General features: G+C 38.9%; 8 protein-coding genes, 2 long non-coding RNA genes and 1 pseudogene across 10 annotated transcripts; 5 read left to right on the top strand and 6 right to left on the bottom strand.

The window, feature by feature from the left end:
* The first annotated feature begins 3589 nt into the window (after positions 1 to 3589).
* On the top strand, positions 3590 to 5697 carry LOC148863153 (geranylgeranyl diphosphate reductase, chloroplastic-like). Its single transcript, XM_088976203.1, has one exon. It carries the CDS (start codon positions 4023 to 4025, stop codon positions 5490 to 5492), a length of 1470 nt encoding a protein of 489 aa, XP_088832329.1. The 5' UTR covers positions 3590 to 4022; the 3' UTR covers positions 5493 to 5697.
* A 14799-nt stretch (positions 5698 to 20496) lies between these two features.
* Positions 20497 to 35605, bottom strand: LOC148863152 (beta-1,3-galactosyltransferase GALT1-like). The gene is made up of 8 exons (XM_088980589.1): positions 35212 to 35605; positions 33201 to 34374; positions 25782 to 26014; positions 25427 to 25708; positions 24930 to 25058; positions 24657 to 24836; positions 23272 to 23379; positions 20497 to 21040 (listed from the first exon to the last, which is right to left on the bottom strand). Exons 2-8 carry the CDS (start codon positions 33961 to 33963, stop codon positions 20828 to 20830), a joined length of 1908 nt encoding a protein of 635 aa, XP_088836715.1. The 5' UTR covers positions 33964 to 34374; positions 35212 to 35605; the 3' UTR covers positions 20497 to 20827.
* Positions 35606 to 38536: 2931 nt separating this feature from the next.
* LOC148863151 (extracellular ribonuclease LE-like) lies at positions 38537 to 40206 on the bottom strand (annotated as a pseudogene).
* Positions 40207 to 47897: 7691 nt separating this feature from the next.
* LOC148863150 (uncharacterized) lies at positions 47898 to 49182 on the bottom strand. Its single transcript, XR_016109142.1, has 2 exons — positions 48527 to 49182; positions 47898 to 48425 (listed from the first exon to the last, which is right to left on the bottom strand). It is a non-coding gene; the product is annotated as an uncharacterized LOC148863150 (long non-coding RNA).
* On the top strand, positions 48077 to 51890 carry LOC148863149 (ATP-dependent zinc metalloprotease FTSH 6, chloroplastic-like). The gene is given in 7 exon segments (XM_088975015.1): positions 48077 to 48669; positions 49160 to 49700; positions 50118 to 50431; positions 51197 to 51243; positions 51246 to 51311; positions 51314 to 51435; positions 51541 to 51890. Coding segments are annotated over 7 exon segments (2025 nt in total). The 3' UTR covers positions 51883 to 51890.
* A 2754-nt stretch (positions 51891 to 54644) lies between these two features.
* LOC148863148 (Pentatricopeptide repeat (PPR) superfamily protein) lies at positions 54645 to 57548 on the bottom strand. The gene has a single exon (XM_088975016.1). The coding sequence runs from the start codon at positions 57259 to 57261 to the stop codon at positions 55336 to 55338; it is 1926 nt and encodes a 641-aa protein (XP_088831142.1). The 5' UTR covers positions 57262 to 57548; the 3' UTR covers positions 54645 to 55335.
* A 1192-nt stretch (positions 57549 to 58740) lies between these two features.
* On the top strand, positions 58741 to 61036 carry LOC148863147 (uncharacterized). Its single transcript, XR_016108965.1, has 2 exons — positions 58741 to 59454; positions 60843 to 61036. It is a non-coding gene; the product is annotated as an uncharacterized LOC148863147 (long non-coding RNA).
* Positions 61037 to 63999: 2963 nt separating this feature from the next.
* Positions 64000 to 68508, top strand: LOC148863146 (amino acid transporter AVT1I-like). Its single transcript, XM_088974431.1, has 5 exons — positions 64000 to 64518; positions 64739 to 64893; positions 65141 to 65226; positions 67122 to 67729; positions 67884 to 68508. Exons 1-5 carry the CDS (start codon positions 64369 to 64371, stop codon positions 68400 to 68402), a joined length of 1518 nt encoding a protein of 505 aa, XP_088830557.1. The 5' UTR covers positions 64000 to 64368; the 3' UTR covers positions 68403 to 68508.
* A 186-nt stretch (positions 68509 to 68694) lies between these two features.
* LOC148863145 (Pentatricopeptide repeat (PPR) superfamily protein) lies at positions 68695 to 71049 on the bottom strand. Its single transcript, XM_088974430.1, has one exon. The coding sequence runs from the start codon at positions 70501 to 70503 to the stop codon at positions 68956 to 68958; it is 1548 nt and encodes a 515-aa protein (XP_088830556.1). The 5' UTR covers positions 70504 to 71049; the 3' UTR covers positions 68695 to 68955.
* A 5465-nt stretch (positions 71050 to 76514) lies between these two features.
* LOC148863144 (uncharacterized) lies at positions 76515 to 81527 on the bottom strand. Its single transcript, XM_088976202.1, has 2 exons — positions 80774 to 81527; positions 76515 to 77036 (listed from the first exon to the last, which is right to left on the bottom strand). Exons 1-2 carry the CDS (start codon positions 81248 to 81250, stop codon positions 76716 to 76718), a joined length of 798 nt encoding a protein of 265 aa, XP_088832328.1. The 5' UTR covers positions 81251 to 81527; the 3' UTR covers positions 76515 to 76715.
* Positions 81528 to 90692: 9165 nt separating this feature from the next.
* LOC148863143 (putative apyrase 6) lies at positions 90693 to 101009 on the top strand. Its single transcript, XM_088975874.1, has 8 exons — positions 90693 to 91699; positions 92717 to 92829; positions 93619 to 93726; positions 94814 to 94868; positions 96747 to 96938; positions 97048 to 97145; positions 99259 to 99455; positions 100538 to 101009. The coding sequence occupies exons 1-8, from the start codon at positions 91087 to 91089 to the stop codon at positions 100806 to 100808; spliced, it is 1647 nt and encodes a 548-aa protein (XP_088832000.1). The 5' UTR covers positions 90693 to 91086; the 3' UTR covers positions 100809 to 101009.
* Positions 101010 to 122597: the final 21588 nt, after the last annotated feature.

Raw genomic sequence — 122597 nt, 5'->3', positions numbered from 1 at the left:
GAATTTGGATTACGTGGCCTCTTTAGAGAGATAATGGCCATGGGCATTTGATTCTGGGCATATGTGGACTGACTACTAGAGGTAGAGGGGAGGTCATCGATTAAGATTTCGTAAGATATATCTTGGTAGTGTGGTTGTGATTCGTGTGACTTGTTATCTGCGTGTCATTTCTGGCTTCTGTAATGTAAATTATGTAATGGATAACTTGTCATACACTCACGATGTAGGAAAAGTTTTCCCCGTTCATTGGGGAGACTCAGGTCAGGTGTGGTGTGTACACAACGCCCGTTAAGAGTTCGATGGATTGCCTTAGTGAAACTTTCTTACATTTTCACAACCTTGGGGTTTGGATTCATCTTCTACGATGGTGGATCTAATATCAATATCGCTGTTTGAATCTGATGAAGCTTGTTTTTTGTTTTTTGGCAGCATCATGTTGTTTGTCAAGTTGGGTAGCTCTTTAGATAAATTTACAAGGAATCAATGTTAGAGGACCCGGGGTGGCTAACTCGGCGAGATTGTTCCGATGCTTAAGTCAGTATTGTATTGTTTTGTTTGCGAGTTGAAAGCTTGAGTGTGGAGAGAGAACTAGTGAGCAAATAATTGCATGTACTTTTTCGTATCATTGGGGTTGGTGACTTTATATAGATTTTGTTTGGCGTGGGCCTCATGCACCGTATCCGAGATTTTTATGAGGTTGTCTAATCGATTTGAGATCCCGGGAGGTAACTGTTATGCACGTTGGTCATACTCCGGAATACTCAGTATGTGGGCCAACTTCCAAAAAACTTAAGAGTATCGAGATATGCATACCGAATTTGTCGACAAGCACAACTCGCAAGTCGCCTCCTGGACCTTAGTCAGGTCGGCAAACCATCAAGGGAGGTCATTCCTTGCATCAATGTCACATCGGCTAGTGACGAGGAGCTACAAGTTGGCCCTAGACGAGATGTTCCTAGCCAGCCTAAGTTGTGGTCAAAGTCGCTTAGTTGGCGGTAAAGGCACCCTATTAGGTCGGGGCAAAGACGAACTATGACCTAGGACTCTAAATCATCGCCTAGGTGGTGTCTGAGTGTCGTCCACCTGTTTCAGGATGCCATTAGTGACAATGTCATTAGAGAGCCAAATTCGCCATCATCAATTGCCCCCTACTCCCAAGTTGAAAGTATTTCTACGAAGGGAGTAAATCACTCCTTTTGGCCCGGAATGACTGATTCGATAAGCTCATAGTCGTAAGCGGTGGTTCAATTTGCTCCTTAGGTCGGAAGAGTCCAAGTGTTTGCAGCCTTATGCAGGACCTCACCGTCTTGATTATAGGGGCACAAGAGCGAATTCATCCACTCAAGGATGGTGGAGCAGGTACCCCAAGGACATCTACCTTATTAGCGACGCAGCATCCTTCGAGCTGGTTCTCAAAAGAGTAGCCAGTGAGTTTGTTGAAGAGCCTAAAATCGAGGTGGAAGTCTACTATGAAGAGATTGACTAAGTTTATGTCTGTCATGGTGCTGAAAGCGAATTAGTATTTCCTTTGTTCTCTTTCTCGTGTTGAATGCGAACTGCTTTTTATTTTGCACATGCAAAAGAGGTGATTGGGTCTTATGTGGTGCCGATGTCTTTTATCAGCTCGACACCTTAGCCCTTAGGCTCTGGGAGCGACTTGCGGTCCACTCTCCCTATCATTGATTTTGCACATGCCGAAGAGGCGTTTGGGTCTTAGCACGCCTATGCTGAAGAGGCGACTGGGACTTATCTGCCCATTACGAAGAGGCGACTGAGACTTAGCACGTCTATGTCGAAGAGGCAACTATGACTTATCTTCCCATGCCGAAGAGGCGACTGGGTCTTGTATTGTGCCGAGGTCTTTTGTCAGCTCGACACCATTGCCCTTAAGCTCAGGGAGTGACTTATAATCCTCTCTTCTTATCCTTGGTCTTGTCCATGCCGAAGAAGCGATTGAGTCTCATGTGGTGTTGAGGTCTTTTATCAGCTCGACATTTTAGCCCTTAAGTTCTTGGAGCGACTCGCGGTCCACTCTCCTTATCCTTATTTAGCTGACGTGTAGCCTAACCTTTTCACCTAAGCAGGTGGTCATTCTGTGGTAACTTCTCATATGGCTACTTTTACGTCATCCCGTGGGATTATCTTCCTGTATGAGTGCTTGCGAGACCACGATGTACATGTTCTGCCCCCCTTGCGAGAGCATAATATTATTGTCGGTGTGAGTCGGAAATTCGAGGCCACGGCTGCACTGCATAAGCCTCGTAATGATGCCGGTCGTCCACTCCTACGAGAAGCCTTAGGGAGCTTGACCTCCGGGGGTAGCTCTACTAACTATAGGTTGCCGACTCGCTCAGGAGCTTTAAGGGGCTCAACCCACAAGGGCGTTCGCATAGTTCGTAGGGCGCTAACTCCCATTGGAGCCACAAAGGGTTCAATCTATGGGGCTCGACCCATTTTCAACTACCTGGGGTCAACGATTTATTGACTTTTTCAACAATTTTTTACCAGATTCTGGACTTGGAATAAAATGAAACCGATTGCTTGGATGGTTCCCGGGCCTAACGTTAGGCGGTTCAAAAACGTTGCTTCATTGACCAAAATTTTTCTAGCATCAGGTTTTTTTTTTTTAAGTTAATCCTTTTGTATTCTCATTTAAAAGTGCAGCTTGGAAAAGTTTGATGCTTTAGGATCAATCTAATCCCAATGCTAAGCATAAAGCGTTTAACCCTTGTACAACCCAACCCAATATGAACATATTTTAACCCAAAAGCACAACTTGAGCTGACGTCTAAAATGATTGTCTACCCTAATACCTAAACTTTAAGGCTGTGTTTAGTTCGAATGAAAAAATGGGGAAAGGAAGGAAAAGGTTGGGAATTGATGCAGATTTCCCTACCTTTTCTTCCAAACCAAGCACAACCTAAAGGGGCTGATGCTCTTAAGTGGGACCAATCATATGTAAATCTATTACCTTTATTATCCTTGGATTTTTCCAGTTGTATAATTTTTATTCCAATTAAATGCATCTGTTGAATAGAAAAGGCAGCCCAGTGAACGAAGTTCCCGCCAACGCAGAGTATACCTTTCTTATCCTGGTCACCCAAGTCCCATGGGATTTCTTACAGTTGACCCATCATCTTGTATGTATATCAACTTTAGTGCCATGCTATTGGTGGGTGTTTCTTACAGTCAACCAGCTAGGTAACCTAGCCTTGATTTCTTGTTGGTTATACTTGATGATCCATTTGATATTTTCCATTTAAAAAAAAAAAAAAACAGTTTAAATGATTCCTCTGTGAGGCCAAGGCTCTCAATTTTCTGTTTAATTTGGTTGTACGCTAATGCTATGTTAGTCAATGATCAGAACGTGTCTATTTTACAGAAACACTCTATAGAAATCTGTCTGAGAGAATGCCTCCTGTAGCACAATTTTAAGTATTTCTTCCATCTAAGTTTATCTATTCATCAAGCACAAGATATCCCGAAATTAGCAAAACAGCAGATAAAAGTAGTGATAACCAATTCTTTCTGAGTTAAAAGTTAGGTTGACAAATCACATGCAATCTATGAGTTAAAATATCTTGGAGGAGAATATTATTCATCAATATCATTGATCTTTCTTGAATTTACCTGTCACATGCAGATAAAAGCTCTTGTTCCACAATTCACCTGTTACATCTTAAAAAGGACTACTTTGGCAAAGGAACATTGGATGCTCGTCCTGTATCCATGTATTCCCACTTAAATAGAGTGCAAAACCTTATATTTGTATGTATTTGCTCAGTTTAACGTACAAATGCATACAAAATATAAAGTTTTACCCTCTCTATATATATATTTATATTTGTACTCTTTCCCACCTAAGCCTAATCCTCATATAATTAAGTCACTTCTAGTTAGGTCAGATATTGGAAGAAGAATTTTATCGTCTCCATGAACTCATAAGAAAGAAATTAGAAATATGCAGTGGAACTGAACTTACTCTGTTCAGACTTCAGATACCAGACCAGAGGCCAGCAAAGATGGCGTCCTCTACTGCCATCAACTCCCCGTTTTCCACCGCCACCGTCCATTGTGACCGGAAGACCACCCATTTCCGACGCGCTACCCTTAATAGCTTCGTTGGCCTCCGGAAAACCACTTTGGAGAATCACCATTCCCTCTCCCTAACTAAATCTCTCTCATCCCAACCAAATCCCCGCAGATTCCGTATCTTAGCTAGCAAATCCAGCCCCAAACTCTCCGGTCGCAACCTCCGAGTAGCCGTTATCGGCGGAGGCCCGGCAGGCGGCTCGGCTGCTGAGACGCTAGCGAAGGGCGGCATGGAAACTTTCCTCATCGAACGGAAGCTGGACAACTGCAAGCCATGCGGCGGCGCTATTCCGCTCTGCATGATCGGAGAGTTCGACCTCCCGCTTGACATTATCGACCGTCGGGTCACTAAGATGAAGATGATCTCCCCGTCCAACGTGGCTGTCGACTTCGGTCAAGCCCTAAAACCCCACGAGTACGTTGGTATGGTACGCCGGGAGGTGCTCGACGCATACCTCCGCGACCGTGCTGCCAAGTCGGGCGCAACGATCATCAATGGCCTCTTTCTCAAGATGGACATGCCTCAGGACGCTAACTCCCCTTATGTCCTCCACTACACTGCCTTCGACGGGAAGACGGGAGGAGTCGGCGAGCGTCGCACCTTGGAGGTCGACGCTGTTATCGGAGCAGACGGCGCCAATTCTCGCGTCGCCAAATCGATTGGCGCGGGTGAGTACGAATACGCCATTGCCTTTCAGGAGAGGATCAAGATCCCGGACGATAAAATGGTATACTATGAGAACCTCGCCGAGATGTACGTCGGAGATGACGTGTCGCCCGATTTCTACGGTTGGGTCTTCCCTAAATGCGACCACGTCGCAGTGGGAACAGGGACGGTGACACACAAAGGGGATATCAAGAAGTTTCAGACGGCTACCAGGAACAGAGCCAAGGAGAAGATACTAGGCGGTAAGATTATTCGGGTGGAGGCGCATCCTATTCCGGAGCACCCGCGGCCGCGCAGGGTAGCGGGGAGGGTGACACTCGTAGGGGACGCGGCTGGGTACGTGACGAAGTGCTCGGGCGAGGGAATTTACTTCGCGGCAAAGAGTGGGCGGATGTGCGCAGAGGCGATTGTGGAGGGTTCGGAGCATGGGAAGAGGATGATCGACGAGTCGGATTTGAGGAATTATCTCGAGAAGTGGGACAAGACGTACTGGCCGACTTACAAGGTGTTGGATGTTTTGCAGAAGGTATTTTACAGGTCGAATCCGGCCAGGGAGGCGCTTGTGGAGATGTGCGCCGATGAATATGTCCAGAAGATGACGTTCGACAGCTATCTGTATAAGACGGTGGCGCCCGGGAACCCCCTTGAAGACATCAAGCTCGCCATTAATACAATTGGGAACTTGGTGAGGGCCAATGCAATCAGGAGAGCGATGGAGAAGATCACCTTATGAAGCACATTTTCTGGGTTGAACAACTTCTTAGCATAAATTCTCCTGTTCTTTCGATCTTATTTTCTTGTGGAATCAATCAAGAGGAGAGAAATGGCCTACTTCATGAATTGTCTAAAGCATAGTGGTACTTATTACTTATGAGTTCATGTATGTAGAATTAATTTACATTTTATCTTTAAATTAACAACAGTAGAAAATTTTCTGATATCTGTTGTTGATGGATAATCTAACAAACATTACCTTTCAACTATTTTACAATGCAAAAGCAGATTCATGAACCTACACACACTAGTTTTCCTTGTAATCCCTCTGAAAATGAGAATATGAGATGTAAACTAGAATATTTGTTCATTGTTTTTTTTCTGGTGAGGAATTTGATGTAAACTTGTCCAAGGCCACCTCTAGTCTTGTTTGGAATTTGGATTACGTGGCCTCTTTAGAGAGATAATGGCCATGGGCACTTGATTCTGGGCATATGTGGACTAGACTACTAGAGGTAGAGGTCATCGATTAAGATTTCGTAAGATATATCTTGGTAGTGTGGTTGTGAGTCGTGTGACTTGTTATCTGCGTGTCATTTCTGGCTTCTGTAATGTAAATTATGTAATGGATAACTTGTCATACACTTCAGGATGTAGGAAAGGTTTTCCGTTCATTGGGGAGACTCAGGCTGAGGTCAGGTGTGGTGTGTGCTCAATGCCCGTTAAGATTTCGATGGATTGCCTAAAAGAAACTTTCTTACATTTTCACAACCTTGGGGTTTGGATTGATCTTCTACGATGGTGGATCTAATATCAATGTTGCTGTTTGAATCTGATGAAGCATGTTTTTTGGCAGCATCCTGTTGTTCGGACTACTTTTAGGTGTCCGATGACTCAAAGGCTGAAGTGGAGGATTTTTGCTAAATGAAAACTTGGATGCCGAGCTGACTAGGCTGAGCTGGGGGGTAGATCGTGTGTCGAGCTTGGTTGATCGCCAAGCTGGGTAGCTCTTCAGAGAAATTCGCAAGGAATCAATGTTAGAGGACCCGGGGTGGCTAACCCAGTGAGGTTGCTCCGATGCTTAAGTCAATATTGTATTGTCTTGGTTGCGAGTTGAAAGCTTGAGTGTGGAGAGAGTCAGTGAGCAAATAATTGCACGTACCTTTTCGTGTCATTTGGGTTGGTGCCTTTATATAGGCTTTGTTTGGCATGGGCTTCATGCATTGTATCCGAGATTTCTGGGAGGTCACTTAACCGGTCCAAGATCCTTGGAGGTAACCGCTATGCACGTTGGCCATCCTCTGGAACACTCGGTACGTGGGCCAACTTTCGAGAAACTTGGGAGTGTCGGGATATGCATACCGAATTTGTCGGCGAGCACAACTTGTAGGTCGCCTCCTGGACCTCAGTCAAGTTGGCAAGCCCTCGGGGGAGGTCACTCCTCGTGTTGAGGTCACATCGGCCAGTGACGAGGTGCTACAGTTCGGCCCTTGACGAGGTTCTCCTAGCTGGCCTAAGTTGTGGTCGAAGCCGCTAGGTTGGCGGTAAAGGTAGGTCGCCAGGTTGGGGCGAAGACGAACTACGATATGGGACTCCAAATCATCGCCTAGGTGGCATCTAGGTGTCGTCTAGCTGTTTTGGGATGCCATGTGTCACAATGTCATTGGAGGGCCAATTCCACCCTCATCAATTGCCCCCTAATCCTGAGCTGAAAGTAGCTTCGCAAAGGGAGTAGATCGCTCTTTTGACCTGGAATGACTGATTCGATAAGCTCATACTCGTAAGCGTCGGTTCAATTTGCTCCTCAGGTCGGAAGAGTCCAAGTGTTTGCAGCCTTACATAGGACCTCACCGTCTTGATTATCGGGGCACGAGAGCGAATTCATCCACTCAAGTAGAGGTAGAGCAAGTACATTGAGGACATCTACCTTATTAGGGATGGAACCGTCAAGGGGTTTTGCAATCCGACCATTACTTCAAGAGCGAAATTTATCATGCCATCCTCAAGAGGGGGTTTTGTGTGACTGCTTTATCAGGTCGCTCCACCTTGGTAGACTGTGACGCAGCATCCTTCGAGCTGGTTCTCAAAAGAGTAACCAACGAGTTCGATGAAGAGCCTAAAACAGAGGTGGAGGTCTACTATGAAGAGATCGACTAAGTTTGCGTCTGTCATGGTGCTAAAAGCGAACTAGTCTTTCATTTGTTCTCTTTCTCGTGCTGAATGTGAACTGCTTTTTATTTTGCCCAGGTAAAAGAAGTGACTAGGTCTTATGTGGTGCCGATGTCTTTTATCAGCTCAGCACCTTAGCCCTTAGGCTCTAGGAGTGACTCGCTGTCCACTCTCCTTATCCTTGATTTTGCCCATGCCGAAGTGGCGACTAGGACTTATCTGCCCATGCCGAAGAGGCATCTAGGTCTTGTATTGTGCTGAGGTCTTTTGTCAGCTCGACACCATAGCCCTTAGGCTCAGGGAGTGACTTATAGTTCTCTCTCCTTATCCATGGTCTTGTGCATGCCGGAGAAGCGACTGGGTCTCATGTGGTGTCGAGGTTTTTATCAGCTTGGCACTTTAGCCCTTAAGTTCTGGGAGTGACTCGAGGTCCATTCTCCTTATCCTTATTTAGCCGACGTGTGGCCTGACCTTCCGCCTAAGCGGGTGGTCATTCTGTAGTAACTTCTCATATGGCTACTTCTACGTCATCCCGTGGAATTATCTTCCTGGATGAGTGCTTGCGACACCACGACATACATGTTCTGCCCCCCCTGCGAGGGCATAATGTTATTGTCGGTGTGAATTGGAAGTTTGGGGCACGGCTGTGCTGCATCAACCTCGTAATGACATCGGTCGTCCACTTCTATGAGAAGCCATAGGGAGCTCGACCTCCGGGGGCAGCTCTACTAACTATAGGTCACCGACTCGCTCTGGAGCCTTGAGGGGCTCAACCCGCAAGGGCGTTCACATAGTTCGTAGGCTGTTAACTCCCGCGGGAACCACAAAGCGTTCAATCTATAGGGGAGACCTCGCGAAGAGGACTAATGAGGCTTATCTGAGCTGAATCAGTAGAGCTGCTTAGTCTGTTAGCCATCAACTTCTTGCGGGAACCATGACTGGCTCGACCTGCGAGGACAGCCTTACTCCGAGGTGCCTGTTGCCAGACTGCTGGTTGTTAAGGTCGTTTTGTTGCTGCCTATTCTGCATCGACATGAATACGTTGAGCTGCTCCCATGCTCACATCTGGAAATTCATGCTTCATCTCATAGAACTGTCGCGCTTCGATCTTGGCGGGAACTGTTGATGGCTCTACCGCGGGGAGAGGGGTGTTCACATGCGATAGCGGAGTATTTATTTGGGTCACTGGGGATGTTGAGTTTGGCCTAAACTTGTTTGATTGTCACAAGGGAGTTCTCCAGGTTCATCATAGATGTTTTTGCCCCCAGTAATTGGTATTCGTTCTGGGTGTTGATGCTGCTCAAAAGTGCCTTTGAGTTCATAAAAATGGAAATTAGAAAGTGAGAGCTTTAATTTCTAAAAGGTGAGATCTTTAGTTTTCTGGAAGATAAGGACTTAGCGTTTTAGAAGGTGAGAACTTAGTTTCTTATAGTGTTTCCTACAGACGACGCCAATTGATGAAGCATGTATTTTGGTAGCACCCTGTTGTTCAGACTACTTCTAGGTGGCCAATGACTCAGAGGTTGAAGTGGAGGATTTTTGCTGGATGAGGACTTGGATGTCGAGCTGACTAGAGGCTGAGCTGGGGGGTAGATTGGGTGCTGAGCTGGATAGCTCTTTAGAGAAACCTGCAAGGACTCAATGTTAGAGGACCTAGGGTGGCTAACCTGGCAACGTCGCTTCGATGCTTAAGTCAGTATTGTGTTGTCCTGGTTGCGAGCTGAAAGCTTGAGTGTGGAGAGAGCTAGTGAGCAAATAACCGTGCGTACCTTTTCGTGTCATTGGGGTTGGTGCCTTTATATAGGCTTTGTTTGGCATGGGCTTCACACACCATATCCGAGATTTCTGGGCGGTCGCCTAACCGGTCCAAGATCCCTGGAGGTAACCGCCATGCACGTTGGCCATCCTCCGGAACACTCGGTACATGGGCTAACTTTCGAGAAACTTGGGAGTGTCGATATATGCATACCGAATTTGTCAGCGAGCACAACTTGCAGGTCGCCTCCTGGACCTCAGTCAGGTTGGCAAGCCCTCGAGGGAGGTCACTCCTTGTGTCGAGGTCACATCGGCCAGTGACGAGGTGCTACAGGTCAGCACTAGACGAGGTGCTCCTAACTGGCCTAAGTTGTGGTCGAAGTCACTAGGTTGGCGGTAAAGGCAGGTTGCCAGGTCGAGGCGAAGACGAACTACAATCTGGGACTCCAAATCATTGCCTAGGTGGCATCTGGGTGTCGTCCAATTGTTTCGGGATGCCATGTGTCACAATGTCATTGGAGGGCCAAATCCGCCATCATCAGAAATTCAGAATCTATTTATTAGAGGCTTATTTGGTAGTGTTTTGAGGTTGAAAGACTGTCACTTAGTGCCAAATAGGAGATTCAACTTGGAGTAAATTCAACCCAAAATTCAAACTCCAAAAGAAAAGAAAAGAAAAGAAAAACAACTTGGGTTGTTTTGAAGCTTAAATGTGTATGACATTTTAGCATGGGTGTGAGGTAAAGGAATGTAAAAAAGTAAGTTGTCCGTATTTGTTCAGTCATAGAGCGCGCCTCACACCTACCACACAGCACTTGCAGCTCTACATTGACAAAATGTTAGGTTTCTAATACACAGCTGTGAGATTGGTATGAGGCACACTCTTGAGAATCAAATTCCAATTCAGAAGTCAGATAAAGCATCCAAATGTTTGGTTTTTTCAAAAACTTTGTGTTAGATTGAAAGGTGGTTTAGTTGGAATTGGTCCAACCAAGAAGATGAATAAAACAAGGGAACCTTCAAGACTAGGTAAAGAGGTTCCTGTTTAAATGCCGAGAGAGAGAAGTGGCGCGTTGGTATGTTTGGGGTCCGTGTAATGTGCATGAAACCCTCAAACAGCCCCCACTATAGCCAAGCCTTCGGCCTGCCTGCCTCCCACTCAAGTCTTTGTTTGTCATTTTTCTAATTACAATAATGTTGATTACAGTTAACTCTTTTATCTACAAAAGAATAAGTAAAACTACAAGAGAAAAACACAACCTGAATCACAGAATTTTCTTTCTCACTTTATTGTTTCTTCCTTTCATATAGCACTATGTGCTTGTTTAAAACACATCTCCTTTATACTCGAACTGAGTCCCTTATTAGGTAATTGCAAATACTCCAGTGGAAGTGCAAAATCTAAAATAGGAAACTGCAAAGGAAAATAAACTACTAAATCTTAGAAGTTTAGGCTATTTGTGTGTAGGAATATTCTTTTGATAACATTCTTGTTTCAAATAACGAGTTCATATTGGCTCCTCACTTGCATATCTCAGCGTGCATTGGGAAGATCCCTTGCTTTGTCATGGGAAGATGTTCCCAATGCACGGTTGGGATGTGCTGTGGGGCGCTAGCTAGCTATGTTGCTTATCCTCACTCTAAATATTAATTCCGTATTCCGTAATTATAGCTATATCCTTTTGATTGCTTTCTTGTTTCAATTAAAAATGCAGCAGAACCTACATAAACACCTCAGCTTCTAGAATTTCATACTTGGCAGCATGCTGTTCCTGTTGTTATTTTTGTTATACCTGTTTTTTTTTGTAAGGGAAGTTATCATGCATGCTTTAAGCTATTTACTCACCGGAACCATGAAAGAGAGGCTGCTCCAGCCTCCAGCATTTGGAAATTGGAGCAGATCCTTCTTGAGTGGCAAAAGGGTGTCACATCCTGCTGCAAGATGCTCTGTCGATTCCTCAATGGTGTTTGACTTGGCTATTTGGCCTCTGGCTGCATCAAAACCCTGACCTCGGTAATGCAGTTTTAGTCATTCTGGGTTTCATAACTATTGCTGATGTCTGATCATCCCACAAGAGTTTGGTCCTTTGGGTCTAGAAGAAGGTCCTTTTCTGTGGGCTCAAGTGTTCGAGATTCTCGGTGATTCTGATGGTTCAATCTGCATCTAGCCATGACATCTACTCAAGTAGTTGTTGCCTCAAGCCGATTGTTAGGAACTACTTGTATTGTGGTTCCCTCAAGCCGGTTGTTAGGAACTACAATCTGCATCTAGCCATGACATCTACTTAAGTAGTTGTTGAGTTCCACTTCCAGCCACGAAGCTAGAACACTGAAAGGAAATTGTCGCATAGTAACAGCCTTGCTCATTTGCATTTCAATATGGAACTATAGAAGGATTTCTAAATCAGGTAAGGGGTTTCCAGGTCAGATCAGGAAGGACAAGTGGACCAAATTATACATAAATAGACTAAAAGCAGGATAACTGCTTGATTGTTATTTTTCTCAGTTGGTATTATAAGAGGGAAATTCGTCCAACACAAGGGTGGGGGGGCATATTTGATTGAGTGAAGGATAAACACATTGGACTGTATGGTCTGCTAACAGTCCAAGACTGGAACTTTTAAACTTTGGTGTTACAGTGATTGAATCCTGCTCTATGCTACTGATCAATTCTAAATTCTGGCACTAAGCTTATATTCTGTCTTTATTTCGTCCCATATTGGAAAATTTAGGAGTTGACTGCTAAAGAGCTATCTTATTACTTCACATTTTAGAATCTACAAAGAAGGTGACTATTTCATCCATAACAGAATCTGCTATACCGATACCCCTGTAGTCTCAATGATATCTTCGTTTCTAGAGATGAAATCAGCAGTCCATAAAGGTCCAGAATTTCCCATCATACCATTTTTTTTGTCCTCTATCTTTACTGGTGGGGTGCATCTGGACTTTTGTGTGAAAGGAGAAATGAAAATGAGTGTGGTAGAAATGAAAATGCTAAGATGGATGAGTGGAAAAATTAGAAAGGCTAGCTATGGTTTGGTCACATGCATAGAAGACCATTAACAGCTCCAGTTAGAAGAAGTGATTTGTTACAAGTGGAAGGGCCAAAATAGAAGAACTAGAAAAACTAGATTTTGTTACAAGTAGTGAGAAATGATTTAAGCACTAAAAAGAATGAATTGGTGAAACAAGATTCATGTATCTGAGCCCATATAATTGGTTGGGTAAGGCATGGATGATGGTGAGGATGATGATCTTGACTTGATCAAGTGAATGTGGATGCAGCCAATGGCATTGTTGACTGAATCATAGAAGCCTTCATAATTTTTTATGCAAATTTACTATGAATATGTCTTCTTTGCACTTTTTTATTTATTTAATTTTTCTAAAGTGGAGGCTACTTGAAAAACTAGGAAGGATTTAGAATGGACCTATGCAAGGAAGATGTATAAATTGAGAATTGGTTTAAAAACAAGAAATAAAGAGTTTCCTTCTGTGGTTAAGCTGGATTCCAATTTCCAACATGTGGCCTCATCAGTTGAGTTGTAGTAGACAATCTATTTCAACTACATGCATAGTCCCAATACATCATATTTTTACAGGACACCCCTTTATTGCAGAGAAAAATAAAGAATGAAAATAAGAGGGAAGAAAAGGACAGAAGCTACGGAGACAACTTCCTTGAGCAAATGAAATCTATTTGGATCAGTGTTTACCACCAAATCTCTGATGGGAGATCAAATAGAAGTAGCTAAGCTGAATAAGTACTTTTCCTATATCAGTTCAGTGTATGACTGAGGAACAAACCTAATAAGCAAATTACATGCACCAGCCTGATGTGTTTGTTGTTGGTCAAATTTTCTTTTGTTGTCTATGTACTTCGTTGCAATGCTTTAAAAAATCATCTGGAAACGGAATGGTTTTGGCCATTGGTTTTTGGGTTGATGGTTCAAATGAACGGCTCATTCTGACAGAAAAATTAAAAAATAAAAAAATGGTCAAAGATTATTGAACGGAACCAGTTGCTTTGACGGTTCTTGGGCTGAACGGTCTAACTGTCTGTGTCAACAACGGTTCAAAAACGTTGCTTCATTGACCAAAATTTTTCTAGCTTTAGTTTTTTTTAAGTTGATCCTTTTGTATTCTCATTTAAAAGTGCAGCTTAGAAAAGTTTGATTGGTTTTAGGGTCAATCTAATCCCAATGCTAAGCATTAGACGTTTAACCCTTGTCCAATCCAACCCAATATGAACAGATTCTAATCTAAAAGCACAACTTGAGCTGACGTCTAAAATGATTGTCTACCCTAATACCTAAACTTTAAGGCTGTGTTTAGTTTGAATGAAAAAATGGGGAAAGGAAGGAAAAGGTTGGGAATTGATGCAGATTTCCCTACCTTTTCTTCCAAACCAAAGACAGCCTAAAGGGGCTGATGCTCATAAGTGGGACCGATCATATGTAAATCTATTACCTTTGGATTCTTTCCAGTTGTATAATTTTTATTCCAATTAAATGCATCTGTTGATAAACAGAGAAGGCAGCCTAGTGAACGAGATTCCCGCCAACGCAGAGTCTGGTGAGGGACAGATGAATGCAGCCTTACCCCTATATGCAGAGAGACTGTTTCTAAGATATGATCCCTGATCACCCAAGTCCCAAGGGATTTGTTACAGTTGAGCCATCATCTTGTATGTATATCAACTTTAGTGCCATGCTATTGGTGGGTGTTTCTTACAGTCAACCAGCCAGATAACCTAGCCTTGATTTCTTGTTGGTTATACTTGATTGATGTTTTCCACGTCAAAAAAAAAAAAAAAAGTTTAATGTTTCCTCTGAGGCCAAGGCTCTCAATTTTCTGTTTAATTTAGTTGTACGCTAAAGCCATGTTAGTCAATGATCAGAACGTGTCTATTTTACAGAAACACTCTATAGAAATATGTCTGAGAGAATGCCTCCTGTAGCACAATTTTAAGTATTTCTTCTTCTATCTAAGTTTATCTATTCATCAAGCACAAGACATCCCGAAATTAGCAAAACAACAGATAAAAGTAGTGATAACCAATTCTTTCTATGAATAGATAAACTTAGTGATAACCAATTCTTTCTATGAGTTAGAAGTTAGGTTGACAAATCACATGCAATCTATGAGTTAAAATATCTTGGAGGAGAATATTATTCATCAATATCATTGATCTTTATTGAATTTGACCGTTTCCTGAAATGACTTAACTGAATAGTTACAAGTTAATTGATTGCAAATCCAGATATGGACCGAGCGCTAGCTCTTGTTCCACAATTCACCTGTTACATCTTAAAAAGGACTACTTTGGCAAAGGAGCATTGGATGCTCGTCCTGCATCCATGTGTGCCCAGTTAGGTGGACATAAGGATCAGTTTGAATGGAGTACAAATGAATATATGGAGTGCAAAATCTTATATTTTATATTATTTTGTATGTATTTGTTTAATTTGAAAAGAGTACAAATACAAATATATAGAGTATATACAAATGCATACAAAATATAAAGTTTTACACTCCATATATTTATATTTGTACTCTTTCCAAGCTGAGCCTAAACCTCATATAATTAAGTCACTCCTAGTTAGGTCAGATATTGGAAGAAGAATTTTATCGTCTCCATGAACTCTGGACATGCCCCCTTTAATCTCTTCTGTTACTTCATCTTCTTGATTATTAGCCATTGTCACATAGAAACTACAATGATTACAAAGGCCTAGTAACCTAGGTCACTGTTTGGCTCCATTTGATTCACATGGTGTAGACTATGGAGTCTATATCGTTACTGTAGCCTGTGGTCATATTTTTCACCAGTGAATAAGTATTAGATGGTCACTTGTGTTAGATTCCTAACAGTAAAGGATCCATCTATAAACAATATAAATGGAAATGAAGTTGAAATCTATATTGCTATTAAAAGTAGAATCATTTACTTAGGCACCCCTAGCTTCACATATTTACTAAAATCCATCATCTAGTTTATATATTATTAAAACACTCCCTTAGTTTGCATATGTTTTACTTAATATGAAGGGGCATTAATCCAAGGTTTTTATTCCAAAACAGCCCTAGTAGTTATCTTATCAACCTTTTAGGAAACAAATAAACTTCTCTCTCTCTTTCTATCATATTTGAAAAAGGTATGGGCTACATGTGATATTAGAACTGTTAGGGGTACTTTTAGAATAAAAAACCTTAGGTCTATGCCCTTTCACATTTTCCACTTGCTTTAAGGGGTCAAGTGGCCATTCACAAATGGAAAAACAAAGGGTTTCAAATGGAAGGTTGAATAAGTAAAGCAATTGCAAATTATACGGTGGTGTTTTAGTAATATACAAACTAGAGGGTAGGTTTTAGTCAATACATGAAACTATAGAGGATATGAGTAAATGATCCTTAAAAGTATGAATGAGCTCATTGGACTTACTTTGACTAAAATAACCAGTGAATTTAGTCCGGCCTCTGTTGTGAGGATAGAAAATGTAATAATTTGAACTACTACTTTTTACCTCATTGAATTCCTTCTCATTAATATTTAGGTATTAATGTCCGTTTCCTATATTTTAGGTAGCTTTTTCTCACTAATAAATTTTATTAATTAGATCAATATCCAATACTTCTAACAATATAAAGCCTATGTTTTTATAAAACTGACCCAAAACAGCACCGTTATTCTAAAGTGACGGATAAGCAATTCAAATATCCAGATCAAATAGGTCACTTCTATTTATTCAGTAATACTAACATATATGCATCAAACAACACACAAAAATTTATTTTTTATTATTTACTGCTAGAGAGGAATCACGCTCACACACATGTATGCATCAAACAACTATTAACTATTTATACTTAGCACATGTTATTAGGGTGTCAAATGGACCAGTTTTGGATTCAGCCTGTTTAAATTAAAATCAATTGGATGGATTGGACCGACTAATAAGACATTAAATTGGACCAGGGCAAACATAATGGTCCAAAGTATTTATTAGATTGGATTAAGCGTTACCATCAGTAATGGAATTATATTAATTGGATTGGCCGATTGGGTCAGATTGAATCAATATCTGGTCCATTTATATGAATAAGAATACAGGTGTCAAATTACAACCAATTTGAACACTGTCCAAACATTAAATTGGACTGATCCAAAATGATCCAGAGAATTCATGGAATTGAATTAAACCGGATCCATCTGTAATTGACTCATATTGGACTGGATTGGATTAGATCAAATCTGATCCAATTGACACCAGTAAATAGATGTAAATTGACATTAGTTTTGGTAACAAGTTGACACTATATCATCTTGTAACCTTACAAGTATTATAATTCTTTATAATAGGATAAATAGATGTAAAAATGATATTTTTTACAAAAGTGATTCTTACAATTCGAAACATTCGGTGTTACTTGAAATGGCTTGAAAACACCCACTTAGTTACTGTTTATAATAACTTTTCATGGCAGAATATAATAGTTCTGTATAAAATGGCAACACACAAAGCAAGCTCCTTCCGCCTACCACTCTAGCTCCGGCCCTTTAATATATATATTCAATTTGTTTTCATTTTGCTTTCTACAAAGGAAGCCATTAACGTTCCTGCTGTCCCAAGAGTAAGAGGACCCTATCCAAAACCTCTATGCATGCTTTTCAATTTCCTTCCCACAGGTACCTTAAATACTCACCTTTGAGATGCTCCTCCCATTGGTTTCCGCCAACGGCAAGTGCATATCTCAGCCTTTGAGATGTGAGATACCCCGCCAATACATGTTTTTCGTTACAATACATTCCAATCGGGTATTCAAAACATCTTCCCATGTCAGGTATAGAAGATGTTCTCAATAAATATATACATGTAGAGCGCCTGTGGGGTGTCAATCTGAATTCTGCCGTGTAGTGAATGCGAGATGGGCTGTAGTGTCCCTACCACCACTACCACTGAGTTCGGATCACCTGCCAACAAAAATCTCAATCAACATGATAGGTATCCGCATATCATGTCTGGGACCCACCCCACCATGCATATGGTGTGCATACGCCGGTCATGTTGGAACATATTGGTTGGGATTTTTGTTGGCAAGAGATCCGCCTCACCACCACTAATCCCCCATCCATTGTGTCCAGGGAAAAGCACCCTGTTCTGGTGGAGGTCGTAAGAGGCAGAGTTAAAATTAACCCTTCACAAGATTGTCTCCCACAACGTCCCACAGCATATCCCTGCTGTTTATTGAGAATATCTCCTGATGATGATATCATCATTTCTGGTATTATCATCCGAAAATATTTTCATTACAGGGCGGAGATGTATAAGACGTTGTGGAGGGCTGATTTGATCTTAAAAGACATCACCCATATTTGTATTGTAATATTTGCACTCCTCGCAAACTGAACCAAAAGGCATGGTGGCCATTAGATTTGGTAATGCACGCTAATTGGGATCTGCTCCTTCACACAGTACGCTTCACAGTTACCTCACAGCCACATCCGACCTTATACTGAGAACATCTCCTCATGAATAATAAATACAAATATAGGAGATGTTCCAGATGTGAGGCATGCTGTGAGGACGGTGTGGGGCACACTCCCTGAGGAATAGATCCGGACTCGATACACGCAGCTAAAGTTGTCAGATTTGATACAGATGGATTCGGCCACATCCAAAATGATCTTGTCAACCATATTCACCCAACACCAAGCCCCTGATCTCAAGCTGATCCAACAACTTATGCTGTTGAAAAAAAACTCCTTTGAATACGTATTGTAAGTTAAAAGTTTTCCACTCCACCCTCCCTGCCCCTGCTTTGTCATTACTTATTTTCCCTTATTCCCAGAAAAAATAGGGTTAATTACTTATATATTATGTACATTTGAGAAACTATTTGTATATACCCTGACCATTGGAGACAACTTATATGTGTCTTGTTGACTGGCCCCACATAACACAAATAGGACCTCTGTCAATGAATCGTTTAGAATATGGTTGCTCACGGTTCGGCTAATTGAATCGTGGGGATTTTTTTAATCGAACTGACCTGATCGATTTTTTAAAAATTTGAATTGAAATCAAATCGATGGAATCGGTTAATCGTGGTTCAGTTTTTTTATTTTTTTTGCACTCAAAATTAAAAAAAAGGGAAAAATACCTGAACAAACATGGCAGAGGGGTGAATCGGCGAGGGAAAATTGGCGGCCGATGATAAACTGGTTGGTGGTTGTTGTCGCCTGAAGTGAAAGCCTGAGAGGTGGCGGAGCCACGAAAATGAGAGAGGAGAGAAACGAAGACTGAGCCTGGGAGGTGGCGGTCCTGGCGGAGTCGAGGCGGCGGCCAGCATCTTGGTTGGTTGTTGTAGCTAGGGCTGGCTAAGTTGGCTTGGTGCTTGCCGGTGAGGCGGCGACCGATGTTGCTACGTGCTTGTCTGCTTGATGGTTGGCGTGATGGAGAAGGAGATGTCAGAAGACAAAGAGAGAAAGAGACACAGGGAAGCACTGAAGCAAGGAAAACTGGCCACTAGGTAAGAGACTGTCAGTCGGAGGACAACTGGCACCGGAGGAAAAATTGGGGATTGGGGAAGACAAAGAGATGAGAGATCGAGAGAGTGAAAAAGATAAGGGTTAGCCTATTAGGTTTATTGGTTTAGGTTTCGAAGAAGGGGAAACTGGGAAAGAGGGAAAAGGCAGACAGGCACGCGGTAAGTAAGGTTTATTCAATTTAAAAAATATATATATATATATATATATAATATAATATAAATAATATATTATTGTATATATACATTGATTGTTTCCGTTAACTGCTGATTTTTGTACAAGGTTAACCGAAACCGAACCGACCAGTTTGGTTAACCGATTTTTCGGTTCGGTTTTGATCGGTTTGGTTTTCCGATTTTTTTGCTCACCTCTAGTTTAGAACCATTAACATCTCACTCCAAATGTTTCTATAATATTAATTGTGCCCATATATGTTTAAAACAATGGGATCATCTTTTTTCGTCTAAAATCATACAACTTAATCTGTTGTTTTGTCACTCCAATTTTTTAAATTTCCAACACAAAATCCTTCTCTAATTAAACAAGAATATAAAATTGGTTTTAAGTACAAGAACATGAGAAGTAGATTTGGATAACCATCTATTTTGTCATCAAACTCTTGAAACCTTCTCAATCTTCTCCCATCTTCATATCTTCCAGCTTTTTTGTCTACAAGAACCCAACCCAACTTCCTTGATTCTCGTCTCCAAGTCAAACTCATGTCAAAAATATCATGATTGTTTTGAAATTTTAGGAAAGTCCAGATCTACTCCTCACACCGACATCACAAGCACACCCCACCATGTATCGGGATCATTTTCCCGCACTCATGAATTATTGTTCATAGGAGATGTTCCCAATGCACATGGTGTGAGATGTATTCTATGAGGAGCATATCCTAATTTGGGCTCTGAATTATGCATTTTTTTGGAGATTTTTCAGACATGCGTCTGTCCAATGCACATGTCACCAGTAGACAAACCAGGTATACAATATACCAATAGTGGTGTTTCAGACATTTGGGATTTTTTAGGTATGTATTTCTGTCCAATCAGTCCAGGTCGAGTATATTTGGATTTACACATACAACTTTAATTTTGTTAACTCCAGTCTGCATTTTGGGGATTTTTCAGACATACGTTTCACCAGTGGCCAAACCGGATATAATGCTTGCAACATTAAGGAAGGGAGAAAGAAAGGAGAGAGAGAGAGAAAAAAAAAAGAAAGAAAATGTCATTATTTTGAAAATCTAATGAACAGTTAAAGATCATTTTTGTCTTAAATGTTTTTATCTGTTAGATTTAACATTTGAAAAGTCAACAAGGCATGTTTTAACTCAAATTATTATATAGGTTGTAAGCTGTTAAGACTTAAGAGTCTTGAGATAGGCTACTACAGTTCGGTTGTTTACATTAACCATGCTTCTGCTATAACATATTGAATATGCACTAAATGTTATTCAGCCTATCACTGCTGAAGTAAAGAGAATTATTTGTTTTGGCAAGAAACAACAAGTACAACGAACAAGGAAATTAATACCCCGAGAGCAAAGAATGCAAGACTAATCACTCAATAAAAGCATTAGAAAGAATACAGTGTCGCCTTTAATAACCGTGTAATGAAATAATGGCACTAGCAGACTATATTATATACAAGCGTGGGACTCTCTCTCTGAAAAATGCATATACCACAGGTATCTCAATTCGCATGGTGTAAAACACCCAGCATCTCAACCAACTATAAAACCCATATGTTATCGCTATGAAAATCCCGGCAATTAGAACTCTGTGAAACTTGAAGTTAGTTGGATCCCTTCACACAACACTAATACTCTTGAGGTTTTATCTGGTTCTAAAGTCCCAGTTGCGGCACTCTGCTTATTTTTCTCCACAGCATTTAGCCCCTTTTCCCTCTTGCAGCTTCTGCCACAGGCAGGGCATCTCTCTAGGGCCTTGATAGTGGGCAACGATGTAACCATCTTTGCACCCTTCATTATACACCCTCTCTTCCTTTTCATATCTGACCTTCAATCCTCCTTTCTTCATCTCTGCAATCCAGATGCCCATTGCCACATCCTCCAGCTTAAACATCTGCCACATCAACCACTTCGATTTTAGGATGTAATGTATAACTTGCAAAATAAAAAGATCCGTTTGGTACTTCCTATGCAATTAGTTTTTTTTTTGGTAGTTCTATGCAATTAGAGCTAGTATATTGCTACTCATTAGTATTTGTTTGTCACCAAATAGTTCCACTATACTTAAATAAGACATTTTAGGATGCATAGCCCAACACTGAACTCCAAAGACACATGCAAGCACCATGAAGTTTAACTCTCAATGAATCCAAGGATCTGAAAAATACTATGCTGACCAGACCTTGAATCTCTTGAACAAATTAAGGGAAAAGGATGTTCAGTTAAATTGTGTCAAATGTAACTGTCTGATGTATCTCATACAAGAGCCGGCCCACCAACGGAAAGTCTTGAAGACATTAGTCAAGCTACTTGGTAAAATATATTTGCAAAAGCTTTTGGGTGACAGGTATTCCATTCTTTTGCGGCAGGCTTCTTGCAATAATGGTTTTTATGCCCCATGAAAAGATATAATCACAAATTCAGTGTAGTGGATGCGTTCGTGGGGAGGACGTACAGCCCGTCGGCAGCAGCAGTGAGGAGGGACCCACAAGGTGGCAACTTATCTTATCAGCTCTCAGCTTATCTTATCTTATCCTTAGTAGTTTTCCTTATCTTCTAGAGTTCGATTTATCTATTAGAAGTAGGAGTCTGATTGATCTTAAAGTATGATTTATCTTTATCTGTAAGTAGTCAAATTCTACAGGGAGTCCTTCCCACCTCTTGTAATCTCCTATTTAAGGAGATGCGAATTGAGAATAAAGGCATTCAGTTTTCAGTCAAGGAAAGAGTTAGGAGAGTTAGGGTGATCTCTTGAACAAATCGCCCTTAGGTCGCCACAATAGGGTCTGCACGCAAAGGGAGGGGCAAGGGGAAGCTAGAGGTTCTCCCCGTGGACCGACCCGTGACGAGATCCTACGCCCGGGCCCATAACATTCAGAGTGTCTATTTGATGATGGAGAACAAAAAAGCTCTATGCTTTGCATGTTTGTCATGCATAGGCTGTCATCGGGCAAATGTAAAGACTGGGCAAGCCACTAATATATAAAAATAGACACCAATATGCTCCCACTGCTCCTATGGAAATAAAACTGTCCATATTGATGTTTGTTCCCTCGAGGATCCAGATTCATGAGGTGCCTCTTGGTTTATGTTACATGTAACCATGTCCACATATCCTATGAATAATATCCCTAGTTTCTTTGATTTTTTTCAATACAAAATGTGCTAAAATTAGTATTTTTGCCACTTGGCAAGGGACTATTGGCCCTCCTAGTTGTCAAGGCAACACCTAGGTGACAAGGCACCCTTGGAGGCTCACCTCACCTAATTGCCAAGCAGTTTTCTATAGCGTGTTAGAAAAAACTTTTATATTCTTAACCTTTTGAGGTTATAATTTTAAAATAGACATTTTTAAACTAAAATATTCTTTTTGTGTGTTTATATACTGATTTATTTTTATTATTTTCTTATTTGTTAGGGTTTATTCAACACAAACATTGCTAAATGCTGTATTGAACCCTGAAAGACTTCAAAACCTGAACTAACAAGGAAGAACTTAAAATGTTGCCTACTCAACACATTTACTTCTTTTTCTTTACTAATTTTGTGTGTCTATATACCAATTTTCTTCTTCCACCTTTTCTTTTCTTCTTTTCCTATAACAGAAGTAAGGGGTTCAGCCCCTATAATTTTTGAAATTTCATTTCCTTCTTTTTTTTCTAATGAATATGTTGGAATATGTTGATTTTCTGTACTTAAACATGAAGTTTATACTTTTCTAATGAAAATTATGGATAATTATTAAGGAAATTTGATTATGGAACCTAGGGAACTACCCTAGGATACATAATTTTACTTGAAAAAATCCATCGCCTAGGCAACTAGGCACCCCCCTGTCGCCTAGCCTCACCTTGGTGCCTTGAAAACTATGCTTCCTACATGGGAAAAGGATGATATGGGGTTTCCAACTCAAGTTATAAGAGCCAAAAATGCATAGACGAAGGACTGTAAAAATGTTTTATCAGAACTTCCTATTCTCAAATCTATCCACTTCATGGATAGCATGCTTACTCGGAGCACAAAAAATAGGGTTGAAGGTGCCCACCTTAATCACTTTACGCAACATTTTGGGTGATAAAAAGTAACAAAAATATGACAAGCTTCAAAAGTGTATTTCGCCTATACCTTCAAGCTGCCATCTTTGTATCTCTTGGAGATCGACTTTGCTATGTCATGTGACACAACATAACCAGGACCATGTGCCCAAGGCGGATAAGTTTCTTCTGGCCATTCCTTCAAGAATGCAGATAAGAGGCAGAAGTGAGAAGCAGAATAATTAAAGCAGTCATAATTAGATCCTAAGAAATTAACAGCTGGATGGAACCAAGGGATGCCACCCCCTCCCCAAAAATAAACTACAGAAAGGATGTGGAGCTTATGATGTACAAGTAGGCCACATAATCAATTTAAAAGATGTGCAGTGGCCACCTCCAATTAAAAAGTCTGGAAAGAAACTGAATTAATGACTTAATGCTAACTCTCCAGAATGTTTGCAAGATCAGAATTCAGAGGTAGCACCCAAGTATTGCTAAATTGAAATTTCTCATCCAAGTTATGAATTGTGAGATTATAGTCAAGTTCATAGAATCTTATACAAAATTGCAGCAATTAGCAGCACATACTTTAACTGGTCCCTCGTTTTGCAGATTTTTACACAACAATGTCAAATGACATAGCAAAGGAAAGTTTACATGTACATGTGGGCACCTAGCCAGACTTGGTCAACTTTAGGGGTGAGCATCAGGCCAGACTGGGCAATGTCTAGGACAGCCTGGGGGGCTTAGACCATCGCTGAACCCAAATACAGCCCAAGGATGATGGATCCAAACCCAGACCAACTACATAGGATGGGCTTAATGTTCAACTGCAGGCAGCCCAATAATATATCACTTTTATATCAAATAGCTGTAGGTATTAAAATTAAATATGTGTTTATGCTATCCATAGAATATATTATACAAATTTATACATAGGTCAAGAAGGGCCAAGATACCAAAGCCCAGCCTGAACTCAACTTTGAGCCAGCTTTTAGGCTCCATTTGGGAAGAGTGCAAATACAAAAAAAAAAAAAAAAAGATCAGTACAAATGCAAAAACATCTGCTTCATGAAAATGCAAAGTTTGTTTAGTTTTGTAATGATAATTTTGTTCTCTTGCCAAATGATTTTTTAATTGTGATAGGTACAAACACAAATCCCAAGATTGAAATATGTCTTTTTTAACATTGATCAACTTTGAGTGCAATGTTTGCTTCCATTATTTGGATGCAAAATTTTCTCTCATTTTGAATGCAAACATGTCTTGAAATCTGTATTTGCAGTCAACCAGCATTTGCACTCTTTCCCAAATGGAGCCTTGGACCCAATCCCAATGCTCAGGCCTGGTCAACTTAAGTTTGTTCCAACTCTATCACCAGTTTATTAACATCAATTTAAGCTTTGACCATAGTTCTCTCTTCTATTGATCAAATCAACAACTCCTTTAGTCAATACATTTTGTAGAGATACTTACTTCTGGGCTAATATACCATTTACTGTCGGTATTTCGATGAGGTTGGGAATCTGAGTTAATGAGACCATATAGTAAACCACTAGTCACGTTGATCTTATTCAATGAAGCAAGCACGTCATCCACACGCACAAATGCATCATCATCTGTCTTCATCACATACTTGGCTGAAACAACCTCTGTCTGGTAATACCAAATAGCAAATATTTAAAATTAAGGGGTGAATTTAGTCAGACAAGCAACATCTGTTGGTTTTAAGAAGAGACAAGAATTTACACCAAAGATGCATATTGCTATGGTTTTCCAGGTGATGAGGTTGTAGTAGTCAACAAAAGGCATTAGCTGAATATCTCCATATGTCCGTGCCTCATTCCAGAGTTCCTCATTCACCATCTGGTTTTTATGCTGAAACATACAAAGGATTCTATATTCAGTTTCTAAATTAAAATCTTTAGTTATACACTCCTATAAATGTTAATTTGTGCATGGTAGAAAAAACTTATATCTGGGTATGGCATTTAAATGCAAACACAAGAAGAAATGCCAAAAGCTTGGTGTAGCAGACAACCTTTAGCCATACAAGATGAGGTATTATAATACTTCTCAAAATAGTAGTTGCTGAGTTATGTTACATCAACATGTCATGGGCAGATTTCGGACACAAAATTTATGCCCAAGAGAACTGTAGTGTCTAACATGAGCAAATACATTTCAAAACAACCATGTAGCTTTGTCACCAATTAAAATGAATAATTTGCATGTCTTGAACTCACCAGGCCCACAAAAAAACGCACTGCAACTGCTCCTGACTGCAATTCAGGATACTGCATCCAAGTTCTCCTAACAGCCATCCTACGCTTGAAATTGTTCGCTGTAGAGAAGACACCAATGAAAAGATCCAAAGTCTTGTGGAGAGGCAGATGAGCTGACTTGAGTGATTCTAAGTCAACAACATGATCCATATCCTCAGAAGTGGGTAAACCACTGGCTAAGACAGAAATTAACTTAAGGTCTCCAGCTATTCTTACTTCACTGACAAGCCATGGTTCTAGAGTCTACAAAAATGGTAATGAAGTTAGAAAAAAAAGAATGAGTGCTACTGTGTGTTGAGAGAAAGAGAGGGATTACTTCACGGTATGCAAAGGATGTCATGTGCTTGCCATCGATTGTCATGTGGATCCCTTCTGCTCCCACCCTAAGAGTGGAAACAGACATATAACCTTGCTTGAAAGGAAAATAGCGCCTGGGTCTAGATCTTTGTTCTATGGAGGTCCGGATTGAAATATTAGAATATCTACTAGTTATGAACCTCCAGCTAACATTTTTACCCACCATCACATTGCACTGCTCCAATTCATCAACTGAAAAGAAAATATATTGCGCAGATTATACAGAGGACCAACAAACAAAGTAAACACAATGCATACTGCATCAGAAGGAAACAAAGGGTCAATAACAATAGCAGTTATTATCATAATATTAAAAGAAAGGTCAAAAAAGGCATCACCCAATGCTGGTCCCAGCTATCCGGGATCTTGAGAGGGGTGGACTGGATAGTGGATACAGACCTAACCTTTGGCATTTTAATGCTATAATATAATGAAACCAATAATGAAGTTATCCACACCAAAACTTTTGGTAAATGCAAGCAAAGAAACTATGGAACATACGAATCATATATGCATACAAAACAGATTATCAGACAATTCCTAGATGTGTGTAATAGTAGAAATTGTTTGGATATATCAATTGTGTCAGAAAATGTTCAACCCGAACCAAATATTTGTTAGCTAATCTTGATATGAGCACCAGCAGGAGACATAAAAGTACAAGGAAAATTCTCAGTCGAATCCTGGTTGTTTGGACCAAGGATTGTCACCTCTGCTTGTGTTAATACATATCAGATGCTTAAAGAGCATAGAATGTATGAGATGGTTTCCTAAATAAAAAGTGCAAGATGAAAAGCTATACGAAGCTAAGGATGTAATTTTCAGAAATTAAAAGCAATTGCAAAACCATAGAGGAGGCAAAGACAACTGACCTAGTGATGTAGCACAGCAAGGAACTTCAAATAGAAGGAGATCTAGGTATCACTCCTAGTCCTAGATGTTTAGGCCTCACACCCAAACATAGGAAGCATCATACACCCACATAGAGAAACAAACTTCTATATTGTATTCATGTCTTGAGAATCAACCAATGACTCCTAACAACTACATAACTAAAACAAACTTGCTGTAAAAACTCTCCTAACACACTTCTAACATTACTGTTTCTTAAACTTAGTTACAAACTCAAAACACCCAGAATTTATTCTAGCTCCCAGCTAGAATCTTCTCCATTATTGTGCCCAATAAGGATCAAAGCCTTAGAATTGTTAGACACTTTTCTTTTTCTCCTATAAGTCTTGAAGTTTGCTGTATGATCTTTATCATCTAGGATATGAACAATTGTATGGATTAGTTAAGTACAGGATGACAAAAAGTAAACACAACATGTTTAGCAATTTAAATATTATGTGCCTATGAAAATGGTTTAAAATGATAAATCCGGTTTGGGCAATTAAAGAGAAAAAAAAAAAAACAGAAGTGATAAGCTTTTTCTATAAAGCTTACATACAACCAGAGGAGCATACTCAAATCCTAAACAAACCCACCTTTTGTCCAAGATGGCTTAATATAGACACAAAAATGGGCAAAAAAAAAAAAAAACCGAGAGATATGATAACGTAATATAATCAACTTATTATAATTCGGCCTGCCTTTGAGTTCTGTTAGTCTGATAACAAGCAAGAAGAGAGAAGAAGAAAGAAGAAAGAAAGACAGAGAGAAAGGAGGAGAAAATGAGAGAAGAAAAGTCTGGTTCAAATTAGGGAAAAATTACTTCTCCCATTCGGCCAGACATGTTTTATATTACTAATATAATGGAAAAGACACATGTGCCCTTATTTAAGTGAGGGATACTAGTTCTAATATAATATTACAGATCAGCAACCTCAACATAAGTATAAAGACAGAAATACCCCTACACTAACACTCCCCCTCAAGCTGGTGAATATATATCATATAATCCCAGCTTATTACATATGTAGTCCACTCTTCCCCGACTCAACCCTTTTGTAAGTAAGTCTACCCACTGGTTCCCTGTGTTAACATATGCAGTGTGTATCACTCCATTCAACACCTTCTCTCTCACAACGTGACAGTCAACCTCTATGTGCTTGGTTCTTTCATGAAACACCGGATTAGAAGAAATATGAGCTACAGCCTGATTGTCACAATAGAGATTCATTGGAGTGTTAATATTGTATCATATTTCCCGTAGAAGGTTCCTTAGCCACACTAATTCACAAGCAGTATGTGTCATAGCTCTATATTCTACCTCTACATTGCTTCTTACTTTTCCATGTCACCAGATTACCCCCAAGAAAAGTGCCATAGCTTGTGGTAGACCTCCTACCAGACATAGAACCGGCCCAGTCAGCATCAGTATACCCTTCCATTTCAAGTTTTCCACCACTTTTGTATATCAAACCACAACCAGGGGCCCCTTTTAAATACCTCACAATTCTTAGAACCGCATCCCAATGAGGAACCAGAGGTTTCTGCATGAACTGACTTCCGCACTAACCGCAAATGAAATATCTAGCCAAGTAATGGTTAGGTAGTTCAGTTTACCTACAAGTCGTCGATATCTGCCAGGGTCTTCAAACACTTCACCCATATCACTGCTCCGCCTAATATTTGTTTCCAGAGGTGTTTCAGTTGGTTTAGCACCTAACAAACATGTTTCCTCCAGCAAATCAAGCACATATTTCCTCTGACACAAATTAATACCATGCTTAGATCTTGTTACTTCTATCCCCAATAAATATTTCAATTTACCAAGATCCTTTGTTTGAAAATGTTCCTGTAGAAAAGTTTTCAACATGTCAATGCCCATTTTATCATTCCCTATAATAACAATATCATTTACATACACCACCAATAGGATTTTTCCTGCCTGAGAGTCATGACTGAAGACGGAATGATCAACTTGGCACTATTTCATACCAAACTTCTTTACCATTTCACTGAACCTACCAAACCATGCTCGAGGAGACTGCTTAAGCCCATATATAGCCTTCTTTAGCCTGCATACCTTACCATCCTCCCCCTGAGCAACAAACCCCGGTGGTTGCTCCATGTAAACCTCCTTGAGCAAATCACCATGCAAAAAAGCATTCTTGATATCAAGCTGATAGAGGGGCCAACCATACATAGTTGCAAGAGAGATCACAACACAAACCGAATCTATCTTAGCAACTAGGGAGAAAGTCTCTGAGTATTTGATACCATAGGTTTGGGAGTACCCTTTTGCAACCAATCGAGCTTTCAGGCGCTCAACACTACCATCAGGCAAATACTTAATAGTATAAACCCATTTACAACCGACAGCCTGCTTCCTAGGAAAAAGTGCGATAAGGTCCCAAGTATGATCAGGAAGTAGAGCTGAGAGTTCTTCTTCCATTGCACGACACCACCCTGGAGAGGCAAGGGCTTCCTGAACATCCTTAGGGACAACAACTGAGGATAACAAAGAGATAAACTGGCGATGGGAAGTGGAAAGGTGAGTGAGTGAAACATAATTAGAAATAGGATGAAGGGTACAAGTGCGTTTACCTTTCCGCAAGGCAATGGGAAGATCAAGATCAGATACTGGGTCTAGGGCTGGTGTGGAGACAACCGCCGAATCTGTCGACGGTGATGGAGCTGAAAGAGTAGCAGCCGGTACATGTGGGCAATGTGTATACACTTGACGGATAGGTGGGCGTTCAACAAGTGGTGGCACTGGAGGCAAGGACTTGGTCATGGTTGGAGCAAGGGGAACAGAATCGACAACTGGAAGTGGAAGAGGGGGAGGTGATGAGGAGGAAGAAGCATCACCGAACCCCAAGAAAAACGAAGTAGACTCAAAGAAGGTAACATCAGCACACATAAAGGAACGTCGAGAATTAGGATGGTAACACTTATACCCTTTCTAGGTCCGAGAATAGCCAAGGAAGATGCACTTAATGGATCGTGCATCTAACTTGTCCTTCCCGGGGCCCAAATTATGGACAAAGCAAACACACCCAAAAACCCGAGGAGAAAGAGGAAGTGAAGACAAGGTGGGAAACAAGGTAGTAAATGGGGAATGACCATCAAGGATAGACGTGGGCATCCGATTAATCAAGAAGCAAGAAGTAAGCACCGCATCACTCCAAAAGGGTTTGGGAACATTCATGTGATGCATGAGGGATCGTGTTGTTTCCAAAAAATGACGATTCTTTCTCTCAGCCACCCCATTTTGTTGTAGAGTGTAGGTACATGAGGTCTAATGTATAATGCCATGTTGGTCCAAGTATTCTTGAAATGAAGATAAATATTCACGGCCATTATCAGAACGAAAAATTTTAATGTGAACACCAAATTAATTGCGAATCTCAGCATAAAATTTCTGGAAGATGGTAAACAATTCACTTCTTTCTTCCATTAAATAGAGCCACGTCATCCTTGAAAAATCATTAATAAAAATGACAAAATATCTATATCCATTGTATGACATCACTTTATAAAGACCCCAAACATCTGAATGAACAAAAAAAAAAATGACTCGACACACGCTTATCAACCCTAGAACTAAAGGGAACACGATGATGTTTCCCCAACTGACACGACTCACAATCTAAAACAGAAAGTTGACTCAACGAATGAACCAAAGATTTCAAAACTTTCAGCGAATGATGACCAAATCGATAGTGCCACTGGAGAGGAGAGAGAGATGACTGGAGTGTTGTTGATGTTCTGCCACCACCGTCAAGATAATACAATCCACCGGATTCATGCCCTCCACCAATCTTCATCCCCGTCTTGAGATCCTGAAAAACACACATAGAAGGGCAAAAAGTAATAGAGCAATTAAGGGACAGTGCCACTTGGTCAGCTTACTAACAGACATAAGGTTAAATGGAAATTAAGGGACATACAAAACTGAGGATAAAGATAAGGGGGTCAAGTGAACATTGCCAACACCACAAATCGAGGATGTGGAACCATTAGCAAGAGTAACAGATTGTGATGTTGAGCAATGAGAGAGGGAAGAAAACACACTTGGAGTCCTAGTCATGTGATCAGAGGCTCCAGGGTCAATAATCCAGGGATTGGGTGTGGATGCCAAACAAGACATACCTAAATGTGCGAAAGTGGTCATGTTCTGCTGAGATGTGGATTGGATAAACCTCTCGTACTCATCACGGGGAACACTCACCATCTCCTTCCCGGGAACATCTGTGGATGTAGGAGGCATCTGATCAGTTGAACGATTCTCCTGTCTGAAACTGGTGTCACTAGTCATGGCATGATTGGCCCAGGTTGAGGGTGAACCATGCAAATCATAGCAATAATTAATGTTACGTCCATCCATACCACAATGAGTACATCTCCTCGGACCCAAGCCACGTCCTCTACCACAGGCTCCCCTTGAATCTCTACCTCCAGTACGACCACCACCACGGTTATATGTAGGTCCACCACCACCACTCTGGCCATATACCGGACCACTGCTACCACCACGGCCAGATTGAGCTCCTCGAGCTCCACCTCTAACACCACGGCCCCTTGACACTGCAAAGGCTAATCTATCTGAGACATTAGAGTTCTCAGTAGATCCAACGGAAGTCCTCCGAAGTCGAGCAAACACCTCTTCTAAGGAAGGGAGAGCTGACCCTCCTAGTATCTGAGCCCACACTGGTTCATATTCAGATTTCAGCCCCACCAAAAATCGAGTCACATCAAGTTGTTCTCTTTGTTGTTACTGAATTTTAACATCAGAAGTGAGGGGGTGATAAACATTCAACTCATTACGAATGTTTCTCATACTAGCATAGTACTCCTCAAGACTCTGATTGCCCTGTTGCAGATTAAAGTATTCCTGATACAACTGATATACTCTGGTTGTATTGTCTTGACCAGAACACAACTTCTTAGCATGGTCCCACACATCTTTGGCAGTGTCAAGAAACATGAAATTTACACTAATCTTGGGTTTCATATTGTTCCATAACCACGTGATAATTTGTGCATCCTCTTGTTCCCAATCTTCGTACTCATGAGAATCAGTGGAGGGTTTCTCCTCCCTTATGTGTTTCACCTTCTTCTTTGCCTTCAGAAAAACTTCTATAGATTTAGCCCAAGGTACATAATTCTCTCCATTCAGTGTAATGGAGGTCATTTGAACATTTAGATAGTCAGCAGGTATCATCACATTAGATTTGCTATCACTGTTATCTCCCATTGCTGAATTCTGTTACTACTGAATTCAGTACACTGCACACTACTTGATCACACTAATCACATTGGTTTCAGCACTTATTATTGCTAAAGGTTGCAACTCCTTACACTACAAACCTTACCCTACGACTACCTGAAATCTCACCACTATATGAGAACCACTCCCCCTTCGAATCACACAAAAAAACAGCATAAACCCTAGCACACACAGTCTGAAATCCCATCATACGATCTAAAACATTCTTCCTATTTGATTCATAACAAAAAATATGCATAGAAAACTCTTACCTCATCACCCGAAAAACAAACCACACAAGAAGAAAATCAGTCCACACAAGACACCCACTGCACCACACGAATTAGCCCTCTTCTCTTCATCGATTAGGGGAGAGCTTCTTAGAGACCACAGCAACGGACCGCGGACAACACAACTGGAGGCATAGAAACCTCCAAGGGAAGAGGGCGACCACTCCTTTTCAGCCCTTTCCCTTATCTCCAATCAATGGCAGAGAAATCAAGAGAAAACCCTAAATTGAGTGCGTAGAAAACAGAAATCTGGGCAGATCCGAGTTGCTTAGTTGAGCTCTGATACTATATTATAATTCGGCCTGCCTTTGAGTTCTGTTAGTCTGATAACAGCCAGGAAGAGAGAAGAAGAAAGAAGAAAGAAAGAGAGAGAAAGGAGGAGAATAACAGCCCTCATAGTTTATAGAATAATTACATGTTGACAAAATGGTTGATACCGTGGTACAAATGAAAAAATGTTTATTCAATAACAGCCCTAACAGTTTTCTTTGCTAGCACCAAGTTGCATTGCAACCTTGGATGTTTCAACCATGACAAGGAAAGAAAAGGAAAAAAAAAGAAAATACTGCCTAATGGAGGAAAAACAAGAAGAAAGCACAAAAGTTTCAACCATCAGCAGGCATTACCAAGTGATATGATATATTACCAGATTTCGTTCAAATGCTGCATAAAAAGCATAGACAGAAAACAAAGGGCTAGACAGAAAAAGCATCACTAATTATTTGATGACAAATATGATATACATACCAGTGCAACTAGAGCGGAGGTGACATGATAAGGAAACAAATCATAAGTAATGAACCATATCTCTCTACAAAGCTTAAAGCTTAGGAATTAGGAGACTGACAAAAAAAAAAACTTAAAGAACATATGCACAATAAACCATACCTTTCATCTATCATAAAAAATCAACCAATAAAAAAAACTGTACCTTTCTTGTTATTGTCAGGAACAGGAGAAGGACATCTTTCCTCTTCACCCCAATCATGAGCTATGGTCCAGGTATTTTGTACAATTACAGGATCCTCAGTTATCTTATCACCATGAAGCCTAACATTATAGTGCAATATAATGGGAGGATCTGGCTCCCCAGGAAGTGGTGTTCCTGTTAAATCAATCCGAAAATTGCCAAGGAGACCGTTTGGAACACCAAGGATGGTAATCGAAGAACCCTGAATGAGCCCACAAGGTATCTGTAACTTATAACCAGTATCACCAAATTCTGTGGCATTCATTTTGCTCAGAAAATAAGGGCACTGTTTCTCTTTCGTCTTATGATGTGAACTTCCATTTTTATAACTAACTTTTTCCTCTTCAACAGAAACCATAAGACTATCCCATGCGACTCCAGCTTCCTTGATAGCTTCTATTGCATTTGGTAGAACCTTACTGCTATTTATCAAATTGTTTAAATGTTTCCATGTATATAATGACCTTTTCTCCTCCCTTGAGAAATTCCTCCAAGTAAAAAGATGAGAAACCAATGTAGCAGCAGAAACTACTTGTGAGACATTATCAAGATTTTGAACTGCAAATGGAACCCCAGCATGAACCCATTCAAGGGGATTAGATGCATTAAAGGAGAATGGACTGAGAAGTAAACTTTCCCCATTGGGATTTTTCATGAAGCCATATCTCAGAACCAGCAACATAAACAAGGAAGCAATCAGAAGACCCCCAGACCACTTTTTCATCTTTGCAGATTACACTTTTGAATCAATCAAGCGATAGTTAAATCTCAACAGAACTGAGTTCATAATTAGTACAATATACCACTTCTTAGTTACTAGAACGTCTGCATACCTCTGGAGTTTCATTTTCAGTTAGCAAGTCCAGAAAACCCAGAGAAACGCAAGAAAGGAAATCAAGCCCTTCCATGGGAATTAGACCAGATACAAAACTCTGGCATATAATTCACCTCTTCAAAATTGTGAAGAAACATATTCTCATCTGTCAGTCTGTAGTTTGACCAACACAGTTCCTAAATCTTGCCAGTAGACACATTATGAAAAACCAGTAAACTGAGCGAAGGACTTCCATGTGAGACCCTTCATACCAATTTGAGAAGCCTCCAACAAAAATATACATAAACTCACTGCGATATCCTGTTACAAGAAGTTTTAATCAATAGATCAGTTGAGAAAACAGGACCAGTAGCACAAAAGTGCAGGGAGACGCATGTGCAGGTTTGATTTCCTAACAATGAGAAATTAGCGTTATATAGCACATAAGATCACAAAAAAAAAAAAAAAAGAAATGGTAAAGAAAAGGAAACAAGAATTGAATCCATAGTATGGGAACTTTTGTGCAGACTTCAAAGGATATATTACTCCAAGAGATCCTTGAAACTTGAAACCTAGACTTAAACAGAGTTACGAATGAGAATAGAAGCTGAGTTCTCAGGCAGATAAATTCACTCCATTTGAGAATTCATCAACTCAGTCACATATATTTACTCAAATAACATATCTTCCTAGGTTGAGTTGACCTAGAAGAAAGCCCACTTATAAAACAAACTATCAGAAACTAACAAAAGGAAAAATAAAATAAAATAGTTTTAATCGGTAAAAATAAAATCGACTGATAACGAAGTAAGCAGTTTTGAAACCACTTGTTCCACAAAATCGTTCAAGCTACTCCATCTCCACAAAACGAAGAAATCATGAAAACAAAAATGTAGACTCAACAAGTAACAGAAAACCGCAAAAATAACAGTCAAAAGTCAAAACGCAGATCCAAATGCACCATACTAACAATTCAGTAATACCAAACTCAAACCGCTTAAATTAACTAAACGAGGAGGAGAATGAATCGAAAAAGAAACCAAAAAACAACAAATGTAGCTCCAAGTATTACGAATTTCTACTCAAAAAATAATGCCATTGAAGATCCGGAAGTCGAACAACTAGTTGTAGAAATTGCAGAGAGCAGAGTGCAGTTACCTTCGCATCCGTCGGGTGAGAGAGAAGGAGAGAGGAGAAGGAAGTCATTTGCAGTAGTCGAGACTCGAGAGTCGAGAGGGGAAGGTTCGGTCTTTTCTTTTGAACTTGGAGTCTACGGCAAGAGGTGGGAAGAAAGAAAATGAGTAGACAAAACAAAACTGTTGGCCTTTTTCTTTGAGACTTTATTATAGTACACGCGGACTCAGAGTCAGAACTCAGAAGAAGAAGAAACTCTATTGTTGGTTTCTGTTACTATTTACACAGAATGCCACTTAACGTGAACTTCCCCGGCTTCTCTCTCCCCTATGGCCGGTTTACCGGCGGTTGCTGAGAAAAACGGTCAAGATGTTTGGTAAAAAAAACTGCAAAAAAGAAACGCCACCAGAAGTAGCACGGTAGCGGTAGCACCTGTTAATTGACAAAAGTATCCCCATGATTCTCCGAAAAATTACAGGAAGGCCACCCCTGGGCCCTGGCCCTGGTAATACGGTAGGGTAATTAATTCGGTAAAGCATGGTCAGAGTGAGAAAGTTGTGGGACCATTGGCGAGAAAGTAAAGTGGATTCTTTGAGAGAAGAACCGCCAAAACTATAAAACTAAAACCAATCAATGGATGAAACTAAAAGATATCGACAGATTAAACGGTTGAGATCTTTTGGATCGCCCCGGCCTTTCCCTCGGGAGAAAATTCTTTTTAGAAATTAGAATTTAGATGTGACGGAGGAGAGGGACCCATATCTTGAATGAATGTAGATGATCAGATCAGATGAGGACCCCACCACAAGAAACGGATTTCGTACTGCAGAAATTAAGGTCTGATCTTGTCTTCACCTTTCACTGTCAAGATGTGTTGAGCTGGTTTATGGGCCAGAGGATCTGTATGATTGCTGGGAAGCATCAATCATTTGGGTCCTCATGCTTTGAAGGCATTTGACAGATGGCAGGTTACGACTCTCTCTGATCTTTTGGCCAGTGCTGTGGGCCCGCCATGGCGACATGTTTGAGCATTAATGATACTACTCTCAGAATTTTTTGGGGCGGGCCGGTAGAGACAGGGCTTGAAATGGTCAAGTAAAGTTGCCCAATGGGCTCTAGCCTTTAAGCCCAGATAATGACGGTTAATAGTAATGGGCCCACCCATATCTCATGATCTCTATTTGCAGGGCATATGAGGAATCTTGTGACTGCAGTACAGTTAAAAACACGACGCATTCTCATTCTGTGCATTGTTGAGTGGCACGTTGAATGGTCAAAAATCAAAATCAAAACCAAAACCACGTTCTGTTTGTTTTCAGTTGCAATTGCGGGTCAAAACGAACAATGGAAAAGTATAATACTTGTGAAGGTTCTGTCCGGGATGTAAATGGATCGGATACATCGGGTTTGCTCCGGGCTGTGAAAAGCGATTTTATTATGTCAGTCACCATATTGAAACACTTTTTCTTTTACTTTATCAAAAGACAAAAGAAAAACATTTTCTTTATTATTGTTGGATTATCAACTAAAACTCCGTTTCACCATTTTTTTTTTTAGAGTCCAGGCAGCTCTAGCCTCAATATAGGGTTCCAACATCGTTACAGCTGTAACATTTCACAATGAAAGACAAGGAACATATTCCCAATACACGGCAACAATGGTGTTAGAACCAATTGTTGGGATCCTTTGTTTGAACTAAACCTGAACACTCTTACTTAACTTTTCAAAACCTCTAGAGACCCCTGTGATAGGTCTGCCAAGGGCTTTCCAAAGATCACTTCTTTTTCGACTCCAACACCACATCCCCCTGTATTGCCATGAAAAAATTCCCATCACCTTCTCCTCTCCATTCCCAATCTCCAATTTCAGCAAATGACAGATATTATTTCTTAGGGCTCAGTTTGAAAAGAGTAGGAATACAAATATATAGAGTATAAATGCATACAAAATAATGTAAAACACAAAGTTTTGCATTCCACATATTTGTATCTGTACTTTTTTCAAACTGAGCCTAGGGAAACCATCTTTAGAATGTATCTTTCTACTTAAATACACCCACTTTGGTGAATTCACCACAAACGAGTTTGTGATATACATAAGAATACCTCTTCTCGAAAAGTTGATTAGAGAATAGGGAAGACATAAGAATATCTCTGTTATGAAAATCTTCATGCGATGATTTGTGGATGGATTTCTTTCATTACGGATGATCAACTGTACAAGGCAAACCATCGATTCCCATTGGCTTCTCTGAATTGAGTCACCTATGTAATTAGTTTTGTGTTTCTCAAAAGAGTACATATAGGGAGGGCCTCTCCAGGGAATCATCTATCTATTATTAAAAGTATGAATGAGTTTATGGAATTGGCTTTTACTAAAATACTTCTATTTTTTTGGATTTAGTCCATCTCTAATTGTGAATGCACAAAATGTAATTTGGATTAGTACTCTTTACTTCATTCAATTCCTTTAACATTAAGTCTTATATTTAGGGTATTAATTTCCATTCTCTATTATTAAGTTCTATATTTAAAGTATTTTTTATTAATAAATACAAAAGTGCTATTCCTTTTAAAACTAACCCAAAAAACAAAGTTGTTCTTATATCTAGGTGATATTTAATCATCTGGCCCAAATAGGTCAACCCAACAGAAAAGACGAATGTTCCCAACCAATGTTTTAAGACCAGGACTGGATTGGACAGTTGAACCGTTAGACCTAGGAATTGGAGCAAGAAGAATGAACACAAAAGAAAGGAGCAGAATGTTTTATGCGAGTCCAGATCTCTTTCCCATGAGAGTTCTGCCCACGCAGCCACACATGGAGAACATCTCATCCTCTGCCATAGTATTATGGAGGGGGAGATGCTCCCAATTCACAGGGGTGGTGTATTGTCGATAGGCGTGGACAAGAGATCCGGAGTCGTTTAATTCCACACATTGGGTTGTACGACAGGTGGCACAATTGGGATTATTGTGTTGGGACTAGATCCAGACTCAGACAAATAGGGCGACGCCTCCTTGACTCTGAAAAGTTTTGTACTTTTTGATCTGCTCCGATGAGGTGGCCTTAACATCTACTGTCATCAGGCTTGATGCATGAACAAGTACAGGCTCATCTAGGAGACACCTGGTTTTTGTTAGCCCAATAGGCTCAGTTTGGAAAGAGTATGTAAAGTGTATAATCTTGTATTTTGTATTATTTTATATGTATTTATACTGTATATATTTGCATTTGTGCTCCTTTCCAAATAGAGTATTAATTGTATACACATTGGAGACCAAAAGTGAAGGTTTTATTATGTTTCACCAACCATGGTGAGAAATATTGACAAATTAAGGTGATCGAGTTACAGTTGAGTAGAGGCCCCGAATGAGGGAAATTTGATACTCGAACCACACATTTGTCTCGGGAAGACTGAGCACTCAATGAATTTAGAGCCAGAAGTATCCACACACAAGAAAATCTGGTAGAGCTGACTACTACCACTCCGGTCCAAATTACACACTATTCCGGGAGTATATCCAGTTGCTTTTGTTATGGCTTCCTTGATAACGCCCAAGCTGTACAATCTTCCATCTGGTTTGATTCCTGCAACAATTTTGTCACTTAATTAGTACTAGTCATTACTGCCATTAAAAGGAAATAATACGAATAGACCAGATCAGTTTCCGAACCAGTTTTGAGCGGCTCGAATGTGTTGGGCTAACAACAACAGAGTATAAACAATTAACTAATTATCCATGGTATATATGATCGAATTTACAAGGATTTGAAGGAGGTTGACTTTATTCCTTAGGTTGAGAGCTGCTATAAAGTATGCACGTTGATTAAGGATAGATTCTGAACAGGTTCCATGTTTAATCCATTCATGAGACCATAACCTCAGCATTTCACTTCTCGGACAGGCAAGCGATGGCCATGTCTTCTCAAGTTTAATCCTTAGATCCGATATCTGCACCAAGAAGTTAATACAAATTGCAAGGAAATTAGTTAGCAATTAACGGGATGGTGGAAGATGCATGTAGACTCTCCAAATGAACCGATCCAATTAAAAATTAATTGGATGATCCCTTCACTTGCTAAAAAAAGTTTATTTGCAAATTAAGGCTCCTATGGCTCAGTTTGGGAAGAATGCACCAAACATATTTGTATCATTCTTCCCAAACTGAGCATTAAGGTCATGTTTGGTTTGACAGACAATTCAGAGAAAGTTTTTAACTTCTCTTTCTCTTTTATTTTCCATCAAACCAAAGACAGCCTACAGTAGTTGTTGTCATAAAAAATTTATTAAAAAGGTTGTGAGTTCGTTAATGGCTGAATCTAATTAAAGATGGACTGGTTGGTTAGGAATTTCCTACATTTCTTCTCGCAGTTCCATTCAGCATGTGACAAATGCCGCCCTCTTACATGAATGTGTGTAAATATCCATTTGGACATCTAGCTGTCACAGACGAAAGGAAGTGTAGGAGATCCAGACCCAGATTGATATCTATATCCTCAAATAAGTTATTGTTCAATTATTTCATCCAATAACAATCAATAATTCAGTTCAGCCACTCGATGCTTTGATTGAACTGCTTCATTAAGCTACTTTGAATAAGCCATTTAAAAAGCTTATCGGAAAGCTAAGAAGAAGAAGAAGAAGAAGAAGATACCATCCGTGGATTAAAAGGGTTCCGGTAATCACAGTTGGATGGGTAAGATCCATTGTTGTAATTGGGCCAAAGGCCATGAATACTAAAATCAGATGCCGGTTTTCCTGTCTGGGGATAGCAACAACCTGTCCTTGTATCACAGAATGACCCTGGCCACTAAAAAACAATGAATAAGAAAAAAAGTTTGAATTTGAAAACAACCGATCGAGATGATCTCAGACCAAAATGCAAGAGAAATAAATGACTAGTTAGTCGCTACCTGTTGAACAAAATAGAAGAAATCAAAACCCTCTGAGACACATATAGCTGCCAAATGTTGTCATACAAGAATCCCAATGAGCAATGAATAAATGGCCTTCATCTCTCTCTCTCTGTGGTTTTTCAGTAGTTTTGGTGATGCTTGTACTGTGCCTGAATGGCTATATTTATAGGCAGAAGTATACTCATTGTATTAATGCCATGAAGGAGCTCAAAACTTCCATAATAAATCATTCTCAAAAAGACCAAGCAATAAGTCAGTCAGTTTAGTCTATACTCAGGCTGTCATTCTTAACTTGCCACTTTTGTATGTCTTTTTTATTTCTCATTCTTGTTGGTTTTTCTTAGGTTCAATTTATGAAGAATGCAAATACAATTTATTCATTACGAATAGGTTTAGAAATATATTATATAGGGACCATGAGTTTTCAACATTTCTCTTAAATTCAACACAATTTTTCAAATTGTCTAAAATTCACCATGTCACTAAGTTTTTATTTTCTAAAACTCACCCTCCGTTAGTGCACCGTTAAGGCTTCTTAACAGAGGTGTCCATGTCAGCATAAATAACAATTTTCATAACAATTTCTAATGTTTTTTATAATTTCTGTTTTTTTTTACATTTTTCTATTTTCAACAATCTATAAATTTTCCTGTATTTTTGTTATTTATTTACAATTTCTGTGTTTTTCTACAATTTTTATTTTCTAATTTTTGTTTTTCAATTTCTATAGTTTCTATAATTTGAAATAATTTTTTATTTTATTTGAATTTTCTATAATTTTTGTAATTTCTATGTTTTTATGTATTTTATATTTGAAAATATTTTTTTGAACTTTTTCCTTTTTTCATGTCTAAATATTAAAATAGTAATATATTAACACCCGTTAATTTATTTTGTATATATTTTATATTTTTATGAAGTTAAAATGGTAAAATATTAACACTCATTAGTCTGTTTAACATCAAATTAGTGACATGGTGAGTTTTAGACATTTTGAAAAGTTGTGAGTTTAAGAGAAATGCTGAAAACTCATGGTGAGTTTTAGACAATTTCCCTATTATATAAGGTTTTACACTATGTGCATTTGTATTTATATTTATTTCCAAACAGAGCCTTAAGTAATCCCACGTTTTGAGGAAACAAACAAACTCTATTTTACAAGTTACATCAAAGACCTAGTGCTTTAGGTAAAAGGGATGCAACTCATATACATGGTTTGATGATTTTACACTTTGAAATGCAATTAGATATAGGTAGATCCAAATTTAATTTTTTTATCTTGGAATTTGAACCAAATCATATCTGATGAGGGCAGATTTGGCCCTCCATTGACATCATAACACATGGCATATCAAAACAGTTGGACAACATCCCAACATCACGTAGGCGACAACTTGCCTAATCCAAAATGGGGTCCCAGCTGACAACCTGCCACTGTCGCCAACTTGGTGACCTGCCTCTACCATCGACCTAGCGATCTACTTCTACTACCGACCTAGCAACTTGTCTTTATCGTCGACCTTTCGGGATCACGCCGCGCAACCGTAGGCCTTATCCTCATCCCACCCGAATCAAAGGGAAATGGTAAGCCTTATTAGCGGGCACATTACCCTCCTTCCAAAGCGGAACGAACCCCTACGTTGTGGGCCGAGGATTCCGGGAGCATTTCGCGAGACCCACCGTAGCCTAGCTATATAAGGGCATCAATCCCTGAGACCCAAGTAGACGTGCAACACCTCTCCAAGTCGTCACCATTCAGCTAGGCATCAGAGCCACCTCTCCAGCTTGTCACCATTTAGCTAAGCGTCCAAGCCACATTCCAGGTAGGAACCATTCAGCTAGGCGTCTAAGCCACCTTCCAGGTAAGGATTATTCAGCTAGGCGTCTAAGTCACTAGCCAGCTAGGAGCTGCCAAAATGCGCATCATCAATTGGCACCATCTGTGGGAAATGCTACAAAAGGCTGTGTTCTCACCCGATTCTTTGAGCCTCAAGTAATAACATCTTCAAGCAACAACAACGACGCTTGATCGAAAGAACCCTAGGGGGCAAAAGCAAAATGATTAGCCCAAACAAGTTCTCGCAGTCTTGCCCGAACAAAATCTCCCTAACTATGAGGCCACCATCATATGTCAAGCCCTACGTGCTCCCTACAAGAGTTGATGGCCAACTAAATGTGAGGCCACCCCACAGGTTGAGCCCTCCGTGATTCCCGTGGGAGTTGATAGCCAACAAATTGTGAGGTTGCACCGCGGATCGAGCCCTCCATGCTTTACTTGGGAGTTGATGGCCAGCTGGTTGTGGAGTTGCCCTCGCAGATCAGTCCTGTCGAGGCGACAAGGTGACCATAAGCCGAGGTGCTAAGAGCAAAATTGGAATGTCAAAATTCCGCCGACTTGGCGACTTGGAGACTGCCTCCAACCTGGTGACCTACCCCCGCCGACCTAGAGACCTACTTCCGTTGACCTGGCAACCTACTTCCACCGACCTAGCAATTTGCCTATGTCGTCGAGATGGCAACCTACCTCCGTTGACCTAGCGACACATGTAATCAACCCGGACGAGCCTTGTCAGCCCTATTCGCGAGGTCACCCCTACAGGTCGAGCCCTCCGTGGCTCCCACGGGAGTCGGTGGCCAACGGACTATAGTCGCCCTTGCAGGTTGAGCCTTTCAATGTTCCCATGCGAGGGGGCAACCTGCAGTTAGTAAAGCTACCCCTGCAGGTTGAGCTCCTTGTGACCTATCGTAGAGTAGACGACCAACACCTCAGAGGACTGACACAATGCAACTGTGACACCGACCCGCTATTTAAATTTCAACATCGACGCGCATATCACAAGGGGAAGCCAAACTGCTTTCAGCATCAAGGACCCCTAAGCCGACCTCGAAATATGTTGGTAACAGGCCAAAGGACCTACAACGAAGTACAAATCCACTCCCTTCGTTGAGCTGATCTCAACTCGGGAGTGGGGGGGCAATTGATGAGGGCAAACTTGGCCCTCCACTGACATCATGAAACATGGCATATCAAAATAGCTAGACTACGTCCCAGCATCACCTAGGCAACAACTTGGCTTAGCCAAAATGGGGTCCCAGCTGGCGACCTACCTTTGCCACCAACTTGGCGGCCTACTTCTGCTGCCGACTTAGCGCCCTGCTTTTGTCACCGATCTGGCGACCTACCTCTCTAGAAGCTTGCTAGTTGTCTCAACCTTTTGGGATCATGCTACGTAACCGTAGGCCTTATCCTCATTTCGCCAGAATCAGAGGGAAACGGTAAACCTTATTAACTAGCACGTTATCCTCCTTCCAAAGCGGAATGTACCCCTACGTAGTGGGCCGAGGATTCCGGGAGCGTTTTGCAAGACCTACGGCAACCCAACTATATAAGGGCATCAACCCCATGAGACCTAGGTAGATGCACAATTTTTAGTTCTCGCAACTCTCCAACTCTCTCAAATTTAGCTATCTTAAAATCTCTTATTCGCTAACTTAAGCATCAGAGTGCCCACCCCGGGTAATGCAACCCAGGCACTCTAACACTGTTTCCTTGCAAGTTGCATCAGAGCCGCCTCTCAAATTTGTCACCACTCAATTAGGCATCAGAGCCACCTCTCTAGCTCGTCACCACTTAGTTAGGCATCAGAGTCACCTATCCAGCTCATCACCATTCATCTAGGCTTCAAAGCCACCTCTCCAACTCATCACCCCTCAGTTAGGCATCAGAGCCACCTCTCCAGCTCGTCACCATTTAGCTAGGCGTCCAAGCCACATTCCAGATAGGAACCATTCAGCTAGGCATCCAAACCACCTTCCAAGTAGGGATCATTCAACCAAGCATCTGAGTCACTAGCCAGACGGGAGTTGCCAAAATGTGCATCATCAATATCTATCAAATTTATATCATAATCAGGTATTAATTGAATAGAATAAAAATTATCAAAAGATTATACATTATTAATAAAATGAATAAAACAATAACCTTAATATTGTATTTTATAAACAAAATGAATTAAAAATTACTTGTACGAAACTTTAAATATATACATTCAAATCAACTTTACTTATTAATACAAAATATAAATATATACATTCAGATAGAATCAAATCAGATTATAACAAATGGATAGAGGTGGACCCTAATTTTAACAAAATCTCGACCAAAGCCCACCCAAATTGCACCCCGGCCCTCCTCTAGGTATAGCTAGGTTACAAAAAGATATGTACAAGGGGCTATGGAACTAGGGGTGTTAATTAGACTGGATTTGGTCCAATCCGATCCAGTCCAATGTGAGTCCATTATAAATGGATCAGGTTCGATCCAATCCAATGAATATTTTAGACCATTTTGGACCAGTCTAATTCAAAGTCTTGACCGTCTAATTTATTCAAATTCATTTTGATTTAGATTGGTTTCAACCCAAACCTGATCCATTGACACATATATTATTATCTTATACCAATGGACCAGATATTGGCTTAATCAAACCCAATCCAATATAAATTTATTACGGGCGGGATCAGGTCCACTCCAATCAAATAAATATTTTGAACTGGTTGGTCCAATCCAATATCTCTTGTTGTACGTCCAAATTAATATTGGACTGGACGGAGTACAATCCAAAACCAGCTCATTGAAACCCTTATATGGAACCAATGAAGCACTCTTGATCGTGTAGCTAGCTCATCCATACTCCTGTCAGTATCATTTGAAAGTTGATGATATCCAGTATTACATTTTGAGGAACCAATTGTCAAGTCAGCCATTCCAGCCCTTGTCAAACAGGCCCTAATCAACTCTCTTCAATCTCTTACAATTCTTCATGTTCCCAGTTACTAATTAAGACTTGTAATGGTGCTGCACGTATCCTAGTCAAATGTGCTCTTCACCAAATTAAGAGGTTCTTTTGTCTGGTAGGACGGTCCCGTAGTCCTGATTTTGATGTCTTGTAAACCAACTGCAAGTCTTATAATAAGGTTTACATATAATAGTTACAATAGAATCAGCCTGTGCGTTCATAAAAAGAAAAAATGGCATTGACTTAGACTTTAGGTTTCGTCAATGACCTTAGAAGGACGAAATTGTTTTAAATAGCAAGCCGAGACATTGTTTCAAACGTCGGTGGAGTACATCAAACATTTCTATAGAGAAGCAAATCGAAGTGCTGATCAATTTGCCTCTTTCTCAAAGTAACCGTTTAGTCTTTTGAATTTTGAGCTGTATTCAGTCCTCTGGGACATGAACATGATTGGAGTTTCCAGTTGTAGGAATTGGATAATATAATTGCTTCTTAAGTTATTTACCAAGTAAGTGCTTTTCCCTGGATAATTGCTTCCGAAGTGACATTTTTCTAGATAATTACATTATCCATGTTCTTTTAATCATGAATTTTTTCAAGGTAAGTTAGGTAATTTATCATTTTTACCCATATATTCTATTTTTACAAACCGTAATTTTGTCTGCTGCTGCTGATGTTTTAGCAATTTTCCCTCTCAGGTATCATTTTTTTCCGGGCAAGTGACACCCAAGCGAATGTATATTTACCATAGGACCCACTCTGTAAGCCAAGCAAATGCATTTTTTCGTATGTCAATTTTGTCTTGATTTTTTCATAAACTTTTAGATTAATAGCACCCTCCAAATTTTCGATTATATATGAAACATGAATACAAGTCCCTTTTTTTTTTACTTAAACTGCTGAATCAGGTAAACTTCTATCCAATTTAACATTACGGTCTCATTCGTTTTTCGGTAAGTTATTTATCCGGGTAAGTGCATTTACCCATATTCTTTTATTTCCCATGTAAATAAGGCAATGATCATTTTAACCATAAAAATCCATTATTAAAAAGGGTATTTTTGTCCCATTCAAGTATTGGCCCCCCACCCCAAGTGGAAAAGTTATTTACCTCAATGGGAATCAAAATCCTATTGACCAACTTTCTCCACTCTCAAAATTCAAAAAAAGAATGCCCCCTACATTTTTTTTTTTTTTGGGTGCAACTCATCCCTAGACCCTGATCAAGGTGGGATTCCACAAGTAAAATTTTACTTTAAAAATAGGAAAAAAATTACTTACTTGAAGAAATTTATTTGTTTTAAAACAAGTAGAACACACACAAGCATGTGTTTCAACAAGCATATGTAGGTAAGTCCGGATCAACATCTCTCCGTGAATGGCAAAGGAGAAGTTCCTGGTGTAATGTGTGGCTATAGACCTATAGTGGCTTGTTGAGAGGAGTGTTAGGAGCATTGTTGGGTGCAGACATGAGCTCCACTTATGCATGATGTATGTATGTTGGTATGTACAAAGTACTATCGCCTTTTCACTAGGAATGAGCCCTGTTTATGAGGATATGTTTGTATTTCCACTAGGTGTGCATAAACCACCGGCCTCTTTCTTGACATCTCAAACAATTTTGTACATGGTATTTGGAAGGGTATGGCTGTATAGGGGCGAGATGCATCTTACACTTGAATACATACTAATATCGCTACTTCCAAAGTTCCAACAAAAGAAAGGTGTTAAGATGAGCATATATAATATGACTAGTAGCAGTTCTATCATCGGCTAAATAAAATCTAATTATCTCTGTTAAATTTTATGTCGACAAACATGCAGACATGGGTCTGAGTCGGAGAGCTTTGTACAACAAAAATGTTGGGAGTTGAGTCCATATCCAATCCTTCGCAAAATCCCAGATAATTGGGACCAACATTTGGATTACAAGCTTATAATCAAATTTCGTAATTTGTTTTGTTTTGTTTGTTTGTTTGAGAGGAGTAAAATGAGAAACAAAATTATATGGTCCCCTCTACTTATAGGAGAGAGGATGAAGATAAGACATAAGAGCAAGGTTGTTTGTTTACCCACTTAGAGAATGAAAAGTAAGAAGAAATTGGTACAAATTTTGCAAAATTTGCTCTGCAAATGAGACCAATATATATATATATATAACGGAAATTTTGTGTTAAATAAAGGTATAGGTCATAACTCATAATTACAAATAAATGCATGTAAATCTAAACAAGGTACAAACTCTGCATCTAGTTTAGATTTGCAATGCAAAAAGATGGAGCCTAACTTCATTTAGAAATAATTCAAACTAATAACTTCGTGCAATTCAGATCTTGTGAAGTTTCCACAATATTGGCAACCCTTGTTATTGGAAACGCGCAATTGGGATCACATTTGATGGATACAACCGATCGTTAAAACTGGACCGAAGCCCATGAACCTCAAGAATTTGGGGCCCCGTGTGGTTGTTTATTGGGCCATGCCCCATCCCAAACATGGCCCCGTTTCTGCCCACTAGTTGTTAAATTCCATGTCTCTACAATTGGGGTGGGTCCATTACGAGGACAGAACCTATGGTCCGATTTTTTTCCCAACAATGAGGCTACAAACGAGACAAATGGCGTGTTAACAATAAATTAGTAAATTCAGGTGTGGGCCCCATGTAACATACTGAACACTGGCGTGTTCACTCTTGATTGGCTTTGTAGCTCATTGTACATGCCAAACAAAAATGAACTCTAGATTGATTATGACACAGTAGACAAGCTTTCATCTTCATCCAGACGAATCCAACGGACCTGTCCTATTTGTCGACGTGTATGGTCAGTAGAATCAATGCAACGAGAACAGAGATCTTCTTCCCATAGGCATCTTTATCCACTTGTCCTGTCCCCACGACTCTACGTCTATATATATCAAATATCAACGCCACTCTAGATCCTTCATGAAACAAGAAGAAAGCAAGAAAGACAAACTGAAAGCCAAGACCAATGAAAATGCTAGAATATCTCACTTTCACCCTATTTAAATGCCTCCAAGGTTCCCTCCAAACAAACGACTAACCCCTTTCAACTGTCTGTACAAAAAAAGAATAAAAAGATCACTCACCATTTCAAACTTGAGAAGCTCCCAGATACAAATTACACCCCACAAACAGTTCAATAAGAGAAATGTCATCTGTGCTATTTCTATCTGCGTCCAACCTCCTCATATGCAAATCCAAAGACCTCTGGAAAGATAACCATCTCTCCAAAATCATCAGTAGAGAAAAACCATGTCCCGAAACCCCTTCAGATATCAAACTGAATAGAAGAAATCTATTACAATCCACTGGTTTGGGCCTTGTAGCGGAAGGATTTTCTGTAGCTCAGCCAGCTAGAGCTGAACCAGAGACCCCATTAGAATCTTCTTCGAGTAGGATGTCATATTCAAGATTTCTGCAGAATTTGGACGCAGGAGCTGTGAAGAAAGTAGACCTGTTCGAGAATGGGACTGTTGCAATTGCAGAGATCCTGAATCCTGCACTCGACAAAATCCAGAGGGTGAAAATACAATTACCAGAACTGCCACAGGAGTTGCTTAGGAAAATGAAGGAGAAGGATGTGGATTTTGCTGCTCACCCTATGGAGATGAACATGGGAGCTGTGATTCTTGATGTGTTGGCAAATTTTGCCTTCCCATTGATTTTTCTTGGAACTCTACTCTTGAGAGGATCAACTACAAATTCTTCAGGAGACCCCAACTTGCCATTTGGACTGGGAAGGTATGGGATGACCAAATTACATCTAGCATAAAATGACATCTTTGGTGATGACACACACACACACACAGTGGGGTTAGAAAAGTTGTGAAAGCTACCATGTTTACCAAAGCCATGAATTAAATGTTCTCACATATGACTGTCTAAATATACAGTTATTTAGTGACAATATGTTATGCCTTCAACACACAGTAACCGCATCTACCTGATGCATTTGATCAATTGTAGAACAAACTGTAGTTTATGCACCATATTAGTGGCAAATTTTCACCTGCTAGTGTATGAAGATATTTCCTAGATCTTGTATTATTTTGATCAACTTATAGCTATAAATTTCCTTTTCCTGCAGTTGCCGGCCACTGAAATAATAGATCAACATAATAATTTATTCTGATTTTATTTTTTTCATCTATAAAATTATGGAAACTTGAAATTTTTGTTAGCTTAAATTATTACTATAATAGATACTTACATGTATAAACAATTCCAAAAGGAGCAAAGCCAAATTCCAAATGGAACCCAACACTGGTGTCACATTTGATGATGTAGCTGGAGTTGACGAGGCAAAGCAAGACTTCCAAGAGGTTGTGGAATTCTTAAAGACCCCAGAAAAGTTTGCTACTATTGGAGCAAGAATTCCTAAAGGTGTTCTGCTAGTGGGTCCACCAGGGACTGGAAAGACATTGCTGGCTAAGGCCATTGCTGGAGAAGCAGGGGTCCCTTTCTTTTCTCTGTCTGGCTCAGAGTTCATTGAGATGTTTGTTGGGGTGGGGGCTTCAAGAGTAAGAGATTTATTCAACAAGGCAAAGATGATTTCACCATGCCTGGTTTTTATTGATGAGATAGATGCCATTGGAAGGAAGAGAGGAACAGGCATTGGAGGAGGAAATGATGAAAGAGAGCAAACACTGAACCAATTGCTCACAGAAATGGATGGTTTTAATGGAAATAGCGAGGTGATTGTCATCGCTGCAACTAATCGACCTGAAATTCTTGATTCAGCTTTGCTCAGGCCAGGAAGGTTTGATCGACAGGTATGTCATGCTTTACAATGTGGTGATGTTCATTTCACACTGTTTTTCCAATGAAAAAAACGATTGGTCAATACATCTTCAAAGTCATATTTATGTCTAAAGGAACAGATCAGTATTTATTGACTTGAATCCACGTACTAACTACTGGAATGTGTCTTGAATTGGTAACTCAACAAAAATGCACATAGCTTGACAATGTTACACCAGGATTAGCAATTCCTTTTTTTTTTTTTTTTGGTAGAACAGGACCAGTAATTCAATTCACTAAAATATTAGTTCTTTTATCCTTGACTCCAGTATTAACATGCAAAGAACAATATACACAAATATGCAAGTGGACAGACAGAAAAATCTGCATTTCAATATTCATAACTTGATCTAATTACTAAGTTCAGTAAATGGAATACACTTACACAGGTTACTGTTGGATTGCCGGATGTAAGGGGAAGAGAAGCAATTCTGAAGGTCCATAGCAACAATAAGAAGCTCGATAAAGATGTTTCCCTTAATGTCATAGCCATGAGAACCCCAGGATTCAGTGGTGCGGACCTGGCAAACCTCACGAATGAAGCTGCCATTCTTGCTGGCAGACGGGGCAAAGAGAGGATAACAGCAAAAGAGATTGATGATTCCATTGATCGAATTGTGGCAGGCATGGAGGGAACCCAGATGACAGATGGAAAAAGCAAAATCCTCGTGGCTTATCATGAAATTGGGCATGCCATTTGCGCGTAAGTTGCAAACATTTCATGTTTAACCAATATGAAGTTGCTTAAGCATGGGTATAGTATAGAATTTCAGAAAAGGTCTATCAGATTATTAATATGCAACTATTCTCACAAGTATGAGCATTTCCTTGGTCAACTTATAGTTCCATACTTCCATAACTGAAAGTACATTTATGGGGATTCTTTATACATATGAGCATAACACTTAGTAGAAACTTTTATATTCCACTTTGTCTAGATTTGTCACAGACTCTTGCAACATTATTGCCAGATTAAAAGAAAAATATAATATATAACTTCAGAAACAGAGAACGATCTTCACCAACCCTATCTCCATCCATATAATATAAAGTCACACAAGAACATTAAACATCCTCTATAAAACAGTAAACATAATGGCATAGCCATATTAGCAAAAGATAACAGGTATAGAGCAAGTGGGTGATTGGTAAGTATCCTGCATAGTCCGTTCTTGAAAGCAAAACAAAAAAAAAAAAAATGTTTAACTCTAAATATGAAAATTGATGTATTAGCATGTTTTATAAAAATTAAATTAGTCATGTAACCTATCCAGATCGGTAAGTTTAGATGACAAGCTTAACAAGAAGGAAGAATTAATAAACCCTAGCTCAGTTTGGAAAGTGTAAATACAAATATATGCTCAGTACAAAACCTTGTATTTGCACTGTACATATTTGTATTACTCTTCCCAAACCGAGCCTCAATGACAAAGAAGACCAACTAACTTGCCCTAACTGTCACATACAGGACATTAACTCCAGGGCATGACCCAGTACAAAAAGTAACTCTTATTCCTCGGGGCAAGCACGGGGTCTTACTTGGTTCATACCTGGGGAAGATCCAGCTCTTGTATCTAAGCAGCAACTTTTGCTAGAATAGTAGGAGGTCTTGGAGGCCGTGCAGCAGAGGAAGTAATTTTTGGGGAACCAGAGGTTACCACAGGTGCAGCAGGAGATTTGAAACAGATCACTCAGATAGCAAGACAAGTAAGTTTATAAAAAGTAAACCATGTTCTAAATTATGTAAGAAGACCAAAAGTCATTCTTGTGCACTTAACTAATACTTTTATTTTTTTTTTCTTTACCCACCAGATGGTAACCACATTTGGAATGTCTGAGATTGGACCATGGGCATTGACTGATCCATCAGTACAAAGCAGTGATGTGGTACTAAGAATGCTAGCTAGAAATTCCATGTCAGAAAAACTTGCAGAGGATATTGATACCTCAGTAAGACATATTATTGAAAGTGCATATGAAATCGCAAAGAGCCACATAAGGAATAATCAAGAAGCAATCGACAAGCTAGTAGATGTGCTTTTAGAGAAGGAAACTCTCACAGGAGATGAGTTCAGAGTAATCTTGTCTGACTTCACTGCTCTTTCTTTGGATAAAATCAATAAGAACTCAGTCCGTGAACTGATCACAGCTTAAGGAAACCATTATAATACATTCTATGTTGATAAAGCTCCATTGTTATTTACAGATGTATTAAATACAAATTGCAAATTTGAATGGAAAAACAAGTGGTAAAAGTACTCCAGAAAGGCAGCACTTACAATCATACATGTAAAATGCCTTCATGAACATATTTAGTTGACACACATTGGTCAACAGAAGGTAGGTACTACCTAGCAAGAGATACAACCTTGGGCTTAGTGGGTAACGTCATCAACTGCTTTCGAGACACCAAGAAACACTCAAATGGTCATACAACTCCATTGCTTCAATGTCCTTGGGACATGAATACTGAATAACCACTACCTCTCATAGGTTAGTGCTTTTGACTCAAAAGCGAGCCTTTGCAGGCTCATTTCAACCAGGAAATTGACTAAAAACAACTTATAGTAGCTTAAAAATCAGAGCAAGCCCACTGATAGAACCGCTCAAGCAAGGACTCCAACTACTAAAACAACTCTAAATAACCACTAGAAGTCCTATTAAAAATAAAAAACCAAAAATAATCCAAATATAGACTAAGGGGCTGTTTGATAACAGCGGTATTTGTTGAACTGAATGACTATTGCTTTGTCTCTTAGTGATAAAATAGTAATAAGGCCATTACCCAATGTTGGCCCCATCCATCTGGGATCTTGGGAGGGCTAGACTGGGTATGGTCCTAACCTTTGGCATTTTTTTTGGCACGAAATAGCTGCCCTGAAACTCAAACCCACATTCTCATGCTTGCCGGCCCAAGATTTTACCATCATACCAAGTAATGGCCCCTAGTTGATAAAATAGTGATATAATACAACATTTAGAAGCATAGTAATCAACTCCACTTGTGAGCTTGTCTTACAGTGTTGTTCCAAAGCCCAGATAAGCAAGGAGGATTGTGTCAGGTTGTAACCAGCATTAAAACTTTTGCCAAACTCTTATTAATGTAATAATTTGGGAGAATGATATCAACCCAATATGTCATTCAGCCATTAAGGAGGCCACAATCTACTTAATGGCTTTTTCTCAAAAAAAAAAATCTACTTATGGCTTATTCACTAAAAGACAAAGAAACAGGCCATTCAGTTCAGCCACTTCAACCATTATCAAATAGTCCTTGAGAAAATAGAAAGATTCAAATCATGTCAAAGATGGACGCCCTGTCAATAAAATGGTCATAACTCTCTGAAAACATATAAGTTTTACAAAATCTAGGTCTCACTGGATAAATAACTCAGTAACCTATCAAATGACACCAAAATCACACAAAGCAGACAAATTTTGGCCCTTAAAGATAGGCTGAAAGAAAGTACATCTTAAACTTTTCAAAATTATAAGACCTATCAAGCGAGACCCTTCAAACTAGTTTAACCTTTTAATATGACTAACCCTATTACTATGAGAATAACAACTAACAAATTAGATAATAACCTTTAAAAAAAATTAAGTTGACCAAAAATCCCAATCACCCAAAAATTACAAATTGTCATTCATGTAAGAATTTGGTTTTTTTCTTCAATGGTTTCTTTCCTTGCTTCCATAGCCAAGAATTTCAAGTGATTTTACTACATGGTGAAAACTGCGTTATGAATGGGGGCATACAGCTAATGTAAAGTGGGGAAGTGAAAATGTGATCAATACAAAAGGCCCCGTAAATAATGGATGGTTCAGATCAGCTAGAAGATTCTTCCATGAGGTAGATCTGTAGGGTCATCAAGAAAGCTAACCTTCTTAACCAAACGAGGAAACCTTTTTCAAGCATTACTGATTACAAAGAAAGCAAGGGCTAGCATGATGGAAGTAAGTGAACACAGCGATCTTAAATCACAAGAGGAACACACTACACCTCACTAATCCCATGTATTTGCATAATGACTCCTGTTTATATTTTGTCCTTTTATGAATTAAGTGGCTCCATGGTTTAGCATTGCTCAAAAGAGAAAATTAAATAGTACAATATTACTGAAAATAATATTAAGAAGAAACGCAACATATAATATCAAATTATCAATATGAATAATTCTGAAGCACTAGAGATTTCAAAGACTAGGGATGTAGTTGGATCATGAGTACACTCCACCAAATTCATAGATTTCAAATGAATGTCAACCTTCTTATCGAAAGGTTCAACAAAGTTAAGCTGTTGGGTCAGGTCCCTGAATAGGTTTCTATTCTCCAAGACACCCTTTCATGCGAAAGCCTATTGGGCTTGAAGTGTGGAAAAGCACAGCTGCACCCATACCTTGTGCTGAAATTTAATTAATCATAATGGGAGCAGTGAGGATTGAACACTAGACCATTTGGTCAACCAAACTCTGATACAATGTCAAGGAACCATTCAACCTAAAATCTTAAGCTATTAGGTGAGGTCCCTGAATAGGTTTTTATTCTCTAACAGCACTCAAAAGACCACTCCTAAGAATGATGCTCCATGCAAATATGGATATCCCAAACCTACAATGTTCCTGTAATGTCACAGACCAACATGATCAGATCCTCAATTCACTACTTTTTGTTTAAGCTTCTCCTTCAGCAATTCAAGCAAGTAATTGCCAGGCGGAATAGCAATCAGGACATGTGCTGGATCTGGATGCAATGAGAAGTAATAAGAGAGACATCAGAAATCAAAGAAGTCAGAGATGCATGGAGAAAAAGGGTTAATATTAGATTATTAATAGGTGGGAAAGTGCAGTGCTCATTAGGAACAAGTGATGGAGAACATGATAATGTGTAGCCTGCACCAAGGAATGCTTATTATCAGAACAGAAAACAACTGAAACTCCTATTTCTCTGTATTCAGTAACTGGAAGTGAGGCAATTCCAGGTAATGTCCCAACAACGAAATCAACACTTTTGGTTGATATTATCATCAGTCAATAAAATACATTATTTTATTATATTCAGAGAATATCTGACTTCACAGCATCAGAATCACATCTCATGGTTCAAAAGAATATGTAATTATGGTGTTGTACAGACTTCAACAGGTCTAGGACTTCAGGGTCCATGCTATTAGGAAGAAATGGTGAAACACTGAGACCAAAAGTTCAGGCTTTCTGTAATACGGTTTCAAGTTCAAATTTTCAGATGTCAGTATATGGGGACACAGCTGTAAATAGTTGCAATCCATAAAGTAGGTTAATTTTCTGTGCTTATTATTGCTTTTCTCAGAAGACACCCATTCCAAACAAGAGCTCCAACTTCCATGCAGTAAACTTTAATACATTAAGGTGGTGAGTAAGATCAACCTCTGATTTACTTTTCTCAATAATTGTAATCCTTGTAAACCATGAGAACGCATACCATGAATCCAAAGCAAACAGTGCATGCTCATCTGCACCAGAGCCCACGACTCTTTGATAAAAAGTACATTGGACTTCTTATCTTTGCAGTATGCAGCTTTCACTCTCCCATAAAATGTTGAAGCTGTATATCTAAGCTTAAAGATAGCTACCAGTAATCCTTACATGAGCAGAATCCCTCACGGAAATGGTGGAATCGACTTCGATCTCTAATAAACAATTCCCGATTATAAACCCGTGAAAGAACCTTTGCAAAGTTGTGGCAATCAACACAAATACGTAGATTCTTTGCCACTCTGATTGTTGTACCTGGTGGAGTTGCAAGAACTCCAAAAGCAATAGCCAACTTCTCACTGTGATAAGATAGGGCATATCCCTTCTCTTGGGCACCCAAATTGTGCAGCTCAGCTGACATGTCAGCAACATAACCTGCAAGTTTTAGTTGACTTCCAATCTCATTGAGCATTTCATAAATCTCCTCCTTCCATGGATGTGTATTGTCATCCACAACAAACTCATGAACTCTTCCATTCAATTCAATAGTGCTACAACCAGGTGTGGTTTGAATTCCTTTCTCCTTCATCAACCTCCTAACATCTGCCACCTTCCCCCAGTTACCAACTGAAGCATAGATGTTCAACAACAGAACATAATCCCCTGCTTCTTGTGCTTTCAACTCAATCAAGTGTCCAACAACATGCTCCCCAAGTGCAACATGGCCATGAATTCTGCAAGCTCCAAGTAGGGTCCTCCAAATTGTTGAATCTGCCTTAACCTCCATTGAATTTATAAGATGGTAGGCCTCATCAAGTAAACCTGCCCGACCTAAGAGATCAACCATGCATCCATAATGACAAATGTTCGGAATCAACCTGAACTCTGCCCTCATACGTTGAAAAAGACTTATACCTTCGTCAACCAATCCACTATGGCTACAAGCTGAAAGAACCCCTGTAAAAGTCTGATCATCTGGGGGGACACCCATTCTCTGCATCTCATTGAATGCTTCAATAGCTTCCCTTCCATGTCCATTCATTGCCAAACCAGAAATCATGGCACTCCAAGTAACAACACTCTTCTTAGTCATCCCCTGGAACACCTGATAAGCCATATCCAAACACCCACATCGTGTATACATTGCCACAAGTGAGTTGCAAAGATTGAGAGTGCCACTGTAGCCATGTTCGTCAATGTAATTGTGAATTCTCTTACCAAAATCTAGCGCACCCAAGTGTGTGCAAGCCTGGAGGAGAAGTAAACAAGTGACATCATCCGGTTTGGATCCATATACTTCAGTCTGCATAACATCAAACAGGGCGAGAGCATCTTTGGTCCGACCATTCTGAGCATAACAAGAAATCAAAACATTCCAAGCAACGGTATCTGGTTTAGGCATTTCATTGAACACATGATAGGCTTCATCGCTATTTCCACAAGATGCGTAGAAGCCCATCAAAGTAGTAAGTAGAAGACAATCAGAATGATGCCCATCTCGTAATATCCTGGCATGGATTTGTCTACCTCCAATTAGCGAAGGAATCCGAGTGCATGACTTCAGAACAAAGGAAGAAGACAATGGGTTTGGACGAATACCTACCTGTCGCATTTCTCTGTACAGGTAGAAGCCCTCCTCGGGAGAACCACTCTGCGAATAAGCTCTGATCATGATGTTGTAGTGAGAAGCAGTAGGCCTGTGTATTTGAGAGAAAACTCGGCGAAAATAGTATATGTCACGAAACGGGGAGAGGGCAGCGGAGGACAAGAAGTTGGTTACGATAGTTGGTTCTTGAATGAGTAATGTACGGGTGATGTGAGCATGTATTTGAAGTAAATGGTCCTTGGTTGAGCATGACTTTATAATGGCTATAACAGGCTTAATTGTATGCTCAGAGCTACTGATGATATTTGATTGTTTTTGTTTTCTGTTTATTAGTAATGGCGTTGGCCGTCGTTGGTTTTCAATTTGAAGGTTTAGGAATGGTGTTGTGGAGAAATGAAAATGGGCAAGATGGTGATGGACATCGCTGGTACTACCGAGCGAGGAACGGAACCGAAGAACTTTAGAAGACGTCATTACCAATCTACAGATTGAAGTTATTTGTGAAGGATGATAGCCATTTTGACCGTTGAAACGAGGGAACGTCGGAAACTATATGCAAAGCCAGACTAATATCTGCTTGTAATATGGTCACGGCCTTCTACTCACAGTCACTAACAGTTATTTGTGAATTGGGAAAGAGGGAAAATAAATGGATTAAATTTTGGGAATTGGGATAACGTGAAGAAAAAATTGGGTAAATTACAAAGACCCCTGTTGCAAAATACAAACTAACAATTTTTCCCTTCAACCTTCATTTGCGGCAAAGACCCCCTCTAATTCTATCTTGCCTCAGTGACAAATTGCCTTCAAATTTCACTTTAACAAATACCCCTTATGAGTTTCGCCCTTCTTAGTCAGCTGTTTAATTTTTTTTTTTAATTTCTAATTAAATTACACTTTTCTTACTTATTTGAACGATTTATGATTTGATTATTTTTTTAAGTATAATATTAAAATCCGCTTAATTGTCCTAATAGATCCTTGTAAATTTATAATTGGATTTAATATATATTTGTGGAGGTTTCTGTATGACAAATATAAATTTATGGTTTTATTTGGTTTTTTTATTTATTAGAAAAATGAGTGAATGATTTTTACATGTTAAGATGAAGAGAGACATCCATATCATTGAAATGAAACAAGAACTTAAAGAAATTTGTTTTTTCTTTTTTATGTTAATAAAATGTACCTGCTATTTTAGCTAATTTCATTTTAAAAAATAGAGGTATTTTTTTTGTCAAAATAGAGTTTAAGAGAAAAGGACTACAAAAACTAGGGTCGTTCACGGGTTGGGTTGGGTTGGTTTAATAGATTTTTTTCAACCGATCCGACCTGGTCGGGTTACTTGAAGAGCAAACTAAAACTGACCTATCATTACCCAAAACTAACCCAAACATAAAGGGTCGGTTTGATCAGTTTAGCATTGTTTGTGAACAGCCCTCAATTTGGTGTAAAATTTTCTACTCAAGAAAGGAAAACAATCCTAAAGACAAAAGTAATTCCCATTCAACTTCATTGTTCTTTAATGTTAAAAATAAGTAATTAATTAGAAAGAAGAAATTAGGATAGAGATTACATGATTAGGGAAGACTAGAAAACAAAAAATTAACTAATTCGGTTCGATTTTGGTTTAACCGAACCGAATTATCAATTTATCCCTCTTCACAACCAAAAACCAACCGGTGGTGAAGAAAAACCAATTAAATCGGTTGGATTGGGCCAATTTGGTCGATTTGACATTGTTTGTCAATAACCCTAACAAAAATAAAATAAGAAAAATTTAATGCATTTTAAGAGATAATTGCAAAGTGAAAATTCAAATAATTTAATGCATGACTTAATGGCGTATTTATTGCAAAGTGAAAATTCAAATAAATTCTTATCGCAAATGAATATTAAAGGGATAATTGTCACTGACCCCCATAGTAGAAACTAGAAAGTCTTTGTCACAAAATGAAAATTTAAGAGAGAACCCATGCTTCTGCAGCTTAAAACCTCCTAATATTTTATCTTGTTTGTTTGTTTCTTTTTCTTCTTATTTTAATGTGGTCTTCAATAGATATTAGCATGAATCGATTGCCGCTTACTCATTCAAGTATCCGGCGACGAGCCTGTATCCTACTTTCGGTAATTAACCTGTTCTTCTATCTCCTGCAAACAGCGATTAGCTGTTTTCTGTGTTTCCCAGCCTTGCTGTGTTTTGGGTCTTTTTGGTTTATAATCTACAAGATGACAGAGGTGAGATGATGATGTTTGATGACTCCGGCAATCAACCTGTACTTCCGGAAATCAGCTTCTATTCTGGTCAACAGCAACCAGCTGTATTATTATGCGTTAGGTGATTAAAGATCATCATCAAGTTTTTCTCGTTATTATGGATCATCATTCAAATTGCTCGGTGTTTCAAGTTCTCAGTTCGGGAGCAAAAATCAAAGCAAGGGAAGCAATTTCGATCCTCTTCAGGTGAAAATTACAAGTGGGGAATCAAGAGTTGAAGCGCCTCAGGTCACTCGATCCCCAAACTGGAAGATGAACAGTATCACTCTAATGTGATTACACGTTACCAACATGCAGCACTTTCCGAAAACACATGGTCACCATGCAAGCTCCCACGTATCAGCTAGCATGGTAAAGCACGTGGCATTGAGCCTAGTCACTATTTGACAGGTATTCTAACTCTCTCAACAAATTTACAGCCTTCATTTGCACGAATTTTATTATTTCCATGAAAATATTTGCGTGGAATATTCGGGGTTGTAACAACCCATGTACTCAGAGGCACCTCAAAAGACTGATTAAAGCAAACAAGCCGGAGATAATCTTCATCTCTGAAACTAGGCTCAATACAGAGAGAAGCCATAAGCTAGCTAAATATTTGAAATATAATAATTCTGCTCATGTCGAAGCAACAGGTCGATCTGGTGGCCTCTTATGTTGTTGGGACTCGCATATAAACATTCAGGTTTTGATGACCACAAATCATATTATCAAACTGAGCCTTCTCGATCTTCCTACAAATCAAACTCGGAAGATAGTTTTTCTATATGGTCATCCACACAGAGAAACACAGAAGATCTATATGGGAATCTATACAAAACATGCATGATCCTCGAGGTGACCCATGGCTGTTAATTGGTGGCATGAATGCCCTTGTTTCTCTTCATGATTACAAATCTGGCCGGATTGGTAGAATAGCACCACAGTTATCCCAAGCCATGCAGAATACAAACGATTCATTTGCTCTTATAGACCTTGGTTTTATACATGGACAAATGGTCACCATAAAAGCGGCATTTTTAAATGTACAGTGGCATTTATAAGTGCCACTAAATGTCTAAACATATTCGCACATGCATGCTAAAAAATAATAAAAATGAAGCGATGTTGCTTCATCATGCCCTTTAAATCAAATGCATATTATTTACTTAATTAAATAATCAAATAATTATGAAATTTAACCAAATAAATCATTTTCATATAAAACAAATTTATCTTAAAATGTTTATATATACAACTGTCAATTTCAAATCATAGATCCATAATGGATAGTCCAAAAACAAACAAAAAAAATCATTTTGCTCTATGATGTCTAAAATCTTCATCAAAATCCAAACTATACATCTTGAAAAAACAAATACATCTTATTAATAAAAACTAGATATAATATTATATCTTTGGATCTAATAATAGATGGCTTAGAGATAGATAGACCATCTGGCAAACGTGTTTATCGGTTCTTCTTACATACAAGTTAATATTAGGTATGGGACTTAATAACATATTCAAATATGCAGATATTACTTGTAGGTCCCACTTACATCCTCCCATGTATGCCCTTCCTCTTTTCTGTTTATAATGCAAGTTATCTTAAAAATAAAAAATAAACACTTATTGAGGTTGTTAGAATCCAATCTTAAAAAAAAAATAATAAATAGAATATCATCGAGAGCAACATAATTATCAAGCTATTCATTTTGACATTTGTTTTTCTGCCTTTTGGCCACTGTTTATACAATAACGGACCAACACTGGGTAATGGTCTTTTGGCCTTACAGAGAAGACAGAAGGTCAAGGGCAATGTAGCAAATTAGCACTGGTGGAGGTTCCATGAAGCCAAGAAAATCATAAGGACTTTTCTTTTTCTTTTCCTTTCTCTCTCTCTCTCTCTCATACACACGCACACACACTTTTGTGATACTAAATACTATGTACAAACTATAGAGTGAGTCCACATGTTACCAAGTGCCAATAAGATGCCATCTCTCTAGTAAAGTCGTATCAAAGTTGTTCTTGTACACCATATCAAACTAGGAGGCATGGTGACTGTAGTGAACCAGCAGTTCAAGTTCCAATTTCACTCAGTTTTTAAGAAAACCATTTAGAGGAAAGCCTGCTGGCTCTTATGATTGATTGATATGAACACGATATGGGTCATCAATCAGAATTTGTTTCAAGCTTACCCTCTTCCTTAATCAGTCAACCCTGAGATTTCTACGAGGGTCTCAATAAAATGTTTTTCCCTCGATTGTGGTTGAACGGTTCCTTGAAATCATGCATTCTTTGCAATTCTGAAACCACCTTATCATGCATTCTTTGCAATCATGAGGTTGAACGGTTCCTTAATCAGTCAACCCTGAAACCACCTACTTCTTCACTGAACCGACAGATAGACACCCTACTCAACCCACCAGCATTGTGGTTGGACACAATTCTGATATAAATTTAAACCAACATAAATGTCTAACAGAAAATTAATTAAGATCAAACTCGACCGACGCAGTATTTAGGGCTGTTGAGCTAATTTATATGGTTATAATGCAAGGAGCAATGCAATGCTAAATAATTAATAAATATACCAGATTTGTTGACCTCCTGGTGTGAGGGTACCCTTTGTATTTTAACCTGTTCGACCAAACTCCTTATCCAAGTCTTTATTCAAAGAGTACTAGATGTAATTGCTCTACGCCTCTAGCTCTACCTCACTTGAAAGGAATTAAAAACATATGAGCTATTTATCTTATTGACAGAGGACAATTGTTAATGGAGAATACTGTTGTAAACCAGTACAATGACCACCATCCCTAAAAGCCAGCTGCAACTAATAAATAAAGCATGCATGTGGTGGGATTTCGGCTTTTGCATTTGAGATGTTAAATACATGTGATCAAATAAATCAAATTCACCAATCAAATCAAAACCTCTCCTAACAGCTAAAACTGACAAGAGAGTCTTTTCTTTAGGAATTGCCTTGTTCAACTAGTGCACCCCACCACACCCTCCACTTGATACTACCAAAATGTGAATTATGCTAACATTCAAATTAATGCCTTAAATGGTTTCAAACTAGCCATGTCTACAAATAGCACAAGGCAGCAGTTTGCCTCTCTCACCACACTCTCCTGCACTCATCATCAACTATCCCACCATCTACAGTCTCTGTTGTGCAGTTTCATGGAAGTGCAGATTATTTCTTAATGAGGGACTAACTACTTTGATACCAAGTAATGCAGGATTGATCTGCAAAATAAGAAAAATAAAATAAGACTAGGAATCAGCAGCATCTAGGCTTCTCTAGGAGTCGGTACTTAGAGATACTATTAGGAATCATCAACTAATAGCTTCTACAAGGAATCAGTACCATCAAGAAAACTAGACTTACTCGCAATGTTGAATGTAAAGAATTTAAATGTTATAATCTAATGCCAGAAAGAGAGGGCCTTGTATATATTTATAGGCAAAGACAGGAAGGTTGTCTAGTCCTTCTCCCTTATTTTCCTACTCCAAAATCAACTAAGAAATGCTACTAAGGCACTAACTAGGAATAGAACCAATCCTAGTTGGCCAAGGACTGGGGCTTTGACTTAAGACAAATCCTAGTTGGCTTAGGACTAGGAATAAAACAAATCCAGCTTGAATTGTGACCATGATCATGACCTACTAACATAACTCTGACTGACTGTTTACCCCCCAAAAAAATATAAGAATTCAGACTGACTAAAATAACTCTGAACCAGTTAGGAAAACTATTAATGACTCGAAAAAAAAAAACTTCAAAACATTTACAGCAATAATCCCACTACCCATCAATTTATATTTAGAAAATCTCAAATCTGACATGTCAGCTCCTATATCACTTTTTTTTTAGAAAAAAATATATATATATCTAAAAATAAATAATTATCAATATTTTTGACACATGAAAGTATGAATATGAAGAAAAATTAATGACTTAAAAGAATACACCACTCGATGGATTGCATGTACCATCTTTTAAGTCATTAATTTTTCTTTCTTTTGGTTAAAAAAAAAAACTAATTCAGAATCCCTTTTCTGTTGGAAAATAACCATATATGCATTTCAAAACAGGTACCGGTATTGTTTTTCACAAAAAAGAAAGAGACTTAAAACAAAAAACATGATTTTCAAATCAGAGGTTCAAGTTTTAGAAACAAAACAAAAAATTAAAAAGATAAAAAACATTTACAACCAATTTCCATTTTGTGTGAAACAAAGAATTTGATTTCAAACAGTATGGGTTTTAATTTGTATTTGAAACAATTGAAGAACACGCCCATGCCTATGGTGACTGGGGATTTGTGTTCTTTTTGGTAGCTGGCAAAAAAGAAAAAAGTAGAAACAGTGATTTACTTTTCTGTCTGATTTCTTATCGTTATTTGCAAAGGGCCTGCCGAGAGCGAGTGCGAGTTCATATCTATTTGGAGGATCGTGATAAAAGAGAAAATGCAGGCCCACTGGCTACTACTAGTCAGTTATTCACCACCCGCCAATAGTAATTTCCTTTTCTGTCATTTTTATATGTCTTTTCTATAGCCAACAAAGGTTTATAGGAATAGTTTTCTTTTTGTTCTCTTGCTTTGACTGGATTTCATCCTCATAATAGCGAGAGCCGATAGTATCAACTCTGTTGATCTAATGAATTAGTTTTCTTTCATGATTCAAAAGAAAAACCCAATAAACCACTAAAACCACCTGAGTGATTTGTTTTTGAGTACAGAGTTAGCAGCCTAACACTTTCGTGTTTTATTGAGTGGTGACAAGATTGTCACAGAAGATGAGAACTCTCTACCATTGGTGTATGGTCTTGCAGATAAGGGTAATTTTTTGTCCTGAATATTAAATAATATTTTTATAAAATAATTAAAATAAGATAAATTATTTAAAAAAAATCAAAAAAAAGTAATGATACTGTTCATTGTCTTCCTTTGCCCTTCCTTCTTTGCTCTCTCGCACGAAACCAGCAGAGCCCTTAGAATCGACAACCCCGATGGTTTTAGGGGTTTTATCAGGGATTGCGAGGAAGGGAAGGGGGGACATGACCCCCTCTACAAATGCAAGGTCCGTCTGCCAGTCTACCAGTCTGCCGTACCGTGCATATCCAACAGCCGTGACTTGTGAGACTCTAAACGATAAAAGGAAAGGAAATAAAATAAAAATAAACGGAGGTAAGGACTGACTGAGGAATGGGGAGATGTCATCACGTCATGTCCTCCTGGCAATGGTTTTAGAAATGATCTCATGTCATCATGTCATCATTTTGGAAGCCCAAAATGATCTCCGACGATGTGGTCGGTTTCGCTGATGAGGGTGGTAACAGTAGCGGCAACGCATACGAAGAGGAGGCAGATTAAGGGGAGACGGAGAGTTGAAAACGGCATACTCACTTCTCTCTTACCTTTTTGGGAAAACGGAGAGTCTGCCAGACCTTCAGTTGTGAGATTTTAGCAGATAAGGGAGAAACCGTTTCATTTCCCTTCTTTGATATTTAAAAATATATATATACCTTATTTTTATTATTTTATAAAATATTATGTTTATTGATATTCAAAACAAAAATTGCTATTATCTACTATAACCCCTTTAATTTATCTGACATTCCAATTCGTACACTGTTTCAGAGAGAATTCCTTATTGGGTTGTGTTTGTGTTTCAGGATGAAAAGACAGAGACAATACAGATTATTTCGGATATACTATCAAAGAAAACGCTACTGGGGGTACCCACAAACCACTTCTGGACAGCAGATCCACACCTTCTAATTCAGATTTTAGGGGCCACGAGGCAGTCTGTGTGTGTGCATGATCAGAGGTTTATGCAACCATGATGCATTTAGCCAATAATACATTACAGCCAACATCTAAATATAAGATAAACGTGGAAAGGAATCTCAAAGAAAACCGACCAACTCTTTTTTCTTTTTTTCTTTCTTCTTCTTCTTCTCCTGCACTTTGAGTGGAATGGACATCAACTCATCATCTGCAAGACAAAATGAAGGGGATGCTCTCCCCTACCTCAACAAGCCACTCCTCTCACACCAAGACCTTGAACATTCCAGGACAGTGGAAAGCCAGAACCACCTGCAATCACAGACTGGAACCACATTCCTCAGGACTTGCTTCAATGGAGTAAATGCCTTGTCAGGTCTCTCTCTCTCTCTCTCTGCATTGAAGTGTCATTTAATTATCCATAGGAAGTATATTTTTTGGGAATCATAAATTTTTAATCACCTATTATAGACGTGTTTGACTTGCTATGAAAACGCTTTCTAGATTAATTAAAAAAAAAAAAAAATCTACTAATGGAGATGCTTTTGGTGATTATCCATCATCTACTTTTGCCTGCTGAATGGTGCTGTTGTTTATCTTTTCCCGTACCGAACTATTACAGGTTCTCCATAACTTGAACTAGCCATTGGAGTGGAGTTTCCAATGTATATGAGAAATATATAGAGAGAGTATGAAGAGTAAACAGAACCATAGAGATAGAGTGTTTCATGAGAGATTGATGTCCAGTCAATGTCCAATAATCTCTGGGCTTCATAGCGTCGTTTACCATGATGCGTTGTGTGTTAGACCCAAATTGGAATCCAAATGGTTCAAACAGATAGTAATAAGAATGTGAATTTCATTCTTGAGAGAGGGGTAGGAAATGGCTATTCTCTCAAATAGGAGAATCCCATTCGAACAAGAACGAAAATAAGATTCTGATTCTGTCCAACTAAACAGTTGGAATCTGAATAATCAACTATGATTCCAATTCCAGACCCTATTCCCACGAACCAAACGTGGCTTAGTTTTTAATTAAGTGGAGTTCTTGAGAAATTGCAATTCCCCATTACATGACTGATTCATCAATTGGATTTTGGGAATTGAGCTTAAACAGGATCAATGTGTCATGCGTGCATGCTGTTCCTTTTAGCTAAATTCGAGTTTTACAAGAAATTCTATTTCTTCGTTTTCGATCTAAAATCTTATAAACATGCGATTTTGTTAAGAAAAACGCTGAGAGTTGATAGATGTATGGGTTACATATCCGAGCTTCTCTTAGCTTTATACTTGGGCCAACCACTTATAGTCGCGCTCAGGATCATAAGACCCTCAGCCCTCAGGTGCGGTGGCGCCCTCAGTGACTCAGTATCGGTAAGTCAGCTGGCCATGTTATTTTCGAAACTTGGCTAGCTAGTCTCATTGAGGCCCAGATACGGTTAATATTCTTTGGACTGGAAAGAATAACAAAATATAGGAAATCTGATTTGGTGCTCACAAAATTATGCTTACATCCTTCTCTCAGCCCTGCATTGGGAATATTTCTCCATGAATAAAAACTTACAAATATGAAGATGTTCCCAATGCACGGCTGAAAATGGCAAATAATGCGAGCACAATTTCGTGAGGACTGAATCCGCCCTCAAAACATAGTGAAAAGACAAAGAAACTAACCCTCTTTGTTTTGTTTACAATGATAAAAATCAGTAGTGAAATTTTCTCTCCTAAATTACTTATTTTTTGGCGCTCCCACTTATGAAAAATGGAATGCAGGTGGTGGAAGAATCTTGTTTTCAAGAATCAAGAACCACCATTGATTTTTCTTTGCTTATAAAATACCATCGAGAATTTCGTGAACTTAATTTTAGCCCAATGAAATCTTCTCAAATGTTTTAAATATATATATATATTAGAAAGCCATTTCAATTAACAAAACCCCTATCCGAGGTTAAAACATGGCAGCTGATGTGGGCTGCAGGATTCTAACACACGGCCAGTCCATCATTAGATAGATCTCCTATCAAAGAACGATTTGCAGAAATTTTTCTTAAGGCTGTGTTTGGAAACAATGTAAATATGTAGAGTGTAAAACTGTTCATATAAATTGTAAAGTCGGGTTAGTTTTGCACTGACAAATTTACCTTCTTACCTTTGATGATTCAGAAGCAAATTAAATAAGCTCAATTAGAAGACTGTATTTATGTGTAGTGTACTCTGTATGTATGGCGATTAAGTGCAAAATAACCTCAATCTCAATGTTGTGTTTCTCAGGAGTTGGAATATTATCAATTCCATATGCACTTGCTGAAGGAGGGTGGCTTAGCTTGCTACTTCTTTTCTTGATGTCGATCATTTGTTTCTACACTGCAATTCTTTTAAGGAGGTGTATAGACGCCCACCCACATATCAAAACCTATTCCGATATAGGTGAACTTGCTTTTGGCCATAAAGGAAGAACCATGGTAGCGCTTTTCATATATCTTGAGCTGTATCTCGTTGCCATAGAATTTTTAATATTGGAAGGTGATAACTTGGAGAAGTTGTTTCCAACTACAAGTTTTAGAGTTGCAGGACTGAATATTGGTGGGAAACAAGGTTTTATTGTGCTTGCTGCCCTTATAATTTTGCCAACGACATGGTTAAGAAGTTTGGGCATGCTTGCCTATGTTTCTGGTGCTGGTGTCTTCGCTTCTATTGTTGTGGTGTTTTCTGTGTTTTGGGCTGGTGCAGTGGATGGCATTGGATTCCATGAAAGAGGAAAGTTCTTGAATTGGGCTGGAATGCCTACTGCTATCAGCTTATATGCATTTTGTTATTGTGGCCATGCAGTGTTTCCCACTCTATGTTCTTCTATGAAAGATAGGAACCAGTTCTCCAAGGTAATCAATTGCAACCTAATGTTCTCATCAGTTTGTTCAATTCTGAGCCATATTAAGCAAAATGCATTTGAAATTTTAGATTCAATTGATTTTAACTCCATCTTCTATTTCCTGGACATAAATCTATTTTTCCTTGCCTTATCACTACTTGCAGGTGTTGTTAGTCTGCTTTGTCATTTGCACCCTCAACTATGGATCAATGGCTGTTTTGGGCTACCTGATGTATGGAGAAGGTGTTAAGTCCCAGGTGACATTAAACCTTCCCGTTGGAAAAGTTAGCTCACATATAGCAATTTTTACTACACTAATCAATCCTTTCACCAAGTATGCAATTATGGTTACTCCTATTGTAATTGCAATTGAAGATTTGTTTCCATGCCGTAACAACAAGTCTATTAGCATCCTTATTAGAACAGTGTTGTTGATCAGTAATGTTGTGGTGGCATTGACAATTCCATTTTTCGGGTACCTAATGGCATTTATTGGTGCATTTCTTAGTGTCATGGTTTCGCTTCTGCTGCCATGCCTGTGCTACCTCAAGATTTCCAAGGCTTCTCGGAGTCCTGGACTTGAATTGGTCATTATTGTTGGAATTTTGGTATTGGGATCTCTGGTTGCGGTCTTGGGGACTTACATTTCTCTCAGTGAGATTGTAAACCATTTGCTAACTTAACTTTCTATGGACCATATGAACAGACGACAGCAGCCAGCCATATTTTCAAAATCTATGTATGTTTTGTTTTCATAGATAAATAAGACAGTAACTTGTTTATGAACAATCTTTATTCCCGTGGAAATGTTCTTGGTCTTGTAGCAATGCCACATCAAACAGCATAAGTAGATTCGGTATCAACAGATTATAGATCACATACCTATTTCTTGACTCAGGATTCAAATTTTATACAAGGGGAAATAACAGGCATTACTTGTGGAAATAAAGAACTTATGGAATAAGAGAATGTGTATGCAGCAATTATAGAATTCACTCTATTCAGGGAAAATCAAATGAAAACACAGAGAACACATAAGAAAAGGAAAAGAAAAATTTAGACTACTAGTATACAATAAAGAACTTATCGAATATGGGATAACAAGTTTTCAGCATTCATGTGTATTTGTCATGGAGTCATAGTACTAAATCTTGGGATCATGATAAATTATGCAGACTGGAAATGCGTCTTGAAGACTGAAACCAAAATTCCAAATGATACACAGCAGGAAAATTCTTATTCATGGTTAATTGCCATCATATTTAAGTTCAACCCATCTAAAAAGTTGTAGATGATCTCACAATCAACTAAGGAATCATCACCTGAAAAGAATCTATGAGAATGCCCACCGATCTCAATGCAACTCTCTCCAGCCATCTTCTTCTGCCCTTCCTCTCTCATCACCCTCCGCATATTTGCTGCTTCCTCCCACAACCCGACCTCTGCATACATGTTGGCAACCATCACAAGATTCCCACTTCTTGTTGGCTCCAAATGAAGTAACTTGTTCCTGACCTTCTCTCTAATACCACTGTTGCCATCAGCATCATGAATGCTGCATGCACTGAGTAACGTCCTCCATACAACCGGATCAGGTTCAGTGGGCATGTCGAAAATGAATTTATAAGCCTCTTTAAGACGACCTGCACGACTCAATATATCCACCATGGCTCCATAATGTGTCATCCTAGGTTTTATGCCATGCACATGTGTCATGTCATGGAAGAACTGATAACCCTCATCAACCAAACCTGCATGGCTACACGCACAGAGGACCCCGAGAAAAGTGACATGATTAGGCTGAACCGAACAATTTTTCATCTCGAGGAAGAGATCAAGGGCTTCCCTAGCCAACCCATGCTGGGCTAACCCCAAAATCATTGCACTCCACGTCCAAACATTTCTCTCGCGCATTCTATCAAAAATCATTCTGGCACAACCGACAGCACCACACTTGGCATACATATCAACAAGGGCTGTACCCAATCGACAATTTATGACCAAACCTTTTTCTATAACTTGACAATGGGCCCATCTCCCTAAGCTCAGGTTCCCAAGCTCAGAACAAGCAGAAAGCAAGACCACCATCGAGGCCTCATCCGGCTCATACCCACAAAATATCATCTCAGTGAAGAGCCTAACTGAATCATCTAACAGCGACTTCCCGACATAAGCAGTGATGATGACATTCCATGATACCAGAGTCCTAAAAAACATTGTATCAAACACGCGACGTGCATCAGAAATTTCCCCGCAGGATCCATAGAGATGAATCAAGGTATTCTGGACATAAATATCCGAATCAACACCATGCTTCACGGCATCTGCCTGTATTTGTCTTCCTTCTTGAAGAGCCGATAGATGAGCGCACGCCTTGAGAAGAAAGGGGAAAGTGAGCTTATTGGGCTTTACTCCACGACTCCGCATCTCAAGGAAAACGGCTATGGCTTCTCTCGGCAAATCATTAAGCGCATAACCCCTAATAACAATATTCCACGAAGAGGTTATACGATCAAGGGCGTGATAGAGAACGGATCGCGCATATTCCAAGTCTCTGGAGGGCGACGACAAGGCACAAAAACGCAGGACGTGGCTCATGACATACCCATCTCTGCCAAGGCCATAAGTCTGAATTTGAGCATGAATTTGGTTGAGAACCTTGATGGAGGAACAATCCTTGAGAAGAGAAAGGAATTGCTCCTTTCGGGAGACAAAATTCAAATTTCCGTTTGAGTTCTTGGGCGGGTAACATAGAAATAGGGTTGGTCTAGCAAATCGATGCATGCAATTGGCTAAGTGGAATCAATCGAAGGTCATCCAATTCAATTCAAACTAACTTAACATTCAAAATCCACCGTAGCTCCGCTACCTGTATAGCCATTGGACCGCCCTTGGATCAATAATCACGGTTAGCTCAGAGGATAGGCGATAGGCCCCTTCGCTAGTTTCCCTATCATGGAAGCCAGTGGCAGTGGGTTTAAAATGCCCCCCCCCCCCCCTACTAGTAGGCCTGTCAGATGCATTCCCCTTATACTGTGAAGCTATAAAATTCTGATATGAGCTGCTGATTGAACGGGCTGGTGTTAAAATACAGGCACGCAACAGCATTTGGGATTTGGGAAGGTCGAAGGTGACTGATGCCGATTTTAGAATATAGTTTCTTTTTATTTTTTTTGGCATTGTTGCTCATGCACCAGTTCCTTCCCGGTAACGGTACCTAACTGGCTAATTCAACTGCTTGTGTTAATCCTTCAATGAAACCTGTGGTGACCAAGGGTGTTAAACCCACCACTCACTCGAGTCTGAATCTCCTGCACAATCATCCTGAAGAGTTTCTTATACATCGAAAATTCGAAATACGAAAATGAAACTTAATTCATATTTTTTATTTGTTTTAAAATTTTAATATATTAAAAATAAAGAGGTTATTCCCACTCACACATGCTAAATTTAAACATGAGAGAATGATGGCATGGCATTCTTTGATTTGATGTACAGGAAATTTTTCAGGAGGATTGTGTAAGAAATCCGGACTACCTTTAACCAAACCAAGGGACGTGAGTCAGATCAACCACGTGTTAAGGGGTTTTTTGCCAAGCACGTCCACAATCAAGGTTTTTAAAACCGAATTGGACAACAAACTATTTAGGGTCCGGTTCCTGAGTCAAATGGTCCGATTGCTTGAATCGAATGGATGACCCATTTTGACAAAAATAAAATAAAATAATTGGCCAAAAAGCATTAAATGATTTGACCATCCGAGTCAACAGTTTACTGACCAAATCAACGGTTCTAAGATAAAGTAGAACCGGTCAAGTGACAACCGGTTTTCCATTTTTCCCGTCCAGTCCATGTCCACAATTGTTACCTTGGGCTCTCCAATCAACTCTTTGACACAGCATATCCTCTGTGAAGGTGGGAAATGGGAATACTTTCGTGATTAATCTCGGCCATACTCCCGCCAAATCAAGCAGCCAAGCTTGTCCACGACACTACTACTCATAATCTCCATCTGAGTGACATTAGTCCATCTTTTCATCCTTTGTCTAACGGTGGTGATGATATTATCAAATATGAATCTACAACGGTTAGTCTTATGGAGGATAATACTGAAGTCACTTCCCCAATGGAATCCTCTTTGTTGATCCTGCAAGTCAAAAGCGCAAAGCTATTATGATTTCCACTGCTCACATGGTTCAACTCAACATTACTGCTGGATCACTCTCTCTCGAGCATCCTAATATGAAGAAAAGAGCACGAGCTCAAAGAAAGTTCCTGGCTCCAATCCAGTCATGCTTATGTGCTTCTCCTATTTAGGCTGAGGTGACAAGAAGCTTCTCTTTTGGAATTGCCAAGGTGCGGGAGGTCCCTCGGCAATTCGACACATAAGCAGACTTCTCGACTCTTATACTCCAGAGCGTCTGAAACAACGTGCAATGATTCAAAATCTCACAAGGTGTGTCGTTGTTTTACTGACTACCAATTTACCATAGTGGCAAGTAGAGGTAGAAGTGGTGGACTATGTCTGGGGGGACTACTCTGTTCAACTAATTGCTCTCACTAATACCCTATGGAGGCCCTACATGTGAAGGACCTTCTGGCCCTCTTTGGTGACATGTCTAGACAGCAAGTCAATTTCACTAAGCCTTCCTTATTATTTAGTAAAAACACTCACCATAGGATGCGTTGCCAAACATGGTATTAACTATTCTTGGTGTGCGGATTATGGACTCTAAAGAAAATTACCTTGGATCGTCATCTATTGGAATTGATACCAGTAAGGAAGATGGTCAAATGGTGATTGAGAAAATTAAGTCATGGTTTCGAGGTTGGAAGGTCCAATACCTCTCACATGCAGGAAAATTTGTTCTATTGAAAAGTATGGTTGCTGCCATCCCATCTTTATCACATGGCCACTAAATTATTTGATAAACAAACATGCACTATGATTAACGCTCTGAAGCGGAACTTTTGGTGGAGAGACGATGACAACAAGAGAAAGATACACTTGTATTAACAAACTGGAATCTTATGACAAAAGCAAAGGAAGAGGGTGGGCTTGGCCTTAAAAATATCTTACTACAAAATAGAGCTTTACTTATGAGGTTATGTTGGAGATTCTTAAAGACTAATGCTTTATGGGCCCAAATCTTTAAGGGCTAAATATCTCAGCTCTGGTGGTACATTCTGGACTGGAAAATACAAGAAAAATGCTTCATTACTATGGCACCGCATGGTAAAATGTCGACATGATACACAGTCTGATGGAGCATTGATACACAGTCTGATACATGGATACCAAGTTTTTCAAATTCAGTAATGGGTGCAATCCAGGCTCATATAATACCCATTTTACCGAGGTAGCCCACCTAATAGATACACACTCATGAGTGGAGAGATGATGTATTGGAACAATATTATACAATAGCTGAAATCAACCTTATTAAACAGATTCGCCTCCCACAGAGGGGATTGTTTAGTGTGGACCAAAAATGCCTCGACAGATTTAACCACCACTGCAGCCTATGGAGCGTTACATCTTCAAGAAGGTCAGGCCTCTACTGCTCTACCTGCTTTTGGAAATATCACTTGGAAACAATTTTGGCATAGCAAACATCTACTACCTCGTGTACATTTATTTATTTGGCGTGGGATTCATAACTTGCTACCGGTGAGAACTGCACTGGCAAAAAATTCACACCGAGTAGATAATTGTTGTCCATTTTGTGGTTTACATGAAGAAACCATTACTCACCTCTTTTCTCAGTGTAGCATCTCTCGTGCAGTGTGGTTTGGTTCTTCTATTGGTTTACATGAGAACGATGGCCGTTCTTTTCATGACTGGTGTGCGGTGTGGGCTCAACAAGATGTGTTTAATTCCTCAACATTTTCTTTATTTACTAAATGTGATGGCGCATTTGGAAATGCAGGTGCAAGGCTGCATTGGCTAATTGTGGGTGGTTAGTATTCCATTTATCATTAATCAGGCCCATGCACAAATCGAAGAGCAAATTCAACAAATGAATCAAAGTAATTCCAATCCATTAACTGTGTAGTCTCTAGCCAATAACCGTGACAGATGTTGGACAAGGCCATCTATGGGCATGTTTAAACTAAATTTTGATGGTGTTACAGGATATGCTAATTCTGGAGTAGGTTTTCTTATACGCGATCCTAATGGTGCCTTTGTGTTTGGAAGAACAATGAAAATAGCACGATGCTCCGCTGCTGAAACAGAGCCTTTGACATTACTTATTGTTGTATTTTAATCTCATAAAAGATTAAATCCAATGGGTTTGATTGGTCAATTACATGATAAATTGCACCTGCACACTTGGTTGAAAAATCAGTTTTTCTCTTATAAAAAAAACCCAGTTTTGAACTTGTCCCACATTGGAAAATTATAAGTTTTGTTTTCAGTTTTTTAATAGGAGCTGATTTACACTCCTTAGAATTAGTAGAGGAGAGTATGGGGATTTGATACCATGCAACGCGCACGTGTGTGTGTGTAGCGCAATGAGGCCCTTTAAAGGTGTACTTTGCTCGCGTTGATGAGATGAACGGTCACAATTCGATTGGGTATAATCAAAATACACAATTCAAAGTTAACAGTCACCAAATATTAACTACTTTTTAAACATTGTGACTATTCAAGGTGCCTTCTCTAAACCAACACCTACCTTTTCTTAATACCTCTTTACAAATTATTTAAGGAGCATGAATCAAATTCTAAAACACACAATTTCGAAATTCACTCTCTCTCTCTCTCTCTCTCTCTGTCCGATCTGTTACAGTCTCACAGAAGGTTTCTCTAGAGACTCTTCAGCTTTGCTGGTTGCAGATTCTCGCCCAAGGCTCTGTTGTATCCTGGGAACGAATTTGCCTGTAACCCAACAGCAAACTCAGTAAAACTGAGTGGAGGCAAATAACATTCTAAAAACAGTGTCTTCAGACATGCCTCAAAGCTTCTCCTCCAAAGTTACAATGACCCCATCTTCTCCAACACTTATAGCTTTAAAATTAATCATAGAACTTGGGTTGAATTTGGTCCAAATTGAGAGGGACGCACTTCAAATTGTTCAAGATTTGTTGGAGACTAACTAATCTCCTCTTTGGCGACTACAAAATGTTGTTGCTGATTGCAGAGCTTACTTGAACCAAACCTCTCAGTGCTCAATTCATTATGCTCAGGTCTACTAATTCTGCTGCTCAGTGTATAGCTCTTTTGCTTTATCTGTTTCTCAAACTCAGACCTTGACTCTATGTGCTTCCTTTCTACTCTCTTGTAACAAAGCATATGACTAATGAATTTACCTCGTCAGGCTTAAAAAAAAAAAAAAGGATTCCACTAAGAAAAACTTACAATCAATTAATCGATATCATAAAATGTAACCATTCAGGTGGTCATTTATAAAATACACTAATATGAATTTCCCAATCTGTAGCTGCAACGTTCTATGAGGTGGGTGTCTAAGGGGATGATTAGTCAAAGGTTCAAAGACCTCCTAGTATGATGTATTTTCATCACCATAGATTATTCCTGTTTAGATGCAAACCCATTTTGTTGTCCAAATACCCCCATAATTTTGAAAACTCCTGATACAAAATTGTGTTTTCTAACCTTTTTCCCAAGTATGGCTTCAAAAATATTTTTGAGATCCTTACGGAGACAAAACAAGGAACATGTATAACATGAATATTGCATAGTTTTGGGGAGAACATTACATACATACTTCGGCCCCATCTGTTTTTACTCTCCTGGGTAAGTTTGTTTACCCGGGCAAGTATTTCCCAGGTAAAATTTGCTCAGGTAAGTGGAGTTCCAATACTCTTGTGCGACACAATTTATCTGGGCAAAGAGAGGCGGAAAGGAGAGTATTATTGGCACACGGGTAAGTTGCTTGTACACCTTACAGGAAGGTTCTCTAATATCTTCGATTGCCATGGGACCCAATATAGTGGCAAATGAACATAAGGATTATGATAAATTTACCAATTGATCAACTTATCCCTGACAAATGAACAGGATAACCGGTCAAGAGGACCCATTCTAAGGATTATAAATCGCCCATCTCAGATTGAACCATGGTTGCAGGTTCAAGGGGTCTGTGAACCCAAATCAGATTGCTTCAAATGCAGCCTGGGTGACAGAACCCAGCATTCCCACCACTCAAATGGAAAAATGAAAACTCAAAAGAGGAAGGAGATGATTTGCAGTTTTCCCTTTAGGCTGTGTTTAGTTGCAATGCAATCTTATTTGCACTAATACAAATACATGGGAGTACAAATGAAAAAAATGCAAATTCTGAATTAATTTTGTTTTAAATATTATTTCATTCTGTTTAATGTCTTATCTCCCTTCATTTAAAGTTTTATACTGCAATCAAACAAAATAAGATAAAATTTGAAAAAAAATAAATCAAAATTTACAGCCAAATCATTACCACCACAATTTTGTATCAGTACAAATTTATTTGCACTGCAATCAAACAGAACCCTAAAATCAATTTGGAAAGAATACAAATGCAAAAATTAGGGTGCAAAACATAGTATTTTTTTTGTATTATTTTATACTGCACATATTTGTATTTTGTATTATTTTATTTTATATGTATTTATACTGCACATATTTGTATTTGCACTCCTTCCAAACTGAGCCTTATGATTAAATCAGCCTTATGATTAAATCATGGATAGGACTTATCAGAAAAATAAAAAGTGATGGTTTCATTTTCTTTCATCTATCAAAAAAAAAAAAAACAGTTACGGTTTCATTTTGTCGTACCTCCGTCATCTCAGTAATAAAGAAAGATCAGCATATTATAATTTATTTTAAGAAACATGTAAACACTAAAAGAATTGAATAAAGACTGTTGAGCCCAATACGATAACAAGACAAAAAGTGATTTCCCTATTTTTGCTTCTTGGAGTCTGTCTTTGGCCTCAAAGCTATACCTATAACTGAAATCTGGCAATCATGATAAAATAAAGCAATCTCAATTTCTAGCACGCCCTCCTCGTCCACGGCCACGACCACCACCTCTTCCTCCACGCCCTCCACCTCCCTTCTTACTTGCACCCAACGCCTTGTTAACATCTGACTTCACTTTCATGTTTTCAGGTAATGGGAGTATGTGATCCACGCACTTCCTGAAACTGAAATCGTCCACAGATTCGTCATGCCTGATGAGAAAGAAACACCGGCTTTTCCACATTGGATGGTAGCGGACCTGGAAAGCACCGACACCTCCTCCAAGCTTCTTCTCTGCCTCGGCATGGCCCTTCTTGAGCAAGTCCAACAACACCATGTGCTCATACTGCAAAACCATTGTTGGGCACAATCATTAGCACTCGGCACAGATAACAGTCACCATAACATGTGTCAGTCAAATCATATTTTCAGTCTTATAAGCAAAAAATAAAAAATATAAACAAAAAGTACTTGTTTTAGGCTGCATTTGTATTCTTTATTTTAAGGACTTGGAGTTAAAATGCCCCTTATGAAACTGCCAAATGCAGCCTTAAACACCTTGCTGCTTCATATATTTCAATTGGACTGTCAAATGTCCCAAGACGGTCACTGCTACGTTTTATTTTTGGCCAATAACTAATACACCATGAACATGCTTCTCCAAATTGGCAATTTGGTGCATATTACAAGAACTTTAAGGCAAATTATTAGTTAATTGTTTTTTATGCCCATGGACAAGTTAATTGTTTGACAATTTCAACGTCGCCTAAACACCACCACATCCACATACTCTCTACTTTCAAATCGAATTCCTATCTTTTACTCAATAGTAACGAAATTATGTGTCTAACAAGAAATTTTACGTGGGATGTAAATATCAGAAAAATGTTTCTCCCATTTTTTAAGTTTTAACCTACAAGAAAAAAGTGGAAGGCACCAAACCTGCAATTACTGATATCTTGCCATGAAGTCCAGTTTCAATTTGCTCTTCAGTGCTTACAGCAATGCTTAGAAAATGGCAGCCATAGTTTCCAAGGCATCTTGTCGCCTAGGCACGTAGGCATCACATAGGCAATGGACTTTTTTATATAGAAAATATAGATCCTAGGGTAGTTCCTTAGGTACCATAGCCATATTTCCCTAATAATTATTCATAGTTTTTATAAGAAATGTATAGAGTTCATGTTAAAGTATAGAAAATCAACATATTCATGAGAAGGAAAAAAAAAAAGAAAAAGAAAATTCAAAAAATAGAGGGTCTGAACCCTTATTTTTTGTTATAGGAAAAGAAGAAAAGAAAAAGTAGTAGTAGTAGTAGCAGCAGCAGCAGCAGCAGTAGTAGTAGAAAATGTGTTGATTAGACAAAATTTTAAATTCCTTCTTACTTATTGGTTCAGGTTTTAAAGTCTTTGAGGGTTCAATACAGCATTTAGCAATGTTTGTATTGATTAAATCCTAACAAATAAGAAAACAATAAAAACAAATTAGTATATAAACACACAAAATGAGTATTTTAGTTTAATAGTGCCTATTTTATAATTACAATGTCAAAAAATAAAGAATAAAAAAGTATTTTACAATACATAGTACAAAACTGCTAGGCAATTTAGGCGAGGCGAGCCTCAAAGGGCACCTTGTCGCCTTGACAACTATGATGGCAGCAGATAAAAACGAAGGCAGTTTCAGTTTCAGCCTTCAGATAAGTACAGATTGGACTTCAAGGTCCATCTTGAATTTATATTAGTTTCAAGTCAGTAGCAGTTGGTTCCTAGTGTGAGACCTTCAGAAACAGGGCAGTCCTCTGAGACACCTGACTCTCATTGTGGGTATGGGCTCATCATATTGTGCAAGATGTTTTTCAATTTTTATAAACACCCTCAGTTTCCACTTCAGTGAAATCCTTTTCCCTAAGGCTGTGTTTGGTTTTAAGGAAAAAGTACGGAAAGGTAGGGAAACCTTTACAAACCTTGTATAGGTTTCCCTACCTTTAAAACCTGGTTTTAAGCCTAAATGTTTTTCTTTTATTTATTTATTTCAGAGGGAGAAGTGTTAAAACATTACATAAAACGATAACAAAAAATAAAAAAGGAAATCGGATTTCTCTGTGATATTGTTTATTAGGTGGGAAAAATGTTTATCCAAGCCAAGGTGTGAGACTCAGCTAAACCAGAACCTAATCCCTATTGACAGAAATAAGGAGTGTGACTTGAATGCCCAACTTGAAGATTCAACAAACACTCAATCCGAACCCAACCAAGTTGCACCCTTGTCACAAAGCTACTGGCCCATCTATTGATTTATTCCCACTTCCCAGCTTAATTTTTTTGGGTAATAATCTCGTGTTATATATAAGAAGTTGGCATGAAGTACAAAACCCCAGAGACCGAAAAAGAAAAATTAACACAAGGCAGCCCGAAGACATTAAAACCCCTGTACAAATATGCAATAACACAAGTTCCACCTCTGCAGAGAGTCATAATACAGCTAAAATAATCACAAGGTTCCTCAGCATCAGCAGACTGAGATGATGTATGGGCATCACTTTAGCAATCCCCAAACCCCCCACATTATCCATTACTTATTGGAATTGATACTACATTACAAAGACTTTCACTAAGCATTTGAAGTCCTGAAAATCATCAGGTATCAAGAGGATACCTCAATGAACACCTCCAGAGTTTACTTGCTACCTAGAATAGATTTTTCAAGAAGATCCACTAGGGAGCAAAATTAAAGGGACTTGTTAAGATCCTTTAAAGAATATCAAACCTTAATGTTAATAAGATCTAGATTGAATCAGGCTTTAAGGTTAAGGCCTTTGATATAAGGATGAAACCACCTTGAAAGACCTAAAATATAATTTCCAACATCAACCATCTATCTCCTTGAAGAACATATCATCTCATGTGGTTCACTAAGTGAGTTAAGACGCATACAAGAGCTCAATAGCTTGAGTGTTGTGCTCAGGTTATAAGTGGATTCCTTTGGAATCTGATGGGTTTGTTGCCTTTGTATACCTCTTGTAAACTCCTTTTCTTTTCTTTTTGAATAAAAGATACCTTACCCTTCTCAAAAAAAAAAATCTTATGATCTACAGTTTCAATCATGAATTCCAAGGGTTTCGCTTTGAACCTTACACATGAATCATTTTCTTAAGAAATCTTACAATCCATTTTTTGTATCTTATCATTCAATTAACAAATCTGACAATTTAAATGATTCATGTGAACCAAATTTAATTGAGACCTAGTTGTCTACTTTGTTATTCTTTTATTTCTCTTATTTCTTTTCAAGAGGCACTTGTTTTAAAGCTCTTGTTAGAATAAGATTTATTTAGGTTACTTAAGACCTAATCATAAGTAGACTAAAGGAACGTAATCATCTTACATTTTTTTATCAATAGAAAAGTGGCGTAATCATCTTATACTGTAATGTACAAGTGCAAAAGTCTTTTGTATCGTGTACATTGTACATATATGTACACTTTCAGAAATACGTATTCTGTAACATCTAATATCTGATAAAGTAGGGCCTGAAAATGGAATGCTTAAAAATTTCCAAATTTATAAATGTGCGGTTCAGCATTTCAGCATTCCAGCAACTCTAGACCTTCTTAAATGCTGAATGGTGGGCGAAGTGCAGGCATTGGGTGATTATTCTACTCATCAAGATTTTATCACATGGCAATAATACCATTGGATTTAAGCCATTTATGAGTTTGGAATCTTTTCTGCATTCCATTTTCAGCACTTATTCCAGCAGCTATCAAGCAGACTTTTAGTCTTGCCATAACAAATAGGTAAATCAATCGCATCAATAGATGCATGCAAGATTCATGAAAGTTGCATGTCAATAATTAAGGGAAAAGGGAATAATTAATGACTAAAAAAGATTTTAATTCCCAGAGTGCACAGGGATACAATTGGGTGATCTGGATAGTCAGTTTTTCCCCGGAATTTAATTGACCATACCACTTGTAAGTTGCAGTACTTCTTTTATGATACTACTTGCAGCGTTGACATACTGATCATAAAATCTATAACCATGTTAAAGCAAAATCGAGAAATGAAGGGAAAGATATACCTCGTTAACGTTGATATTGGGAGGCCAGTAATGGAGTAACTTGTAGAAGTAATTATACATATCTTCCGATGAGCTGAATTTCTTTGGACCGAGACTCACAGGATCTTCTTTCTTTTCTTCTTCTTTTTCTTGTTCTTCGTCCTTTTCTTTTCCGTCTTCTTTCACTTCATCGTCTTCCTCGCTCTGTTGTAGCTTTTCAAGGCGTTCTTCTTCGACTGACTTCTCTATCTTTTGTTTCTTCGACAACCCGTCCTCTCCGTCTGACTCATCCCCTTCTTCTCTTGGTCGCTTTGAATCGCCATTCGGGGTCCTCGTGGACGATTGATCTCCATTAACTTCTGGTTTCTCGCCTCCGTTCGAATGCTCTTCTTCGGAAATGTTAGGGTTTTGAACGGCTCCTTCAGTTTCCAATTCCATGTCTTCGGTGGCTTTGTCTTCGCCTTCAATGCACTGGGAGATATGCGCTGCTTCCGTCATGTCCGGCCTCTGTGAGAGTGTGAGTACGAGAGCAAGCGAACTAGCAAAAACCCTAAATCTAAAACCTCCTATAGCATATGCAGTTGATGAACGGACTCCTTTTAAGAAGGGAAAAGCAAAATCCTAAGAGCCCGAACCTAACCCGAAGTAGAGCTGTCAACGAATCGGTCTGGTTCGAAACAAATTGAACCGGTTTCGAACCAACTATGCTGACCACTATATCTTGCTGGCCACGTTCACCCAGCCGCAGATATGAGACATCGATTCTACTGTGGTCAGCAGTTCGGGTTTTAATCGGCTTGTTATAGCAAAAAAGAGTCCGACACAATTACAATCGAGACGTGCTCAGAAATTATTCGGTTGCATGGCATGGATCAATATGGAGATATCTTCAAATAGAATCCAGTAATGATGCATGGAACCGTTGGATCCCATCTAATTATTCGGGTCTACGATCATATCCCGAAACCAACCCATTTTAGAATGCAAACACTATGGTCACACAATTCCCATTCTCTAAAAAAAACGCTAGGGTTACACACTTATATGGTTTTGGACTGACTTGGATGATTCTCATATCCAAATTTTATTTGTTATATTTGATTTCAAATAAAACTAGCTCGAACTTGTGCGATGAAGGGCTTTGTCAAGAGAAACTAAAACATAATAACCCCATTACATTCTTAATTGGGTCAAGTTGGTCCAAGTCTAAATCAAGTAATAATTATGTCAAAAATTAAATAATTTTTTTTCTTTGAACTATGTCAAAAAATAATTAAGTTAATTGAGATTATGGGATGATAGAAAGGTGTGACATGTTTTGTTTCTGTTTATATACCAGTCAGTACCCGTATGCACGGGCTTTATTTATAAGCAAACTAGTGAATGACCCCGTACGAGAAGTTAATTATATATATATATATATATAAACATTAATGATTTTTATTACCATTTTTTATTATTGTTTATAAACACCCTTACAATCTAGGGTCTACATAAATTGACTCTTATATGTCAAACCCATTAAATTCATCATCATCATCATCATCATCATCATCATTATTATTATTATTATTATTATTATTATTATTATTATTATTATTATTATTATTATTTTAGTATTTAATTTAAATTTTTGTTATATAGTAATAATGTTAACTAAATTTGTAATTATTAAAATGCTTACTTAAAATAATTTTCCCAACTGACTATAATTATTATATAATATATTTGTTAATTCATATTTTGCATTTAAGAATAAACATTAATGATTTGGCTCAACAATATTAATGACTGTTAATTTGATTCTTATTTAAGGTTTAATTATTGTATTCGGTAATTATTATGGGGCATGTTTTGAATAAAAATTAATGATAATTGATGATTGTTATTTTGTTTTTTATTATTTACTTAATTAAGTATTTGATGATTGTTATTATTATTAATTATTTCTATAAACAATTCACTGTTATTATTATTTACTTAATTCAGTAATTTTTAGCAAGTAATTATTTGATTTAATTTGAATTATTCTATTTTTTTAATTATTTATAATAGACATTTAGGGTAGTCTATTTATTTGATTTAAGAGACTTACCATGTTTTATCTAGACAATGACCTCATACTAAGTAAGGGGCAATTGTAGTATCATTTAATTTGAAATTTACTATTTAACAATCAAAATCAATGTCCTGTTGAGCAACCCCCCAAAAAAGTATCAATAACTTTGAAATCATTACCGAGGTGTTGTTGTCCGAGATATAGGGCTAGCCATTTCCCAGCTAGCTCAGTCGTTAAGCCGGCGGTAGTGCAGAGTTCCTCAACCGCCCTTAGGCCTTGGTGGGCGGGGGCATTCTTCCTCCATGTTTAGGCTCAACTGTTAGCAGCTGAGTAGAGTAGCTTGCTTGGTGATATATGCGCTGCCAAGCTGGGCGTAATGGGCTCAGCCGTTTGGGGATCGGCGGAGTCAGCTCAGTTGGCAATGCAACTTAGCATGTGCATGTGTAGTGTGTGCGGTGGTCATGGATGTGCCTTTGGGTCGAAGAAGTAGCTTAAAAGGAGACTTTTTTGCTTGTGGCTCTACTCGTAGTACATATTGAGGTTTCCCGAGTTCCAACTCCTTGGTATTGGTCGACCTTCGGGGTCTTCAAGTCTACAAGTACCTGGTCCAAGGACTCTGGTGACCCTATACGGCCCTTCCCAGTTCAGTCTGAGAGTTGCTTCTTCTAGCATGGGGACTATGACTTTGCGCAGAATGAAGTCGCTTGTCTTGAATTCGCGTCTTCTTACCTTAAAATCGTAATGCCATGCCATATTCTGTTGTTGTGCAACCATCTTCACATGTGCTCGGTGCTGAGCTTCTTCTACTAGGTCCAACTCCGCGCGTAGATCTTCGTCATTCTGTCCCTCGTAAAAGAGCTCCGTCCGAGGGGTTGGGAAACCTATCTCCACAGGGATCATGGCCTTGGCCTCGTAGGTCAGACTGAAAGGGGTCTCTCCAACGGCAGTTTGTGGTGTCGTCCTATAAGCCTAGAGAATGCCTGGTAGCTCCTAAACCCACCTTCCCTTGACCTGATCTAGGCGCATTTTCAGGCCATGTAATAGGATGCAGTTGGCTACCTCGGTCTGCATGTTGCTTTGAAGTCGGTGTACTACGGTAGTTCGGTGATCGATCCTTGGGTCGGCACAAAGGGCCTTGAACTTCTTGTGGGTGAACTGTGTTCCACTATCTGTGATGAGCACGCGCAGGATACCAAAGCGGCAGATGATTTCCTGCCGAAGGAAGTTTCGGGCATTGTGGGTGGTGATGCGTGCCAGGGCTTCAGCTTCTACCCATTTCGTGAAGTAGTCCACTGCTACGAGAATGAACATCTTTTGCGCAACCGCGGTGGGGAAGGGGCCGAGGATATCCATTCCCCATTGGGCAAATGGCCATGGATTGGCGATCGGTCTCATAGGGGCCACAGGCTAGTGATGTAGATTAGAGTGACGTTGCCAACTGTTGCACTTCCGAACCAATTGGGCGGCATCCTGCTTCATCGTCGGCCAGAAATATCCCTGTCGGAGTGCCTTATGGGCTGGTGTGCGCGCATCAGGGTGATCTTCACAAATGTCATAATGTATTTCCCTAAGGACGTAGTCTACCTCAATTGGGAGAGACACTTCAAGTAGGGAAGCGTGTGGGAACGACGGTAGAGTTGACCCTGTATCAAGCAATACCTGGATGCTATGTGTTGGAGTCTTTTCACTTCTACTCGATCCTTTGGGGAGGTGCCCTCTCGAAGATACTCGATTACGAGGTCCATCCAAGATGAGCCATGTTGCACTGGAAGGATGAGGACGGTTGATGGTGTAATGCTCGGTTGGGCCAGCGTGTCCAACCGGACAGTTGAGTCAAAGTCGGTCTGCGGCGAGCTGGTGAGCTTTGAAAGGGCGTCGACTCGAGCATTCTCGACTCGAGGGATCTACTGGATGTCGAAGTGTTTGAGCTACTAAATGAGCTCCTGCACCTTCTATAGGTAGCTCGCCATAAATGGAGTCTAAGTCTCGAACTGGCTGTGGATTTGGTTGACCACTAGTTGAGAATCGCCGAAGGCCTCGATTCGTTGTGCCTCGAGGTCTAAAGCAAGGCGGAGCCCAGCAATCAAAGCCTCATACTCAGCCTTATTGTTGGACACTTTGAACTTGAACCTGAGGGCGTGTTCCAACACTACGTCGTTCGGGCCGAAGAGGATAAGGCCGGCGTCGTTGCCTTCTTGGTTTGACGAGCCATCAACATGGAGGGTCCACGCTGGGGGCAATGGGGCCGGTTCCTCCATGGTAAGTGTACATTTTGCGATGAAATCTGCCAAGGCCTAGGCTTTGATCACCGGTTGGCTTGATGTCAAATTCACTTAGCTCAACACTCCACTTAACTAGGCGGCCTAACACTTTCGGTCTTCGTAGCACCTGCTTGAGGGGCTGGCTGGTGAGTATTTGAACGGTGTGGGCCTAGAAGTAGGGTCTGAGTTTTTTGGTTGCGGTGACGAGGGCTAGAGCCAACTTTTCGAGATTGGAGTACCGGGTCTCTGTGCCGCTGAGGACCTTGCTGGTGTAGTAGATCGGCTTTTGTACTCGGTCCTCTTCTTTGACCAATACTGAGCTGACAACCTCATCACCGACCGAGAGGTAGAGCAATAGCTCATCTCCTAGGCTCGACTTAGTTAGGAGGGGCGACGAGCTCAGGTATTACTTTAGTTCCTGAAATGACTGCTCACATTTTTCTGTCCAGTGGAAGTCTTTTGGCCATTTGAGTGCTTTGAAAAAGGGGAGGCACCGGTCCGCAGACTTAGACATAAACCTACTAAGGGTGGCTATTCTCCCGGTGAGCCGATGCATTTTTTTGTGGGTTCGGGAGGATGGCATGTCAAGAATGGCCTTTATCTTCTCCAAATTTGCTTCGATTCCTCTTTGTGTTACCATAAACCCTAGAAACTTGTCGGGGCCAACCCCAAAGACGCACTTGGTTGGGTTTAACCTCACCTTGTACTTTCTAAGTGTGTCGAAGACTTTGCGAAGGTTGTTCAGGTGGTGTTCGGCCTTTTTTCTCTTTGCGAGCATATCGTCAACATATCCCTCCATGCTCATACCGAGTTGTTTTTTGAATACCTCATTCATCAACCGCTGATAGGTGGTGCTGGCGTTTTTTAGGCCAAAGGGCATTACCTTGTAGCAGTACATGCCGCGGTTAGTGATAAAGGCCATTCGCTCTTGATCGTCTGGGTCCATCCAGATCTGGTTGTAGCCTGAGAAGGCGTCCATGAAGCTTAAGAGCTCATGTCCTGCTGTTGTGTCGACGAGCTAGTTGATCCTTGGCAGGGGAAAGCTGTCTTTCGGACATGCCTTATTTAGGTCGGTAAAGTCAATGCAGATTCTCCACTTTCCGTTGGCCTTCTTCACCATCACTACGTTGGCCAGCCAATCGGGGTATTTGACTTCCCTAATGAAGTCGACGTCGAGCAACTTCTGTACTTCATCAGCGATCACTTGCCATCGCTATGTGGCGAAGTGATTTTTCAAAAAATAAAAAACATATTTTTTATTATATTGGAATGGATTTGTTAAGAAAGCCTGAACTTGGCCCAAACAAGTTCGGGCCCGGTGTTTTATGCCCAAGCCCATGGGCCTAAAATCATGTCCAAGTTCGACTTAAAATGGGTCAGGCCGGGTCAGCCCATTAGGCTACCTGGCCCATGAACAAGTCTAATACCTATGCCCATAAAATAAATTTAGCATTATTCACTAGGAAAGAGAAACAAATAATATACGATAACTTGTGATTTACCCTTAACCCTTAACTCTGGTACACTATTTCTCTCTTTTCTTCTTAGGGAATTTTGGACAGCAATCCCCCTTGGAAATCTGAATTATAATCCCCTCCTAATCTACTAGTATTCCCCTCTAAACTGCATCCTGCCCGTAAATTTGGCATCAATCCACGGTCAGGATTCAGCACCCCTAGAGCGGAACTCTAAATTTTTAGGGGTGGACTGAAATATAAAAACCCCTTCTTTTTAAACCTAAAGAACTTGCACACAGAAATTCTATATACAAAATACATCTTTTATATGTAAGGCCCACTTTAACCTAAAGGAATGATCACACCAACCACCATTAGACTACCACCTAATCCAACAATTAAAAGGTAAGACACAAACCCAACCAAACTTAAGTAATTGACCGGTGATAAGGATGGTGGAGAAGGATAGAATAAAATGTTTTTTCTGCTCCTTATTAACATAACTAGGGAAGAAGAAAAACCTTATTTTTTTCTGTTAATGGTGTCAAGCTCAAAAAACGATGTGAGGTCTCAATGTTCCATTGTCATGAACTTCAATCTTTCTCTTCAATGGTAAGTCAACAAGAGCAATGACCATAAATAAACATTAATATTAATTAACAAAAATATTAGAATTTAACAATTGTTCCAACTATTGGTGGATTAGACCACTACGTTTTAAACTTATCAAAAGGTTTTGCTTTGTAAGCCATAAGATGAGCAACAGAATTAGAAGTTCTAGGAATATGGCCACGCATTAGAATATCTCTCATACATGTATTAAATTCATACGTAGATGTTCGGAATGTGTAGCTGGATGCCTATGCTTGCAAAGTATTAGTCGGGCTTTTTCTTCCATGATATCCCATTGCAACAAATACAACATTGTCAAACTATTTAAGATAATTTTTAATTTTGCCCATAAACAGCTAAACAAAATCAAAATTCACAGAAGTCATAAGGTGTGGATATCAAATCCCATTCAAACTGATCTCTAGTTGGATTTTCTTAGGTGGTGTTCTTTTCATGGATTTTGAGAGGAGGAAGTTGGTCTATGCGATTTTGATTCTCATTGACCAAGAATCTGATATTCTTTTTTCAGATTTATGTGGGGGAAATGGAAAGTTTATTTTTCTAGGTATTTTTCACCTGGGGGAAAATTGCCAACACTTGAATGTGACAAAAATGTTTAATAATAGATTTTTATGGCTAAAATGGTCATTGCCTTATTTACATGGAAAATAAAAGAACATGGGTAAATGCACTTACCCGGGTAAGCCTTTCATGGGAAACATTTACCCGAATCCTTAGAGGAAAAGATATCTAGGTCCATTTCTTAGCAAATAACATTTAGGGTGTCAATCGGTCGGTTTTGGGTTGAGTCCAATTTGATCCAAACTTTATCAAATTGGATTTGGACAATTCGTATAATTATTGGGTTGGGCCAATCCAAAATAATTTGGTCCATATTCTTATTTGAAACTGATCAAAACTGAAGCCGACATAAAATCACTTTTATGAAAGTATTTTTATAAAAGTAATTTTCTGAAAAGAACTTTTACAAAAATACTTTTACGAAAGCACTATCACAAAAGTGCTCTTATGAAAGCACTTTTATAGAAACAGTTTTATAAAAGCATTTTAAAAAAGCACTTTTACAAATACTTTTACACGAAAACAATTTTACAAAAGATATTTTACGGAAGTACTTTTATAAAAGTGCTTTTATGGAAGTAATTTTATGAAAGCACTTTATGGAAGTACTTTTATAAAATCATTTTTTAAAAGCATTTTTATAAAAGTACTTTTGTGAAAGTACTTTTATAAAAGCACTTTTACAAAAGCACTTTTAAAAAAGAACTTGTACGAAAATACTTTTATAAAGGCACGCAAAAGTGCTTTTATAAAAGTACTTTTACGAAAGCATTTTTACAAAAGCACTTCTACGAAAATAGTTAAGTACTTCTACAAAAGTACTTTTATAAAAGCACTTCTATGGAAGTATTTTTATAAAAGTACTTTTATGAAAGCACTTTTATGAAAGTACTTTCATTAAAGTACTTTAAAAACACTTTTACAAAATTACTTTTATCAAAGTATTTTTATGAAAGCACTTTTACAAAAGTGCTTTTTCAATGCCAAAAGGGCATATTTTTGTAATTTTCAGATTTCTTCATTTTAATATATTTTTTGTAATTTTTATATGTTCTGTTTTTTATATATAATTTTCATATTTCTTTCAGTTTGGATTGGATCCAATACATTCCATTTATATATTTAATGGATTGGATTAGATTTGGACTGGATTGGATCCAGTCCATTTGTAAATGGGCTCACATTGGGCTGGATCAGATTGGACAAAATCCAGTCCGATTGACACCTCTAATAACATTGATTTCAAAATAGCTCCCAATTTAACTTCCAAACAATATGAGAAAATCTATGATACCAAAAAAATATGATATGGGAAGAGTTTTGACCAATCAAAACCCACCCATGAATTTTGATAAATAATACCTGATTAGCTACCACATTTATGATTCCAATTGACTTCTCATAAGTTTTTCAAATATCACATCTTTTCCATATCATAGCCAAACCCATCATTAATATCTCCCAACAAACCACCTATAACAAATTAGGAAGCATTATTCTAAGCGCTTAAAGACTAAAATAGACCCCCACTATTTGCCGTTGCATCTGCATCACATCTAGTACAATTTCTTGAAAACACAAATCTTTGAATTTCTCAAATCTCAAATTTATCATGAGATATGGAGGGCAATTATTCGAAATATGGGAAATAAATTACGAAAGTGGTTTAAACTTATTATTAAAGACTAGGGCTGTTCACAAATAAATTCGAACCGACCAAACTGATTAACCCGGCCCGATTCATCCTGAGTTGGCCGGTTTTTCTTCACTAGCGGTCATTTTCGAGTTGCAAAAATGAATAAACCGATAATTTGGTTAGGTTTTACTTTACTGAACCGAACCGAGTTATGTGAAAAAATATATATTCTGAAAAAATATTTGCTAAATATAGATATTTTACTTTTAAATAATAAATATATATCTGAAAAAATATATATTCTAAAATATATCAGATATATATTTCTGAAATATATATTTCCATAAATTAGAAAATATATATTTCGATATATTTGTATATATGTTTTAGTTTTAAATATATATTTCCAGAAAATATATTCTAAAATATTATATATAATATTAACACTTTGACTTCATGTGCATTGTACAAGTTTGGAGTTGGTTGAAACCCAACCGACCCAAACCAACCAGGTCGGTTTTACTTAATAGAGGGTCGGTTTCGGTTTGGTCTATAGGTAACCCAATCAGGTTAAATCGGTTGAAAAAATACTACTAACTGACCCAACCCGACCCGTGAACAACCCTATTAAAGACAATCTTATTCCTAGCATTTTAGATGTAATATAAAGCAATGATCACAGTGAAGGAAAAGATAAATTATCTTTATTTACCTTAAAAGAATATCTTTATGCTTTTTATTTAAATTTACTCATAGCAAAATTTAGAAAATCAACCACAAAAAAAAAAAGATTATCATTAAAAACAAAATTCGAAGTACCAGCAAAAAGAGTTGCTCTAACAATTTCCCATTAATAAAAAATATGGGCTTTTGTTGAATTTACTTCATCTGATTCTTAGAAGGTTCCCCATTCCTCACATTGGCGTCCCATACACAAAATTCAAGTGGAACATCTGTTATACTCGTCAGACTGTCACATTCCGAATGCAAGTGCATCGTCAACAAGCAAATGCAGCAGATTCCGACTCAATTTTGCACTTACCAGAGTCAGTCGGTTGAATATTTTACCAAAAAAAAGTCGGTTGAGTACTATAAGGTCAGATCACATTGGCGTCCCATATAACGCGCCTAACAGACGCCCCACAGTACATCTAAACCGTGGATTGGGAGCATCTTATAAGCTCGCATATAAGATGCTTTTGACGTGGCGCCATTTCTGTGTTTCACTATTTCTTCGATTCCAAACGGCAAAGTTGCAAACGCACTGGGCAGAGGTACACGACCTTAGGCCAATGGATCCGGTTTCATACCCGATGTGATTTCACGGGATCATGTTCCACACGAATACACGACCTTAGGCCGAAGTTTCTCAAAGAAGTGGGTAAAGACTATTGGAGAGTCGTGCTGATGCCACGTGAACCGGAGAGGATCTTACGCCATCCCTGGTCAGGTCATCGTCCGCCAGACCCGGTTCATGGATTGGACTATTAGAGACCACAAAGGAAAAAGAAAAAAAAAAAAAAACTCATTTAAATTCCGGCATCCAGAGTCCAGGACGGCGACCAGACGGAGAGAGAGAGGGGGCGGAATTTTCACGGCCCTCTCTGTCTCCGATCGCTCATCTCTGCAGTGCCCTGGAATTTTAGAGACATTATGCTTCTTATGTTATCTTTTTCTAGCTTTCTCTTTCTCTCTTTCAACAATCGCTCGCAGAGATCTAGAGTTTGATGCGACGGTTGAATGTTCCATCTCCTGCAGTCCAAACACGACAGAAGATGGATTCGTTAAAGCTCCAGTTTCGGCCCAACGCTCCTAGGTCCAACAACTTCTTCTCCCGAATTTCTTCAACAAGCATGAAACGCACACAACAACTCTCGGTCTTCGTTGCCGTCGTACTGGCCGCCGCCGTGTTCTGTTTTTTGTTCAACATCGTCAGAGGTTCCTTAAATTCGCCGTTTTCGAAGAGAAAATTTTCGATTATTATCGACGGTGGGAGCACAGGCACTCGGATTCACGTGTTTAGGTTCTCTATCAACGAGAAAGGAATGCCGCTTTTTTATTTTGGGAAGGATGGATTGGTGACGATGAGGGTAAATCCAGGTTTATCTTCGTTCTCGGCGAACCCGAAAGATGCCGGTAATTCTCTGTTGGGGCTTTTGGACTTTGCCAAGCAGAGAGTTCCAAAGGATTATTGGGGAGGGAGTGAAATTAGGCTCATGGCAACTGCGGGTTTGCGGAGGCTTGATTTGGATGTTCAGGAGCGGATATTGGACTCCTGCAGGAAGATTCTTCGGCGCTCGGGTTTTAAGTTTCAAGATGACTGGGCTTCTGTTATTACAGGTAGAGGTTTTGGTTTTCGATCTCACTTCAATTTCATACAATCGAGGTTTTTTCCCAGCTTTTACCTTGTGCTAGCCGTCCTGTAAGGCTTTATTGTTTTTGAGTGTATTACCAATGCAGCACGAGTTGGAATTTACACAAAGCAACCTTCACTCGGTCCATCTTTCTGTTTCTGAACCTTCCTCGCTTTGTGCAGGGTCCTATTAGCATTAGTGACTGGAGAGTATGTCTGTGTTCCGCCAATTATCAAGAGAAGATATTAGAAAGTTTGTCAATAGATAACTAGCTTGCATTTTGCCATTTTTATTGGTTTTAGCTATAAATGCCTGTAAACGGTAGAACTTGCTGAGAGATAAAAGCTCCTTGTCTTAATTAGTTGCAAAGTTTTTACCCTCATTAATGTTTCTGAGATGATAAACCTTTTTCACTCATCAGGAGAGAAAGAAATTATATAAGGAGAAGAAAAAGACTATTATTCTCTTGCTTAATCAGGTGAATAAGTGTAATTTTGGTTGGTTGGCTAGTTTGGACTTGTTTGTGAGATCTACTTTTAAATGCTTGAATTCCCTGTCCTTAGTTTATCTACAAGCCAACCAAGTAACGCTTCGCCTTGGGACAGCTTGAAAATTGAGCTAGGGATAATGGCTTCCGTCAGTTGTTTAAATACAACACATATTACAGTGAGACTTGTCTTTATGTTTTGCTCTTCTTAAAATGTTCTGTATTTTTCATTTAAAAAATTTTGAAACTTTTCAAATGCCTTGCGGAAGTGTTCAAGTGCAACTTTTCCATTTCTTGTATGTTACTTCAGACAAAAAGATGTTGAAGGTTTGCTTATGTCATAGTCAAACCCATGTGGTGTGTGGTAACTGGCTTGTTTTGTGATGATGGGAAATGCTGCAATTTGCACTTGATAACCTGTGGAAGCTCTGTGTTATCATCACTGGGTTTGTGATTTATTGGTAGATCCTTAATCCACATTCTAGAAACCTAATGTCAATAATTCATCTTTTATAGGTTCTGATGAAGGAATATATGCTTGGGTTGCGGCAAACTATGCCCTTGGCAGTCTTGGAGGTGATCCTCAGAAAACAACTGGAATAATTGAACTTGGTGGGGCTTCTGCTCAGGTTCAGTTTCCTTTCCTTTACTCTAGTGGTTTTCTTTGTCAAGATTTTGAATCATCATATTTAATATGAGTATTTCAACTTAGTGAAGCCTTGTCCCAACCATTTGGGGTTGGTCAGAGAACCTGTTTTATCTTTCAACTCTTTCAAGGCCCATTTTTTCTGTTAAATTGTGAACCCTCTTTCTTTTTCATACAGTTTTGAAAAAAGTTTCAAATACCTCCCTTTTGCTATCTTTTCAGTAATGAAGATGTTGAGTTACCAAAATGCCCTTTGCACTGTTAAGGCATTACCATATACAATTTAAAATACCAACTTTACCTTTTTCTCACTCCACCTGACAACTTTCAGAAGAGTAATTATTCTTTATTCTCTTCTCTTCTCAGACAGAGTAAGGTAAAAAGGGCTTAAGTCAAATAAAGAGAAGCAAATCTATTTTCTTTGGGGTATTTTAGTAAATGTTCTAAATGAAGTTGGTCAAGGGTAAACCGTGTATTTTAAAAAAGTCAAAGTATAATATCGGTGTTTTCTGTTTGGAAACCTAATGTAAGGGAGCTATTTGTAAGTGTTTTCTCACTTAAATGAATTGTGAGAAAATAAAAGGTTTAAACATAATGATAAAAAAGAAAAGGTTTGTGCTCTCTGGAATTTACATATAGTTACTTACATATTCTACTTCTGATTTTTCTTACAAGAGTTATTGCATCTGCTTTTTTTTTTTTGGTACATCAAATTTAGGAAGGAAGAGATGCTGAATTGTGATTTTTAATGATTGGAGTACCTTAATTTCAGGTCACATTTGCTTCAAGTGAAACTCTGCCTCCTGAGTTCTCACACACTCTTAAGTTTGGGAAGTTCACCTACAATCTCTATAGCCACAGCTTGCTTCATTTTGGCCAGGTAATTATTGTGTAAACCTATTATTTTTCTTGTACTTGTACCTATTCAAATTTGAATATCTTATATGTGTCACTCATGCTTAATGTAAGAAAAATGCCATGGAGATCATCCATATGCATGATCTGCTCCTTGACTTTCATGTATACACAATTTCTTTTAGAGGAGTCTATAGGGTTTCCATTAATTGTTAATCCATGCCTATATTCCGAATCTTTATTTCCATGATAAAGGTTATCACTTTTGTTTTGAATATTTTAGCAAATTTGGAGGCCATGTATGAAGTGCATTATGCCAAAGGATCAAATCATTCTTGTAGCTTATCAAAAGATTCAGGAAAACAACATTTAGAATATTCCTACCCAAGGTTCAAAATATCGATACACTCCAATAGGCTGGAATGTGCATGTTGGGGATTTTAGTCAACATGCTCTACATTCTTTTTAGTTTTTTTTTTTCAAAGTTTTACAGGGGGTCGGTCTTACCAAGGCCTACCCCCTGGTTATCTTAAGATAATTTATTTCACGTATTGGACAGGGTGGATACGACATGATACAATATGCCCGATATGCCCCAATACATGACAAAATTTTGATCCTTGGTCCTACCATTTGTAGATACCCAACCCTTTGCATGTGCACCACATGTTTCATGTGTAAGGTAGGTTGTTCATGATGGTGTTGATAATTTTAGCGTATGGTTTATAAAGTATCTGTTGTAAAACTATTGTGAAAGTGGTATTTATCAAAAAAAAAAAAAAAAAGAAAAAAACTATTGTGAAAGTGTTTTCTGCTTATGCAAATGATGTTGGGACAGTGGTTTTGGATGCTATTTTGTTCTTCCAGCCATGCAACTTTTTCTCCTTTCTTCGATCAATTTTAATTACTACATAAGTCCTCTACTTTTAATTGCATTAGATTTCCTTAGTTACTTTATGGAGGGATCTCTTTGAAGTTTATCTATCAGAAATCCTCTAATTTTTTCTCATACTTCACCCTTTATTTTATTACAGGTATTTGCATCTCTTGTTTTCTGTTTTGAGGTTCAAATGGATACGTAAAGAAGTTCCTAACACAATTTTCTTTTGCAGAATGTTGCATATGAATCATTGCAGGAGTCGCTTATTTCAAAAAGTTGGAAACTGTGTAAGTGGTTATGCATTTATTAATCCAAAACATCTTGTTCGTTTTGGATTTATTTGTAAAGTAAGGTCGTCATCATCATCATCCAAGTCTTTATCCCAAATTCCCAACTATATGGGGTCAGCTACATGAATCCTGTATGAAACTCACTTATGATCCATGGATGTTGGTTCATTTGATTAATTCTTCTAGATTTTGGATATGCTAGCATGTTCTGAATGGCCTTGATCATATGGCTTTATGGTTATCTCTAGTTTGATCCCTTGACTGGGGTTTAATCATTTACTTTGTTAAAACCACAAGCATAACCACACTACACAGTGCTATCAAGTGCTGATTGATCTATTGCTTTTTCGGTCAAATTCAGCCTACTAAGAATTTTAGTTACCAAATACCAAGAAGCTTCATCTTAATTGTTGAATAGTACGTCAAATTATGGGGATTGTTATTTAAAAAAAGGTGCAGTTTTAGGACCCACTGTAAGATTTATATGTTAAGATGTTTGGTATGTTTTATAATGAAATTTGATAGATGAAGCAGTTTTAATTTTTCAATTATTGGGGATAAAGTTCATGGTCTAAATACATCTATATCATTTTTTTCATGAAAACCATAAGTGGCACGGTATCCATTTAGTTACCAGGGCAATTGTCCAAGAAAAAGGCACTTATAATCTATCCATATTGGATGATGCTGTGGTTGTTCTTTCTGTCAGTTTTTGTTTGGTAGAGCGTGCTATGGAAACCAAAATCCTAGACATCTGCCAAGTACATAATTGATTCATTTGTTATAATGTTGTATTTTTTTTGTTGCCTAGCTTTTGGATATTTTTCATACAAAGGTTATTTGAATGTTGAGTTTCCAGTTGGTCATGTACAGAGGGCAATATGTGTTTGACCTTCTGGTGATTAATTTTGGTTATGAATGGTCTGAAATCTCCTACATGTATATGACCGTTCAGATTCTAGAATTGTTACTATCAGTTTAATTTTTGAAAATATACAGATGACAAAGTCACAATGAAGAGTCAAAAAATCTGTAAATAACTTACAGTACAGATAACAAAGTCATCATGAAGACTAAAAAAAGCTGTAAATACCTAAAAGCATAGATAATCCATGTGGAATTTCTAAGCATGCAGATAAACATCCTGTTTTGACCTTTTAGTTTTTATTGGACTTTAGTAGGACAAAGAGGCACTAACTATTTAGAAACCTATATCAAACGAAGAAAATTAGGAAAAAAAGAGAAAGAACCAAAGAAGGAAAGAAAAAGAAGAAATATTTTAGTAGTAGTAATTATGCACATTGGAACTGGTGCTTTATCATCTAGAGCAAATTTATAGAAAAAGAATATGGATATGCTGTTGGTTTAGGACCGCTAGAACTTGATCATAAACCTGTTGTAGGGAAATTTAGGATTGGCATACAGATCTAAAAAGGGATTGACTGCACAAAAGTTTATGAGTTGTGGAAAATATTGTTGGGTAAAAAGATGTATTAGTAGATTTATCTAGTCTGATACCTTATATTGGCAGTATATTTGATGTAATATTCTTGGAAGTGGATGCCAAGTGGAAAAGGCTGAAACTCTGGGGTCATTGTTCAACCATTTACTAGTCACTTTCATTCTGTGGAATAGGTGTCTGGGTTATGGTGGGACTAGGAAATGTAAAAGAAATTGATCCTTCTCCCTTTAGATCAATATGTTACATTCCATAGATTTCTTATTGTTTTCTGTTCTGAAGTTTCTTAACTTGTTAACAAAAAAAAGAATTGTGATACAATAAGAAATTTCTTTTCATTTACCATACATGTATTGCCATTGGTTGTAGAAAGAGTTGGAAATTTCAAATTTTGATCTCCTTTATCACTAATGCAGCCGCAGAATCTGTTCAGGAGGCAACATCTATAGATCCATGCTCTCCTAAAGGGTATTCATATGGACTGCAGTCATGGAGCCTTGCACCTGGAATGCTGGATGGGAAGAACAAATTCCTTCCCACTCTTCATGCTAGTGGTAACTTCTCAGAATGTAGATCTGCTGCATTTATGCTGTTGCAGAAAGGAAAAGGTTGCAAATACTTTCTGAAATCTTCTACTACTATACTGTAATGAACCAAATACTCTTTGTTTTTCAAGAGTTCCTCTGTTTTGACAAGCCTCTTTCAAATGGTATGCAGAGAAATGCTCCTACCGGCACTGCTACATAGGGTCAACCTTCATACCGAGGCTGCAAGGAAAATTCTTGGCCACAGAGAACTTCTTTTATACGTCAAAGGTTTTATGAACTCTATTATTTGCTATTTTGATCTCTTTAACAGTAACAAAGATTGCATTAAGATAAAAAATTGTGCTGTAGTTCCCCTAAGTAGGCTTGGGGTGTAGCTTGGGTGCATTAGGAAAGAGAATGAAGCTAATATATTGGTTGTTTTCAGTAGTGAGAGTTTGGGATTGATTCCTAAAGAATCATTGGTAAGGGATGATAGGGTTAATGTGGCAGCGCCTGCAGAAGGGCAAGGGCCAAGGGGTGTTGAAAAGTTATTATTTGGTGTTTCTTTCATGTTCAGTCCATATTACCAGAGTTTTCTCTAGATTGATGAGTGGACTTTGTGGTGCTGGTCTCTGTAGAAGTTTTAAAAGGGTTTACAGAAGAAGGTATAGTTAAGGTTATCTTTGTGCAGGTGGATCCTCGTTCGAATGTTTGATTACAGGATGTAGGACAATATTGGCTTGAGGGTGGTTTTTCAAGAAGGTTGTTGGGGATGATAATAGTAATGGACGTAATAAGGAGCAACCACCTTCAACAATTGGTACAGTAAATAATTGAAGTTCGGAAGATAAGAGTCTCAGTGGTGTGGAGGTGAGCATCATTCAGACAAAGAAACATGATTCTAATTCAATTTTCAAGCATTCAGGGGCAATTATAGGTAATATGGTCATGAAAAAAGTGGAAATGAAAGTGTGTCAGAGTCGGAAGAAGAAAACATTATAGATGATGAAGAGGTTGATGAATATGTTTCATTTGATAAAAGCTTTCATGCTCACAAGAAAGATGTGATATAAATTTGGTGGTTGAAAAAGAAGTTGAAATTAAAAAAAAAAAAACTGGGTTTGTTCTTTTTAGGGGGTCAAGACATTACCAGAAAGTTATGTGCAGCTTTAAAAATAATAAAAAAAAAAAGTTTTTTGGAGTTTGGAAGAGAATTCTAAAGGTCATGGTAGAAATATACTGGAGTAAGCATGTGGGTGTATGCAGGGGTGTCAATTGGACCGGATATGGTCCAATATGAGTCCATTACAAATGGATCATAAGACCATGTCCTATCCAATCCAATGAATACTTTGGACCATTTTGGACCGGTCCAATTCAGTGTCTGGATTGTCCAATCTGTTAAAATTGCTTTTAATTTAAGATTTATTTCAATCCAAACCTAGTCCATTGACACCCGTATTCTTATTTTCTGCCAATCGACTGGATATCTGTTCAATCTGAACCAATCCAATATAAATCCATTATAGGTGGACCAGGTCCAATCCGATCCAATAAATACTTTGGACCATTAAGTCTGGACTGGTCCAATTAAATGTCTTATTGGTCTGTCCAATCCATCCAAATTGATTTTGATTTGGATGGGGTCCAACCCAAAACAGGTCCATTGACACCCTTAGGTGTATGTTGAGATTCAAGGTTGAGCTATAAATAGATGTGGCAATTTGGACCTCAAGGTGGGTCAGTTGCTATTTGAACGTCTGAGAAAAGCTGAGGTTGAGGGTATAGAGTTGATTTTGAGCTTGGAGGGCAATATTATTTCCTAATTGTTATGGCTTTATTTTGGGGGCATGGTACGGTAGAATTGAGTGCTACTTCTCGTCCCAGGAATCCAGGATGCGACTGGGGAAGATTTTGGGTTGTTGAATTTTGTAATGGGTTGTGTTTACCCATAAGTGCTGGTTTGTAAGCAAAGGTTTTAGAGAGCCCAAAGCCCAAAACTAGTGACTGAGCTACCTGAGCAGGTTTTCAGTTACTGACCACTGGTTAGATTGTCCTTTCTTATATAAAGTTCAAAAATTTAAATTTCATATATGGAGTTTAAATGTAGAGGCCATTGCTTGGTGCAATGGTAAAATAGTGGACTTACAAAGGACTGTTTGGTGCAAAAAATGTCAAAAAGCTAGGTTCATATCCGGTCCACCCCTCCCAAGGCCCTGTATAATTGGAACCAACAGTGGGTAATCGCTCTATGGCCCATAGGGAGTTTAAACTTAATAGAATTAACCTATTGATGCTTTTTAAAAATCTCATGATTCTTGTTAGAAAAATATGGCATTGTTTTTTTTTTACTTGGTTTCATGATTTGTAAGCCTTCATTCTTTTTGTTTTTGCTTGGCAGTTCTTTGGACTGGCCCCAACAGCATCTCTCTCTGATTTGATGTTGGCTGGGCAACAATTTTGTGAAGATGATTGGTCAAAGCTCAAAAAGAAATATGGTGCTCTTGCTGAGAATGATTTGCAACGGTATTGTTTCTCTTCAGCATACATTGTGGCGCTATTACATGACAGTCTTGGAATTTCTTTGGATGATAAAAGGTACTCCATTTTCTACTTTCTAGCATCCCCTCTCAATATCCTTTTGTATGATTATAGAGATGGTTTATTTAATTAGGAACTATGTTCAAACCTGTCAGTTTGAACAATGGTAATTATCTAGAAGCCATCTGGCCTTCCCTGGCAATTGGTCTATTGAGTAGGAAAAACGTTTGATGTTATTTCATAAACCATGGCTAGCAAGAGCATGCAACTATGTTCAAACCTGTCAGTTCGAACAATGGTAATTATCTAGAAGTCATCTGGTCTTCCCTGGCAATTGGTCTATTGAGTAGGAAAAATGTTTGATGTTATTTCATAAACCATGGCCAGCAAGAGCATGCAACTATGTTCAAACCTGTCAGTTTGAACAATGGTAATTATCTAGAAGTCATCTAGCCTTCCCTGGTAATTGGTCTATTGAGTAGGAAAAATATTTGATGTTATTTCATAAACCATGGCTAGCAAGAGCATGCTTGCTATCCATAAAAGAATGCATTGACAATGCCATTTCAGGACTCAAGTTCCAACAAAGCCCAAAAAACCAATATAAGGTATTGTTTTTCTTTGGGGCGGAAATCTAAGCATAGAGGAGTAATAACTACAACTTGGCAACACCAATTTGGTCCTGGATTTACTCTCTTAACTAAGTCCAATCACATCGAGTTCTTTATTTGTGTATAGGCGTTTCCTATACACAACTAATCTGTATTCCACATAAGTCTTGCTCTTGGATTAATTGTTTTAAGGAGTTGATCTTTTTTTTTAAGCATAGAGGAGTAATAACTACAACTTGGCAACACCAATTTGGTCCTGGATTTACTCTCTTAACTAAGTCCAATCACATCGAGTTCTTTATTTGTGTATAGGCGTTTCCTATACACAACTAATCTGTATTCCACATAAGTCTTGCTCTTGGATTAATTGTTTTAAGGAGTTGATCTTTTTTTTTTTTCGTTTGGTGGGGTGTGTGGGGGGGGGAGGGGGGTTAAGGAGTTGACGCTAGGGAGAATTTCTGAAGGGTTTATCTAGGCTGCAGTTTCAGTGCAATATCAGTTCTTTTAATCCAAATTTCTGTTGAGCAGGATTGGATTTACAAATCAGGTGGGGGACATCCCACTCGACTGGGCTTTGGGAGCTTTCATCTTGCAGAATACAGCTAACCTAGACGTAGAACTTTCTGATTGGATTGCTACCATTGCACGTGACGATTCATCCGCATTATTCTCCCTGTTCTTTGTCTTAAGCATATTGATTTTTACAGCATGGTCCCTGTCAAGGTGGCGAAAACCCCAATTAAAAACAATCTATGATCTGGAAAAAGGACGTTATATCGTGATGCGTGTAAACAGATGATTGCCTGCTTGAAGAGCTCACCACCATTGCTCTTGGGTTTTGTAGATGAGAGGAAGAAAGCATGTAACTTTATCACTTCAATTAGTATACTCGTCTCATATTTTGTAATTTGTATCCACTGTTACATTTTAGAAATTATCATGTTAATGAGGCACCTTTGCTTCAAAATTTAAATGGTATATACTCATATTCGTCTCTCCACTTTTTTGTGGGCACTGAAATGACTGAACTAAATCAACTAATAGCAATTCTGTAAGGAATTTGAATCCAATATTATTTTTGGATGACCCAAATTCTATTCGTTTATACATGAATCTTAAATGGAATCAATATGATCCGATCAGATTATATTTATGGGTTCGACTATGATACCAGAAAGACTTTTAACCAATCACGTAGTATCATAAAAGTGGGAGCCAATCGGGTGTGTTATCAATTTCACCTACGGGGAGGGAGTGGTTGATTGGGCCAAAGCATGGTTTTAAAACCGAACCGGTCAGGGCACTGTTTTCTGGTTTGGCGGTTCAAACATCTGGGTTGAGCGGTTTGACCTGTGATGTCATAAATAAATAAAAAACAAAAAATATTTATATATAATAAAAAATAACATAAAAATTTAAATAAAATACAAAAGATACACAGAAAAATATAGGAAAAAGAACAATATATGAAAAAAGAAAAATATCTAAACATAAAAATAACAAAATACAGAAAAAAAATCCAAAAAATATAGAGCACCTGTTTTTTTGAGAAGAAAAAAGCATATCAGTTCAGAAAAAATTATCTGAACATATTTTGAGAAGAAAACATAAATTTCATATCAAAACATATTTTGTGAAGAAAAAAAGAAAGAAAATTGATTGATTCAGTTGAATCAAGAGCTCCCTCATCAATCAATAAAAATTAGGATTAAGGAGTTAAGTGTTCCCTTCAGAGTCATTTTCTATCAATCTCAAGTTGTCACTAGAAATCCTAACAAAGAAAAAAATCTCTGGAAAAATTAATTCATGCTTACTAAACAAGCAATATATATATATATATATATATATATATATATATATATATATATATATATATATATATATGTGTGTGTGTGTGTGTGTATGTGTGACAACAAATTATACCATTCTAGCAGGTCCAAAGAATTCAAAAAATCAATTAAATCACAAAAAAAAAATCACTAAAAAATTATACCTTTAGGGATTCTCCGCTGGTGGGCTTGGGTAGTCCGCTACTGCAACTCACCACTGCAAGTTTGCCAATAGCCATCGATGTGTGTCGTCGCTAGATGCCAAAGTTGATGGCCATCACAGGTGGTGGGGTGTGAGGGTTGAGACTTGAGAGGACTGAGGAGTAAGGAGGGAACTTGGGAACCCTAAAGGCTAAACCAAATAAGGGACATGGGATTGGGATTCAAAAATCATGGGATATAATTGGCATTTTATTTATTTATTATTTAAAACATTAAAAATAAAAATATTAACCCGTGAACCGCTGCCCGAGTTGAATGGTTTAGCGGTCCGATCGCCTGGGTCAATGATTTTTTGACTTTTCAATGTTTTTTTTTTTTTTTCAATTTTCTGGTTTCTAGTAAAACCAGACCCGGATAACTGACAGGTTACCAGTTTTTCCGGTCTGACTATCTTGTCTGGTCCCGTTTTGAAAACCATGGGCCAAAGTCCTTCCGATATAGAACAGATTTTTCCTATATTTAGATTCACTTGGGGGTGGGGGAAATTATAATAGTCGTATTTCAAGTCTTTAGGGGCTGCAAATGGATCATGTTAAATTGGATACTGGTATATTCAAATTTGATTTGTTTATAATTGAGTTCGAATTGGATTTTATCCATTGAATATTTATTGGATTTGAATTGAATTTTGCTTATAACCAGATATTAAATAATATAGATAAATTAAATTAATTAAAAATATTATTTATTATTAATAAAATAAATTAAAAGCATCTTTAATATTATATATATATACACTAAAGTAGAAGTATGCTACGTCATGACCTCAGCTTTCTCCATTATCTCAATGAAGAACTCTCAGCCCCTCTCATTTCAGCCTTTCTTGCTCCCTCATGAAGCCACCTCATCACTCCCTTCTCCCTCTCATTTTGACATCTCAACAGCCCAGTCCAAGTCATAGAATTGCCATAAAATATGGCAATCTCCAAAATTTTTGCCAAAAAAATAGCAACTTATTCTGTCATGATTCACCATTGAGACATAAGAGAAATCTCTAATTAATCCTATCCTTTTCTAACTCTTCTTGCCTTCCCATCTTCCTTCTCACTGTTCTTCACTTTATTCACGTTTCGCTATCCTTCTCTAACTCTTCGTGCCTTCTCATCTTCCCTCTGTTCTTCACCATTTTGTCTACAAGTTTGTGTTTTTTCTCTCTTCAATAGAAACCGAAGCCGGAGACCTATTTGGATTTATTTGGAACGGGTAATAGAAGTTCATTCACCGTGTCATTTTGAGTAGTTATTAATTTATTTTTATTTCAACTGAATTATTTATTGGTAAATTATCAATAACTATTCAAAATTACCAAAAATTAAGTGTAGCAATTCATAATTACCAGAAATTACATTTGACTTTCAATTTACCATGAAAATAATAAAACTACTATAAATCACTAGTAATTTTCAATTTATCAGGGAAAATAACAAGAAATACTAGAAATTACCAAAAAACTATCAGTAATTTTTGAAAATTACTAGAAATTATCAATAATTTTTGAGAATTATCTGAAATTATCATTAAATTGTTAATATTTTCTATAATTACCATAAATGACTAGTGAATAGTGATGATGTGCAATCTGATCGCTCCTTGCTGGAAGACAGCTCGGATGTCGGTCTACTACATCGCTGGTCGAACTGTAAGTAAGGATGCAAGCTGGGCGGGTCCAGCCCAAGCCCGGAGTGGCCCAACCCGGAATTTTACACGGGCTGGGTGAGATTTAACCCTCCATTAGCTGGGTGAGATTTAATCCCAAGGCGATAAGCTTTTCCTCAGTGAGAGCTCACCTTTAAAATAACGGTGGGTTGTGTTAATTAAAGCAAACATGGAAGCACCACCACCGAGTTGAAAAACAAAACCCAGTTAATTACAGGTGGGTTATGGTTCGGGGAACTGGGAAGGAGAGGGTTAAGTACTCCAACGGGATCGGGAAGGAGATGGGAAACAGGTTCATAATGTTTCAAAAAATATGATGAGAAGGTTAACACGTGATGCTTATAATAGTGTCCATTGGTTATCACCCGAGAGGAGACCACGAACATGCAGAGAACAAGTGGTAGCCTTTCATTGAGATACAACATAGTCTACTGTTTGATTTGGATCCAGTCATATAAAATCAAATGAAATATGATTATTGAGAATTTGAATCTGAATTCAATCCGAATTCCAATCAGATCAGATTCTCAGATCATCTTCGTATTTAGTCCAAGTCTGCTTTGTTGTATTGGAATTTGCTAAGCGCATGGCTGTGTATAACGGACTATATATGTAGTCATTTATGAGTAAACATGCCCATGTGTACAGAATATTAGCCTTGAGTAGTTCAGTCATGTAACTATATAACATTTTCCAATATTTGAAAGCATTATCTTACAATGAATTGAATACTGATCATCTGTGTGTGTGTTTTCCAATCGCAATGTGCTAAATGAGGAGTTAGTTAATAATAAGGTATTTTTGGGCACAGTTAATGTCATTTTACCTGGTTTCTTCTTCATGTAACTATATAACATTTCTAGTGGATGTAGATGCTTTTTCCTGACTTCATAGAAGATAAGAAAAATGCTAGCCAAGTCTGTTGTTGAGACACTTGAGGTTCATAGTGAGTGATGAACCTCCCTATTTGATATTAGGGGTTTTTATTGTTCAGTCCAAATTCACGGGCAGGATGCGATTTATAGGGAGATACTAATATACTAGGAGGGGCTGTAATTTTAGATTTCTGAGGTGGAATGCAGTATAGCTACTTATATTCATGTGACCTGGGCGGAATCAATTCCTGCTTAAATGTGTGGTCATTCTGATGGAAAATCCTAGCATTCAGGTTGCTCCCATTTAGCTAAAAGAAATGAAGACAAATTTGAAAATTACAATCATTTTTCTTTTTCATGAGGTCAAGGCAAACGCTACAGCTAAAGGAAAATAGAATGTCCAGCCATATACATACCCATGTCTATGTCTCAGAAGAAATCTCAGGAAGTTAGTCTGGAGATCTTTTCATGCATCTTGCTAGTAAATATCCTGTTTCATTACTTGTTAATTAGTTGTTACAAAACCAAGTTCTATATAAGATATCGTTTCTTTAGAAAACTATCTATGTTAGAGAATAAAATTTATTTAAAGATCTCACTTAACAGCTTAAGCTTTTAGGTTTAATGATTCTTTGACATGATATCAGAGCTATTTCGACCAAGTGATCATACCTATTAAAATATAGAAGCGAGATGATCTATATCATCCTAGTTGAAAGTTTAATTAGTTGATGAGTATATTGATGAAACCTAATTGAACAGGAAAATGTTAAAGAAAAAGAAGAAGCAGCAGCAGCAGCAGCTAGCATATATATAAATTGGATTAGGACGAACACAATGAACTGAAAGAATTGAGACAAAACAGATAATTGATTATAGCTATATAGCTAGATTTGAGCCCCTTTTTTGGGGGTATTTAATACACCCATAACTCTGAGCTTCATGTTACTCCTCCCAAGAAACATGTCAGAGCTAGGGCATCCCAATCGGATTGAATGGGATGACAGTTTCTCATTCTGTAAAATCAGAATTTCGATCAAATCACACATCGCAGTATACTAGGCCTTCTAATTCTTTAAGAGGTTTATCTAAAAGATTCGCAATATAACTAGGAAGACGTTTCAAATACCACACATGAGTTACTGGGCATGCCAGTTTGATGTATCCCATTTGATATCTTCGTATCCGAGAATCAACAAATTCGACTCCGCATTGTTCACAAAATTTCGGGTATCTTATGATGCAATGAAGATTGCCGATTGCAATGAAGAGGAGGAATGAGTATTTTAGCTTTAGTAAATCCTTAATTAGTTGCAGCAATGAAATGGGCTGATTGGACCTGATACAAAGGAATTGATGCTGTACATGTTCATGACTTCATTTCACACCCATCCCCTCCTTGACCCCAAGAAATTTCTGAAACACCCACCATAAACGTAAAAGCATCTCTTTCCCTCCAGCCTTCGAATATGATCACGTCACATCATCAAAGAACTTGAGGGAGTCCAACTGAAGTAGCCGCGTTGCAACTGATCAATCTATAAACAATCACACGCTGGCCTCTGTAATTTTGGGATTCCGTTTCAAAGACACCCCGGCTGCCCGGCCTGATCAATATTTTTGTGGATGAAGTGAGAACCAGGGTTGCCCTATCATGATTCATGAATGACGCGGTTGGAAATTTACCAGACTCGTACACAGCCCATCAGGCTTGGCCAACAAATGTAAAAAATTTCAGTCGCAATTTCTTGGGGCTGGCCAGACAGAACCTGTAGGCTGTAGCTGGGTTGTTTGTGCCCATCACCGGATGTGTCCCAGTTTTGACATCAAGTGGACCAGAAATCATCAACATTTATCTCGTCATCCCGATATTTTATGTGGCCAACGTAGTGCACTCTTACAAAAGTTGGTCACGAACACTTGAGCATGAGACAGGTTGGCAAATTGAGTGGACCCCAGACTCGCATTCTAGGGCCCCGGACCCTAGATACTGTCAATTTATAATGGTATATCTTTTCATTACACACTCTCTTTCTATCTTTCTCTATTTTGTTTTGTTGAGGAGAAACTGACTGAAGCATGGCGGCTGCGTCCAAGCGCTTCTCCATCAGGTAACAGAAGATGATTTTGTTAAGAATTCTGGTTTCGGTTTTCAATCACTTTGGTTCTGTGGCCTAATTAAGCTCGTGATTTGGCGTTTCAGGGAATATGTTTTGAATAGGAGAAAAGTTGACGTTGCTAAGTGTTGGCCGTTTGGTAGTGGAGACGGAGAGCAGGAGAAGACATCAGAAGAGATAGATAAACTGCTTCCGCCGTTAACGTACCGGAAATATCGTTGGTGGTTAGAGGAACTGGAGGTGATAAGATCTCAAGAAGTTGTCGAGGACAACACGAAGATTATAGATGAAACCGGGAAAACGGTTTCTGGTGTTGAAAGCGGCCTTTTGTCCCAAAATCTGGGTTTTGGCGCTGGAAATATGGCTTCGGGAGTTGATGGCAATCAAATGTGGCTGATGCATCCGGTTTCAGACATCTGGGTGGACTTGCCTATCGAGAGTTATCTGTTGCAGCGGAGTAAATATCCAATGAAGATGGAAATGGAAGCTGGGTCGGAGGGAGTGGATAATCCGAAAGCGAGAAAGCCCAGAAAGAGATCTCTCATGGACATATTTAAGGTTACAGAACAGATCGAAAAATTTAAGATCGACAAGGAGGAGAGTGACTTAGATGATGAAGAAGCGAATGAGATTTCAGAAGAATCAACGAATATGATAATGGACACGAAGCGTAAGAAAGTACTAGAGAAGTGACCGTGGGGAGACGAACAAGAAAAAATAAGGTATGTGAGGATGGAGTTGATCAGTAGGCATGAACCGATGGGTGTTTGCTTGATGGCCGTTTGTTTGCTGAATATTTGATCCCGAAAGTACTTTGTGGTTGCTGTTTCTATTTAAATGATCTTTAAGACTAAAGTGTTGGGTCTTGTTTTGATTGACAGACAGTTTTCATGCCCGATTAGTCCTCTTTCTCCATGAATTAAAGCACTGAGACCATCACTTCTTTTACTCGATTGTTGATCAGTTAGTAATTTGGTAGTGAGTTGGTGACATTCATTAGATCGGAATAGAGTTCTAAACATCTGCATGCAGTGTTCGACCCAAAACATGCATATAGGTGTGTTCTGTGACATCTTCGTTTTCAGTTTTTCTCCTCACTCTTCCAGAATTTGAGCAGGCTGCAGGTTGCAGGTTGAATGACCAGAAAACTACATCTCTCTCTCTCTCTCTCTGCAGTCTACAGTTATACTTCTATATATATACACTTCATGCTGGGTCAGTCACGATACACCACATACATCATCTCCCCCAGTTCCATTCTATTTTTCCATCTTTGTTAGTTGTTGTTTTTCCTCTAAAGGACAAAAAACAAATATATGTGCTGATTTGAACTCTCTCTCTCTCTCTCTCTCTCTCTCTCTCAATCTTTTACATACTCTTATATACCCTCAGCCTGTTCTATTCATTTAATTTAATTGGATCTTTTCCAACTTCACCAACATTATGACAAGGACCAACAAGTTGTTCTTTAGAAACATTTTCGTTTTCTTAAATTCTACTATATATTTGTTGTTGGATTGACATTCCTGTAAAAAAATAGAAAAAAAAAAAAAAAAGATGTGGGATTTTGAATATCACGGGATATATGGTCTTAATCTCATCATCCTTTAATTTGTAACTCATGCATACTTGTACGAGCTTTTCTTTTTTCATTTATGGATATTTTATAATAAAGCCCAAGATAGCCATTTGTTATTTATAGATCTCAAATAACCAAAATATATATTCTCAATTGACCATTCATCGTTATAATTTTGGGCAATATGATTTAAGTATTCTATTGTTCATAGAATATATTTTATTTCCACTTGGAATGGACAGCAATGTATAATTCAAGGTTTTATTTATATAGGAAGGTTTAACTTCATTGCTGAAAAATATATATAGTACACTATGCGTCGATGAAATATATCTTACAGATTTCTGGAAATTTACTTCTTTTTATTTTAATTTATGCTTTGACAAAGAATTTATGTAAAAAAATATATTAAATCATTTGACTCCACATTGATTCCAATTGCTAACATGCTTAGTGTAATTGCTTTATCTAATATGGGTAGGTTGTTCCATTAATTTCTACTTAAGTGAGTGGAGTACTACTAGCCTCGTGTCATTATCTCCTATAGGTACTTAGACTTATATTGCTCTAATGGATAGATTATAGATACTTCCCTTAGTTTCTCTGACACATCCTCACTAAATTCAGTAAAGCCACTAAATTAACAGCCGATCTATTTGAGAGCTTCTTAGTTCACCAATTCATGCCAATAGAACAGTGAAAATAGACCTGATAGATTTGGTACTGTTTGGTAGTTACTTTTTTAGTTAGATATATAATCAATCACTTTTTCCTGCCATCGATTGTGCTGTTCAAGTTTGAAAACTTTTCCTGCTGTTTTCCTTGTAAAGTTTATCACTGATTTGTTCACGTTTGAATTATATGGTAGAAATTTAGTCCACAAAATATATACACCATAGATTTTACCACAAAAAACTAGTGATTTGAACGCCCAATGTATTTGCAGAGAACCATAGCATTATATAAAATAGAGGATACTGATGGAGAAGGTGAGAATGTTATTCTGAGGTGCCACAATTGAATTTGATGTTCACCTCTTACTTTAACTACAGATATTCGGAAAAGTCCGCTATTTAATTTAACCAAGCTTAAACCCAAGGTTTTGCCTAACAAACTGGTTTTATAAGCCAAGATGTTCTCCAAGGATTCAGTATTTGAGGAATGATTTTGAGTCAAAAGTAATTCTTTTTTAAAAGTTTAATAATTAAGCAGAAGAAAAGAATAAGTTCTGATGATCATCATGACTTATCAGATTAGTTCTCTGGAAATTCCCACAACGTTAGAGCTTTACACTACAAATATCTTTATTGAATATGAATTTTCAAATGAAATGAAAATGTGTGTGTGTGTATATAGCTAAAACTAGAGAGGCATCTGGGTGAGAGATATAGGTAATTGGTTTTCGAAAGCCTTTTTCCAACTTAATTTCTTTCCACAGGCACCTGTGTACTTAATGCATGAAACTTTAATCGATCGTATTATTTCTATTTTTTAAGTATATTAGCCAAAAGGCACACACTCTCTCTCTCATAGCTCTCATACATATTAATTACCTACATATTGAGCTCTAATGGTGGCCTTGATGATCAATCACTTGTTTCCTCTGTATGATCCTTCTTCAAAAGATGCTGCATGCATGAAACAGATGGGCCTTGAAGATTGTCGTGTTCAATCGTGATTGGTTACATAGCCACCTACACGAAGCGGTGCAAGCAGCAAATTCCATTGAAAAAGTTCAGGTTGTGCAATGTTGATATGCAAGAAACAGACATCAAATGATATCAAAGAACTCCTAGCTATTACTCGCTGATGGATTAATAATATTAGAAATAATTAAAAGTTCTTCTGTGAAGGTTGGCAAATTGCAAAACAAGTTAAATCAACACTGGTCTGCATTGGGTCCAATCCGATCCAGTCCAATGCAAATCCATCACAAATGGACCAGGTCCGATCCAATCAATCTAATGAATATTTTGGACAATTTTTTACTGTCCAATTCAATGTCTGGACCATCCAATATGTTTACATTTATTTTGACTTAGATTAATTCTAACCCAAATCTGATCCATTGACACCTATACTTATTATCTTCTATCAATAGACTAGATATTGGTTCAATCCCACTCAATCCAATATGAATTCATAATGGATTGACGAGGGGCAAACCACTCCAATAAATAATTTGGACCATTAAGTCTGAACTCAATATGTCTTGTTGGGCCATCCAAATTGATTTTAGTTTCAAGGGGGTCCACTCCAAAACCGATCCATTGACACCCTTACACGTGATTAACAGGACACTTTAAAAAAAAAAAACAAATTCTATAATTGTTTTATGGTCTAATTATAAACAAATAATGCTTGAATTTTATTTTTAAAGTTTGATAGCTTAGGTGAAAAGAGTGGCAAAAGGGGTGGGCCGGAGTGGGCTCTATTCTGGTCTAATTATGCGCAATGGTGTATAACATATTTGGAGAACTTATAATGCAATAGAGTTGTAATCGAGAGGGCTAAAATTCTAGATTTGCAGTTTCCATGCATTAATATATGAAATTCTAATAATTGGGGAAAATAAATAAAGTTTTCCCATTTGACGCACAAATTGAATTGGTTCAGCTATATATGAATGCCACCGTACTACACAAGTTTCCCTTCAAGACCCAGACAATTTTGACGTTGGCCGGCGGCTCATTCTATCATCCTATTCAAGTCATGGTGGGCGTAACAACTCCATCTAATTATTCTGGAACGAAGTGTGGAATGAAATCCTTCCCTTTTGTTTTACATTTACAAATGAAAAGAAAATTTGGTTACGTACCTTGTCATTGCTTACGAATAATCAATCCTATGCAAAGGTACAAATCAGCCTGAGGTTTTGGAGAGCCAAACAGAAATTCCGCATCATATGGTTTGATACTAATTTAAGTATGGAGGAGTCTACTGTATTTTATCGATCAGCGTTGATTGGAAAAGTTGCCGTCAACTCTTTCATCTTGAACTTCTTTGAGTTTCGGTATAAAATGGGTGTTTTCAAGGAACCGTGCCCATCTGGCTTGAAGCGTGGACAAGTATATAAGCTCATGCCCACTCATACCTTATTCTCAAATCTAATTTAATCATTCAATCATGATGCAGTGGGGGTATTGATGATTGAATACCAGACCACTTGATCAAACAAACTCTATTATACTCTTAATAGAGTATATTTATACTTATTCTTAAGGAACCGTCAAACCTAAAATCTTAAATTATTAGGTGAGGTCCCTGGATATTTACTTTTAGTTGGTTTAAACATTTTCAATCTTATAAGATATTGTAAGACTCGAAATGAGTTAATTTTCAACCAAAATAAAGGGAGTCCTGAAATGATCATCAGCAAAGTGAGGTCCCTGAATAGCCAATGTTTATATGGTAATCAACTCTTAGAATTCTGTCCTCAACCTCTATCGTCTCCTTCACATCAGATTCACTGAGAAAGATCATGTGCTGGAAAGCTGAAGCTAAATTTTAGTTGTTGTTTCGGTCTATTCCAATTGTTGCTCCTTCGGCTTTAGCTACTGAAGCTTTGGCTCTTCTTGAAGGCATTAATCTTGCCATGCAGTTGGATTTACACTCAATCTCATTTGAAGGCAATGCTAAAGTACTAGTTGTTCCATGTTGGAGGTTAATCCAGATCCTCCTTAGAGCATTATGGTGCTTATCTCTTCTTGTAGGAATCTGTTAAACCTCCTTCCTAATTGTTCAGTTACATATGTTCCTACGTCTTGTAATAAGGCAGCTTATAAATTGGCTAAATTTACACTGTCTTGCTCATCCCCTACAACTTTTTGTGCCAGACTTTTTTGTTGGATATTTATCACTCAGATGTAACCGAAAATTACAAAAAAAAAAAAAAGTGCTAAGCTTTCAAAGAATTACTTACTCAATATCTCAAAGGGCTAAGCTTTGGTCGATAAATGCTGAGATGTATTGGTTTTAATTGGCTACAGAACGAGTGGAATGACTGAAACTCAATTCCATTCCACCTGTATTATCCTGATATGCTTGTAGTATTGGTTTGTATAGGCGAATAGTGCAGGCTGAGAGCCCATCTGAGAGACTGGGAGGGCTATTATTTAAATAAGCATTTAATATGCTACTAAATTTGAATTTGCTTTAAATAAGGAGAGTATAAGCACTAATTGAGGCGTGATTTGAATTTGGATTTTCTTTAAATGGGGGAGTTCACCTTAAATAACATTGAATTTGAATTTGCTTATTGTTAAGTGATTATTTGAATAATCACTTATTTTGAGCGGGAAACACACTAATAAAGACTTCTTTTTTTTTTTGTCTGGAAAATAAGCATGGATAAACGCCTGTTCACACCATGTCCACAACCTTTCTTCCATTCATGAGGAAGAAGTTGTGTTGGAGGAACAAAAGTGTTAGGGATAACTCTATACCTCAACCCACAGATAAGCCCAAAGCCCATATGCAACTCAAATAATGATAATATGTTGTAACTTTTAAATATCGAAGTTTCTTGTTTCCTACTTTTTATATATATTGGACTCACGTCACTTTCTCACCTTTCACACCAATGGAGAACCTTGATCAATCTTCTTCCACTGTAGCTGTTTCCACCGGTCACAGTCTCGTTCACATCCAATTACTCTCACCACTTTCTCTAATGTCAGTTCTGTAAAACTTACCAGAGACAATTAATTATATGCTATGCGGATGGTTCATTTCCATGTCCGGAGAAACACACCACACCTAAAGGATCGTCTTCCACCTCAACCCCGAATCCAGAGTATTCAGTATGCATCTCTTGTTGGATTTTAATCACATAAGAGATTAAATTTAATGGATTTAATTGGTCAATTAAATGAGAAGTTGCATCTACACATTTGTTTGGAAAATTAGCTTTTTTTCTTACAAAATCCAATTTGAAACTTGTCTTACAATGGAAAATTATAAGCTTTGTTTTCAATATTTTAATAGGAGTTTATTTACACTCTTTAGAAATAGTAAAGGAGAGTATGAAGGTTTGATACCGCACAACACGCACACACGGGTGTGATTAAGAAGCACAATTCAAAAGACTCTTCAACTTTACTAGTTGCAGATTATATAAAATTTTTATATATTATATATAAGAATTAAATAATCAATCGAATTCAGATATTTATTGAATCGAACCCGATTAACTATTCGGTAAGAATAAGATATCCAAATTCGATCAATTAGATATTCGAATTATCCGAATTTGATTCGATTATGTCGAATATCGAATTTAAAATCAAATTTTTGAATACCGTTCACACCCCTACTTGCACGCTTATTCTCATTCACAACACCGACAATCATCAAGTATGGTTGTTTTATACAAATTGTTTGTTTAGGAATGGGTTGCTGAACAAATTTGGCTGTACTTCTTCTATCTTAGTAGCGAAGAAATACCCACTTCAGAAAATTTGTTAGGGGCGATGATTTTCACCGCCGTAGCACTCTATGTGGCCGGAAAGAAGGGGGGGGGGGGTTATTATCCATACCTCATTGTTTCTGAAACATTTATGGGATGAGAAGAACAAAAATTAGAGCTCTCGAAAAGTGGCAGAAAGTTCGATTAAGTGGTTATTGGCAGCGATGACTTGTCTCCATTTAAGAAAGAGGAAGGATAAGAAAATTATTAGAGAAGGTGTGGAGTCAACAAATTCAAAATTCTGCATTAGGCATGGCCGTACTTCTCTATAATTATTTTGTGAATGGGAAATACAAAGGGGATTGGATTAATGGGACGTATGATGGATACGACATAGAAAGCTGGGCATGGGGGAGTCGGTATTGGGGATAGTATCAACGACTAAGATATTCCTTTTAATTGTTTTGAAATTTGCATGCTTGGATTTTTTTGGGGGTGAAGATTTAGTTTTGAGATTAGTTGGATCTAAACCCTTCAGACCATTTAGACCTAGTGCTGTAGTCGCCCAATGAGTCAGAAAATCCACTGAAAATGGGAATGGGCTGAGGTTGAGGACTAAGTCATATTTAGTTCAATTTTCATTCATTCTTTTTTTTTTATCAAGATGAAATTTTAAAATAAAAAATAATAGATAAAAGTAGGTAGAACGAGAAAATATTGCTATGAATTATATTGTTTATCAATTGACATAAATATTGTTTAAAAGTATTTTTTATAATAAAAATACTTTTATAAAAATGTTTTTATAAAAATAAATTTCTAAAAATATTTTTATAAAAATACTTCTGTAAAAATATTTTTATAGATATAAATCTTAGCGCCTACTTTATACTCTATGTACGTGTTACCATTAAAATTAGCAACATATAAATATAAATACATAAACCGAATGAAAACCAAATCAAAATTTGATCCGAATTTTACTTCTAATATTTTACCTTCGATGTAAAAAAGAATAAAAAAATTAAATGCATTTTTCAATCGAAATCCGGAAGAAGGCCAATGGAAAAGTAGAGAAGAAGATTGGCCTTCTTTTCGGGAGGAGGGCGGAGGGGATAATTAGAAAGTTTTAGTCAAAGTCAAACCATGCAAAAATGTGGAGATGACTCGTGGCTCCCCTTTCCTCTTTTTGTGAAGGTTAGTTGGGTCATGGGTGCGGGTGACGCCGTGCAGGTGCAGGTGGGCCTATCACTCTACTTCGTTCTTCACGTCGAACGCTTCCCTGAACCGTGAGTGACTCTGACATGGCAAGGGCCCACCCAAACCCACGAAAACTCTGACGATCAAAAACACCTGTGCTGTCATCCACTAAGTTAATTTAATTGGGAAGCTCGACCGGGGACATACGCCAAACGCCACAATCCGAAAACAAAAAGGCAAAAGCTTCACCAAACACCATAAAAAATCTCTCTCCCAAGTCCCATGCTTAATGGGTTTTTCTCTATTCACGATTCAGAGCTTCAGTTTCAGACTGTGAACAAGATCCGCCATATTATCCATTTGGCGAAGGGTCCCATTCATCGGATGGCTTATGTCAACCAATCAGCCAATATGCGATGATGAATCGATGGCCGGTGACCATAAGCTCAGGGCCTCATGACTTCTGCTGCGCCACGGTGTACGTTAGAAACCGGGCATAACAACGCGTTCCTCCCACGAGGCCACGTGTCCACGACTACTATTAAGTATTTAACACCGTTTATTCTACAAGAATCAAATTACCAAACTACCCTAGTGGACAGATAATATCGATGCACGGCATGCATATTCATCGAGTTTGCTGTGCTAATTAAATGCCAAAACTATAAGGCTGTTCTAGAATACCATTTTTTTTTTTAATGTGTGTGTTAAAAGACCACAAGTTTATTGATGAGTAGGCACCCCAGTAATATCCTAACTCTTGGTAATGCATTTTAAGACTAACTATGAATATTTTTGACACATTGTATCCTGAGCAATTTATTTTGCCTTCTTGAAAAACCTTGAAAAAAAATCACCTGTGGTCTCATATTTAATACATATGCAATATAAACATGATATAGGGAAATGTTTATATTTTTAAAAGACAAAAATATCCTCGACTTACTTTGATTCACCAAACCTATATTTAATATTTTTAATATGATAAAAATTAACGCGGGCAAATTCCATATACCTCATAATGTACTCTGCAATTAATACTATTCAATCTAATTTTGTTTCTTATATAGGATACAACATAGAGAAATTACGGAGGTGGTGACACTTTTCATACCTCAACTTTCATTTTGTAAATGATGGAGGGTGATTTGGCCTGACCTCGTAGCACAGGGATATGCATGCATGATCTGGCTTGATGAATAGTTCAACCTAACAGCATAACTGTAGCTCGATGGGAGGGATCCATCGAGTCCAACGTTGGCCACTCAGTGGGTTAAGCGACTCATTGGTCACTAGTGCCCGACCGACCTTGACTCCCACCAAGTATGGGAGATCCCGAATTCCTCTCAGGGCCCGAGCTCCCCTTGAGACCCGAGCTCTCCCTTCCTAAGAAGAGAGCACCTCGATTTTTGGCTAAGTGTCCCGAGGGAGGACACCTCGGTGTGACGGATCAGCCACCATCAGTGCCATCAGCACGCCATCCAAGTGTTTTGGGTTGGGTCCTTGTACTCTTTTTGTAAGGGGGTATGCCAATGGCAATTATGTAAATAGTAGTATGCATGTACAGTATTTTGATGTATTATTCTGTCACTCCCCCAAAAGCTTAACGTACTCTTTGAGGGGAGGTAGGTGGTCGAGTGAGCTCATAAGCGTGTAAAGGTTAAGCACGAGATCCCCTCGACACTGTGCTGTGTGCTTATGCTTACCATTGATTAATGCAATACAAGTGGCTTTTGTCTAATTTGTGTGCACTCTTGTTTCCTTTTGTGTGTTGTTGCTTGCATTTGTAGGCTTTCTCGACCCCAATCGAGCGCCGCACGGGGCCCCGTCGACTAGCCTCGTGACAGTTGGTATCAGAGCCACGTTGACACTAGCGGTTGTCAAGCCCAACGAGTCCCTGTTGTGCCCCGCAACAACACCAACCCGATGAAGAATCGTGACACGTAAGAGGAGATCCAATAAGGGATCTCACGGGTTATTATGAGGACGAGCCTAGAGATAGCTCTCCCAAAGACAAAGGCGTCAGCTCAAAGCATAGCAAGCGTGACAAGTCAGTTGACAAGCTTGCGACCATGGACAAGCGCATCATGCGCTATGAAGCAGTGGTTGGAGAAACTCGTGACCGTGTGGACGAGCTTCAACTCAACCTTGAGACCGTAGCTTCGGTCGTGAAAAGATTGGAGGACCAATCCGGTGATAGCTCCAACAAGCCAGACAACCCACTAGAAGACCTGGTGAAGTGTCTACAGATCCAGCTCGAAGACTTGAAGGGCGAAGTGACCCTTCTGAAGAGGCTGATGGCCAATACAGCCTGCACACCTACTGCTCCAGCCCCTCCAAAGATCAAAGTCCACGAGCCTACCTCATATGCAGGGACCCGCGATGCCCGGGAGCTTGACAACTTCCTATGGCAAATGGAACAATATTTCACCACCGCCGAACTTGTTGAGGAGGCGACCAAGGTGCGTACTGTTGTTATGTATCTTATTGATGTTGCTATGTTATGGTGGCGCAGGAGATGTGCCGATGCGGAGCAAGGATTATGCTCCATTAATACCTGGTCCGTGTTCAAGAGCGAGATAAAGCGCCAGTTCTATCTAGAGAACGTGGAGTACTAAGCCCGTCGGAAGCTCAAAAACCTAAAACATACGGGCTCATTGCATGAGTACGTGAAGGAGTTCTCTGCACTATCACTCGAGATCACGGACATGTCAGATAAAGACCTTCTCTTCAACTTCATGGACGGCCTACAACAATGAGCCAAGCTTGAACTCCAGAGACGAGGTGTGAAGGACCTTGCCACAGCCATGGCCGTTGCTGAACAACTGGTAGACAACAGACGACCAAGCAAAGACGGCCCCAAACCCAACTCATATCAAGGAGTAGGGAAGGTTGGAGGTGATAGGAAACCTTACTACGCGCCCAAGGGAGACTTTGGGCCAAGTAAACCCAACACTATGAAGTTCTATAGGAGACCCGAAGGAGACCCTGGATACAGGGGTGGCCAATTTGTGAAGAGAACACCTCTGGCACCATGCTTCATCTGTGAGGGAAAACATTGGACTAAGGATTGTCCTAGTCGGGGGAAGCTCAATGCCTTGCTTGCAAAGCTTAGTGATGATGAGCATAGCGAGGAGGAGAAGGAACTAGGGGAGACAAGAATGGGGGCTCTACGAAGACTCAATGCAATGAAGAAGAAGACGAGCTCGCAAGGAGCATCGAAGTTCAAGCCGAAGGGACTGATGTATGTAGACATTCGCTTGAATGGTAAGCCCACAAGAGCCATGGTGGATACAAGTGCTACCCACAACTTTATCTCTATGGAGGAGGCATCCTGAGTAGAACTCGCACCTACCAAGGAAGTTGGATGGTTGAAGGCTGTGAACTCTAATGCCAAACCCATACAAGGTGTAGCTCATGGGGTGGTCTTGCAACTTGGTGACTGGAAAGGGACGATAAACCTCTCAGTCGTGCCCATGGATGATTTTCAGGTTGTTCTCGGCATGGACTTCTTAACTCAAGTAAAGGCGATGCCCATGCCTTTCCTCAACAAAGTGTGCATATTCGAAGATCAGGCTCCTTGCATGGTTCCAGTTGTGCCAGAGACTACGTCCATCCCCAAGATGCTCACAACATTGCAACTCAAGGATGGAGTGCGGAAAGGACATGCTACTTACCTAGCCACATTGGTGGACTCCGACTTGCCTGACCCATCAATCGGGCATATCCCGCCAGCGAATGCTATGGCACTAGAAGAATTTCAGGATGTCATGCCTCCCACATTGCCGAAGAAGCTTCCCCCAAGGAGAGAAGTTGATCACAAGATTGAGTTGGAGCCTGAAACCAAACCACCGGCACGCCCGCCATACAAAATGTCTCCTCCTGAGCTGGTTGAGCTACGAAAGCAGTTGAATGAGTTGTTGGATGCTGGATTGATTCGGCCTTCTAAGGCCCCTTTTGGAGTACCAGTCTTGTTTCAAAAGAAGCATGATGGATCTCTTTGGCTCTGTATTGACTACCGAGCTCTCAACAAGCTCACCATCAAGAACAAATATCCCATACCTTTGGTGGCCGACCTCTTTGACCAGCTCAGCAGGGCCAAGTACTTCACCAAGCTAGACCTGAGGTCGGGGTACTATCAAGTGCGCATAGCTGAAGGAGATGAACACAAAACAACTTGTGTTGCACGATATGGGTCCTTCGAATTTTGGGTCATGCCCTTTAGGCTCACCAATGCTCCAGCCACCTTTTGTACATTGATGAACAGAATATTTCATCCCTACCTAGACCAATTTGTGGTTGTGTATATTGATGATATTGTAATTTACAGTAGAAACCTAGAGGAACATGTTGACCACCTCCGTACTGTTTTCCAGGTCTTGCGGGACAACAATCTATTTGTCAAGAAGGAGAAATGTTCTTTTGCCACAGAAGAGGTGGCCTTCCTCGGACATATAATCCGAGCAGGCACAATCAGCATGGATCCAGCCAAAGTCAAGGCCATTCAAGATTGGGCACCGCCCACCAGGGTCACCGAACTTCGCTCATTCCTTGGCGTGAACTACTATCGAAGATTCATCTCTGGATTCTCAGCACGAGCCACTGCCTTCACCAACTTACTGAAGAAGACTAGTACGTGGACCTGGAGTGAACGTTGCCAAATAGCTTTTGATGACTTGAAGAAAGCTGTCTCAGCAGAACCTGTCATCGACTTGCCTGATCCAAGCAAGCCGTATGAGCTACACACAGATGCTTCTGATTTTGCCATTGGTGGGGTCTTGATGCAAGAAGGACATCCATCGCCTTTGAAAGCCGCAAATTGAATGATACAGAGAGGAGGTACACTGTACAAGAGAAGGAGATGACAGCCATTGTCCACTGCCTCCACACATGGCGACACTACCTGCTTGGCTCCAAGTTCGTGGTAAAGACTGACAACATAGCTACTAGTTATTTTCAGTCACAGAAGAAGCTGAGCCCTAAGCAAGCTCGATGGCAAGATTTCTTAGTGGAGTTTGACATGACTCTAGAGTACAAGCCAGGGCCGATGAACAGGGTTACTGATGCACTTAGCAGGAAGGCCGAGCTTGCAGCACTATCCATAGGTGAAGGTCCCTTGCAAAGCCAAATCAGACTGGACATCATTAAGAGTATCAAGGAAGGACTCCAAAAGGACCCCATCGCTCAGAGCCTATTGACAGCGACTCATGAAGGGAAGACTAGGCGGTTTTGGGTTGAAGAAGGCCTTCTTTTGACAAAGGGAAGGCGGATATTTGTACCGAGAGTTGAAGACTTGAGGAAGACTCTTCTACGTGAATGTCATGACAGCTTATGGGCAGGACACCCTTGGTGGCAGCGTACCTTGGCACTTCTACAACATGCCTACAATTGGCCTCATATGGAGCAAGATGTTCGAGAATACACAAAGACATGCCTGATTTGCCAGCAAGACAAGCCTGAGCGTGCCAAGCCTCTTGGACTCCTGTAACCTCTTCCAACTCCCTCAAAACCTTGGGAGAGTGTTTCCATGGGCTTCATCAGCAGTCTTCCTAAACTGGGAGACTATGCATCCATCATTGTTGTCGTTGATAGATTTTCCAAATATGCCACTTTCACCCTAGCACCAAGGCACCTTTCAGCTGAAGACATGGCCTACCTTTTCTTCAAGCACGTGATGAAATATTGGGGAGTCCCACAGAACATTGTTAGTGATCGAGATCCCCGATTCACTAGTTCTTTCTAGACAGAACTATTCAAACTTCTTGGCTCGAACTTGAACTTCTCCAGCAGCAGCCATCCAGAGTCAGATGGGCAGACAGAGAGAATGAACTCCCTCCTTGAAGAGTACCTCCGTCATTTTGTATCAGCTACACAGAAGAATTGGGTTCGATTGTTGGACATTGCACAATTCTCCGTCAACTCACAAAAGAGCTCCTCGACCAATCAAAGTCCTTTTGAAGTCATCACCGGCCAACTACCAAGATGTCCGCATAGCATTGCCAACGACCATCAAGGAAGAAGCCCTCGAGCCTTCACTTTCACCAGGGAATGGAAAGAATGCCTTGACATCACTCGAGCCTCCCTAGAGAAAGCCTCCAGAAGAATGAAGAAATGGGCCGATTTGGGTAGACGACCCGAGAACTTCCAAATAGGTGACCTGGCCTTAGTAAAACTCCATACCCATTGCCTTAGGTTCTTTAGAAGAGTACACCCCGGGCTTGTGAGAAAATATGAGGGACCCTGCAAAATAATAACCAAAGTAGGAGCTTCAGCCTACAGACTCAAATTACCCCCTGGCTAAAAGTACACCCTATCTTTCATGTAAGCCAACTTAAACCCTACCATGTCGACAACCAAGATACCTCCCGAAACCAAAGTCAACGCCCACACCCATCCTACCAACCACCCAAGAACCGATCCCTCGACTCCATCCTCGACCATAGGTTGTCCCAATCCTCCCAAACATCAGAATAGGAGTACCTGGTGAAGTGGAAGGGACCTGTAGAAGAAGACACCTGGGAGCTAGCAAAAGACCTCTTTCCGTTCGCGGAGAAGCTGGGCGAGTACCTGAGGAAGAATCTTCGAGGACGAAGATTGAATTGAGTGGGGGAGACTGTGACAGTTCAACCACCATCAGCGCCATCAGCACGCCATCCAAGTGTTTTGGGTTGGGTCCTTGTACTCTTTTTGTAAGGGGGGTATGCCAATGGCAATTATGTAAATAGTAGTATGCATGTACAGTATTTTGATGTATTATTCTGTCACTCCCCCAAAAGCTTAACGTACTCTTTGAGGGGAGGTAGGTAGTCGAGTGAGCTCATAAGTGTGTAAAGGCTAAGCACGAGATCCCCTCGACACTGTGTGCTTGTGCTTACCACTGATTAATGCAATACAAGTGGCTTTTGTCTAATTTGTGTGCACTCTTGTTTCCTTTTGTGTGTTGTTGCTTGCATTTGTAGGCTTTCTCGACCCCAATCGAGCGCTGCACGGGGCCCCGTCGACTAGACCCATGACATCGGGGCAGCACCATCAAGACTCCTATTTGAACTTGCTTAAGGCTTGCCTAAAGTTTGGGCACCTCGGCGTACCTCGGCACCTCGGTGCAAGGCAAACCTGCCCTAGGTGGTTCAGTGTACAATAGCTCGGCAGGCTGCAGGGAGATCTGCCTGACATCCGTACCTACCAGATCCGATGGTAGGGCTCGGATTCCTCGCCAGGCGACGTTCTGCTTGCCGTCTCTGAAAAGCATGGCATGCATGTCGAGTCTGTATCTTGCAATAGCAGCCTGTAGTAGCAACCTGTACTTGCCACACCTGCCTTGGCAGTAATGGCTAGGGCAGTGGCGGTTATGCCAGATATGACCGAGCTCTGATATAAAAGAACCCCAATCCTCACGAAACGGAGGTAGTGAAGCTAACACTTTCAGCACTCTTAACTCTCTGTATCTTCTTTGAGTTTTCCTCAGAGTTCTAACTTAATCATTAGAGTGTTCCTTCCGAGAGAGCTTCCCGAAAATCCTTCACCATCTTCCTCTCGGGTGCCGTCTATCACAGCTGAGAGCCAACTCAGCTAGGAGTGCCCAAATTGTCACATTATTAAACATGTGCATGACAACCTAGAGCACAGGTGTGAGAGACTAATAGCAAATCTGATCGGCTCGATAAAGAGTATGAAGGCACTAGGGAGGTTTTAGATAATTTACC

The sequence above is a fragment of the Nelumbo lutea genome, chromosome 3 (assembly GCF_056320005.1).
Source record: "Nelumbo lutea isolate HS-2025 chromosome 3, American lotus-T2T, whole genome shotgun sequence".
Classification (NCBI taxonomy): domain Eukaryota; kingdom Viridiplantae; phylum Streptophyta; class Magnoliopsida; order Proteales; family Nelumbonaceae; genus Nelumbo; species Nelumbo lutea.
This window is presented reverse-complemented; position numbering and strand designations above follow the sequence as displayed.

Excerpts from the sequence above, each read along its gene's own strand:
- LOC148863152 (XM_088980589.1), bottom strand. The coding sequence starts at position 33,963 with ATGAAAAAGTGGTCTGGGGGTCTTCTGATTGCTTCCTTGTTTATGTTG. Across the intron at positions 26,015-33,200 it reads TCCTGACAATAACAAGAAAG|TTGATGAATTGGAGCAGTGC; the intron begins GTACAGTTTTTT and ends TTTTCTTTTCAG. Across the intron at positions 24,837-24,929 it reads TAGCAATATGCATCTTTGGT|ACAGAGGTTGTTTCAGCCAA; the intron begins GTAAATTCTTGT and ends TGGTATTACCAG.
- LOC148863145 (XM_088974430.1), bottom strand. The coding sequence starts at position 70,503 with ATGCATCGATTTGCTAGACCAACCCTATTTCTATGTTACCCGCCCAAG.
- LOC148863153 (XM_088976203.1), top strand. The coding sequence starts at position 4,023 with ATGGCGTCCTCTACTGCCATCAACTCCCCGTTTTCCACCGCCACCGTC.
- LOC148863144 (XM_088976202.1), bottom strand. The coding sequence starts at position 81,250 with ATGACGGAAGCAGCGCATATCTCCCAGTGCATTGAAGGCGAAGACAAA. Across the intron at positions 77,037-80,773 it reads CCAATATCAACGTTAACGAG|TATGAGCACATGGTGTTGTT; the intron begins GTATATCTTTCC and ends ATGGTTTTGCAG.
- LOC148863146 (XM_088974431.1), top strand. The coding sequence starts at position 64,369 with ATGTGGTCGGTTTCGCTGATGAGGGTGGTAACAGTAGCGGCAACGCAT. Across the intron at positions 64,894-65,140 it reads GTGTGTGTGCATGATCAGAG|GACAGTGGAAAGCCAGAACC; the intron begins GTTTATGCAACC and ends TGAACATTCCAG. Across the intron at positions 65,227-67,121 it reads TGGAGTAAATGCCTTGTCAG|GAGTTGGAATATTATCAATT; the intron begins GTCTCTCTCTCT and ends TGTGTTTCTCAG.
- LOC148863143 (XM_088975874.1), top strand. The coding sequence starts at position 91,087 with ATGCGACGGTTGAATGTTCCATCTCCTGCAGTCCAAACACGACAGAAG. Across the intron at positions 93,727-94,813 it reads GCTTGCTTCATTTTGGCCAG|AATGTTGCATATGAATCATT; the intron begins GTAATTATTGTG and ends TTTCTTTTGCAG. Across the intron at positions 94,869-96,746 it reads TTCAAAAAGTTGGAAACTGT|CCGCAGAATCTGTTCAGGAG; the intron begins GTAAGTGGTTAT and ends TCACTAATGCAG.
- LOC148863148 (XM_088975016.1), bottom strand. The coding sequence starts at position 57,261 with ATGACGTCTTCTAAAGTTCTTCGGTTCCGTTCCTCGCTCGGTAGTACC.